The sequence below is a fragment of the Eumetopias jubatus genome, unplaced genomic scaffold (genome assembly GCF_037043125.1).
Source record: "Eumetopias jubatus isolate StellerSeaLion01/CBP00866 unplaced genomic scaffold, mEumJub1_p1.0 scaffold_10, whole genome shotgun sequence".
NCBI lineage: Eukaryota > Metazoa > Chordata > Mammalia > Carnivora > Otariidae > Eumetopias > Eumetopias jubatus.
In genome coordinates this window covers 55469863-55578172 of record NW_028274816.1, presented here as the reverse complement: position 1 = coordinate 55578172, position 108310 = coordinate 55469863, and the positions used below count along the sequence as shown (strand labels likewise).

The 108310-nt window shown below is 49.0% G+C and overlaps 4 protein-coding genes and 1 non-coding gene across 5 annotated transcripts; 4 read left to right on the top strand and 1 right to left on the bottom strand.

The window, feature by feature from the left end:
• Positions 1-6226: 6226 nt before the first annotated feature.
• On the top strand, positions 6227-10835 carry LOC114197061 (insulin growth factor-like family member 3). Its single transcript, XM_028087883.2, has 4 exons — positions 6227-6275; positions 7970-8020; positions 8108-8387; positions 10726-10835. The coding sequence occupies exons 1-4, from the start codon at positions 6227-6229 to the stop codon at positions 10739-10741; spliced, it is 396 nt and encodes a 131-aa protein (XP_027943684.1). The 3' UTR covers positions 10742-10835.
• A 15530-nt stretch (positions 10836-26365) lies between these two features.
• On the top strand, positions 26366-26469 carry LOC114197219 (U6 spliceosomal RNA). The gene has a single exon (XR_003606865.1). It is a non-coding gene; the product is annotated as a U6 spliceosomal RNA (small nuclear RNA).
• Positions 26470-42987: 16518 nt separating this feature from the next.
• On the top strand, positions 42988-46823 carry PGLYRP1 (peptidoglycan recognition protein 1). Its single transcript, XM_028087902.2, has 3 exons — positions 42988-43327; positions 45855-45976; positions 46576-46823. Exons 1-3 carry the CDS (start codon positions 43038-43040, stop codon positions 46752-46754), a joined length of 591 nt encoding a protein of 196 aa, XP_027943703.1. The 5' UTR covers positions 42988-43037; the 3' UTR covers positions 46755-46823.
• Positions 46824-47339: 516 nt separating this feature from the next.
• On the bottom strand, positions 47340-65210 carry CCDC61 (coiled-coil domain containing 61). Its single transcript, XM_088027671.1, is given in 15 exon segments — positions 47340-47680; positions 47783-47806; positions 47809-47860; positions 48565-48619; positions 48797-48875; positions 48964-49106; positions 49425-49500; positions 49608-49777; positions 50440-50522; positions 50614-50824; positions 56247-56408; positions 57557-57714; positions 61615-61697; positions 61953-62111; positions 65050-65210. Coding segments are annotated over 15 exon segments (1599 nt in total). The 5' UTR covers positions 65096-65210; the 3' UTR covers positions 47340-47582.
• A 19121-nt stretch (positions 65211-84331) lies between these two features.
• NOVA2 (NOVA alternative splicing regulator 2) lies at positions 84332-107935 on the top strand. The gene is made up of 4 exons (XM_028088152.2): positions 84332-84608; positions 93218-93361; positions 98468-98634; positions 106853-107935. Exons 1-4 carry the CDS (start codon positions 84332-84334, stop codon positions 107933-107935), a joined length of 1671 nt encoding a protein of 556 aa, XP_027943953.2.
• The last annotated feature ends 375 nt before the right edge of the window (positions 107936-108310 follow it).

Genomic DNA, 108310 nt, shown 5'->3' with positions numbered 1-108310 from the left:
AAAGGGATCTCAGCTCAGAACTCAGAAGGAAAATTATTTTCTCCTCCCCTATCACAGAATGGGTGAATAAACTTCGTCCCACTATACTCTTATGATTTGTATACTTTGCTGTATGTACATTGTGAGTTAATAAAAATCACATATCAGGAATCAATTTTTCCCCCAAAATGATGTTAGGGTTTTCTGCTCCTTCCAGCTCCTGTAAAAGGTCTGAAATCTTCTGTGGGGAGTAACATGGCCGCCGTTCTGCCGCTGCCTCCCGCCCCTCCCCATTGACTGCATTATCCACTCATACTCTCGATGGCAGTCTTCCCTTTGAGGTCCAACCCTTCATGAAGGTGTTGTGTGGGTGGCGGCTCATGGATCTTGTTCTAAGCTGAATTAAGGCACTGTCTCCACGCCCCATTCCAGGAGCAGGTAGATTGCAAAGCTTTTCATGCAAATTATGGGTCTTTTTGATTCCTCTCTTCCTGTAATGCTTCCCAAAAAAGAAGAGAATGAACTTGTCGCCAGCTTCAGGGGTGAAAAGTCCTCATATTCTCCCCTTAGTTTATAACACGCATCTGATCCTAATAACCGTCTCCTTATTGCTTTGTGACTTCCTAATGTGGCTGGGTAAATTTTTGAAATAACTATTCCCTTAAATCTCTCCCCATGTTTCCAGAAAGGAGCAAGCCATTTTTCTATTTTTATGACTCAGTATTTCTTGCAGGGCAGAAAGCAGAAGCTCTTTGGCCTCTTCTTGTCCATTGGGAAAGTCCAAGTTCTCCAAAGACTATGCCCTAGATCCTCATTGTGGGGAGGATGAGCTGAGTCACAAGACAAATGCAGGCCAGAAGGAAATGCAGGTCAGCTGGGCCCTGGGCTCACCTTAGGAAAATGTCAGAACACGAGGGGGTAGTTGCTCAGTGGACTCACGGAGCTGCAGCCAGTCATGGCAAAGATGTAAGGTTTTATAAAAGTTATCTCTTTTTTCCCATTAATTCACTCCCCATGGGAGATACCTGTGCCTGGTGGTTCAGTATGATGTCCATCTGTCAAGCCACCAGGACCACTAGAATGATTTCTGATCTCTGCCTGCTCAGCTCTACAGGTGGGAGTCTTGCAGCCCCAGAAGGCAATGATAACTGGGCCAGCAGAGGACACGAGGTGGAGAGAGGTGGCCTTTGGCTGGCTGGTGGTGAGCAGGTGGAAAAACTGAGACCTCTGGGGGCGCCTGGGTGGCTCAGTCATTAAGCATCTGCCTTCAGCTCAGGTCATGATCCCAGGGTTCTGGGATCCAGCCCCGCATCGGGGGGGGGGGTCCCTGCTCAGCGGGAGGCCTGCTTCTCCCTCTCCCACTCCCCCTTGCTTGTGTTTCCTCTCTCGCTGTCTCTCTCTGTCAAATAAATAAAATCTAAAAAACAAAAAACAAAAAAAACTGAGACCTCTGTTGGCGAGAGTGCGGCGAGGGGACTCTCTTCACAGATGAGAGCAGAAAGGGGTTGGCTCGCTGCCAGCCTCAGGTTTCCTTGTTCTTGAGACAAAGACACAGTTTGGGGGTTGTTTCTGACAGCAGATGGGGAGCTGAGGGGATCACAATAACACCTGTCACAGCAACACCCAACATCTACGGACCAGTTATTCTGTTGTGTTCTTGATATTTGGGAACTTACTTGGTTCATCATGCAATGGCTGTAGGATGGGGATGCTCTTGTTATTGACATGAAAAAACATCTTTATTAGGAAAACTTCCAAATGTACACAATATTACAGAGTCCAATGCATACAGCTGGTGTCAAGTGGTCACTCATCACAGAGCACATCAGTATATTTTCCTGGCATGTTATAAGAAGCAGGGAGGAGGCCAGGCTAGTCAGAGCAGGAAAAGCAGAGGGTAGGAGACAGCCAGGGGCAATGGGCATGAGGAAACTCCCAGAAGCCTCTGGGGCAGTGGTCAGAATTTGAATTCTATTTTAAATATGATAGGAAACCACGAAAGGGTTCTTTATTCAGTTTGGGAGCACAGAAGAAGAGGAAGCTGGGGATAAGGGAGGAATTCTGGAGAAAGCTGTCGGTGTTGTGTGTGAGTCCCAAAAGGGGAGGGCTGGCAGGTTGCTTCTCTGTCCACTGAAGCCTAGAGAGGGACCTTCAAGGTGCCCATGGACTTTAAGAACTTAATATGTGCTCCTAGGACATAGCGTATTACTATCTGACTTGCAGCTGGAAAACTTAAAAGGCAGGTTTCCGCGTAGGTACCGTATGGTGGACCAAAAGAGAGAAGGTTGCCCTGACCAGGGGCCTGCAGCCCCTAGTATTTCTGAGCAGAGATGGGAGGGTGGGGGAGACCCCTCCGGACCAGACATGGGCCCATGAACAAGAGCAGACACATGAGGTCAAGTTCTGGAAGATCAGGCAGAGGAGGGGACACTCAGCAGAGACCAGCAGGCTTCCCGCTGAGCAGGGAGCATGATGTGAGCCTCGATCCCAGGACCCTGGGATCAGGACCTGAGCCGAAGGCAGACGCTTAACCGACTGAGCCACCTAGGCGTCCCCACAGAAGAGTTTGAAACAACAAATTGGCTGCTGGCAGGGAAGTAATAAATTCATGAAACTATTTCTGTAAGACTAATGGTTAACATGGATCAAGCACATAGTATGTTATGAGATAATTACCCAAATTTTCTTATGTGTGTTACCTTATTTTATTGTCGAAACAAAGAGTTATGTTGGGTGCTAATTCTTATTGCAAACTTATAGATAAGAAAATTGAACGAAGCACAGTGAAGTTAAGCAGCTTGCCCAGGACCACAAAGCCAGTGAGAAACAGAACCAGGATTTGAATCCAAACTAACTGTAGAGCTCATGTTCAACATAATTCTAGAATGCTTCGCAGCAGGGTCAGGACGAGCATAATTTAGTAACAGAAGTAATTGAGGTCTACTGAAAGAATTGCGGTTATATACCTTGTGTGCAAAATTTCAGAAGGTGTCGCAGAAAACCTCCATGATCAAGATAAGTAATACATTAGTGTGACACTTTTTTTTAAGGTTTTATTTATTTATTTATTTGAGAGAGAGAATGAGAGAGAAAGAGAGAGCATGAGAGGGGGGAGGGTCAGAGGGAGAGGCAGACTCCCCGCTGAGCAGGAAGCCCGATGTGGGACTCCATCCCGGGACTCCAGGATCATGACCTGAGCCGAAGGCAGTCGCTTAACCAACTGAGCCACTCAGGCGCCCAGTGCGACATTTTTTTTAAATCAAAATTAACACACACACACACACACACACACACACACACACACAAAGATCCATGCTGAAAACCCCCACCTCCCTATATGCCGTTTGCTTTAGCCGAAAAACCCTTCTGCTCCCAGTGAAGCATTTTGAACAAAAAAAATTTCAGGATGTCACTTTCAATGGCTATCACATTATTGGTGGCCTGGGGCTTCCAGAGATTCCGCCCCTCCCAGGTCCTTCTAGATGGTCTGCTCCGCAGAGGGCTTGCTGCCTGAGGCTCTGGAGTAAAGGTGGGGTGGTACCTAGCACGGGGGCTATGTCTTCCAGCTTCTCGGCAGCTTCCTGTTGTGGTCACTGGAGGGGGCCTCAGCCCCCGACTCTGTTCCTCGACCTTTACCTTTGCTGTGGCCCAAGGGGGCCTCTTTTGGGTGATCTGGATGGTGACCTCTACCCTGAGGAAGAACCAGAGGGCCTTGCCATTAGTGGGATTACCCTGAGGAAACAATGCTCCCCACTGGGACAGTGTAGCCAGAATTTTGGAATAAGGCAGTCCCAAATTCAAATCCTGACACTGTTTTATGACCATGTATCATCTGGAAACCTTTATGTATCTAACCTTAATTTCCTTCTCCATAAAACGCAAGGAGTTCACTTAATCCCTTAACAAATGTGTCCTGAGCAGTGAGCTGGGCACTGTTCTAGGTGTCGGGTACAGCATGGTGACCAAACAATAGCCAATAAACCTCCTGAGGTTTAAAGATATTGTAACCAAGAGGTGGGGTCCTAAAGTCGTAGCATAAATCCCAGCTTTGCCACGTCATCACTGTGAGACCTTGGGCAAATGATTTAACCCCACTGAGTCTCTGTTACCTCCTCTTTAAAATTCAGGTAGAACACCACCCTTAAAACCGTTGTGATCATCCAATGAAGCAATGCATGTAAAATGCTCAGGGCGGGGCCAGGAGTGTGGTCAAACATCATAACTGATTATTACTCCTTCCCATGGCCTACATAGTTCCGTGGTCCCCTGCCTCTCCCCACACAACCCCACCCTTCACTCCACCCCAGAGTAGACAAACCAGACTTTGGGACTTCATTCTTGCTGTTCCGTTCCCTCTGCCCGGAACTCCCTTTCCACAGCTGGCTTCTTCAGATCTCTCTGAAGTAACACTCCTCTGGGTCTTCCTCTACCATGTCAGCTTCCTAGGTCTCCCCCACTGCTTTTTCTCAACAGTCATGTGATTTCTTAGCTCCTATTACAATCTCTGATTGTTTTATCATTTGCTTGTCTGTTTTTGCTTCTTTTGTTTTTAGCATTCTTCCCCATTGGTGTGTGACCTCCATTTCAGCAGGGACTGGGGCTGGGTGGCCTGGTCACAGCCCATGTCCCCACCACACGCCCTGGAGCCTCACTGAGTATTCAGCCCATGGGTAATCCCTGACCCGGTGCAACACCTTCGAGTCCCAAGTCCCCTTTACTCTATCCCCAACGCCTTTGCTTATGCTGATCCCATGGCTCTTCCAGAAGTCCTCCCTAACCCTCTGGACTCCCCCATGGTACCCACCCGTGGCTGTCACTGTCTTGGGATGGGTCTGTCCTCCCCAGGTACTGTGAGCCCCAGAAAGACAGGACCAAGGATGTCATGGTCCCTGCCAGGCCCCCAGCACAGGACAGGACACAGAAGGAGTGGTCAGTGGACAGGCATTAATCCAGCCAAGTGCAGGGTATTGTTGGAATGCATAATGAAAATTTACTGGCAAATGGAAGTGGCAGAGAAGCTGGCATTCCAGGGTGAGGGGTTGGCTTGGAGAAATCCGAGAAGAAAGAGTATGGCATGAGTGGGAACCATCAGAAGGGGAGAGATCAGCAGGGATCAGATGACAAAGAGCCTACAAGCCACGGTGAGGGGTCTGAATGCCAACCTAAGGCCCTGGGGATCCTGGACGGGTGTAAGCAGGAGAGGAACTGGTTCATATTGGTACTTCAGAAGATCCCACTACCTGCCTTGTTGGGGAGAGAGGGGAAGCACTGTTTGTCCCCAGGTGAGTGATGACTGATAAGTGATGATAATGAAAGGGCCTGGATGAGCTGAACCAGAGCAGGCCGAGGGGACAGTGACATCCCAGAATGAAGAGGATAGGGTACCTGTCTTCAGAGTAGCCAGGTCTGGTTAGACTCCTGATTATGCCCCTACCACCTGCATGACAGCGGGCACGCATCTTTCCTTCCTTTTCCTCCCCTGTAAAATGAAGTTAATACAAACATAGTGATCCAAAGGGGCACCTGCACCCCAACGTTTATAGCAGCAATGTCCACAATAGCCAAACTATGGAAAGAGCCCAGATGCCCACTGACAGAAATATGGATAAAGATGATGTGGTATATACATATATATGTGTATACATATACACACACACACACGTATACACAATGAAGTATTACTCAGCCATCAACAAATGAAATCTTGCCATTTGCAACAACATGGATGGAACTAGAGGGTATTATGCTAAGCGAAATAAGTCAGTCAGAGAAAGACATATCATATGATTTCATTCATATGTGGAATTTCTAAGAAACAAAACAGATCATTGGGGAAGGGAGGGAAAAATAAAATCAGACGAAATCAGAGAGGGAGACAAACCATGAGAAACTCTTAACTCTAGGAAACAAACTGAGGGTTGCTGGAGGGGGTGGGTAGGGGATGAGGTAACTGGGTGATGCATATTAAGGAGGCCAAGTAATGTAATGAGCACTGAATGTTATATCCAACTGATGAATCACTGAACTCTACCTCTGAAATGAATAATACACTATATGTTAATTAATTGCATTTAAATAAAATAAAATCTAAAAAGATTTTAGAGAATTAAGTTTGGAGTGGGAACCAAGATATATACGGCACTGGGCACGAGCTGGGAAACTGAATCAGGGATGTGGATGGAGCTGGGCCCTGGGATGTGGAACGGGTGTTGCTATGGTGAAGTCTTCACTCTCCTCAGTGCCCAGGATGCATAGTGCTGAGAAGTTCAACTGGGCTGAGGCCGAGCGGCAGCCAGGTGAAACGTGAAGTAGTCCCGGAAGCAGCAATGAGTCAGTCTGTGACACTCTGTTTTCAGGAATTCACACTCCTAAGCGCAGACCAGTTAGTCCCCTCCTAAAGCAACTATCTGCTGGTGATTCCATTAGAATCCACTGGAGAGCTGAGGGTGGCCTGATCAGAACGGCTCAATCAGAAACCGGTGACGAAGTCTGGGGCAGCTGTCTACAATAAAGTTCCAGACTCGATCGCCCTCCTTCACTGTCCTAGAGCCTCTTCAGAAGTGATGACACCACGAAGCTCCATCTTGGGTAAGGAGGACCCCCAAATGCTACCATCATCTCACCCCAACCCCAGCGCAGCTCCCAAACCTCAACATCATCCCCTGCTCCTCCCCACCTCTGGGAACCTCAGAAGCATCTCTGACAAACAGGTCCCTTCTTTAACAAACCAGAAACCTTCTCTCTGGGAGCCAAGGCTGAGGACTCAGTCTTCCCTGAATGCCCCTCCCCCTGGGCAGCCCCAGCTACTCAGGGCCTGGCTGAGCTAACTCCCTTGCAGACGCACCTTTAAATAAACTTAACCTGTGGCTTCTTCCATACTCACCTGCCTTCCCTGAGGACCCCATGGCCACTTTCTCTGCCCCATGCTCCACCTAGCCATATAATGATTTATAAGAAATATGTATTTGGTCATTCAGATAACCAAAATATAGTCCTCAGATATATTTGGTCTTCACAGTTTGGGAAAATGACTCAGAACCGTAAAGGTAAAATGGGTGTCTTGTTATTAATGAAGGTAACTTTTGGACCCCACCCAAGAATGGGTGCCGGTAGCCAGGAGGCCCAACCCTGTGAATGAAGGAGTGGAAATTTCATTCCCACCTTCCCTAGCTCCTGGGAGGAGAGAGGGGGCTAGAGACCAAATCCGCCCATGGCCAATGACTTTGTCAGTCATGATTATGCAATGAAGCCCCCCATAAAAACCCAAAAGGACTGGGTTTGGAGGGCTTCCAGGCTGGTGAATCCATGGGCTCTGGGGAGAGTGGCGCCCCTGGAGAGGGATGGGTGTGCCACAACCCTTCCCCAGACTTCACCCTATGATCTCTTCACCTGGCTGTTGACTTATATCTTTTATCATATCTTCTAATAAACTAGTAAACATAAGGAGGTGTTCCCTTCAGTCTGTGAGCCCCTCTAGCAAACTGAAAGAACCTAAGGAGAAGGTAGGCAGGAAAACAGAGAAGCTGATCCTATGCTGGGCCCTGGGCTGCCCATCTTGGGACACTCAGAGACTCCCCCAAGACCTTCATTTCCTTGTGCCTCAGTCATTCATCTGTAAAACAGGGATAATACCCATCTCCCTGAGCCACTGAGGCACTGTAAGGAAGATTCTCAGGATTTGAGTATTAGGGGGGGAGCAGGATTGGCTGGAAACTCCAATCTGTAGCCAGTGGGTCAGAAGCACAGGTAACAGCCTGGGGCTTGTGACTAGCATCTGCGGTGGGGAGTGGAGCACAGCATTGTAGGACTGAGCCCATAACCTGTTAAGACTCTGATTCTATCTCTGCGTAGACAGCCGCAGACTGGAGTTGAAGTCTCAGACACCCTGCTGGCGTCTCAGAATTGTTTGGCATTGTGTGTGCAGGAAGCCCCCAAATGCTGGAACTTCCGAGAACCATAAAAGAGCCCCCCGCCCTTCTTTTTCCCACAGGTCCTGTCTGCCTAACAATCTTCCTCCTCCAGTGTGCAAAAGTGGTCACAGGTCAGGACAAGGATCGGGAAGAATGGGGAGGGAGGAGGCTGCCCTCAGAAAGTGGGTGTCTGGTCTTCCTTGGACCCACACCATCAGTGTCTCCGCCAAATGCCCCCACGGCCTCAGGGCCGTGGCTGTGCCAGCCTGCCCCCAGGTGTGGGGACCAGATCTACAACCCCGTGGAGCAGTGCTGTGATGACGACACCATCCTGCCTCTGAATCGGACTCGCCTTTGTGGCCCCAACTGCACCTTCTGGCCCTGCTTTGAACTCTGCTGTCCTGAGTCCTTTGGCCCCCAGAAGTTTGTCGTGAAATTGAAGGTCCTGGGTGTCAAGTCCCGGTGCTTCTCATCCCCTACCTCCAGAAACTGCCCCAGGTAATGGCCCCTAACTGCTCGTGGCTGAGGGAAGGAGGGATGAGGTACGCAGAGGGTCACAAGAGGATCCCCTGTCCTGTTGTCGTTCTTGTTTAATTTTTTTTTTTAAGTTTATTCAAGCAATCTCTACACCCAATGCGGGGCTCAAACTCACGACCCCGAGATCAAGAGCCGCACACTCTAACAACTGAGCCAGCCAGACCACCCCCTCCCCACAACCTGTTGTTTTACCTCCGGCCATTTCTGGAATCTTCCCACTCTTCCTTGCCTGTGTCTCATAATTTCCTAATTTTTCTTGCTCTGTGGCCAAAGGAAACTTTTCTAGACGAGCTCCTTATGAAAATGTGATGTTTTCCACATGCTAGCAAAGACCCCAGTCTACATCGCTAGCTTCCCCCCAGTTCCTGCAGGGTAGGCAGGAAAACAGAGAAGCTGACCCTGTGCTGGGCCCTGGGCTGCCCATCTGGGGACACTCAGAGACTCCCCCAAGACCTTCACCTCCTTGTGCCTCAGTCATTCATCTGTAAAACAGGGGTAATACCCATCTCCCTGAGCCACGGAGGCACTGTAAGGAAGGTTCTCAGAATTTGAGTATCAGGGGGGAGCAGGATGAGATGAAAACCCTTGTCGTGAAAACTGTGCATGTGTATTCTGAAATGGAAACAAGTAAATTAAAAAAGAATGTACATCAACAAAGACGTGTGAAATTTAGAAAGCAGCTTCTAGAATATCTACCTGATGGCTTCGTGTTGCATGAATTTATAAAATCAAAACCTCTCTTTTCATTTTCTTATTGGCTTAATCTCCTCTGAAACTGGATAAAGCAAACGTCACTTAAAATGGAGTCAGGAGCCCAGAAAAGGAAGATTTCACGCTACAACATACACAACCCTTCGCAGAACCAACTGGAAGAAGCCTACATGACTACCTCAGCAAGAGGAAGATTCTGTCCTGGCAAAAGCCCAGTCAGGCAATGAGAAGCCACTACGCACAGAACTCCTAGTGTATTCCAATGGGCTTTTCCTTTCTAACAGTCCCTCCCACCTCCCCGTGTTCCTCTATAAAAAATTAGTCTCCCCTTTCTGGACTTGCCTGTGGTTTTGCCATGGCTTGTGTGTTTCAGATTCTAAATCTCTGCTATTCCTGAAAAAAAAAATGGGCGGTGGGGAGACAGGCTGGTAAAATAACATTTCTAATGTCGACATTACATACCCAAATGAGACGAAATCACTACCTTGAAGAGACAGTGGCACACCCCTGAGAGACAGCCACACATCCATGTTTGCTGTGGCATTATTCACAGTAGCCAAGACATCCATACCCAGCAACCTAAACACCCATCGACAGAAGAACAGATAAAGAAAATGTGGGAGAGGGCGCCTGGGTGGCTCAGTCGTTAAGCGTCTGCCTTCGGCTCAGGTCATGATCCCAGGGTCCTGGGATCGAGTCCCGCATCGGGCTCCCTGCTCCTTGGGAGCCTGCTTCTCCCTCTGCCTCTCTCTCTGTGTCTCATGAATAAAAAAAAAGAAAGAAAGAAAGAAAAAAAAAGAAAATGTGGGAGACATTATAAATACAGCAGAGTATTGTTCAGCCATAAAAAGGGGAAATCTTGCCATTTGTGACAACATCAATGAACCAGGAAGGCTTTATGCCAAATGCAGGAAGCCAAACAGAGAAAGACAAATAGTGTATAATATCACTTATACGTAGAATATATGACAACAACAAAAAGCTGATTTCATAGACACAGAGCATAGGTAGAATGGTGGGTGCCACGGGCTGGGAGGAGGAAGAAATGAAGAGAGAGGTTAAAGACTACACACTTTCTGCTATAAGAATAAGTTCTGAGGGGAACGGCTGGGTGGCTCAGTCGGTTAAGCATCTGCCTTCAGGTCATGATCTTGGGTCCTGGGATCGAGCCCCACATCAGGCTCCCTGCTCAGCGGGGAGTCTGCTTCTACCCCTGCCTCTCCGCTCTGGCTTGTGCTCCCTCCCTCTCTCATAAGTAAAATCTTAAAAAAAAAAAAGTGTCATAAATAAAATCTTTAAAAAAGAAGTAAGTTCTGAGGATCTCATGTACAGTATGGTGATGGTAGTTAATAATATATATGGTATTATATACTTGAAAGTTGCTGTGAGCAGATCTTAAGCAGTCTCAAAAAACACTAAGGTTTGCTATGTGAGGTGATGAATGTGTTAGTTTCTTAGTAACAGCCCCACAATATAAATGTAGGTGGTGAAAATTAGTAATGGCAAACCTCATTACAATGAAGTGGGAAGGTTTGGGCAGGGGGAGCTCTCACCACCTACCACTCATAGTCAATTGCACACCCAACAGGAAGAGACGGACTTGACCTTGCATGATCTTGAACTCGAAGGAGGATACCATTCACAGGGGGAAGGAAGCGGCTTTCCTCATCCCTCCAAGCAACAGCTCCCTCAGGGAGAAGCCACCACTCTTGGAATTCCAAACTTGCCGGTGGTTCGGCCACAGCTTGTTTGTCTGGGATTGCAGTTTTCCTGTGTTCCTCCAATAAACCCATCTTTTGCTGACAAAATAACTGGCTGAGTCTATTTTTAAAGCTAACAATGATGTAGAAAATGTCAGGGTTCAGAGTCAAGGGCCAAGAAAGAATTCTAAAAGCACGGGGACAGGCCCCGGGGGCAGAAAGAGCTTCACTGGGGTTGTGACAGGAAACTGATGATAAACTTTCAAGTTGGAAGGGGGTTACCGACAGCACAAACTTCCAAGGTATTTTGTAAACAAGGTTTCCAGGACCCTAAGGGGTTTTTACTGTTTAGTAAAAATTCAGTCATGAATTTTTCAGTGTATACAATGGGCCAGTGCTTGGGAGTATAACTCCCAACACACCTTGGTGGGGGTGGGCAGTAAGGAGATTTAATTTTTTCTTTGCCTTTGTTTCCCACACCAACAACACACAAAAAAGTTAATTCTGTAAGGTGATGAATGCGTTATCTTGACCTTGGTAATAATTCCACAAAATATATGCGTATGAAATTATCATACTGAATACTTTAAACATACACAGTACATTTGTCAATTATCCCTCAATAAAGCTGAAAAAAAAACATTTAAATGGGATCATTTCAATGAACAAAGCATGACTCGCGGAATATAATTACAAGCGGCTTTTTTCTTCACACCTCTTTCCTTTTACGTATTTTTCTGTAGTGCTAGTTTTTCCCCTGCCCCTGGATAAAAAGATCAAATCCCATGAAATTTCCTGGTCCCTTTTATTTAATAAACATCCTCCTCTGACCAATTTAAAATGTTCAGAGGCACCTGGGTGGCTCAGTCGGTTAACCATCCAACTCTTGCTTTCCGCTCAGGTCTTGACCTCAGGGTTGTGCGATCAAGCCCGGCATCCAGCCCCACACTGGGTGTGGAGCCTGCTTGGGATTCTCTCTCTCTCCCTCTTCCTCTGCCCCACGGGCCCTCTCTCTCTCACTCTAAAAAAAAAAAAAAAAAAAAAAGTAAAATGTCCAGAAGTATGTAAAAGTGAAAACAACCATCTTGATTGAAAGTTACATTTTCTCCCTCCTAGCTCTGCCCCGCAGGAAAAGTGGAAGGCTGAAACCGAGGAAGGAATGTGGGCACCTTTTACTTTTTTCTCCCCCCCGACACTTTTATGAATCTTCTCCCAGTCTGCTTAGTTTCTGAACCTATCGCTGAAGGAGCTGGGGGAGGGATGACAGTAAAGCTCAGGGAGTTCCGAGACGGGGGCACTGAAGTTCTCCTCCCCGAGGACCATCATGGTGGTCTAGCCCTGACACCCCCGGGCTTTGCAAATACTTAAAGCTGCTTCTTTCCCTCCGGGGTGCATTTTGGCTTCAACACAGACACATATCTCTCACCTGACCTTCCTTTGAGGAGGGCAAGCGCCTCGGTTCCGTTTGCACATCCAGGTTCCTTATCAACCTTGAACAGTCAGCAACCCAAATCCAGCGGCAGCTAGGCTGGCGGGCGTCACACAGATGTCCATGCAGCTGCAGCCGGTGGGCCCCTGCCAGCCAAGGAGGTGCCATGGCTTTTCCAAAGCGCAGGCTACTTGCCTGGGGACGCCAGGGCCTTGACGGGGCAGACGCGGCTTATGGGGGCCGAACCCCACGTGTGTGATTTGGGATCTCGGCCTGGATAAAGGGGTGCACGCTGGCTCCTGCCCCGTGGAAGATGCACCTGTGTAACCTGGCCAGGTGCGCTGCACGAGGCACGATTCTCCGGACTCCCTTCCAGAGACGCAGAACTTGGAGGCCTGACGCCCCAGAGGCGGCAGCGACCTGACACTGAGTCCCGGGGCCGCCAAAAGAAATCATTAAGGAGGATCGCAGCCCCATGCAAGGGTGGTCCTAGCCACGAACTCAGCGGCATCCCAGGTTCCGGGGCGCCCCAGGGACAGCAAAAGCCACGTCCAACAGTGACCCCAGACTGGCTCCCTCGCTGGAAACATGGCGGCCCCTCCGCCGCAGTAGTGCGCATGAGCGAGCTCTACTGCAGGCTCCTGCGCACTGCAGGGCTGTTCCGCACCGCGACCTCAGTCTCCTCCTACCATGCGGCAGGACTGCTGGGGATGCTGGCCAGGAGATCCGAGGAGACAGTGGCCTGCATGCTTTTTAAGCGACAGTGTGAATGCAATATGCTGCTATGTTTGGTGCATTTTAAACCCGCCCTTGATCCCAGGATTAGATGATGTTATAACCCCTATAAAAACCAAATGACCAAAAACCAGACCGATCCTTTACGGGGTGAAAGGTCCACCGATGCCTCTTTGGATAGTAAGGTCCTGGTGGTCTATGTTAAATTTGTTCACGCCACGTTCATGGTTGGTGGGCGGGGGGGGGGGCGGGGGGGAGAGCGGTGAGTGAAAAAAGGTTCAGGATAAGTTTTAGCCTCTTCTCCGTGGGAAGTTGACCTCAGGCAATCTTCTCTCCATACAGTTTCTTTGGAACCATCCTGGGTTAGGATAAATGTGGAGTGTCAACTGTGTCATCAGGAAACATTGTTTATCATTAAGAGGAAGCCTGATCTGGACTAAAAGAACTGTGAATGTGTGACCAAAAAGAATTAGAGATCCTTAGAAAAAGAAAGACAAACATAGATTTCTTGATATGAGAAAGTTCTTTTAGCTGTCCCCATCCCCCATCTTGTGAAAGAATGTAAGAACAAATGGCCAGGAAGTTGACTATTCATATCAGAACAATGAATCAGTGTTAAAACTCACAGTACTCATTCATAAGTGAAGACAGCCTTACGCACACTAATGAGTTATCTTTGCTGTATCTAAACCCCTCTGAGCACTCAGATACTGGACCAAAAGGAGCCAGAGAATTGATGATCCTGACCCTTGCCAACCCTGGTGACTCTGTCATGGACTCAAGTCACTTCAAGATCATTTGCACCCAATTCCATGCTGTATTCCCCATTGCACAAGTCCCTTCATGATTATGGATGCACCCTTAGCTTAAAACTTCTCCAATTTTGTTCGGGGAGACACTGCTTTGGGAAAGACCCCCAGTGTTCTCCTTTACTTGTTTCAAAAAAACCCTTTCTTTTCCTATTCTTTGACTTGGTTGTGTCTTTTGGTTCAACCCACACCAAGAGGCCAAGCGGTGAACCCAGTTACAGGTAACAAATGGACACATAGAGCCACACAGAGGGCCTGCATCATCTGGACTACAAAGAACAGTTTAAGAGATAAACCTTGGTTTTCCCGGGTGGAGTTTCTTGTTTCTGAGCATAACACTTGTGTATTTTGGAAACTACACTGAGTTTCCCTATTCTATGTCTGTTTTCTGTTTACAACCACAATGTATGACGAGCAGCAGATTTCTTCTGTTCAGGTTGACATTCACGTACACAAGCCCAAATAGGGCTGCAACTTGGCATAGCAGAGTTAAAAAGACATAGGAGGGAAACCCAACATGCACCATGACAGCATCACACACATCTTTATTGGGATGCCTTGCAACTATCTAGGTGGTGATTTCCAGCGCCCCAAACAGGCAGCTCAGCTGAAAGGAGTAAGCCCTATGGTTGGAATTGTCACCTTGATCAATTCAATGTGGCTGGGATAACAAAATCGCTCCTTGAAAGTCAGAGCATACCCCTCACTCCATGAGACTAACTATGAACTTGTGAAGATAAAGGATCTTTATAATTGGATTGGAGAATGCACTTGGGGAAGCCCTTAGCTCCCAGGACAAGTCATCTCCCACTTGACAGTGATTCCTCATAATTAGGATATTGTTATGGCTAGACATCAGGCAAAGAGGGCTTCTTTTTTTTTTTTTTTTAAGATTTATTTCTTTCTTTTAGGGAAAAAGAGAGTCTCGAGCAGACTCTGATCTGAGTGCAGAGCCTGACATAGGGCTCCATCTCAGGACCCTGAGATCACGACCTGAGCCGAAACCAAGAGTTGGACACTCAACTGACTACGTCACCCAGGCAGCCCGTGAAGAGGGCTTCTTGATGGTTTTATCCCTTAGCCTTATTTGTCCCAAGAGACACTCTATAGATGTAAAATTACAAGTAGAGAGCCACTTTTAACCCAACCCAACATGGAGTCACCCACAAATTCAGAAAATGGCCCTCCAAAACTTAATGGCCCTTGATATCCTGACTACAAGTCAAAGGGGAACTTATTATGCTAATATTGAGACTAAATGTTGTGTATATATCCCAAATGACTTTGCCAATGTATCCAAAGTTTTAGCTTATAAGCCCACCCAAATTAAGGCAAGGTCTCATTCCTTTAGAGCTCCCAATGATTGGATTTCTTCCTGGTTTAGCAGAGATGGATTTCACGATGATAATAATATTTTCACATGTATCATTTAAAATATTTTCTAACTTACTATTTTGAAAATTTTAGACTTACAAAAAAGTTACAAGGACAACAAAGAGTTTTTATCTTTCATAATGTTGACATCTTACATGATTCTAATTATTGAAACCAGGAAGTTAACATTGACATGATACTATTAACTAATCTGCAGACCTTATTTTAATTTCTCCAACTGTCCCCTGATGTCCACTACATGCTCGGGATCCAATCCAGAATCCCACATTACATTTGATCGATGTAACTCCTTTGTGCCCTTCCATCTGGAATAGTGTTCTGTGTTTTCTTAGTCTGTATTTGTCTATTTAGCATCCATGATAGGACCAAACTAAAGGTCACATCTGCCCTGTGATCTGTAGTCATGCTCTGGCCCACCCCCTTTATCTACTCTCACACACAAAACCAATATTGTCCCTGCCCTAAATCAACCCAGAAGCAGGTACCAGACAACTAGAGATCACCACTAAAGCCCAGAGCCCAGCAACATTAACTAACTAGTCAATCCCAAACTGTTTCCTGTGCCCTGCTTTGTCTTTCCTTGGAAAACACAATAAGTCTCTAGCCTATGATTTCCTCTCCCTCCTGCTTCTTCCTCATGACCAAACCTGGTGTTTCCCCATGTTACTCTGCATGGCATGCGTCTCTCTAGGGAAACGGTGAGTAACATCAAACTCCTTTCAATGGCATTGGCCTGTGTCATCACTCAGTAACCTTCATACATTGGGTGCAAATGAGCCAGATACCTCTTCCTTAAGCTTCCCCCCTCTGGTCAGCTTTGGGAGGTCTTGCCTGTGTATTTGCAGCCTGGCCCTCTGCCCACGTGAACTTCTGGGGCTCACTCTGTGCACTTTCTCTTTGACACCACATACCTATGAGGTTCCAGCCCCATCCAGTTTCCAGAACAACCTCCTTTCTAAAGGATGACTGTGCTCTACTCAGATCCCTGCTCCTTGCACAGCTCAGTTGGGGAAAATGTCCCCAGGCAGAAAGCTTGACTATCCAGGTAATCTGTGAGTTTCTGTTCTTTCAGAGGTCAAGGCCCTAAGCTGCCTTTATCGACTACCCAAAATCACTGGTCTCAGCTTTATACTTGTTTTCAGAAAAACTAATCTCGTGTCAGCGCCCTCATGACTGTAAGGAGGAGAATCCTCACATTCATTTCAGAAGGCATTTTAGCAGGTTATGCAATTTTAGGTTGACTGTTATTTTCTTTCTTTCTTTCTTTCTTTTTTTTTTTTTTTGAGAGAGAGAGTGTGAGCAGGCGGGGGAGGCAGAGGGAGAGGAGAGAGAGAATACCAAGCAGGCTCCATGCTCAGCTCAGCACAGAGCCCAACGCAGGGCTCGATCTCACAACCATGAGATCATGACCTGAGCCAAAACCAAGAGTAGATTGACTATTGTTTTATTTTACCTCTTTAAAAATGCTATTCTGCCACTTCTCTGGTTCACTAGGAAACTCCCAATTAGTTCTGTTCACGTTCTTGGTCAACAGACCAGGTTTGCCCTATCAGGACTCCTAATTTCAAATCACCTTCTCTCACGCAAGTCACCATTATCTTCCTCTTCTATTCCCCATCCCCATTCAATATAGATCATTTCTTTATTTCTTTGTATGTCTCTTTATTTGGTGTGAAACTCCCCTGGGTCTCTAGGTGGCAAAGAAGCTGAACCAACTAGACAGATAAGAGGGAACTGGAAACCAGAAAGGGGGTGGTTTGGTGGGGGGGGAAGAATATCATTCTTCTAGAGAAACTGTAATGTCTATTCATTCACAGATGGTGCAAAGGAGAGATGAATGTGACTGGTGTCATAGTTCAATTACTACGGAAACCCTGAGCTGGCTGACTTGTTCATGTGCCACTGGAGTGAGGGAAAGCAAACTGGGGAGAAGTGCTGAACTCACAGAGATGGGCAGAGAAAGAACCAGATCATGTGCTTGAGTTCCTGGCTCCTGAGAGTCATGGAGCTGGGTTCTACATTTGCCAACAGACTGCAGAGTTGGGTCTGCAAGGAGCAGAGTGGATTGAGAGCTACAGGCCTGTTGGGGGACTGTACTTTGTTGGGCAGATATCACAGACTCAGGGGAGTACAGGGTAATGCCATCACCTGGGGGCCACATGGGAGATTTAGGCAATTGAACCCACTGAAGATGACTTGTTTCTTCCCAAGATACAATAACATGAAGAAAAACAACAACTTCAACACAAAGTACATATCCAGAATAAATCCAATCCCACCACTTTGATAAAGAATACTTTAGAATCGGGGCACCTGGGCAGTTCAGTCCCATTAAGTGTCTGCCTTTGGCTCAGGTCATGGTCCCAGGGTCCTGGGATCGAGTCCCACATCGGGCTCCCTGCTCCGTGGGAAGCCTGCCTCTCCCTCTCCCACTCCCCCTGCTTGTGTTCCTGCTCTCGCTGTCTCTCTCTCTGTCAAATAAATAAATAAAATCTTAAAAAAAAAAAGAATACTTTAGGATCACCCACATAAGAGAGGGCATAGAAGCAGGAGTTTCTAGTTCCCTAAACTGGGTCTCAATTTTTGAGGGGAGCTTCATTTTAATAAAATGCAGGCGAGCTGGTAAGCCGATAGATGTAATCTCTGATGGGCGTTAGTAAGGGTGTTTCTCCATGCCAAACTCTACAGAATAAAGTCTAATTCCCTACAGAGGATTGGAAATTTTGACCCAGGTGTGGGATCGTTATATCAGAAGTTCTCTGAGAGCTGCACAATTGCACAACAATGAGTAACATCTTCAGAAATAAAATTTCCAACAAATATGACTAACTCTCATTTAGAGAGCTTGAAATCAGTGCAAATTGTGTTGGAGGCCATCCAACACTTGGAACTGAAACCCTGGGCCCAGCCTAGTCATACTTCTTTTCATGTAGGACATAATCCATTGGTATATTGTTTCGCTGTTCCCTTTACATATGATTCAGTGCATCATACCCAAGTTGCTGTAGAATTTCTTCTTCTACTGGCAAAATAATATGTGCACAAAGACTTAAGTATAAGAATATTTATTGCCACACTTTTAGGGTAAGACTGAGAAATTGGGGAAAACTTAGGTAACTTTCAGAAGGAGACAGATGAAATAAATTACAATTTATTGGTAAAATGGAAATCTAGGCAGCCATAAAAAAAATACCTGTGTGCTTTTGGGATTTTAAAGGTTTATGTACAATATTGTCTTATTTTACAAATGGAAAAGTGTGGTATATATGTGCACATATTTATAGGCACGTGTGTGTGTATATATATATATATATATAATTTATAGAAAAATACAAACAGTACATTGTACACACAGTTACCATGTGGGAGGGGAGGGGGTGTAATGAAGAAGGTTATCACTTCTCACTGTACAATTTCTAGTTCTCAACAGATGGAACATTTTTCAATAAAATATATTCCCATTTTCCATATTGTAAATTTAAGCAATATTTAAAGATCAAGAAAGATAGGCAAAGAGAGGCACCTGGCTGACTCAGTCGGTAGAGCATGCAACTCTTAAGGATTTATTTTATTTATCTGAAAGAGAGAGAGCACGAGCTGGGGGCAGGCAGCGAGGTGGGGAGGGCAGAGGGAGAGGATCTCAACCAGACTCCACACTGAGAGTGGAGCCTGACGCAGGGCTTGATCTCACAACCCTGAGATCATGACCCTGAGATCATGACCTGAGCATCATCAGGAGTCCTGAGCAAAATCAAGAGTCCTACACTTAACTGACTGAGCCACCCAGGTGCCCCAGAGCATGCGACTCTTAATCTCAGGGTTGTGAGTTCAAGCCCACGTTGGGCATGGAGCCTACAAGAAGGAAGGAAGGAAGGAAGGAAAGAAGGAAGGAAGGAAGGAAGGGAGGGAGGGGGGAGGGAGGGAGGGAGGAAGGAAGGGAGGGAGGGAGGGAGGAAGGGAAGAAAGAAAGAAAGAAAGAAAGAAAGAAAGAAAGAAAGAAAGAAAGAAAGAAAGAAAGAAAGAAAGAAAGAAAGAAAGAAAGAAAGGAGGAAGGAAGGAAGGAAGGAAAGAAGGAAAGAAAGAAAGAAAGAAAGAAAGAAGGAAGGAAGGAAGGAAGGAAGGAAGGAAGGAAGGAAAGAAAGAAAAGAAAGAAAGAAAGAAAGAAAGAAAGAAAGAAAGAAAGAAAGAAAGAAAGAAAGAGAGAGAGAAAGAGAGAGAAAGGAAGAGAGAGAGGGATGGAGTGATAGGAGAGAAGAGTCACAGAGGGTGGAAAGAGACAAAGCAAAAGGCCTCAGCAATGGAAAAACTGGATGGAGAGAAAGGTGGGGGCAGGGGAAGAGATAGGAGCTTTCGTTTTTAGCATTGGCAGTGGCTGGCCTGGCCTCTGGGGTAGGCCCTGGACAAAGCTCTCTGTCCCCTCCTCCCTTTTCTGGGGACAGCCAATAATAGGAATAGATATTCCTATCTATTCCTAAAAGGCTTCAGCCCAGGAGCCTTTTACCCCTGACCACCTGCTTTATGCAGAGCTGACTGGACAGCTTTCCATTTGCTGCCTGCAGTTGCAGAGCTAGAACCAAGCACGACCCTCCAGCCAGAATCCAGGAACAGAGGGGAGATAGGTCTTTCCATCCTAATCAGTGGTGAAACTGTCCCTAGATGAGGACCCACCTAGCTGAGTGGGCACTTAAGTCAATTGGACAAAACGATATAGGTCCCCAGAGCTCAGAGTAGACCTGCCTTGCCAAGCACCACCCTGATGGGCCCTGAGGCTGGCTGGGTCCAGAGATGCCTGAGCCAGTTGAAATTCTTCCTCTTACAACCCATACTGTCTCTACCCTCAATCACAAAAAACTAGACTGTTTGTCTGGAGTCTTCCCAACAATCTCTCAGGAGGAAAACCATAGGCAAGACAGGCCATGCAGAGGCAGCCGACTGCCCCTCAGCCGTCCGCCCCTCAAAATGTATAGCACATCCTTGTTTCAAAAACTAGCTAAGCAGGAGGACAATTAAGGAAAGAGTTCGGATCTGGTTACCTTATTCCACAAGTTGCAAGCAAAAAAAAAAATCAAGAAAGAACGGTTCTTTGCGATTTCACACACAATTCAGCATGGCATTCACATTCAGCATTGCCTAATTTTGAGTGGTACCGCGATGAGATAGCAGGTGTAGGGCTGTGGTCTCCAAAGCCTTCGGTGTGCCCTGCACGCCCCTGTATCCCAGGCCAGGCTGACTCCAGGCTTCTCTTTTGGCTGCCACGGGAAATATCAGCTCCAGTCCCTCTGGCAAGCCTCTCTTCTACTGGAAAGATGGAGAGATGCACATTTTGAGACTGGGGATGACAAGCATCTGGGGCAAGAGGTGGAGAGAGGGAGGATGCAGTACGGTGCCCTACCAGGAGGACCCACGCACGGAAATTCCCTCCCCTGCTCTCTCCACTCCTGCCTCCAGCCTAGAGTCATCTGTCTGTCATTTCTTGATGACAGGAACAGACATGCCGTCAGAGGTCCTACTTGGCAACTTTTGCCTTAATGTCACCTTCCCCAGGAAAGGAACAATTTCAAGGCAGTGAGGCAGGAAGCTGAACCAGTAGGTGCACTTATAGCCACACATGCCACAAAGGGCACTACGGTCTCTTTGATACAGCAGTTCTCTGTGGTGGCATGGATCTGGTTCCCACACCTGGCTAGCTGGCATGGCCAGGGCCCAGAGCTCAAGGGTGAGCCTCAGCATGAGCAGCTGGGGGCCCCAGGGAGCAACAAACCTGGTTCCCAGTTGGGGTCATATAGTAGCCCACCCCACCACCCCGTGAATTGCTTCCTCCCTCCTCCTTATCTTCACCTAGACTCCCTCTGAATCTGAGCACAAGTGCATGAGGTTGCAGACCATCTCATGGGAAAGGAATGGGGCTGGCAATGGGGCCCAGCTAGAGTCATGTTTCCTGCCTGGGGTACACTCTGAGGATAGTTTGGCTTCTGGCTAAAGCTAGGTGTTAGTTTGAAGCAGATTCTTTGGGATCTGGTTCCAGCAGGAAGTGGGCAGGGTCCCCAGAGCTGGTCTCGGGCTCTCTGGGAACCTGGAAGAATTCCCAGTTCCCAAATCACTCTGAAGGGAACAAGACTGGGCATGAGGAAAGTTCATGTGAGCTCTCTGCAGGATGGGAGGGGCTGGGATGGTGCATCCCATCAAGCTACACCTGGCCCAAGCACAACTTTTTTTTTTTTTTTTTGCTTATTAATAGTTTAATGTATGAAGGAAACATCCAGATTTCTGAATATGAAGGTACATACCTCACATTAATTTAAGTCTACATAAAGTAGAGCCTCTATACTGACATATTGAAATTTACTTTGTGCTTAGCCTTTTCTGTTATGTAAACAATTGTACATTTATTTGCCATTCTAAAACTTCAGGATCAAGTTTACATAATTTTGCTAAATTTCCGTGTTTGCTCAGAAGCGGTTTACAGTACTAAAACCAACCAGCCAAAGAACAGCTTCAACAGAAAGTTATGTCCAAAGGGGAAGAGGGAAAGAAAAAAAGAAAAACGATAAGAAAAATGCTAACTAAGGTAAAACGGATGTTGGTGGGGAATGGGCAGTCACAAATGTTCACAGAAAATAGGTCAGTTAGTAACTTCTTCTGCAAAAAGCCTACACACTTCAGTCAAGCACATCAGTAGAATGATTTGGGAGCATAAATTTTTTTCAGCCACTTGTGATTTCCTCTGAATGAAAAGGAATCTGCAGGCTAACAAGCTGATCCTCATCAACCAAGCTGGTTCATGTTCTGGGGATCGAGTCTGCTCAGCTACTTCTCCATTTCACCCCAGTGAAATGGTACTAGTGTTTGTATCCATGAGCACATAGCATGACAAATGTGTCTAATTTGTAAGACACTCAGAACAATGTCTCCTGGTAAATATCCCTTTAAGTGTTGGCGAAACATAGGAAAACAATCTTCTCAGGGCTATCGCTTTAAATATCCTCTACATCAGGGAGGAGTCTAAATTTCAATCAGGATAAAACACACCCGGAGTAATTCAGTTAGAAAAGGAATTTATTGAAAGGGTACAAGGGGAGCCCTGAGATTCAGCTGGAAGGCTGGAAAAATGAGCACACAGCCTAGCAGTCCTAGCTCTTTTTGAAACCAAGCTATGGATCAGAAACAAGGAATGACTGCTTCCCCAGTGTGTGTGCCACAGTTTTGACATTTTTTTTTTTTTTTTAGAACTATGGTCTCCAATATGGTAGCCACTGATCACAGTGGCTCTTTTAATCAATTAAAATTAAATAAAATGTAAGATTTAGTTCCTTGATTTCATTAACCACATTTAAAGTGGTGGCTACCATGTTGGACAGTATGATGGAGAACGTGTCCATCATTGCAGAAAGTTCTGTTGGACAGTGCTAATCAAGATGCTTTGAGAGGAGAAGTCAAAGAGAATTCAACAAATCCTCTCAGTGATGGAATGGATAAAACCAGCAAAATGAAGAAAGATTCCGACTTCCTAACCTTTGTGGGTTTTCTCCCACAATGTAACCCGCTGTGGTTGTGTTGCCTGGACGGCTTCCCACTGCCCGGTGGGAATTTTCTTCTCCTAGAACATGTTCCTGGAAAGTCTCTGTGCCCTTAGACACAAAATGGAAAATCTCAAAATGTAGTCTGCAAAACTATCACTGAATCATGTACACTTCCAACTGGTAAACTTTACGATGTGTAAACTAGATTCCAATAAAGTTGCTCAAAAGTAGTATAAATTCTATTAATAAGATGAAATCACTTATGTATGAGTTTGTCTTTCTTTTTTGTTTTTAAAGATTTTATTTATTTATTTGAGAGAGCAAGAGAGAGCGCGCACACGAGCAGCAGGGAGGGACAGAACGAGAGGGAGAAGCAGAATCCCCACTGAGCAGGGAGCTTGACATGAGGCTCGATCCCCGGACTCTGGGATCATGACCTGAGCCAAGGCAGGCGCTCAACTGACTGAGCCACCCAGGCGCCCCAAGTTTGTCTTTCTTTACCCTGATGGTCAATAGCAGCACAGAACATATAAGGCTCTTCAGAAATGGTTAAGTATAAATAAAGACAAACATAAATAAACCATTTGTCAGAAACTAGGAAGGGACTGATATTAACCTTACTGTATCCTGCCACATCCTATGGTTTCTCCCAGAAGACACAAGACTTCTGGGTCAGAGACAAAGGATAGCTTTTGCTCCCAGCAACAGGGAGTAACTGGGTACCAGCATGTGCACCTGTCCCCTGAGCCACAGTTCCTACAGGGCAAGGGAGGAGGTCCAGGGGATGCCAGTGGATTGCATTACAGGAGATGAATCTGTATCTGAAGTCAGGAAATCTGAATTTTTCATAATGGGTGGTAAGCCTGCCTGGCTTTTGTCCTTAGGGAAGATCTTACCACTATCTCACAGGACACTAAACAAATCCATCCTTCCCCCTGGAAGGAGATACTCCCTTTTATCTTGCAAGGCTTTAAGGCTATTCACACCACAAACATTCTCAAAAGGGGCCTGTAAGAAAGAACAGTCAGTACCTCCTGGCAAAACAATATTAAAACAAAGAAACACCTACAGTGGTACGCCCCAAATGTGACCTGGTTTGGATCTTTGAGGCTGCTTAAAATCGAGTGATTCCCGGATGCCTCCAGGATGAAACCCAATCCAACCTGCCCAGCACATCCAGCAAGGTCGTTCCTGATCTGCCTTGCTTGTTCTCCAGCACTGTCTCCTTCTCCAGCACCACTTGCCTCCACCAGGCACCCCAACGCTCACTCCCCACTGTTCCCCAAACGGGCTTCCAAGCCTGGCTCACCTGCGGGTCTCTGCTTGATGCCCCACCCCCCCACCCCCCTACCCCCCCACCCTTCATCTGAGTCATTCAATCCTCTTTCAGGGCTCCGCTCAGGCAGCCCCTCCTCCCCATCCTCCAAGTGCTGCCAATTCCCCCCACTGATAAAGAATAAGGATCCAGGGGCACCTGGGTGGCTCAGATGGTTAAGCGTCTGCCTTCGGCTCAGGTCATGATCCCAGGGTCCTGGGATCGAGTCCCGCATCAGACTCCCTGCTAGGCGGGGAGGCTGCCTCTGCCTCTGCTTCTACCTTTGCCTCTGCCTCTGCCTCTCTCTCTCTTTCTCTGATTCTCATGAATAAATAAATAAACATCAAAAAAAAAGAAGAAGAAGAAGGATCCAGGGGCGCCTGGGTGGCTCAGTGGGTTAAGCGACCAACTCTTGATTTCGGCTCAGGTCAGCATCTCAGGAATGTGACATAGAGCCCCTGCCTCGGGCTCCGTGCTGGGCGTGGAGCCTGCTTAAGATTCTGTCTCTCCCTATCCCCTTCCCTTTCCCTCCCCTACTCCTGCGCGCTAGGTAGGCACGCTCTTCATAAATAAATAAGAACGAACGCATTCTATCTGTCCCCCTTAGTGCCCATGCTTAACACTATCATTTTGCTTATCGGGCAGGTGGAGACTGCCCTGGTTATTTGCCCAACCCGGGTTCCTTTTAAATTTTCAAAGGCAGGGCGCCTGGGTGGCTCAGTCGGTTAAGCAGCTGCCTTCCGCTCAGGTCACGATCCCGGAGTCCTGGGATCGAGCCCCACGTCAGGCTCCGTGCTCAGTGGAGAGCCTGCTTCTCCCTCTCCCTCTGCCTGCTGCTCTGCCTATTTGTGCTCTCTCTCTATTTCTGTCAAATAAATAAAATCTTAAAAAAAATAAATTTTCCAAGGCAAACTTCCAGCTGATGCTTTTTTAAAAATTAAAAATAAAAATTGCACTCCCTTCCTTTGACCTCCATCCCCATCTGCACTCCTGAGCCCCATGTTGTTACCAATTTCTGGCGTTAGCCTCTTCATCGTTTTAAATAATATGCTTATAATTCTCTTTGATGATTTTAGGGACCTGACTCTACCATTCACAAGCTGTGGGATTTTTTTTGTTGAATGACTTAGCGTCTCAGAACTTCAGCGTGCTCTTTGCATACAAGGAAATAATCACACTTCCTCTAGCTGGTACTTAAAGTATTGAATAAAATAAATGCATTTGTAAATACCATGGAAACTGGGGACTCCAGCATATTCCTTATGATCCAAACTGAGTCCATTTCCAGAAACATTTTGGATAGAAATGTTTCAGGACATAAGAACTTGGATTCTTTTTTTTTTTTAAGATTTTTTTATTTTGGGGGGGTGCCTGGTGTCAGTAGAGTGTCCAACTCTTGATCTCAGCTCAGGTCTTGACCTCAGAGTCCTGCGTTCAAACCTCGCACTGGGCTTAAAACGTGGGCCTCGAACTCACAACCATGAAATCAAGAGTCACATGCTCGGGCGCCTGGGTGGCTCAATCGTTAAGCGTCTGCCTTCGGCTCAGGTCATGATCCCAGGGTCCTGGGATTGAGTCCCACATCGGGCTCCCTGCTCAGCGGGAAGCCTGCTTCTCCCTCTCCCACTCCCCCTGCTTGTGTTCCTGCTGTCTCTGTGTCTCTCTGTCAAATAAATAAATAAAATCTTTAAAAAAAAAAAAAAGAGTCACATGCTCCCCAGACTGAGCCAGTTGTGTGCTCCAGCTTTTTTGGGTTTTTACTGGCTGAATCTACCAGCCTTGCTTTTTTTTTTATTTTTATTTTTTAAAGATTTTATTTGTTTATTCATATGAGAGAGAGAAGCAGAGGGAGAAGCAGGCTCCCAAGGAGCAGGGAGCCCGATGTGGGACTCGATCCCAGGACCCTGGGATCATGACCTGAGCCGAAGGCAGACGCTTAACCATCTGAGCCACCCAGGTGCCCTCCAGCCTTGCTTCTTGACTGACAAGAGGTTTCATGAGCTTTCTATGAAGATAATTTAATTATACAGAGGTTAATTCTTCTACTAATGACTTTTATGATTTGGCTTTATAGTCAGTTGTACTGTTTATCTAGAACATTCTCCTTCTTGTGGCCAGAAATTCCTTGCTTGTAGGTTCAGAATTATGAATGAAGTACCCAGCTAATTCATTTAGAAGACAGGAATGTAATTCTTCCAGGTCTATGGTCCCTTCAGCTGTTTTGTGTAAGTGAGTGTGCGTCTCCAAGGTTGGGTCTCCTGTTGGGGTGGCATGCGCACAAGGAGATATTGTGGAAATCTGCACATGCAAATACCAACCCACACAGTGCTGGCTTGGACAGCACATACACTAAAACTGGAAGGATACAGAGATTAGAATGGCCCCTGTACAAGGATGACTTGCAAATTTGTGAAGCGTTCCATATTTAAAATAAACAAATAAACAAAAGCAAAAAACATATACCAACCCACACAGACTCCTGCCAAATTAGGGGAGAAGGGCTTATTTATATGCATGTATCCTCAGACTATAACAGCCCTCCAGCCCAGTTTTAAGGGTTATCTTGCTTCAAAGGAACATACTCCTTGTTTGCTGACTTAAGGCCCTTTATCTGTAACAGAATTAATTTGCTTTCTTTGAAATTTACAGACTACTGGCCTTGGGCAATAAGGGACCAGAACTTTTCCAGGCCACAGAGGCCAGCAAGTCAGCTTGAAGCCCCCTGGGCTTTCTGACCCGCCCAAAACTCTTTTAGCAAAATGTTTCTTTTTAAGGTCATACACATGACTTTACCGGCCTCCCTTTGCATATCTGTAAATCTTGCCCACCTTTGCAGAAGGAACAGAGTACTCTTGCACAACACCTGGGTATGGAGAAATCAGACCTTCTTGTGCAACCCGCCCAAACCCTGGGCACCAAGAAACCAGAATTTCTTGCACAACCTCCCAGCACGGAGGTAACTCAGTAGCTGGTATCATGCAGTCTGCACGTAAGCCAGAAATGTCACAGACCCCTATGCTCCCTTAACTGATTAAACCCCTTTAAAAATCTCCAGACCAGGGGCGCCTGGGTGGCCCAGTCCTTAAGCATCTGCCTTCGGCTCAGGTCATGATCCCAGAGTCCTGGGATCCAGCCCTACATCGGGCTCCCTGCTCTGCGGGAAGCCTACTTCTCCCTCTCCCACTCCCCCTGCTTGTGTTCCCTTTCTCGCTCTGTCTCTCTCTGTCAAATAAATAAATAAAATCTTAAAAAAAAAAATCTCCGGACAAGGCAGAAACCTCGGAGTTGGCCTTTGAACAAGAGCCCACCTTCTCCCCAGGTGGCTGGCCTCCTGAATAATGCTCCTCTTCCTTCGCAATCAAAACTCATCTCTTGCGTATTGACCTTTCCAGGGAAAGGCAGCCAAACTTGGGTTTCAGGAACAAGACCACTCCCACTCAATATTGCTCATGCGCTTAGAGAGGGGAGGGAGGAGTCCCTCCCACCAACAATGCACATCTACAAGGATGTAAATAAAGCCTCTGCTTTCTTGCTCTTTCCCCTTCCCGATCTTTTCCCTGTGCCGTGGGGAGGCAGCCACCAGGAAACAGAGGGGCGCACCTAATAATATCCCCTGTATTTTCTCCTCATACAAATAACGCTAATGGTGACAGTAAAATCCTAGGAAGAAGCGTGGATGGAGCGTTCCTTTGGACAAGACACTCTATAATCTGATGCCTTGCAGTCTGTTTTATGAATTCCGGAAGTCTATCCCGTGGTTCCCTATTCCTTTCTGGTTCTCTCCAGCGGAGTTTCTGCAGCCCCTGCTCTTCTTCTAGATCATGCCACAACTCCCAGCATTTCCCACAAATGAGTCTGAAAAAGACACACAGGGTGGGTCTGGAGGTCCCTTGCAGGGGGAGTATAGGGACCCCTTGAAACCTCCAGGGCAGGGCAATATGGGAAGTCTAGAAAAAGTGGGTGTCTGGCAGGTGACTTGACAAGCAAGCGTTTCCAGCTGGGTTTCCCCTAGCGGCCTTCAGAGAAAGGCACTTGCTAGAGTCACCACTTTGAGCGTATCCACAGTCGCATCGACCCTGAGGTTTGGAGATAGCTGGGAAGGTTGCGGCCAGATGGAGCTAGTTTAGCCACATTTCTTGATGGGCTTTTGTCTTACACAGAGCCCTGAGTCTTCACGCCCCTTCCCCTTTTAAAGATTTTATTTATTTATTTTATTTGCGAGAGAGCAGGGGGCGGCATGCCCCTCCCCTTTCAGCAGCTCAGCCTCCTCTGTCATCCTGTGAGTCCAGTAGGTTCCCCAGGTGGGGGGTAAGGGTGTCTATCAAAGTCCCAGTATAAAGTCCCAGACCCAGCTCTGGGGCTGCTCTGCCCTCAGCTGCTCTGGAGCCGAGAATCGAGAACCATGGTGCCCAGGATCTTTGGTAAGGATCCATGGGGCACTCGGGTCCCAAGCTTCTGTCTCGTCACATCCCTAATGTACCTCTGAACCTCAAATGTAATGCTCTCTTGCCTGTTCAATTCTTGGCTTCCTATTTGGTAATCATCCCCAGGGGATCTCTGACTGCACCTCAGTCTCTCCCCTGACCTGCAACTGTTAGACCCAGCCCTTCCCGGAGCCCTCCCTGCCACCCCGAGTCCGTGTCAACATCCACTCTGAGATGTGGCCCACAGTGAATGCAGCTCAGTGACCATCTTCTGTACCCTGGTGCTGATACTCTCTCCATCATTCTCATGCCGCTCTGCTTCTCAGCTGCCGCCTTCCATTCTGAACTCCTGAGCTCAAGCTCGGAAGGAGTCGCAGGTGAGAGCAGGTGTAGTGTGGAGGAAGGAGATGGTACCATGGATGGAGGTGGGGGCTCCAGAGGTCCTAGTCTGGTCCCTGGAGCCCATTCTGCAGTGACTCCCCCAGACACAGGACCGTGGCTGTGCCAGCCAGCGCCCACGAGTGAGGACCAGATCTACAACCCCTTGCGGCAGTGCTGTGATGAGGGGACCATCCCACTCTTGAACCTGACCCGCCTCTGTGGCCCCAGCTGCCCTTTTCTGACCTTGCTTCCAGCATTGCTGCCTTAAGCCCTTGGGCTTTCAGAACCAGGCTGTTAGGGCGCCTGGGTGGCTCAGTTGGTTAACCGGTCTGCCTTCAGCTTGGGTCATGATCCCAGGGTTCTGGGATAGAGCCCCCTGTCGGGCTCCCTACTCAGCGGGGAGTCTGCTTCTCCCTCTCCCTCTCCCTCTCCCTCTGCAGCTCCCCCTACTTGTGCTCTCTCTCTCTCTGTCAAATAAATAAATAAAATATATTTTAAAAATATATTACTTTTTATGCCCTTAAAATCTCTATTAAAATACACATTTGCTAGGGCAAAAAAAAAAAGGGAGAGAGAGAGAGGCAAACCAAGAAACAGACTGTTAACTATAGAGAAGAAACTGCTGGTTAGCAGAGGGGAGGTGGGGTGGGGAGTTGGGGGAAATAGGAGATGGGGATGAAGGAGCGCACCTGTCATGATGAGCACCAGCTGTTGTATGGAAGTGTTGGATCACTATATTGTACACCTGAAACTAACATTACACTGTATGTTAACAAACTGGAATTTAAATAAAAACTTTTTTAAAGGACTAAAATAAAGGTTTTTCCTTTAAAATTATTTTATGACTTATTAAAATCAAAGAGGAACTTCTGCTTCAGGAAAAATGGAGTAGACACATTTTTCTCTGTTCTTCTTGTCAGATAAAGCCAAAAGTCCCAGACATTATCTAGAAAGCAAACACAAGGGGACTCCGAAAGGCGGAGAAAAGAAGGCATGACACAATCATAAATTCCGCAGGCTTCCTTCAAGCATCATATACCCCAGAGATGCAACTGAAGAAGCCAGCGACCCAGAAATACCAGTGAAAGGAGATAAACAAAACCCTCCAAAAGTTTTCTCTCTCTAGCCAAAGGACCAGGAAAGGGGCAACCTAGAGAGACATATACTTTTAGACAGTAACTGCTCTACTCCAGGAAAATATCAAAGAACTGTGGCTGCACCCCCACCCCTGGCAGCAAAGGACAAGTGAAGAACCAAGAGTCACCTCACTTGCCCATAAGGAGGAACCCCAACTCCCCTTCAGGGATGCTGTTGCATAAGATGGAGGGGAAGGCCCCCTCCACCACTGTTATGGTGTCAGGATTTTATCTAATATAACCCAAAGGGCGCAGGGGTGGCTCAGATGGTTAAGCGTCTGCCTTCGGCTCAGGTCACGATCCCAGGGTCCTGGGATCGAGTCCCGCATCGGGCTCCCTGCTCCTTGGGGAGCCTGCTTCTCCCTCTGCCTCCCTCTCTCTTTCTCTCTCTCTCTCTCTGTCTGTCTCTCATGAATAAATAAATAAAATCTTTAAAAAAATAATATAACCCCCCCCAAAATTTGTATTCAACAGCTTGGTTGATTATAATATTTTCCTAGCTTGCTCATCTGCAAATTGATGACATCCTTAAAATGTATATTTGAGCAACTTCATTTTTGATTTATATAAAAATGCGAAGTCACACACGGTTATGATAATATTTAATTTTTAGAATTAGCCTCCTGCTGATCCAACTGCATGAGGCTCCTGCCAATATTTTGTAGTCCCCGACAGCATTGCAAATTTCAGCTAAGTCCATTTTGAATGTGAATTTCAGTACTTCTGGAGCTGATGATTCTCTCAGGACAACTTCTCTAAAAATATTTAACTTTACAAATCAGTTCTGTGTAGTATGGATTTATTCAAATGCAAATATATCCAAGGGTATTTTGATGTTTCACCTGACATTTCTTGTAACTTGTGGAATTGTCCAAGAAACCAAATGGGGCTTCCTAATTTATATATAACTCAAAATATTATGTGTTTCATCGCTGTATCTTCAATTACAAGGAAAAATGATTTTTAAAATTACCTTCCTTGAAGGGCACCTGGATGGCTCAGTCGGTGAAGCATCCTGCTCTTGATTTCGGCTCAGGTCTTGATCTCAGGGTTGGGAGTTCAAGCCCCGCGTTGGGCTCCATGCTGGGCATGGAGGCTATGTTTAAAAAAAAAAAAAAAAGAATAGATTTATTAAACATTTTATGAAGGCAAAATTTTGGATAGGGTCATTTGAATATGATTTTCCTTGGGTTTTGTTTTTTGGGCTTTTTTTGTAGGGGGAGGAAGGGTCTGTGTTCCATAGTGCCCAGTACCCTAACCACAAGCATGGTGGACCCATTGGTCACTCACCACTTGAGGAATTTTCCTTTGTTTTCTTCTGATTTTTTTTTTTTAATATACAGTGAACTTTGTCAAGTGCCTTTCTGTGTCTTTTGAGACCATCATACAATATTCTTCTTTACCTTGTTGCCACGGCAAACTATACCGATCAGGGTTTTTTCAAGGATAAATATAGTCATTGCACTTAATGTTATTTTCTTAGAAACCAAATCATCAAATTCCTTAGTGTTGTATCAAACAGCAACAATATCAGTTCAAATTAGAGGAAATAATACATGCCAATACCAGCTTCCGACAACAAAAATAAGGAAGTTTCAGGTCCCGAAGTTTGGCTAATTGAGGTCAGGAAATCATCGGAAAATTTAAGAGTATATTTTATTGTTCTGCACATTGAAGGAAAGCAGAAAAGACTGCTGTGTTCTGTTCCACCACAAGATCACCTCTACCCCTTTATTTGCTAGAAGCACTAGCTTGAAGAGGTCCTGGCACATTCCAGTTATAATTTTTCTCCCACGAACAATTGTCTCATATTTGCAGTATATTGAAGAAAATATTGTCTCGTGAGTCTTTTCTGTTCTTTTTAGTTTCAACCACTAAGAGTCCCAGGTACTTTGGGAGAATCCTGGTGTGCTGGGTGGTGTGCTGCATGCATCAAAAATCAAATTTGGGGGGAGCCCAGCTGGCTCAGTCAGTAGAACGTGTGGCTCTTGGTCTCAGGGTCGTGAGTTCGAGCCCCACATTGACACAGAGATGGCTTAAAAATAAAATATATATATATATATATTTAATCAAGTTTTATATTCTGAAAACACTCTTAAATACATACGCACGCCAGGGATGTGGAGCTCAGATCTCTCTTACCAGCACTTTGACATTTGAAGAACGTGTGTGATGGAAGTTTCACGTTAATTCTGGTTTGTTCCTTCTTCTTCAGCTGCTGTGCTTCCTTTTCCATGTTTTTTTGTTGTTCTGTTGCTCTCTTTTCTCCCTTTGCTATTTTCTGCTGCCTCAGAACATCTGGTGGCCAGCTCGCATCTTCTTGCCACGCCCTGGTATTTGCTCACTAGGCATCTCTGTCACCTAAATCAGGAAACTGATGGGGAAAAGCCAAATCTTGTGGAGCTGCCAATCAACCAGAGAAACTGTCTGGGAGGGCAGAATTTAATGGCTCATTCCCCTACTCTTCCTCCTCCCGCTCCTTCTCCCCCCTCCTGCTTCTCCTGTTCTTTCCTCCTCCTTCTCCTCCTTCTTTATTTAAAAGTAATCTCTACACCCAACGTGGCACTCAAACTCACAACCCTAAGATCAAGAGTCCCATGCTCTACCAACTGAGCCAGCCAGGCGCTGCATGACGCACTCTTCCTAATAATGATTTTCTGTGTTTTCCTTATAGTCGTTGTCTCGTCCTTAAAACAGTTGGGTCCCAACTGGGGGGACCAAAATATATGTTCCAAAATATATGTTCCAAAATAGTTTGTGCTGCGGCCACATTCCCACCTCTCCTTCGGTCTTTACCCCTGTGGGTGCCTCTCCCTCTCAAGCAGCCCACCCTTCATCATCTGTCTGCTTAGGAACTAATGAATTAATCAACTCCAGTTGCAAAATTATTTGATGGCCACATAATTTCCATCCTCTGCCAGATCTGCAATATCGATCTCCTCAGGAACGAGAATCCTTCCTTGAGGCAGCTGTAAACTTTAAGTCACGGAATCTCTGACGGCATGGTGGAAATCACAACTGGCCCTTCCCCTCCACGCTGCTACGGGTCGCTCCAGACATAAGACATTCATGCTTCACTGACTTTGGGTTTTGAGTGTTAAGTACACCCAGAGCTGCTGGGTTAAATCTCATTTGATCTCGTTGGATTCTGTCTGTTAGTACTTTGTTAAAGGATTTTTGCATCTATTTTCGTGAGGGATATTGGTCTGTGATTTTTTCTTTTTCTGGAAAATCTTTCTTTCTGGCTTTGGTATCTGGATTACACTGGTCTCATAAAACAACTTACCTCTGTTTTCAGAAAGCGTTTGTATGAAACTGTTCTTTATTCTCTGAATGTTTGAATCCACCAATAGAACTGTCAGGGTCTGGGATTTTGCTCTCCTTTACAAATTATTCTGTAATTGTTTCATAAAAGTTGGCAGAAGGCATAAAACACCTGGATTGGAGAAAAAGGACTTTGGTATTCAGAGCATATTGAAAGGAAGAGTATTAGCATATCTGTGTTGATTCATCTCCCCGTACCCCTGCAGGTACCACGGGGCATGCAGAGGGAGTCAGAGGTTGCCCTGCATGCCTGGGGTTATATCACAACTGAAGAACACGGAGCTTCAGGAATCCACCACTTTTATAAGAGCAGGAAGCAAGCCTCCTCTTTATCTGGGAGGAAATGTTACCTTACCCTTCAGGGCTGCTGGCTGTAACCACCATCCTAAGAAATGGCCTGGATAAACAGCCATCAGGGCTTGGATTCCTGTCGCGCCCAGCAAGAAAGTACAGGGATGCTCAGCTCCTACTGTGGGTTGCCTCTCTCTGGAGGCTCGAAGGGATAATTCGTTCTATGCGTTCTATTTGTTCTTCTGGCTTCTGGTAGGGATGCTGGTACCTCCGGCTGTGCCTCCATTGTTCCAATCTCTGCCTCTATCTCTGCATGGCTTTCTCTTCTGTCTCTAGTCAAATATCTCTCTCCTTCCCCCTTCTAAGTGTGATTGTATTTAGAGCCTACCTGGATAATCCAGGAAAATCTCCCCATCTCAAGATCCTGAGCATAATCACACCCGCAAAGACGTTTTTGGGGGTCGTTTTGCCACGTAAAGTAACACTCACAGGTTCCAGGCATTAGGACATGGGTATCTTTGAGGAGGACCACTTTTCAGCCTACCACATCCATTTTGTTACACAACCTTTCAAAGATACAGTAAATGCAACAGTCCTAATCAGTCGAGAGGTTGAAACAAGAAATTAGTAAAAGTCTTATCTGATTTATGGAGTGTCAAAGGGTAGAAGAATTTGATAAGAGGGCTGATCCTAGGTAAGGCCAGATCCAGAGGCTCAGCAATATTATCACAGACTCTCAGTCTCTTCTCCGCCTTCCAAAGAGTTGACCACACTAATTGTGGCTTCCCTCATGGTTGAAAACTGGCTTCCAGATGTCTCCATGTATATAGTTAAAGACCTCCAACAGTGTCCACTATCTTCCACTCCCTCCCCCTCTCTGCTCCCCAAAATGACCTCTTAAAAATGCAAAGTGGTGGGGCACCTGGCTGACTCAGTCCGTGGAGCAGAACTTGAGGCTCTTGATCTCAGGGTTGTGAGTTCTAGCCCCACAGTGGGTGTGGAGATTACTTAAAAATAAAAAACCTTTAAAAAATAAAAATGCAAAGTGGGTTAGTATCACTCCTTACATGCTCTTTTGTGACTCCCCAGTGCTCACAGCATGAATTCAGACCCCTACGAAACCAGACAAGTCCCAGGGTAGTCTGGTTCTGCTGAGCTGGCTCCCCACACATGCTGGTCCTTCCCACCCCAGCAACAACAACCTTCTTGTAGCCCCAGAACATCACCCCGCAGCTTCTCTTCTCCATACCTTTACTCACTGGCTGGTCCCTCTGACAGAACAGCCCTCTCCTCTCTGCACCCTGGCTGATTGTGCCTATAGGTGCTGTGTGATCAACATAAAACTCAGTAACTCTGGGCTTAGTTCTTCATGGTGTGGTTGCCATTGCTGTTATTAGGAGCAAACCACTCCCTGGGACAGGCAGGCCCCCAGAAAAATCACAGAACAGGACCATTTCGAGGCTAAGAGGCTGTCCTATTACTATTTTTTTTAAAAGATTTTATTTATTTATTTGAGAGAGAGAGAACGAGAGGGAGGAGGGTCAGAGGGAGAAGCAGACTCCCCGCTGAGCAGGGAGCCCGATGTGGGACTCGATTCCAGCACTCCAGGATCATGACCTGAGCCAAAGGCAGTCGCTTAACCAACTGAGCCACCCAGGCGCCCTGTCCTATTACTATTAAGATTGGGGAAAAGCGTGCCAAGGAGGGTGGGGCCAGATGGGGACGGCGCGCCCTCTGGCGGTGAAAGGGGGGAACGGCGGAGAAGGATGCCGCGCCTTTTCCCAGCGCCAAAACCAAGCCCAAGGGCAGAGCTGATGATGATGCTCCTTGGGGGCCTGCTACCTGTCAGGCCTAATGCTAGCCGCGCCACGCACGTGAAATATAGTATATCTGGAGTTATTTTAAAGATTTTATTTATTTATTCATGAGAGATTCATTTTATTATTTATTCATGAGAGACAGAGAGAGGCAGAGGGAGAAGCAGGCTCCCAAGGCCCGATGTGGGACTCGATCCCAGGACCCTGGGATCATGACCTGAGCCGAAGGCAGACGCTTAACCATCTGAGCCACCCAGGCGCCCTGGAGTTATTTTAAACAGTTATGAGTTTCTTTTTTACTGTGTGTCTTCCCCACTAGAAAGTGTGTAAAGGGACTCTTGTTTTATTTACCACTGAATCCCCAGCACCTGCAACAGGCCTATATCCCTCCCCCCCTAGAGCGGGGAGCCTGCTTCTCCCTCTGCCTGCTGCTGCCCCTGTTTGTGCTCTCATGCTCTCTCTCTCTGGCAAATAAGTAAAATCTTTTTTTTTTAAGATTTTAAATTTTTTTAAAATAAAAATCTTCTTTTTTAAAAGAGGAACAAGAACAAAAAGGTATTAATCACATGACTTAATCCCAACTGACTGACAGATTCGACAAATGTGGGAGAAAGTTGTCCCCTTCCCCCACCTCCCCACCTCCCCTCCAACAGCCCAGAGTGAACCATGGTCTCTGGCAGGAAAAACAAATCCATTTTGAAAGTGCACAGTCACTTGGTGTGGACTGTTGCTTTGTACATATCCTTCTATGTTGTCTTTTTGAAGCTGTTTTTGTGAAGACACAAAGACATATTTTGCCTAGCAGCTGTTAGCTGAATGTATAACTTTTCAATATTTTGTAATAGGGTATATAGGCCTCCATCTGTACTCTTTTTTTAAAAGATTTATGTATTTATTTGAGAGAGAAAGAGAGAGAGCACAAGTGGGGGGAAGGGCAGAGAGCGGGAGGAGCAGACTCCCTGCTGAGCATGGAAACCCATGCGGGGCTTGATTCCAGGACCCGGGGATCATGACCTGAGCTGAAGGCAGATGCTTAGCTTAACTGACTGAGCCACTCCGGTGCCCAGGGGCTTCATCTGTGCTCTTGTCCGGGGGGCGGGGGGATGCATCTGAGGGGCAGCCCTGATGCTTACAACAGCTCTCTGAGGGAGGAACTGTCCTTAAATACATTTCACCGATGGAGAAACTGAGGGTGGCTTAGAATGTGATCTTCACATGTATCTATCACCAGCTATATGCAAGGAATTGGGGATATAATGGTATGCAAGAGGGGGAAAATGGTAGCCCCTTTCTTGTCATTAAGTGGGGTGATGATACATCCTGGTTGTTTGGGACAGTCCTTGTATGTCTACTGACCCAGCAATAGCTCCCTCTTTCTCTCTCAAGTGCCACGATCTGGACAATACTTATAAACCTCACTGTATAGTAGGAGAGACAGAAATTCATCAAAGAATTGCACAGGTAAATTAATAACTACGCTTGTGATAAATATGAAGGAAAGGACATGATGTGGGGAAGCAACTAGGGGAATTCGTCACCTCTGAGGAGGTGACAAGGAAAGAAAAGTGACAGTTAGGATGGGACAAGTGAGGGGGATGAGCATTCCAGGCTTGGGAATGTCAAGGGAAAAAATGAAGATCCTGCATTGTGTTTTAACCTTGTCTTTGCTATAATCAGCATTTAATTTGACTTCTTTCATTGTTGATACAACAAAGAAAACCAGTGTTTTTTGCTAACTGCAAGATAATCTGAGGAGTTTTTATAATGGCTGAATTAATTACAACGAGATCAAAGAAAGGCAGTTGATGAATTAAATATTTAAAAATTCAACTTCCTAGGGCGCCTGGGTGGCTCAGTTGGTTGGGCGACTTCCTTCGGCTCAGGTCATGATCCTGGAGTCCCGGGATCGAGTCCCGCATCGGGCTCCCTGCTCGGCGGGGAGTCTGCTTCTCCCTCTGACCCTCTTCCCTCTCGTGCTCTCTATCTCTCATTCTCTCTCGCTCAAATAAATAAATAAAATCTTTAAAAAAATAAAAATATAAATATAAAAATTCAACTTCCTAAAATGTACAGGGAGTAGATCTCATTTCCTATTTAGAAAAATACACTAGTAATACAGTCTCAGGACTAAAGATAATATAACAATTACCCATTGAAGCTCTTGTAAATGCTTACAAGGGCATGTCTCAATTTTAAGCTGACAAGATACAGAATAAATACAATTCTAACAAGGGAAGACTTCATACCACTTGACTAACGATTATATTCTTAGTATCGGCAATCTGATGTGTAAATGTCCCTGTCTTTTTTTTTTAAAGATTTATTTATTTATTTTGAGAGAGTGAGAATGAGAGAGAGAGAGTACATGAGAGCGGGGAGGGTTAGAGGGAGAAGCAGGCCCCTCGCCGAGCAGGGAGCCCGATGCGGGACTCGATCCCAGGACTCCAGGATCATGACCTGAGCCGAAGGCAGTTGCTGAACCAACTGAGCCACCCAGGTGCCCTAAATGTCCCTGTCTTTTTACAAAAGGTGAGCTGAGTGTTTTGTAATCTTAAAGGTAAGTTACAAAGGTCCCGAATTTCTTAAGCTTCCTCTATTTAAAACTTGTATATACTGCAAAGAAAGTCCCCTGGGAACAGGGTATCAAAGTATCCTCAAGGGCAGCGAGAAGGGCAGGGAAAGCTAGGTGACTCAGGAAGAGGGTCTCAGGAGTGAGCCAAGTGAGGCTAGGTTGACGGCAGGCCATGGTGAGGTGCTTGGGACTCATCCTAAAAGTCACGAGAAGCCACAGAAACTGTGACTCACTTTTGAGGGTGACCTGACCAGATCTGAGCTTTAGCCTCATAGGAGCCAAGGTGCATGCTGGAAAGTCACCAATGAGTTGGGAGCAAAATTCAGGTGCAAGAAGATGGTGACTGGACCAAGGCGGGGAGAGTGGCAATAGATAGGAGCAGTCTAATTCACAAGATATTTAGGCGATAACAGCAACATGACTTGGGGACGAACTGGATATTTATGAGTCATTCAGGATTTATTGAGCACCTGCTATGTGCTGGGCTTGTTTTGGGCACTGGAAACAAGAGGAGAGAGAGTAGAGGTCGGTCAAGGATAGTGTTCTCACACATGGCTTTTGTAAGTGGAAGACAATCATGGCATTCCTTTAGACAGGGACTCTTGGAAGAGGGCTGATTATGGAGGAGCAAATCATAAATCATTTTGGGAATCTTGCATTTGAGGTCCCTGTGGGACATCCAAGTATGGATGTCAAGTAGGCAGGTGGATACACGGATGCAGAATTCATCTGAAAGCTCCAGGCTGGACATAAAAATCTGTAAGTCATCTGCATTTCAGTAGCAGCTGAAGCCATGACCTGGATGAAATCACCCAGCAGAACAAGTATCTAGGGATGGTCAAGGAAGGAAGAATGAGTCAAAAAGGGAGAGAAAAAGACCAACTAGAGAAGCAGAAGGAAAATCAAGACAGTCTTATGACACAGAGGCTGAGGAAAGTGAACATTTCAAGAGGGATGTGGTCAGGTATGTCAAATGCCACCTAATTGCCCAAGGTCATCCAGCTAATGAGTGGCAGGGCTGAAATTCAAAAGCCAGATCTAGCTATTTAATAAACAGCACCAGGACAAATCGCTAGCCATTTGGAAAGAAAATTAAACCCTTACTTCACACCACATGCAATTATAAATTCTAGCCGAGGTAAAAGTCTAAAAGTAAAAACACAAGATAACAATATTTTTTTAAATAGAAAAAGTTTTACAATCTTGGCATGTTAAGGTCTTCTTAAGGCAGGACAGGAAACACAGAAACCATAAAAGAAAGAAATAATTTTTTAAAAAATAAACTAGAGGAAAATGTTTGCAGTACATTTGACAGACAGTGTTAATATTCCCTATATACAACAACCCAACAGGAAAATTGAGAGATTCAAAGAGATGAGCAGACAGTTCACAAAAGATCGGTGCAAACAGCCATAAATATGTAAAGAGACAACTGCCTCTCTGATGCTTGAAGAAATGCAAATAAAACAATAATGAGACATCATTCCTTGGATGGTGAAGCATTTTAAAACTGATTCCATTACAAGGGAAAAGAAACACTAAAACTTTTTTAGTATGATATTTGGCAATATCTATTAAAAATTTTTTTTAAGTTTTTATTTATTTGACAGAGAGAGACACAGCGAGAGAGGGAACACGAGCAGGCTCCCCACCAAGCAGGGAGCCTGACGCAGGGCTCAATTCCAGGACCCTGGGATCATGACCTGAGCCGAAGGCAGATGCCTAATGACTGAGCCACCCAGGCGGCCCTCTATTAAAATTTTTAATGTAGCTCTATGTCCTGATCTGGGTGCTGGATCCACGGTGTATTCGCGGTGTGAAAATTAACACAGTTCTTCACTCTATTAATTCTATTAACTCTATTTAAAAAGTACACTTGCACATTTTTCTATATGTATGTTATTCCTTAATGCTTTCAAAAAGAACGGAGACACAAAATGTACATACCCAAAGACTCAACAATCCCAGTTATGGGATTCTTTTCTTCATTTTGCAAATTGATAACGAAAAGGTAAACAACCCAATTTATTTTATTTTTTTTTAAGATTTTTTTTTTCTTAAGGCATCTCTACACTCAGTGTGGGGCTTGAACTCACAACCCTGAGATCAAGAGGCATGTGACTCCACTGACTGAGCCAGACAGGCACCTCCAGCCCAATTTTTTTCAAAAATGGACAATGTGGGCGCCTGGGTGGCTCAGTCAGTTAAGCGTCTGCCTTCGGCTCAGGTCATGATCCCAGGGTGCTGGGATTGAGCCCCGCATCGGGCTCCCTCCTCAGCGGGAAGCCTGCTTCTCCCTCTGCCACTTCCCCTGTTTGGGCTCTCTCTCTGTCAAATAAATAAATAAAAATATTTTTAAAAAAATGGACAGTGGACATGACAGGCAATCAATAGAAGACAAATCCAAGTGGGCAGAAAACATAGGGGAAAAAAAAATCTCCTGGGTGGTCATAAAAATGCCAGTTAAAGTTACAAAGAGATATCGCTTTACATCCATAAATTTAAGAGGTGATAATGCCCACTTCTGGGGTGCATGGGGGTTCTAATACTTTACTGGTAGAAATATGAATTGTTAACAGCCTCTGGCGGAAAACAATCTGGTAGTAACTATTAAATACGTAGAGTCTTTGACCTAGAAAGTCTATATTTATCAATTATAAGTGCTCCAGTATGTATGGCTGGATGTCTGATAATATTTTGTGCAGCAGGGGGACGGGATGAAGAACAGCAAAGCTTCAAAAAAAAGCAAAGATTCTGTCAAAATGGCAAGCCTATACCATGAAATACTATGTGACTATTATGAAGAATTCAGTTAGAATTAGTTGTGTTCACCTAGAGAGAGGTACATGGGATAGGAGGTCACAAAAGGCAAAGTGATGTGTGTGATTTGATTTTGTTATTTAAAAAAAATATATAGGGGCAGCTGGCTGGCTCAGTTGGTAGAGCATAAGACTCTTGAGCTCTTGATCTCAGGGTTGTGAGTTCAAGCCCCACGTTGGGTGTAGAGATTCCTTAAAAATAAAAAACTCGAAAAAGATAATAAAATAATTACTTAAAAACTAAAAATATATATATATGGTCTTATCTGTTTGTAGGAAGCAGACCATGGTTTAGAACTCCATCTCTGGGTTCCCGGAAGCCTGTGGCTGCTCCCCAGCATCCCCATCTTCTCCCCATATGTGAAAACCTCTCTGGGCCTCGGTTTTCTTGAGTATAAGAGGGGTTAATAATAATATCTATCTCACAGACCCGTTGGAAGCATGTGAAGTGAAAAAGTGCTTAGCAATGCCTGGTGTGTCATTCCAGATCACAGATGTAAGCATGATCTCCGGAGCATGGACAACACCTTGGAGGAAATCATGCCACAATGTTAGTGAGCACTAGCAGACAGAGCCAGAGGGGAGTGGGACACAGGGGGTTAACATTTTCTATCAGTTTGACTGGTTACAGCCAGCACGTGTTATTTTTGTAATTTTTTTTTTTTAATCCACTAAAGTGGAAGGAAAGGAGAAGAGCAAAGGAGGGAGTCGGCCCTGAACTCACCAGCTGCTCTAAGAAGGAGTGGGAAAGGGGGCGTGGGCAGGGCAGAGGCCCCAGGAGATCTCAAGCCCCTGAGTGGCCCTGGGCAAATGGCTGTCCCTCTCCCGACTTCAGAGTCCCTCCTGTGCAGAATGGAGTTGCCAGTGTCACCCAGTGCAAAAGTAGTCGCTGACTACGAAGGACAGATTTGAGTTTGAGCCCCAGTGGCCCTTATGTGGCACCAGGTGCCAGACCTCTTGGAAGGGCTCGACCTTTATCCACCCACTTAATTCCTTAGTTCACATCAGCCTTCTGAGTCAGGTACTTTATATTATTATCCCCATTTTGTAGGTGGGGAAAACTTGAGGTACAGAAAGCTCACTTGCAGGAGCTCACACACTGGAATGGGGCCAGAATTCAAATGCAGGCAGCCTGGTTCTGAATCCAGGCTGTGGACCACCAGGCCCTACTATGTCCCCCTCTCCCCGCCTCAGTTTACTCAACTGCAAAATGGGCTTCCCACCACTCAACATCTTCAGTTTGCTGCAAGGGTTAAGCGACCGCGGGCTTGGGCCTGGGAGAAGTGGTTTTAAAATAGGAGCTTTTGATTCTTAAATACAGAGATCAAACTGGCAAGAGGAGAAGTGGATGAAAGAGATAAAGGGGATTAAAAGGTACAAACTTCTAGTTATAAAATAAGTCACAGGGGGTGCCTGGGTGGCTCAGTTGGTTGAGCGGCTGCCTTCGGCTCAGGTCATAATCCTGGAGTCCCGGGATCGAGTCCCGCATCGGGCTCCCTGCTCAGCGGGGAGTCTGCTTCTCCCTCTGACCTTCCTCCCTCTCATGCTCTCTCTCTACCATTCTCTCTCTCTCAATAAATAAATAAAAATCTTTAAAAAAATAAAAAATAAAATAAGTCACAGGGATGAAAAGTACAGCATAGGGAACATAGTCAACAAGATCACTACTGCATCGTTTGGGGACAGTTGGGGGCCACACTTATCACGGTGAGCACTAAGTAATGTACAGAACCGTCGAATCACTATGTTATACACCTGAAAATAACATAAAGTTGTATGTTAATTACACTTCAATTAAAAAAAAAAAGAGGGGGAAGCTTTTGTTACCCCGGTCCCTCCAGGAGAACGACAGGGTAGGGTAGGCCCCCAGCCCCTGTGTTAATGTTCCTGGTGAGTTGTTCAAAGCCCCACTGAAAGGAGAGACAAAGCTGGGCAGGGCGCCAGGCCCTTGCTCTTCCAGAAATCACAGGGTGAGGTGGCCATAGGCCTGTGCACTGCTTCCCACCTAGGAGAGAGTCCCCTTGGCTTTGCCATGGGCTCCCCACTTCCCCACCTCACCACACCACATCCTGTTGCGGTCCTGCCAGAGAAGGAAGTGGAATCTGGGGTCCAGTGTGACCTGCCCATCCTGCCAGGATGTGAAGCAAGGCCCTCCCCACTGCCCGGCCCCAGCAGATAAAGGCGGCCTGGGCCAGCGGCGAGCTCCTAGCCGTCCCTGCGGGCCTCACCTGCCATGTCCGCCCCTTGTGCGCTGCTCGCCTGGGCCCTCCTGGCTCTCCTCGGACTTGGGCTAGGAAGGCCTGGAGAAGACCCCCCAAACCCCTTCTGCCCTATAGTGCCCCGGAGAGAGTGGATGGCCCCGGCGTCCAAGTGCGCCAAGAAGTTGAAACTGCCCGTGCGCTACGTGGTGGTGTCGCACACGGCCGGCAGCCCCTGCAACTGCCCTGCCTCGTGCCTGGAGCAGGTCCAGAACGTGCACAACTACCACACGGGGGTGCTGAACTGGTGTGACGTGGGCTACAAGTGAGTGCGGAGGGGAGGCAAAGGCCGGAGCCCTAGCGGGTGGAGGGAAAGGTGTGCAGGCCAGAGGAACAGCCGGCGGATCTAGAGCCCCCTGGCTGACAGCCCCCGCCGCTTAGGCAGCGTCTGCGCGGGCTTGCTTTCTCCCCAGGGCGGGCACAGAGGACTGCGCGTGTGAACGCGGCACGCAGGTGCTAGGAAGAAGGGAAAGGGCTGAAGTCCAAGCTCGGCTCCCCGGAGGAAGGGACAGAGTACCAACACAAAAGAAAGAGCCCTCTACACTGGAGTCCCTTCATAAAGTCTGCCGCCCCTGTTGGGAGGCAGACAAGCAGGCGGGTTCAGCGCGGGGGTGGGGGTGCGGTCCAGTCTCAGCTCTGCTTGTTGCTGGCTGAGACCTGGGGCAGGGTCACGAACGCTCTCCCCACTTTGGTTTCCTCTCCCTCCTCTGCCCCCACCGGGTCACTAAGTCAGCCAATACATACATGCAAAGCCCTTAGGACACCACCGGGCATGCAGTGGGAACCCCCAAGTTCATGGGCTCTTGCCCTTAGGCACTTACTATGTGCCAGGCCCCGCCCGGGTGCTGGCATGGGGGAGGCATGAACAGTGCAAACCTGGCCCAATGGGATTTAAAGACCAACGGGGAAGAACAAGTGGGAAACAAGCAAAGGCAACCAGATGAATTCAGAGGGTGATGGAAGCAATAGGGCGGGGCGGGGGGGGGCGGAGACTCAGGTGGCTTTGGGTTGGGGGCCCAGGCTTCGACAAGAGTGGTAAGCTGAGGGTCCAGCCGGGGTAAAAGCTATGAGGGCAAGTGGGAGGGTCACGCCTGAAGGGCAGAGGTCAGGATGGCTGGAGGGAGCTGGGAGGAGTGACATGAAACGAGGAGGACCGGATCGGCAGGGACCACGGTAAGGAAGACGGGAGCCATGGGAGGGATGTGAGCCTGCTAGGTGGGAGCAGCTCCCCCTGGCGGCTGTGGGGAGAACAGCCTGCAGGTGGGTGACGGCAGAAACAAAAGGCCTGCTAAGATCTGCATCTGGGGGCGGTGCCCCCCAGCTCCCTTTCCGGGATAACAGGCCGCGGCCCCATACAAGGGCTTCCGCAGCGAGTGAACTTTGAACCCTACGGGTTCTCAGACCTTGGTATACACCAGTCACCGTACTGGAAATCCAGGTTCCCGGGTTCCGCCCTTAGAGATGGCTTCCAATAGGGGTGGGGTGAAGCTAGGGAAGCCGATGACCTCATTGGAAGTCTAGACGCCTCCGAGGTATCCCCAGCTCTTCTGGCTCAAGCTTTTACATTTCAAAGGCTCCAAGTTCCAGGCTTTGTCTCCAAGACTCAGGTGCTCCGATGCTTAGGGTTTCCATGAGGTAGTGAAGACAAAGCTTGGCTCCCCAGCCTCTGGCCTCAATCGTCTTATAGAAAAGTAGGCTGAAGTCTCTTTCTCAGATTTTAGGATTTAGAGTCTGATCCCAACATTCTGGATCTTCCTTCTTGTCACATCACATTCTGAGTCTCAGTGTCTTTACTTATAAAAAGGGTTCTTTACTCGACCCACCTGGTGGTGGTGGAGGTTTAAACTAGATGCTTCCATTTCACAAATACACAGGGAGTCCCAGTTGCCTGTGCCAGGTGTTGGGGCTGTGATAAAGCCATAAGCAGCCCAGTCCTGGGGGCCAGCATCACCATAGAATTTCTAGTCTCGTCAGAGCCAGATTCTGAGTTGGGCTTCCTGCGTGGGAGATTCAAGACCCAAAGATTCTTAAGTTCCAACATTCTTTACATCCTTGGTGACTGTGAGAGCAAGAGGGCAGAGACAGCAGATCTTGAAACTCCAAAATGCGGATCTTCTAGTTATTTCCAATGTGCCAAATCAGACTCGCTCCATCAAGGCGTGTCAAGTGAGTCTTAAGGATCTGATGCCAGGGCTGGAAACTTCCAAGAGGCAGATGCTGGGACTCCAGAGTCTGTATCTGGTTATGATGCCAGTCCCTGAGTCCCAGATCCTGTCACTCCGTGTACCCCAGCAGAGGAACAGAAGGCAGGAAGCAGGCTGGGCCAAGGGCAGAAGAGCTTCTCGGAGGAGAGTTCGGAGAGGCAGGGGTCTATGGGGCATGACCTCGGGGACGACAGCAGCACCTGCCCCAGAGGGCTGCCTGAGAGCATTCAGCAAATCAAGAGCTCAACAGATCCTCCCAGGGGCTGGAGGAAGCAAGGAATGGGATCACATGGGTGGGAGTTCCAGGGACCCGGGTGAGCATCCGGACTCTGTCCCTGTCTGGCTGTGTTGTGTGACTATGGGCAGATGTCCCCACCTCTCTGATGCTCCACCTGCAGAATGGGGGCAGTACGAACTCATGGATGGCCGTGAGGGTGTAGTGCTGTGCCTGGCACGTTGCAGGGGCCAGAGGCATTGGATGACAGAAGAGGGAGGTGTTGGGGGGAATTGTGTGTGAGTAGCAGGGGGCAGGGGAGGGGGGGGATGCCCTCCCTTACTCATCAAGCCACCCCACCCCCACCCCCACAGCTTTCTGATCGGAGAAGATGGGCTCGTGTATGAGGGCCGGGGCTGGGACACCAAGGGCGATCACACAGGCCCCACCTGGAACCCCATCTCCATTGGCATCTCCTTCATGGGTAACTACATGGGTAAGCGTCCAGCTGTTGGCATGGAGGGCCGAACTGCGGTCTGGGGGAAGGCGCCGCGCGGTATGTAGTCCTTGGGAGGCTCTGCCACCTCCAAGCTCTGTGACATCAGGCAAGTTGAGTCGGCTTCTCCAAGCCGCATCTCCTCCTTTGGATAATGACCATTTCTTTGCAACTGCCTGGTTTGGGCCAGGATGAGTTAATCTGCATACAAGTTCTTCGGCCAGTCCGTGGCTCGAAGGAAGTGCCTGATAAACAGCCACCATCATGAGTAGGACCCGGAGGTCTGGGGGCAGAGGAGGGAGGATGGGCTCTAATCTTGACACCTGCTGAGGGCTTAACCTGTGCCAGGCCCTGTTCTGTGAGGGCTTTATGTAAAAGGACTCGTTTTCTTGTCCCACAGCCCTGAGGGCAGGTGCCATCATTCTCTCCTTTCGCAGATGAGGAAACTGAGGCACAGCAGGGTTAAGTCCCTGCTAGGGGACTGGCAGACCCAGTTCTGGGCCCCAGTGGGGCAGGGTGCACAACTGGAAACACGACCCCACACTACCTCTGTCCCTCAAGGAAGCCCCAGCCTAACTCCTGCGTCTGTCTCCCCCCAGAGCGGTCACCTCCAGCCCGGGCCCTCAGGGCGGCCCAGAGTCTGCTAGCTTGGGGTGTGGCTCAGGGAAAACTGAGCCCCACATATGAGGTCAAAGGACACCGGGATGTGCAGCGGACACTCTCTCCAGGCAACCAACTCTATGAGATCATCCAGACTTGGCCACGCTACCACGAGTGAGACCCTATCTCCTACACACCCGGAAACCCCACCGCCTCCCCCTCCAATAAAGGTGCAGCTCAAACTGTGTTCCCGTGTCCCACCCCATGCCTCCCGTCCCTCTCTACCTCCCACAAGACCCCAGCCGTTCCCACCCGCCCCGGGCCCAGCACTCTGTCCTCGCTGGTGCTCAGAACCCAGAGGCCCCAACCCTGAACCAAGACCCCAGAGATCCCAGCTTGGAAGGAACATCACAGCTCAGAACCCAGGTCTCAGGCCAGAGCGCAGGAATCAGCACCAAGTTGGCCCAGATGTCACTGACGGCAGCTCAGGGGTCCTGTGGGGCCGTGAACCATGCTCCAAGACACCCCTTCTCTACCACTCGGCCAAAGATATCCTGTGCAACATCCCTGCTTGGACCCCTTTGGGGTTGAGCTGCTCACTACCACCCCTCAGATCCACCCCTTCATTGCTTTAGAGAGTATGCAAGTTTTTCCTGACCCTGAACCCCAAAGTGCCTCCCAGAGACATGCCCAGAAATACACCAGGTCCCAATTACAGCCACCACCCAGTCCTCATTTCTCCCGACTCCAGCCCCACCCTTCAGTCATAAGCTGAAGGAGCCCAAAAGCAAATAGTTATTTACAAAATGCACATACCTTCCCTCCCAGCATGCAGTGTATGGCGGAGGGGGGTGGGGTCAAGGCTTCACACACCTGAAACCCCAGTAGCACCAGCAGGGAGAAGCCTGAGCGGGGCTGGAAGGAACCGCCGGCCCCGCCCCCCCGCCCCCCCCCCCCCGAATCCAGCGGTGGGTGAAGGATGGAGGGGCAGTACTCCAGGTCGAGGTCACGACCGTGTGTCCAGTCGGTTCATATATTCCTGCAAGGCCTTCAGGCGGGCGTCTATTTCGGCCATGTCTGCTGCCTGGTGGTCGGAGCTGTACTCTGTGAGAGTGGGTGTGGGTGCAGGGGCAATGAGGGCCCAATACGCTGCCCTTGGGCTGGGTGGGGGGCGAGGGAGGGGGAGATGTGGAGTCCCAGGCTCACCTTTCATAGGGACCCAGCCCCCGAACTGGTCAGGCATCTCTGATGGCGGCTGCGTTCCAGAGGGGTGGGCTTCTGCTGCTGGGGGAGACAGGAAGGGGGGGTTAGATACGGTATCCTCCCTCTATTCCTGTCTCCCAGATCCCACTGGAAATTTTGAACCTAAGGACCTCAGAGAACAAGGGCTGACGCCCACTGGGCACTTACTAGATGCAAAGTCACCTCCTGGTATCTCCACCAGAACCCTCTCAGATGAATACTATTACCATCCCCATTTAACTGATTAAGAGACTGAGGCTGAGAACTAGCGTGAGCCACACAGGTGATAGGAAGGCGGGGCCAGGTTTTAAGAGCTGCCAATTTGAGGCCAGGGCTAGTGCCCTTAGCCAGTATCATCTACCCCACCCCACCCCCACACTCCCCTCCAATCCAATGATCTCAAAACATTCTGCGTCCAGACGCATTTCAAAAGACACCTCTGCGGAGCGCCTGGGTGGCTCAGTCGTTTAAGCATCTGCCTTCAGCTCAGGTCATGGTCCCAGGGTCCTGGGATCGAGCCCCGCATCGGCTCCCTGCTCGGCGGGGAGCCTGCTTCTCCCTCTCCCACTCCCCCTGCTTGTGTTCCCTCTCTCTCACTGTGTCTCTCTGGCAAATAAATAAATAAAATCTTAAAAAAAAAAAAAAAGAGACACCTCTGCAACCTGAGTCCCCCAGAATGGAATCATGGGCTTTTGGTGGTTTCATGCTGCCCCTACCTCCTCCAAGGTCCGGGGAAAGACACTCACCGTGCTGGACCCGCCCCAGGTTGTGGGGCTGGGAGGCTTCCCGCGGTGGTGAACTCTGACAGGAGAGAGTATTCAGGAACCAGCGGGAGGAGCCTTGGGCACCTCCCACCTCGCCCTCCCCGGTGGTTTCAAGGATCCCGCCTCCATCACCCAAACCTCCCTGCAAAAGACTGTTTCTAGCCTCCCCAGACACCCGGTTGGAGGCGGTCCTTTCCCCGCGCCCAAGTTTTACCCCCTAGGAAGGGATTCGGAGAAATCCTCCAACTCGCTGCAGGAGCCGGCGGATGAGCAGCGGCTGCGGAAACTGTCCACTAGAGGGGGGGAGGAGAGAGTGAGCCTCCCGCGCTCGCCGGGGGCGCCCAGCCCGTCCGCCCGCCCCGCGCGCTACAGCCCAGTTACCCGAGGAGCTGCGGTTTCGGGAGCGGTTAGCCGCGTCCCCTCGGCCGCTCACGGCAGCGGGGGGCCGAGCCTGGCGAGACCAGGAGATGGACGGGCCGTCCCCGCTTCCTCCGCTGCCCAATCGGTTCCGCTGCTGCTGCTGCCTGGGGAGCGGAGAAGGAGATACCCACCTGTGTGCCCAACTAATGCTAGGAATGGCGTCGCTGCGGCCCTGTGAGCACAGCTGAGGTCACACAGGCAAGGGAAAAAAAAAGGGCTGCGGACACACAGACCGGGTGGTGGGGGTTAGGGGAGGAGGTGGAGGTCAAGTGAAAAGCAGGCGCAGGTAAAGGGAAGGGGAGAGATGGAGCAGGTGACAGATGATGGAGACAGATGGGAGACAGGGATGGATGAGAGCACAGGTCGGGTGGCCAGGTAAAGGGGCAGGAATATGGGCAGGTAAGGGGGAAATGGGCGCTAACTTTATTTTGATCTCTCTCTGCTTCTTCTCCTTGGCTTTCACAAAGGCTGTGGGGTCGAAACGGGGCACGCGACTACCTAGAATGGGGTGGGAGAGTGTGGAGAGAAGAGGCTGGGTCACAGGAGCACGCCTCCACAGCTCCAGTCCATCCCCCACCCTCCCACAGGCAGGGCAGGGCACAGACCTGTGGGCGAGGGTGAGGGGCGGGCAGGGCGGCCTCGACTCCGGCCCCCCCGGCCGCTCTCCCGGGAAGAAGAGCGGGTGGCACCGCGACCGCGCGATGTGGAGCGCTCCCGCGACGACGAAGCCCGATCCTCCCGGGCCCGGGGCGGCGGCACCGGCGGAGTCCGTCTCCTGGAGCACAGGGCCCACTGTCAGTTTCCCGCCGGCCAGCTCCTATGTCAACTCCTATCTCAAGCCTCTTCTCGGATCACACCATCTCCGAACCTTCAGGTCCATCCCACCATCAACTCCTAGACATTCACGCCCTTGCATACGACCCTCACAGATACCTTGTCCCAGGCTCTGCCCCTCTCGGAGCCTCAGAGAACCCCCCCAAAAGAAACTGTCACTTCCCTACATCCGAACAAACCCCCTTTACCGGGCCCTTCTTCCTGAGGTCTCCCACAGCTCCCTAGAGATCCTTCCCAGTATTCCATCACCCACCCCAATAAATAACACTGGACGTCAACCAGATCCCCAGCAGTTGGGCCACGCCCTTTCGCTCTACAAGATCCTCAGGTCCCACCCCTTCCCCCGGACCTTATCTCCAGCCCTTCCTCCTGACTGACTGACGCTTCAAGCGCCGCCTGCCGTGTCCAGCTTTCCGCCCCATGCAGTCCATCAGATTCCTTCCACCCCTCCATCCCCGCCCACTCTCAGCCTCCGCTCCATTCAGCCCCGCCCTCCCACCCAACAGACTGCACCTCCTCCCCAGGCCCCGCCCCCCCAGCCCGCAGCCCCTCAGCAGCAGGGTCGCAGCTCTGAGCCCCCCGGCCCCCGGCCGCGTCTCTCACCCCCTCTTGTACACCGCCAGCTCGGTGTTTACTGTCCTAAGCCGGGCGCGCAGGCTCCGCTCCGAAGCCTTCACCTCCTCGAGCTGCCAGGAGTGAACAGGGGCAGAGGGGGCCACACTGAGGCCGAGGTCCACGCCCCACCGGCCACCCCCGCCGGCCGCCCCGCCCCCTCACCTCCTTGGCCAGGCGCCGGCAATCCTGGCTGCGGCGGCCGACCCCGCGGTGTCCAAGGCCCCGCTCTTGCCGCAGCTCCAGCTCCAGGCCCCGGACGAGCCCACGCAGCGCCTCGGCCTCCTGGCGCGCAGCCCTCCCTGCCAGAGCCTCCTCTCGAGATTGGCCCAGCTGGGCCTCCAGCTCTCGCTTCTCGGATGCCAGGCGTGAAACCCTGGGGGAAGTGGGTAGAGGGAAGGCAAGAGTCGGGAGGGGGGGCTCTCAGGATCCCATCATTCTCACTTCTTCATGGGGTGGGCACGAACCATTCACCTGCTCCAGGAACGGGGAAACGCGGCCCCACCACTCCAGCTTCCCCTGTGTTCCCGTCATCTCTCCTCCTCCACGTCCCCCACATGAGGAGGAGCACGGCCACATCACTCCCATTCATCCCACAGGGAGGACATAGCCCTGCGAGTTCCAATTCCAAAATAAATCGTCAGTCTGTCCTTCTCTATACCCTGAACGCCTAGCGCGGAAGTCCCGGCCTTAGACCCCCCCCCCCCCCCCGAGGCCTCCCAGCCAGGTCTCACTACCTCCTATTCACCAGAAGACTCTAAAATGCAAATCCAATGGGGCACCTAGGTGGTTCAGTTGGTTGGGCTTCCGATTCTTGATTTTGGCTCAGGTCATGGGTCCTGGGATTGAGCCCCACATGGAGCCCCCCATCAGGCTCCACACTCAGCATGGGGTCTGCTTGTCCCTCTCCCTCCCCTGCTTGTACTCTCTCACACAATTTCTCTCTAAAATAAATAAATAAAAATTAAAAAAAAAATGAAATGCCAAATCCAATCAGATCCCCTACTATGCTCGAAACCTTCCTTGAGGAAAAGATGTACACACAAGGCTATTCATTACAACACTATTCGTAATAGCAAAAAGAGTAGAAATAACCAAAATGTATACCAACAGAAAATAAGTTGAATTTCTATGGTATATCCACTAAACGTCCTAGCCAATGCAATAAAACAAGAAAAAGGGGCACCTGGGTGGCTCAGTCATTAAACGTCTGCCTTCGGCTCAGGTCATGATCCCAGGGTCCTGGGATCGAGCCCCGCACTGGGCTCCCTGCTCAGTGGGAAGCTTGCTTCTCCCTCTCCCCATTCCCCCTGCTTGTGTTCCCTCTCTCACTGTGTCTCTGTCAAAATCTTAAAAAAAAAAAATTAACAAAACAGTCATTTGCAGATGAAATGATTATAAAAATTGAAAATCAAAGGAAATCTACAAATTATAAGAAATACGAAAACGGACCAAAGTTACTAGATACAAAATCAACATATAACTACAATTATAGGGGCACCTGAGTGGCTCAGTTAACCAACTGAGCGCCTGCCTTCGGCTCAGGTAGGTCATGATCTCAGGGTCCTGGGACTGAGCCCCGCGTCAGGCTCCCTGCTCAGTGGGGAGTCTGCTTCTCCCTCTCCCTCTGCCACTTCCCCCTGCTCCTGCTCTCTCCCTGCCTCTCAAATAAAAAAAAAAAAATCTTTTTAAAAAATTAAATACATAAGGGGTGCGTGGGTGGCTCAGTCGTTAAGCGCCTGCCTTCGGCTCAGGTCATGGTCCCAGGGTCCTGGGATCGAGCCCCACATCGGGCTCCCTGCTCAGCGGGAAGCATGCTTCTCCCTCTCCCACTCCCCCTGTGTTCCCTCTCTCATTCCTCCTGCTTGTGTTCCCTCTCTTGCTGTCTCTCTCCCTGTCAAGTAAATAAATAAAATCTTTAAAAAAAATACATAAGTACAATTATATAAACATCAACATGATTTATATATAAAGAAACCATTAGCAAAATCATCCAAAGATGAAAAAAATCTAACAAAAGTATGATGGAATAACATCACTGAGACATTAAATAAGACCTAAATAAATGCAGAGGTAGGTTGTTTATATATTGGAATACTCACTATTTATATAGATTTCAGCTTCCCCTAAATTACTCTATAGATTCAATGCAATACTAATAAATTTTGGAGTGCCTGGCTGGCTCAGTCAGTGGAGCATCTGACTCTTGGTGTCAGTGTTATAAGTTCGAGCTTCATGTTGGGTGTATTTTTATTTAAAAAGAATAAAATCTCAAGCCTATTATTAAAAAAAAATTCCAACAAGTTTATGTTTTTGTATTGAAAAACCTATTGATTCTAAAATTTATAAGTCAGAAGACTTGCTCTACCCAGTATCAGCCTAATTATAAGGCTACAATAATTTTAACGGTGTGGTGCTGGCACAAGCGTAGACAAACCAATGGACCACAGAGCACAGAACCTCACCTGATGCACGATACATAAACAAACATTCTTTGTGAGAAAGGTGACAATGGCTAAGCAGTAGGGAAAGGATACTCTTTTTTTTTTTTTAGATTTTATTTATTTGAGAGAGAGAGAGATAGCGAGAGAGAGCACAAGCGGGGAGGAGAGGGAGAAGCAGGCTCCCCACTGAGCAGGGAGCCCGATGTGGGGCTTGATCTCAGGACCCTGGGATCATGACCTGAGCCGATGGCAGACGCTTAACCAACTGAGCCACCCAGGCGCCCCAAGGAAATGATACTCTTTTCAATAAATGTCACTGGGCTGATTGACTGGTAATGTGAAAAAAACCATAAAAGGACACCTAGCTCCCCCAAAATCAATTTCAGGTAGATTGTAGACATAAATGTGTAAAGCAAAAGACAAAAAAAAAAGACAAAAAACTATAGAAGATGATATAGGACCATATCTTCATGGTACTGGGAGAAAAGGATTCTAAGAGAAGACATAAAAATGACTAACTTCAGAGAAAAAATTTCTAAACTAGTCTACATAAAATTAAGAACATCTGTTTATCAAAAGGCACTATTAAGAGAGTAAAAAGTCCAGCTATAGAGGGCAAGGAGGTTTCTGAAATACATAAAATTAAAAAAGGGCTCATATCCTGACTATATAAAAGAGCTCCTGGAAATCAGTAAGAAGTAGGTGACAGAAGAAAAATAGACATGGTGGGTGAATAGACAGCTCACAAAAGCGGAAATCCAAATGGCTACTAAATATATGAAAAACTGCTCAACCTCATTGGTAATTAGCAAATAAAAAGTACCAAGAGATCCTGGGCTGATGGGACCTTAATAAGAAGGAACCAACCAGGTCTCCACATCCGAATTCATTGGCCCCAACGCCACCTGACCGTGAGCAAGCACACAGCACCACCTGGAAGGTGTCTTGCCAGAAACCTAAATCTGACCAGCCTATAGGTTTAACAACTACTTCACAGGAAATACAGGGGACAGGGGAATACATTAACCATGGAGATAGAATGAAGTATTTAAGAGGAGATATGATGTCTGGGATTTGCTTCTCAGGGAGAAGGGAGTGCGTAGATCAAACAAGATGGGCAAAATGTAGGTAACCATTGAATCAGGGGCACAGGTACATGGGCATGATACTATTGTCTACTTTTGTGTGTTCTTGGAATTTTTCCTAATAAAACACTTCTTAAAAATCTGTGGCTCCCCTATATTCTCCAAGGAGCTTCCCATTCAGCCCCATCTAGAGGACTTCCCCCTTCCCTTCCTCTCCCCCCACCTTCTCTGCCGCCAAGTTTCTCTTTGCAGATCCAAGTCCCTCCTCCTGGAACACTTTCTCTCTCCCTTCAAACGTCACATCCCCTGCCCCCAGCGACGTTAGGTCACGTCCCTCTCTTCTCTGCTCTCGTGGTTCTCTGTACATTTCCTTCCTCGAGCTGGCACTTACTGGTGTGATTATGGGTTTTCCGTCCGGACCCCCACTCCAGCCATCTGGTCACTGTGAGGGACCTGAGCTCTGTGGCCAGGCTGACTGTGTCTGACTCTACTCCACCTATTACAAGCTGGGTGACCTTATGCAGTTTGACCTCACATCTCTGCGAAGTGCGACGATAATAATAATAATACCTACCTATAAGGCTGTGAGAAGCTACGAAGAGTGCTTGGACCATGTCTGGCACGATGTAAGGGCTCAAGAAACAACTAGGGCCAGGCAGTGTGCCTGGGACACAGTATGAACCAGAAAAATGTTGGCTGGATGAATGAATGAATCTGGAGTCTTCCCAAATTCCCTCACTCCAGTTAGGAAGAGGAAGTTGGGAAGAGAAAGATAAGAAGCCACTGACCAGCTATAGGATCTCAAGCCACCCTCGCTAGTTCCGGTTCGTTCTGAAGGGCAATGGGCGCCACGCTGTGGCCAGTCCGGGAAACACATACATCCACACACATCAGAGAGTCCCGAGGATGAACTGAGGCTAAAGGTTATCCTGCTTCCCAGCAATGCACAACCAAGCTCTTCCAGGAAGACCCACAAGGCTCTCCAGCTCCATAAGCTCCCACTCCTCCCTGTCAGCCCCAACACTCAGTCCTGGCCTAGGGGCCCAGCAGCTGCCAACAGAGCTCAGCAGCTAAAGGAAACAAAGGGGGCTTGGTGCTGGCTGCCTGGATTCAAGGTCTAGCCTGGCCATATTACTTACTGTGTGACCTGGGGCAAATTCTCTAACCTCTCTGGGCCTGTGTTCCTCCTCTGCAAAATGGGGACAACAGCAACGCCCACATTGCAAGAATTAAAGGAATAAAGTCATAAAGCACTGAGCAGAATCCCTGGCACACAGTGAAATGCTCAATAAATGTTAGCTGCTGTAATAATTGTTATTGTTATTACTAAAAATATTGGGGCATCTGGGTGGCTCAGTTGGTGAAGTGTCTGACTCTTGATCTCAGCTCAGGTCTTAATCTCAGGGTCATGAGTTCAAGCCCCGTGTTGGGCCCCAGTGTGGAACCTACTTAAAAAAATAAAAAATAAAAACAAATAAAAATATTATTTGCTCCCCAATGGGTGGGGCCTCCTCCAGATGGGGATGGAATCCCTGATTCAGCACCCACAGTGCATAGCACATAGTAGGTACTCGGAAATGTGCCAAAAAGCCTTTGCTTTCTTCACTTTACTCTTCGAGTCCCCTTGTTTTCACCACATCCTACCAAACACAAAGCCTTTGCACATGCTGTTCATTCTGCCTAGAACGCTGTTCCCCACCCCCTTCACCTGACCTACCCCAAGACCCCATCAGGTTCCTACCGCAGCCTCCTATAGCACAGACCACCTTTTCTGCCTAACCCCATTTCTGCTGGCAATGTTATACTCAGGTGATTACGTGATCAACATCCATCTGCCCCCTGGGCGGGCCACTACGTGACGGCAAGGAGGGGGTCAGTACAAAAGAGGCACTAGATAAAGCCCTACCTCCCACCCTGTCTTTGTGCATGCTGCTCCCTCTGCCTACAACACCCCTCCCTTACCAGGCAGGCTCCAGTCTCCCCTCCGGGCTTCCCAAGCTCCACCCACCGTGAACTGTCACTATCTGCACACAGAGCTATCTTCCATCACTGGACTGGGAGTCCCAGGAGGGCAGGGCCAAGACTGTCTCAGTCATTGCTGTGTCCCCAGCACCACCCGACGCAAGGCAGGCACAGAGGAGGGGCTCAGAACAGATATTTGGTGAATGAGGGACCACCATTCTCTCAGGAGTGCTGAGCACAGGGCCCTGCGGTGCCCAATAGGATGCCTCCCCCACCCAGCCCCAACCACCTTCCCTCCCAGACTCACTGCTCCCTCAGGTGCCAGATCTCAGTCTCCCGGGTGTCCCGAGCATCCTGGCCGTCCAGCCCTCGCAGGCGGCCCAGCTCCTCCTTCAGTGAGCGGATGATGCCCTGCAGGACCACAGGGTCTGGCTTGCCCTGGTACGGGAGGGGCAGCGGGTAGTGAATCCTGAGGGAGGATTAGAACCGTGGCAGCTCAGAGGCCAAGAATCTGCCCTAGGGTAGCTACCAGACCCTGAGAGCCTTCGAGTATGAAAACCCCCAATTCCAAAACCTCACATTCTTAGAGGCGTACATTCCGAATGCAGCTTCAAGCCCACTCCCTGCTCCCCTACCCCTTGGCCAGCCGGCCAGCCCTCAGACTCCCTTATCTAGCAATCCTGCATTGACAGGCCTGGTGCCGTCTGAACTGACTTCCTTGTCATTCACGGCTGTTGGAGTGAACATGGGTATTATGTTACCTGCCGCCAAGAAAAGTTCTAATTCAGATTCCACAGGCATAGATTCTAAATGGCCTGACCTGTCTCACCTCTTGGCTAAGGAAAGATAGGGCACCTCGATCAACTGCACCACCAGATGCTATGCATAGGGAACTGACAACTTCCCACGAGAAAATCCAGGTGCTATTATCAAATGGGGCAGATACCATCCCTGGTTACCCAAGAGCCATTCCCAGCTCTTTTCCGCCTTGCTGCCTCCCACTAAACAGACTGAAAAAAGCCAGCTTGTCATTATCCCAGCATCCCCTACATGTGACCGCTTGTGGCCAAATATTAAGGAAATGGCCATAAGACCATTTCTGGCCAAATATTATAGGAAATCTTTTGGGCATCTTCTAGGAACACGTTTGTTTTCCTGATAAAAACAGTACATGCCATTAGCCAGTACAGCCCTGTTCTCTTCCTCTTGCTTTGATACAGAAGCCATGCCTGGAGGGCCAGCAGCCATTTTGTGACCATGAAGAGAGAAGGATGGAGGTCAAAAGCCAACACATTAGGGATGACAAAAGGAAACAAAACAAAACAGAAGGAGCCTGAGTCCCTAATGAAACTGCTGGGTAGTAGCCACCCACCTTGACATTTTGTTGTGTGATAAACTTGTTTGTTTAAAGCACTAGTAATAGTTACTCTGCTACTTATAGCCCAACATGATACTAAATGATACAAATCTCAACACTGAAGATTCCAAAGGCAACACACACACACACACACACACATACACACACCCGCTACCCCCCACCCCCACCCCCGCCCAGCCCTCAGGGAGTTCCTGAGTTTGAACCACATCCCCTCCCACCTGCCAGTCCCTTATCCCCACCTGTCAAACTCCACAGAGTAGATGAGAATCAGGTAGCGCTTGGAGTTGAGCTGGGCCGATCTCGAAGCCAAGGGGCCCGGGCGGCCCCCCATCTTGCGATTCCGCAGGGACTCGAGATCTGTGTAGGTCAGCAGGTCAAGGGTGACCGACTCACTGCTCTGTTGAAAGAGGATGGGAGGAAATGCCAGGAGTCCGGACATAGCCATACCCAGAGCACACAACCCACCTACCCAGGCCACTCCCCATCCATTCTTTGGACTCGCTGGGCTTTTCCTACACTGAGGCCAATGATCAAGATGGCCCTGCCCTAGGGGCTGGCACAAGGACGTCAGAAGGAGAGACTGGAAAGAACCTAAACGCTCAACCATGGGGGGCAGCTTAGTGCTATGGCTCTCCAAGTCTTGTCCAAAGACCCCTGGGGGTCCCCGAGACCCTTTCAGGGAGTCCATGAGGTCAAAACAATTATCATACTAATACTAAGATGTCATATGCCTTTTTTTGCTGTGCTGACATTTATACCAATGGTGCAAAATAATGGTGGGTAAAAGTGAAGGTGCCCATTAGCACAAATCAAGCCAGCGGCATCAAACGTACTAGTAATCACTGTAGTCTCTGTTGCCACACAGTTTCATTGGGGGGCCGGGAAGGAAGAAGAAACAAGCAAACCTAACACAGGAAATCAAGCCTAGAATGTTCCCTCTTTTTTTTTTTTTAGATTTTGTTTGTTTATTTGACACCGAGAGAGCACAAGCAGGGGGAGCAGCAGACAGAGGGAGAGGGAGAAGCAGGCTCCCCACTGATCAGGGAGCCCGACATGGGGCTGAATCCCAGGACCCTGGGATCACGACCTGTGCCAAAGGCAGATGCAGACGCTTAACCGACTGAGCCACCCAGGCGCCCCAAACCTAGAATGTTCCTGATGAAGCAGTAAAAATTATTAATATTTTTGAATCTCCATCCTTGAGTACATGGCTTTTTACTACTCTGTGACAAGAAAGGAAGCACACATTCTGTGGCATTCCAAAGTATGACAGTTGTCTCAGGAAGAACACTTGTGTAATCGAGTTTGGGGCTAAATTAGCCGCTTTTTCATGGAACACTATTTTTACTTGAAAGAACGACTGACAGACATAACTATGGTTATTCAGACTTGGATGTCTGGCAGGCATTTTCTCAAAAATGAACAAAGTCAGCCTGTCACTTCAAGAAAAACAGCTAACGGTATTTGGTGCCAATGGTAAAATTCAAACTTCACAGCAAAAATTAGAATTTTGGAAACCTTGGATCTGCCACTGTGTGCTTGATAGCTTCTTGATGTTGAAAGACTTCCCTGGTGAGATCAGTGAGGATATTAACAAACGTGACTTCCTGATATTGTATAATGAAATGCGTCAACATTCAGAAGATCTGTATAACTCAGTGAACTGTATTTTCTAAATGACCAATGCATGATATCATAAAATGGATAAAAGATCCAAGTAAAGTTCAAGATACATCGATAGATTTTAATGTAACATAATATGAAAAGTTCATTGATAGGCCTTTGGACTCCACACTACAACAAATCTTTAAGAAATTACCACCTGTCCACTTTTAGTATGTTAGCAAAGAAGGATCTGTACAATTTCCTGATTAAAGGACTTGCTTTTCCAACCACATATCTATGTGAGTGAGATTTTCCTGCATATACTTCAACCAAAACATATCACAAAAGACTGAATGCAGAAGCACATATAAGAATCTAGAAGTTTTGGGGGCACCCGAGTGGCTCAGTCTGTTAAGTGTCTGCTTTCGGCTCAGGTCATAATCTCTTGAGTCCTGGGAACAAGCCCCACATCAGGCTCCCTGCCTGCTTCCTCCCTCTCCCTCCTCCTCTCCGGCGGCTCCCCCTGCTTGTATGTACTCTCTTCTCTCTGTCAAATAAATAAAAATCTTAAAAAAAAAAAAAAAAGAATCCAGGAGTTTTTTATTAAGCAAGACATTAAAGAGATTTGCAAAAACGTAAAACAATGCTATATTTCCTATTTTATTTTGTTTTAGAAAATGTATTTTTCATAAAAATGTTATTTAACATATAACTGGTTTATTACAGTGATTTTTCAATGAATTCATAAATATCTTTAAATTATTCTCAGTTTTAATTTATAAAACAACTTAATCTATAATATGGCAAACAAATATTGATAGCTAAAATCTGCATAAACAAAAGCTTTTTGATGTCCTCAATAATTTTTAAGAGCATAAGAGGTCATGACACCAAAAAACTTGAGAACCACTGGGTTAAACAAATCATGCCACATGGGTATAATGGAATACTAAGCAACCACTAACAAGGATGACAAACTCACAAGTTGATGACAATAATAAAAAGACAATATCTGTAAAGCACTTATGAGCCAGACACTATTCTAAGCTTTTTACCTAGAACTCATTTAATCTTCACCACACTGTGAAATAGGAACTACTGTTATCCCCACATTACAGTTAAGAAAACTAAGGCATGGGGCACCCAGTGGCTCAGTCAGTTAAGCATCCAACTCTTGATTTCAACTCAGGTCATGATCTCAGGGTCAAGAGACTGAGCCCCACATTGGGCTCTGCACTGAGTGTGGAGCCTGCTTAAGATTCTTTCTCTCCCTCTGCCCACCCCCCTGCCCGTTTGTGTGCTCTCTCTCTCCCTCTCGAAAGAAAGAAAGAAAGAAAGAAAGAAAGAGAGAGAGAGAGAGAGAGAGAGAGAGAGAGAGAGGGAAAGGAAAGAAAGAAAGAAAGAAAGAAAGAAGAAAGAAAGAAAGAAAGAAAGAAAGAAAGAAAGAAAGAAGAAAGAAAGAAAGAAAGAAAGAAAGAAAGAAAGAAAGAAAGAAAGAAAGAAAGAAAGAAAGAAAGAAAGAAAGAAAGAAAGAAAGAAAGAAAGAAAGAAAGAAAGAAAGAAAGAAAGAAAGAAAGAAAGAAAGAAAGAAAGAAAGAAAGAAAGAAAGAAAGAAAGAAAGAAAGAAAGAAAGAAAGAAAGAAAGAAAGAAAGAAAGAAAGAAAGAAAGAAAGAAAGAAAGAAAGAAAGAAAGAAAGAAAGAAAGAAAGAAAGAAAGAAAGAAAGAAAGAAAGAAAGAACGCACTAAGGCGTGGAGGGGAAGTAACTGGCCCAGGGCTCCCAGCTAGTAAGTAGCAGTGAGGAGTCTGACTTCAGAGTTCATGCTCTTGGCCATTATGCTATACTGCCTACACATAATAAAATGTTAACAGTCTAAAGTAGGGGACAGAAAGGGGATTATAAGAGACTGTCGCTTTCTAAATCACACACTGTCATAATTTTATGAGTGTGAATTTTATCTATAATCAGAGAAATAATGTAGTTCATAGTTTTAAAATGATGTCTAAATAGCATCCCTGCCACTCTAACTTCCAACCTGATTTTTTTTCTATTAATACTTTTAACTACTTGACATTATGTATTTTTTCAATTTTTTGTTTCTCCAACTAGAATGTCAGCTTTGTAAGGACAGGAATTTTGTCTCTTTGGTTCACTGCTGTATCCCAATGTTTACCACAGTACCTGGCACACTGTAGATACTCAGTAAAAATGACTCAAATGAGTACCTATATTCACTGATATGGCGAAATGTTTATGAAATATTGTTGAATCTTTTAAAAGCAGGTTAAAGAATACTTTGGGAAGTATACCAACTATATAAAATTATACATCTGCAAATACACACACACACACACACACACACACACACACACTTTCACAAGTAAACAAAGAAGTGGAAAAATAGCTGGAGTGATTTTCACCAAAATATTAATAAAATATTACCAGGAATGAGTATTAGGAGCCGAGTGATTTTTACTCTCTTCTTTACATTTCTCTGTGACATGAATTTTCTACATGAGAGTAACTATCACTAGGATCAGAATAAACCACTTACAATTGGGAAAGAAAAAGATAGCCCTGTCCCTTTAAGGAAAGAGAAAGTAGAGGGTCTTGCATTCATCAGATGGGCATCTACCTCCCCAGGGATCCAGAAAACAGAAACCTCCCCTAGCCCCCCAGCCCTGGCCCCTACCTGGGTGAGAGCAGACTCCAGCATGTTACAGAAGATGTTGAACTGTTTAAAGTTCCCCGTCTTGTGAGTCAGATCTTCAATGACTGGGTAGAGAGAAAAGTCCTTCCTGGAGTCTAACCACTTGCCCAGCCCAAGATCAATGCATCCAAGCTTTTTAACTTTCCCCAATTCCAGTGCCTCTGGCCTGAGGGATGAGCCCTCCACGCCCCCTCCCCACCTCAAAGAGTCTCTGGTCAGGTAGAAGAGGCAGATGGGCGGGTTCCGGGTTGGTCTCATCTTCAGGGATAAGGTGATCCCGGGGAAGGACAGATGAACCCACCCCAGGCTGGCACACTCACAGCTGGCATCGAACTCGCCCCGCCACTGATCAGCCGTCATCCGGTCCTCCACCTCCAGCTCTAGCACGTGTCCAGACACCACCACCCGCACAGCATGCTCCACACCCCGGAAGATGTAGTCCACCTGCAGGCCAGCTGGCTGGTCCATGGCCAGTGTCGCTGGAGAAAGGGAGGAGACAGAGACCCAGAGGGGCTGAGAGCCCAGGCTCAGAAGCTAGAAGGCCAGAATTCATATCCTGGCTCCACCATTTACCAGTTTTGGCACCTTAGGAAAGAGATTCCCTCTCTGTGCCTCAATGTCCTCATCTGGAAAATGGGTATAATAATGGTTATCTATCTCGCAGAGCTGTCATGAGGATTAAATTGGACAATACACATAAAACCATTTTGAACTGTGTCTATGTCCAACACATGCTGGCTAACAGAATATATGATTTCTGACAAGAGAATCATGATTAATACTATTATTAATCCTTATACTCATTATATATTAATTATTCATTCATTTATTCAAACATTTGTGGGGGGGAACCGGGGTGGCTCAGATGGTTAGGTGTCTGCCTTCGGCTCAGCTCATGATCCCAGGGTCCTGGGATCGAGCCCTGCATCGGGCTCCCTGCTCCACGGGAAGCCTGCTTCTCCCTCTCCCACTCCCCCTGCTTGTGTTCCCTCTCGCTGTGTCTCTCTCTGTCAAGTAAATAAATAAAATCTTTTAAAAAAATTTTTTGTGGAGAAAAATCAAGCTGCATAGGGGGACAGAGAGTACTGAGGTCAGACAGGGCAGATTTTAGGTAGGTGGTCAGGGCAGGCCTCCCTGAGGAGGTAACCTACAGGCAGAGAACTGAAGGAAGGTAGGGAGCATGCCAAATGGCTATCTAGGGAAAGTGGTCCAAGTCGAGAGAATAGCAGCGCTATGTATTATCAATGATACACTTAAATCATGTCCAATGAATTAATAATCTATTTTATTAATTGGTCTGTTGTAAGCCTAAGTACCTTCTCTTAGCCAATAGGGCTACCACTCGCTGTTAGTTCTATGAGGTGGAAGAGAGGAGCAGATCTCTGCCTTCAGCCTGGATTTTAGGGGATGATTCAGAATGAGAGCCCTGGGTTGCCTGAGTTCCTATCTAGCTTTAGCTATGTGCACATACACGCAAGTTACTTAACCTCTCTTGGAGCCAGATTCCTTATCTTTAAAGCACATGCCATCCTGGGTGCTGGGGATATGATGAGAAACCAGATTATGCATGCCCCTACTCTCAAGAGGGCAGCAACAGTCAGAGGTATAAAAATTAAAAAAAAAAAAAAAGTGAAGTAGGGGCGCCTGGGTGGCTCAGTCATTAAGCATCTGCCTTCAGCTCAGGTCATGATCCAGGGATCGTGGGATTGAGCACTGCTTTGGGCTCCCTGCTCAGGGGGAAGCCTGCTTCTCCCTCTCCCTCTCCGCCTGCTGTGTTCCTCTCTTGCTCTCTGTCAAATGAATAAATAAAATCTTAAAAAAAAAAAAAGTGAAGTAGTGGAAAAAGGAGATGCTGGGGGTAGGGGTTGCTCTTTTAGCTAAGGTAGCCAGGGAAGGCCTCTCTGAGGAGAGGCCTGGAGAGGGGTAAGGAGATGTGTGAATATCTGGGGGAAGAGTAGCCAGACAAAGGGAACACCCAAGCAAGAGCTCCAAGGTGGGATGTTCCTGATTTGTTCTAAGAACAGCAAGGTCAGCATGAGGGAGGGACAGAGATGAAATATAATGGGCCAGATGATGCTCATGCAGGCCTCTGTAAGCCCATAGAAGGGTAACAGTGCTCATCTCCTTGGATTGGTGTAAGGATTAAATGAGTTAATCATGTTAAAATCCTTGAACAAATTGAGCAATGCCTGACACACAGCAAGCACTCATACACATACTGGCATTATTATTATTATCATTATCATTAGTTCTTTGTTGTCGTGTCTTGAAAGGCAGTACAGAAACAAGGCAAGCCCATTTTTCTCCCCAGTGTACAGATGGGGAAACTGAGACTCAGTAGAGTCCCACAGCTGCCCCAAAAACAGAGCTACCCAGGGCTGCCCTAAACCAGATCATGGGGACCCCTCCAAAGCCTGGTCTCCTTCTCTCCACCACATCCTTTGCTCCTCACACTTTCCCCAAGAAGTCCTCCTAAAGGATGATATCAGGAAATATAATATTGTGAGGCCAGAAAATGAAGAGCCCTGAAACTCAAGGTCAGTGTTTTTTAACATTTTAAGAGTCTTTGTGCCTTTGATAGTCTAATGAGATCTCTGAACCCTCCCCAGATAAATGAATAGGCCCACAACCCTTTGCAAGTAATTTCAGGGGCTCCCAGAATACCACCCTGAGGCCCATCCACAGATCCCCTTTCTCAAAGACCCAAGGACAATCGCCAAAGCCCCAGACATTCTGGCAGGCTCCTCTGTCTCTAGACCCAAGCTCTTAAGTTTATTTGGGAGAGGGGTCGGGGTCTCTCGTGTTTGGAGGCGGCTGATGAAGTCGAGAGACCTCTTCCCCTTGAAAATCCATACTCTCACAATTAGGCACTCTCACATTCTCTGTAAATTCAGAGGTGGGGTTAAATAGTCCCTGACCTATAGGCAAACAAACTGCTACACGTTTCAACGTATCTCGCATCCCCTGGTCCTCAGGGCGGGTGCCAGGCAGCGCTGGCCCCGCCCCACCGGGTGTCCTAGACCCCGCCCCCGGCCCCGCCCCTCAGGCTCCGCGAGCCAATCAGCAGTCGCGCCGTTCTGGTTACCAAGGCGTTGGAGGTACCTGCAGAACGCCTGAGGAGAGGCACAGCTTCACTGCCCAATTCACCAACCCCCCTCGTGGTACCCAACTCCAGGTTGGAGAGAGGGCTAAAAGGGCCCGTCCCACCCCATCTCCACTACCAACCCGGCCCTGCTCTCCTCCTTGCCCACTTCCCCACATAAGCTCCCCATTCTCTTCCAGAGAATAGCAGCCCTTCACTAAATCACAGGGCCTCTCCGTATCCAACTGCCCTGATGTCATTAGCCTCCATCTCAGTCCCCAGATATTAAGCCTCCGAATATTCCCCCCCGAATTCCATTGTCCCTTTACACACACCTGCCTCCGACACCTCCACAAACTTCGCCCGCTCCCCTCCCCTCATCTTCTCTTCTTAGCTTGTCGTGAGCACTCAACAATTGCTGATGAAATAAACCCCACACCTCGGCCAGCTCCCCATCACTCATTCCCCAGAGGGCCTAGAGATTCTGGACTCCCTTCCCCTCCCCGCTGCAGAACCTCCCTCCCTCCATATTCCCGCCTCACCCCTTCTACCCCGTTCCCCAAACCAGCCCTCTCCACTTCCTTCCCCAAGTCCCTTACTGCCATTCGGCTCTCCCAGAATGGGGGCAGGGGGCCACATTCCCCTTCTCTGTACACCAGCCCCCATGTTCTCCTGGGGTTTCCCCCATATTCTACCTGAATTTTGCTCCCTCCTATTATTCCGCCTGGATTCTGCCTGCATATTCGCCCAAGGTTCTACTCCACAGTGGGGATCTACCCCATTCTCAGCCTGTCTTACATTATCCCCATATTTCACCTGGATTCTGTTCCCTCCCAAATTCTAATGTAAACCCTCTCTCCCCCTCCCCACATTTTCCACCTCTCTTCCCTGCAGAGCCTTCCCAGGACAGCCCCCCCACCCAATTCTGGGATTCCCCAGGCCCCACGCCCCTCCCTCCTTCCACCCCCCTGCCTTGTCCTTCTACCTGCATCCTCCATCCTTGCTCTGTGACCAGTGGCCCATCCTGGTTGCTGGTTTCGTTCCAGTCCCAGGACTCTCCTAGCTCCTCTGCGTCTCAGCTTCTAGACCCTGCATTCGAGGCCCCGCCCTCGCCAACCCGTGACGTCAGCACTTCAACCTTGCGAGCTCCGCGTGCACACCCCAGCACCACACTCTGGCCCACACACCTGATCCCATTTCTCGGGCCTCGTGACATCACGGCTTCAGCACACACGCACATACACGTACGCACACGCACGCGCGCGCACACGCACAAGCACATTCAGCTTTCCGACCCCGGGGCCTTTCCCTCTCATCTTTCACTAAGGAGACTCCCCTCTCGGTTTCCAGGGTTACATCACGGTCCCTGGCTCCTCCTCCTCCCAGTAGCGCTCCCTGGATATTTCAGACTTCACATCCCTCGCCCTAGGGTGGAAGCCGAGAACCTCCACGCTGGGTTCCCCCAAAACAAATCCACATCACCATCTCCCACACAGGACACGGGTAAATCACCACCTCTGTCAGCCCCCACCCCTGATGGCTATTTCACACTGTCTGCAGCACTCTCTCCCGCCAACACCCCATATTTCAGCCTGGCCATGACCTAGCTGGCCTCTCCTATACAGTATACCCCCCCCCGCCACCTTACATACACACACTGGCCTGGCCGGAGTGACCCCTCCCCGCCATGTGAGTGAGTTTTAGCTGGCTAGAATTCCCCTCCCTTCACCCTGCACTCCCCCAGAATATAGACCAGAGCCTCCCACACTGTCCCCCTGGAATATATAAACACAAAAATCTTTAAGGACTCTCCATGATCTGCCCCTCCATAGTGCACACTGCAGCCCATCACACACACACACACCCCAAATATCCAAACCTCCCCCCTACTACCACTCAAACAGGACTACGCACACCCATCAACCAGTGACTTGTCTTTAATTCTGTTCTCTGGTAGATGCTGTAACCATCCCCCATTTTACAGAGGATGAAACTGAGATTTGCCTAGAATCCTGCAGTGAGGGGCTTCCCATTACCCAGCTACCTTTCCTCCCATAACTCTCTGCTCCTTTCCCTCCAGGCACCAATTCTTATGTGTGGCCTCGGACCTTAAACATGACACACACTGCGAGAAAGGGACTCCTGGGTTCAGCTCCTGCTCCACCACTTACCCACAATGTGACCCAGGGCGAGGCGCTTAGCCTCTCTGGGCTTTTTCCCACCAGTAAAGTGAGGATAATAAGAGCGCCCATCTTACATAGGATGATTGTGGGGATTAAGTTAATTAATACATGTAAGGAGTTTCAAACAGTGCCTGGCACCTGGTCAGCTGTTTACCATCTGTGCAACCAGCTGACGATTAGTTGAAAGACCAGAGGCCCAAGAGGGCAGAGCCATTTTGATCATTCTTGTACCTTCAGCACCCTGGGCCTGGCACAGATCAGGGACTACTTGTGAATTTATGCGAGATGCCAGGAAACGGGGTTCTAGGCACTGGAGATACAGCCAACGTCCTCTCCCCTCAGCTCACTGCTTTGTCACCAGGTCCCAACTCCCATGTCCATTCCTACAGGAAGCCCTCCCTGACTCCCAGGCTAGGTAAAAAGCTGTCTCAATCACCAGTGTCCCCGGCACTGCTTGGCAGAGAGGCAGCCACAGAGGGGTAGTTTAACGATGAGGGAGCTCCAGTCCAAGCTCCGAACTGGTGTTTCTTCAAGAGAGGACTGCAGACCTTCAGCATGAACACGGGTGCTTGACTTAAAAAAATGCAGGATCTTGGGCATGATCCCAAATCTACAGAAGCAGAACCTCTGGGGGTGGGCCCAGGAATCTGCATTTCCTACAAGCTCCCCCAGCTCTGAGATCTGAGAGCTTCTGCCCCTGGATACCCTTCTGTTTCCTCCCAGTTTATTACCCCATCTTAACCCCACCCCCCCACCCAAGACTCTCCCAGCTCACAACCCTGCCCTATACTACAGGGAGCTTCCCCCTCCCCGCCCAGAAATGGTGATGATGATGGTATAACACAAGTAACACTTTTCAAGCATCTATGGGCCCTTCTAGGTGCTAAGCTCTATATTCTCATGGAGTCAACACTCTGGTGGGGGGTGGGAGTCTAAGAAGCCAGGGGATATAAACAAACCCTAATAGATGTTGGGTACTGGTAAGTGTTACTGAAGAAAAGCAAAACCAGGTGATGAGGCGCCAGGAAATAACAGGAGCTATTTTAGCTTGGGTGGTCAGAGAGGGCCTGTTTGTGGATTTGACATTTGAACAGAGACCTAAGGAAGTGAGGGAGAAGCCATGTAGACATCTAGAGGGAACATGATCCAGACAGAGGGCACAGCAATGACATTCCCCAGGTGGGAACGTATTTGCTGTCTGAAGAACAAGGAGGCCAGGGTGGCTGAAGCAGTGTCAACAAGGGAGAATGGCAGGAGTTGAGGGCAGGCTGGAGGGAGAACTGGATCCGGTGGAGCACTATGAGCTTGGCAAGGACTTATACTGTGTGAGGTGGAAGCCACGGGAGTGCCTGGATCGGGCAGTAACATGATCTGACTTTTGTTTCAACAGGAACCCCCAACTGTGGGGTCCAGGGCAGAGGCAAGGAGCCCAGCGAGGAGGCCACTGCAACAGACCAGGTGGGGCAAGTGATGGCATGACTCAGAGCAGCAAGGGAGGTGGTGAGATACGGTGAGATACGGCTGGATTCTAGAAGTGTTCTGTAGACCCATGAGATCTGCTGATTGGCGGATGGCACGCAGGAAAGGAAAAAGGGAGAGTCAAGGACAACTCCAAGGTTTTTGTCCTGAGTACCTGGAAGAACAGAACTGCCATCAGCTGGGTTTGGAAGAGGGAAACTACAAGTTTGGTTAGGGACAAGTTTTTAAAGCATGGATGTCAGCTGGACTTCCAAGTAGAGAAGAGTCAGCCATTGGACAAATGAGTCTGGAGTTCAGAGAGATCCAGACTGCAGACCGGCACTTGAGAGTTATCATTATATAAAGAGCATGTGAAACCAAGAGACTAGGTGAGTGGTACAGACAGAGAAGAGATGAGGTCATTCTAAGGATGCTAAAGCTGAGGCACAGAGGGTTAAAGAATTTGCCCGAAGCCACCCTGACGTTCAGTGGCAGGGCCAGTGGCAAAGCCAGCACTTAAGCTCAGGCAACCCAACTCCAGAGCCCACAGCCTTAACCAGAGGGAGGTGTGTTAGGAAGTTTAAGAGTAACTCATACAAAACCTGGCACATAGTAAGCCCTGAGTAAACGCTGCATGTATCATGTGGCTTCACACCTCCCTAAAGCACACCTCCATCCTCGAAGTCCTCACTCATTCTCTCCCTCCGTAGTGCTTCAGCTGCCCTCCACCCAAATCAAAGCTTGTAACTCATCCCAAGGACCTCCGATCCTCCACACCGCACTACAATAATCCCTCGCCTCAAAACCTCCCGTTAAATCACAAGGCTATATTACAGGGGAATTTCTGTATTTTACCGCCTGCTGTCTCCAGCTTTACACACTTTCCCCCATTACAGACCCTCCTGCAAGATACAAAACATCTCCCCCAACCCCCGACTCAGATACTGCCCTCTGCCTCACAAACCACCGTCAACGTGCCTATCCGTGTTAAAGGTCACCCTTCCCGATTCCTACACTGCCCGGTCAGCTGCCCGCCGCAGCCCACCCTCCCCCAGAGCATCCCCTCCCCCCAGGATCCCCACCCTGGCCCGCGCACCCGGCACTCTCGCCGCCTCTCACCTTCTCCACAGACAACCCTCCTCGCGAGCAGTTCAACTGCCGAAGCTCCAGCCCCGCCCCAGGATCCGGCCTTCTCGCTTCTGACTGGCCCTGGCTTACTCGCAGCCAAGTTCTCATTAGTCAAAACAGACGCCCGTCACTCCGTGTCCCGCCTCAGAGACGAGCCCGCCCTCCAAAGCTTGCAATTGGCCAACTCGGATGAGCGATTCCTAAATGGGCCCGGTCGTCCGTCTTCTCTCCAATCATTACTGGCTAACTCCTACTGCCAGTCATGCAAAGAGGGTTGTTCCTCGGAGGGGGAGGAAATCCTGGAAGTAGCCCCTTGACTCCGCCCATCACCCCCTGCCGCGGACTAGACGCGCCCACGAGGAGGGGCGGGTTGGAGGAGAGGCGGCGGCACATGCGCACGGGAAGGTCTTGGCCGCCGCGGGTCCGGAAGCTGCGGGCAAGTTCTAAGCGTAAAGAAGGGCAGAGGTTTATCGTTGCTCAGTGCGTTCCAAACCAGCATTAAGCGCTTTGCAGGCCTTGGCTTATTTAAACTTAACAACAACCCTGCGGTGTAGGGGCTACTATGATCCCTAATTTGCTATTAAGGAAACAATCTCAGAGAGGTACAGCCACTGCCCGGGGATCACACAGCTTGGGAACGTATTCCTATTTTGAGCCAAAGAGTCATCAACAGGGCTGATAGAACTTAACAGAGTTTGGTGGAGGAGTATGGGAGGGGAGAGTTCCTTAAAAGAAATACAAAATTACTAACAAAATTGGGTATGGGGGCGCCTGGGTGGCTCAGTCGGTTAAGCGTCTGCCTTCAGCTCAGGTCATGATCCCAGGGTCTTGGGATCGAGCCCCGCATCAGGCTCCCTGATCAGCGGGGAGTCTGCTTCTCCCTCTGCCTTTATCCCTACTTGTGCTCGCTCGCTCTCTCTGATAAATAAATAAAATCTTAAAAAAAATTGGGTATGAACGTGAAAATTTAGAATATGAAATAACAAATTACACATTTAAAAGGGCTGACAAATAGCACAAACATTGCAAAATCCCAAAAGATAACGTAATGTTTTTATTAATTTACTGCCTGACACACCTCTTTGGTAGTCGCCTACTTTTTTGGCTGCAAATACTTATTTCATAATATCCTAATCTGCAGAGAGAAGAGAAAAGTAAATTATCTTCCCTCTAGTATGCTTGATGGAACTTTCTTTTGGTCCTTATAGTTTAGAAAAACTTTCACCTTCACAAGTCAGTATGGGTGATGTCATCGAAACATTTTGGAAATTTGTGAAAACTTTCACAAAGTTTAATTCATGTTAGCTATGTTTTGGAAGATGCTTTCATGGACTAGCTTCTGGCTCAGTCTTTTTTTTTTCTTTTTAAGATTTTATTTATTTGAGAGAGAAAGAATGACTGGGGATGGAGGGTGCAGGCAGAGAGAGAAGCAGGCTTCCCGCCGAGCAGGGAGTCCAATGCGGGGCTCAATCCCAGGAGCCCAGGATCATGACCTGAGCCGAAGGCAGACGCTTAACTGACTGAGCCACCCAGGCGCCCCTCGCTCAGTCCTTTTAATTACTGACTCACCTCCATTGCACAAGTGCTTGTGGAGTGAGTCACTAGAGCATAGGGTCATGCCACAATAGACTATGGGGCCTTGTACCTCCTGAGTTAGCACCTCCAACAATAGGAGCATTCCTGGAAGCCATTCCTAAACCAGGACTGCTAGTTAGGTAATTTAAGTATATCTGAAAGCGGCTGTGAACCATATCACTGTATCCCATGAAACCCAACCTAAACGTATCCTCAACTCACCTTCCTCTCCGCTAGATCCCACAAATGCCTGAGGCTACTCCAGCACCATCCACGGTAAGAGAAGTACAACAGGGGGGAGTAGAATCGCAAAAAGACAGTAGTCTTCACCAACGGCATTTTTTAAATATCCTCCTTTTGCAAATGTTATGAAGACCTCAGACCTTAGGAACGCATTAAAGGACTTTTGCAAATCAAGGTCCTGAAGCTGGCATGGGCTTGACTATGAACCCATCCTGAACACCAGTCATCATGCACTTGAGTGTCCATTGTGTGCCAGAGGCTAATGCCAAAAATCTTGCCCTGAAGCTTAAGGGCCAGTCCTGCCATTGCCACCAACTGGTTGTGGGGCCCCCTTCCCTCTAAGAGTTTTTCCACTTATAAATTGAGTATTGCTAAAAAGACTAACATCTAGGGTTGTTAAGGAGGCCCAGATATAAAGTTCACAAAACAGTCCAGTTAAGAACTTGGGCTTTGCAGTCCTAGAGGCCAGGATTAGAATCCAAGACACATTGGGGAGGGAAAAAAAAAAAAAAGGAATCCCAAAGCATCCTCTTACCAGCTGTGGGAGCTCCCATAAGTCATGCCTCTTCCCCGAGCTTTGCTTCCTTCATCCATAAATGGAGTTCAAGTCATTCCTTCATTCATCAAGCATTTACTGAGCATCTGCTATACTCCAGGCACTTTTCTGGGTGCTAGGGGTAGGTACATCAGTGAACAAAGAGAAAAAGTCAATGCCTCATGAAAGGGAAACAAAGAATTAAATTATAAACAAATAAATGTATATATGTCAGATTGTGGTAAGTGCTCCGGAGAAAATAAAACAGAGTAAAGGGGACAGGGTGTTCAGAGGTATCTCAGACAAGGTGACTTAGAAGAGAGACCAGAAGAAAGTGAAAGAACCAGCCTTGCGGGTATAGGGGTAGAACATGCCAGGAAAAACAAACAGTGAGTGCAAAAGCCCAGAGGTGGGAGCCTGCCTGATGCATTTAAAGAACAGTGAGGGGGCGCCTGGGTGGCTCAGTCATTGGGCATCTGCTTTCCGCTCAGGTCATGATCCTAGGATCCTGGGATCGAGCCTCTGCATCGCATCATCAGGCTCGCTGCTCAGTGGGAAGCCTGTTTCTCCCTCTCCCACTCCCCCTGCTTGTGTTCTCTCTCTCACTGTCTCTTTCTCTGTCAAATAAATAAAATATTAAAAAAAAAAAAAAAGAACAGTGAGGAGGGGCACCTGGCTGGCTTAGTTGGTAGAGCATGTGGCTCTTGATCTTGGGGTCGTGAGTTCGAGCCCAGTGTTGGGGGTAGAGTTTACTTAAAAAAAAAAAAAAAAAAAAAAAAACCAGGGAGGAAATCAATACTGAGTGAGTGGGAGTGTGGAATAAGACACCTGGGAGGGAGCCAGAGGCCAAGTCATGCAGGGTGTTGTAAGCCGTTGTGAGGTCTCTGGGTTTTGCTCTGAGATGGGACCCATTGAAGGTTGAGGGCAGCAGGGACACTTTTACTCATGTCTTAAGTGGTGATGCTGGTGGCTGTGTTAAGAATAGGCTGTTAAGGGGCACCTGGGTGGCACAGTCAGTTGAGCTTCCTGTTCTTGGTTTCGGCTCAGGTCATGATCTCATGGGCTGTGAGATCGAGCCCCGCATTGGGCTCCGTTCTCAGCATGGAGTCTGCCCGAGTTTCTCTCTCCCTCTGCCCCTCCCCCTGTCTCTCTCGCATTCTCTCAAATAAATCAGTAAATATATTTTAAAAGAATCAGCTATTAAAATAATTCGAATGAAATAAAATAGTGCCACCTGTGGGAAACATTTTGGCAGTTCCTCAGAAAGTTAAACATCGGGTTACTGTATGACCCAGCAATTCCACTCCTAGGCATTGACCTAAGAGTGTTGAAGACTGGTGTTCAGACAAATATTTGTACATGAATATTCACAGCAGTACCATTCATAATAGCCAAAATGTGACAACAACTCAAATGTCTTCTATCCATAGATGAATGGATAGACAAGGTATGGTACATCCATGCCATGGAATATTATTCAGCCATAAAAAAGAATGGAGTATTGGTCCATGCTACAACATGGAGGAAGCTTGAAAACATGCTGAGTGAAAGAAGCCAGACACAAAGGTCACACATTGCATGAGTCTATTCATATGAAATGTCCAGAGTAGGCAAATCCGTCGAGACAGAAAGCAGATTAGTGGTGCCAGGGACTGGGGGTGGGGGTCACTGTTTAATGGGTGTGAAGTCTCCTTTGGGGATGATGAAAGTGTTTTGGAACTAAATGGAGATAATTCACAACACTGTGAATGTACTAGATGCCTCTGGCTTGTGCCCTTTAAAATGGTTAATATTTTAAGCAAAAGATTTAAAAAATCATTCAAATGAGAGATGATGGCGGCTTTTATGAGGGTGGTAGCAGTGGAGGTGGTGAGACGTAGTTAGAATCTGCATGTTCTGGAGGTAGAGCTGACAGAATTCGCTGATGGATTGGGTGTCGGGAGGGAGATAAAGAAACGAGTCGAAATGATTGCGAGGCTTTTTGATCTGAAGAGCTGCGAAGATGAAGTTTCCATTTATTGAGATTAGATGAATAGCAGGTGGGGGGCAGGGAGAAGCAGGGATCAGGAGTTTGGGTTTGGACATGATGAAGTACCTAACAGACTTCCAAGTGGAAGTGTTGAGAGGCTAAGTGAATATATGAGTCTGAATTCTGGGGTAAGGTCCAGCCTAGAGAGATATACGAATTTGGGAGGCCAAGAGAAGACCAAGCACTGAGCCCCAATGTTTAAAGACAGGGCGCCTGGGTGGCTCAGTCAGTTAGGCATCTGACTCTTGATTTCGGCTCAGGCCATGATCTCTGGGTCATGAGATCGAGCCCCATATGGGGCTCTGTGCTGGATGTGAAGCCTGCTTGGCATTCTCTGTCTCCTTCTTCTTCTCCCTCTTTCTCCCCACCCTCAGCTCACAAAGAAACCACAGAGAAGGAGCAGCCACTGAGATAGGAGGGAGATCATGAGTGCGGAGGGTCTTGGGAGCCAAGGGAAGAAAACAAACCTAGGAAGAGGGTGTGACTATCATTGGGAAGGCTCAAGTGACATGAGGGCTGGTCACTGGACTGTTGGATGGAGCCACTTGGAGGTCACCCGTAACCTCAAGAGTTGATTTGGCCAAGTGGTGAAGCCAAACCCTGGTTGGCTGATTCAAGAAGGATTGAGGGAAAGGAAGAGGAGACATTAGTACAGATCTCTTTCTCTCTCTTTTTTTTTTTTTAGGGTTTTGCTGTAAAACCATAAAGAGCAGCAAAACACTGGAGCTTAATTAGCTAACAACCTTAGCTAGTTGAGGTTAATAAAGCATATTTGTATTAAAACGTGTTTGATGCCAATGAGAATGATCCAGAAGAGAGAGGATGATGGATGGTGCAGGAGAGAAAGGGGAGAATTGCTTGATTTATGTCCCTGAGTAGACAAGAGAGGATGGGATCTAGTGCCCACTCAGAGTGTTTCCTTATCTAACAGGAGGGAAGGCAGAGAACAGGGTCTCAGATGCAGGTAGGAGGTAGATGCCCTGGGAACCTTCTGATGGCTTCTCTTCTCTCCCTGAGAATGGATCAGGGTCAAGGGTGAGAATGAGGAGAGGGGTGGAGCTAGAGGTTCAAGGCGGGAGGAGAAGGTGTGTAGTTATTCCAGGAGCGTGGGAGAAAGAATGGACGTGAGGAAGGTTTCCAGGTGGTCCCCAGGTGAGTGATCATGTAGGATGTGTTTGTGTCCAGCCACATTCAGCTGGTGCAGGCACAGAGTAGGCAGAAAGCTGGGTGAGAATTGCCCATCGGTCTCATTCACATAAAAGCTGGGAACAGGACCCGGTGCCCAGGGAGTGCTAGAAAGGAGGACAACTGTAATGGCTGGAAATGCTTTGATTTGGGAAATAGAGCGGCTATGAAAAGGTTAGGGACCAGGGTCTTATCCAATCCTATCCATTTACAGATAGGGAAAAAGAGGCCCAGGTGGGTCCAGGTTTCCCACACCTTAACACGATTAAAAAAAAAATTTTTTTTAAAGATTTTATTTATTTATTTGACAGAGAGAGACACAGCGAGAGAGGGAACACAAGCAGGGGGGGTCGGAGAGGGAGAAGCAGGCTTCCCGCCGAGCAGGGAGCCCGATGTGGGGCTCGATCCCAGGACCCTGGGATCATGACCTGAGCCGAAGGTAGACGCTTAACGACTGAGCCACCCAGGCACCCTGATTTTTAAAAAAATTTTTAAAGATGTTATTTATTTATTTGACAGAGATTGAGAGAGAGAGAGAGAGAGAGAGAGAGCACAAGCAGGGGGAGCGGCAGAGGGAGAGGGAGAAGCAGGCTCCCCGCTGAGCAGAGAGCTCCATGTGGGACTTGATCCCAGAACCCTGAGATCATGACCTGAGCCAAAGACAGATACTTAACCAACTGAGCCACCCAGGCGCCCCAACATGATTTTTCTTTAATGTGAGGTGCTATAATTATTATGCTTATAAAATTTCCCAATAGATAAACCCATGATCAGATTTACTGAGGCCATCAGCAAACGTACCCCAAGCTCCCCTGGATTGTCCTGTCTGGTTATTACAGCTGATTAACATAGAGCAGTCATTAAGCCATAGGTGTTTTCCTGTATGTCTCAGTGAGAGGCAGTGAGTTGGTTAATGAGCCTGTCTGCCTGGGTTTGAATTCCAGCTCTGCTTCTTAGAGTCTACTTCTCCGTGTCTCAGTTTTCTCATCTGTAAAATGGAGATGATAACAGCAGATGTGCCTCATAGTGTTTTTTGTGAGGAATGAATAGGTTAATACATGTAAAGCTCCTAGCATAACACCTGCCATGGAGGGAAACACAAAATAACCATGGTCATTATCATATCATTGAATCCCTTTAACAATCTCTTTAACAACAAATGAGAGGTACTATTATGATCCCTTTTCTACTGTGACAGGAACTAAAGTATTAAAGGGTTAGTATTGGGGCACCTGGGTGGCTCAGTCATTAAGCGTCTGCCTTCGGCTCAGGTCATGATCCCAGGGTCCTGGGATCGAGCCCCGCATCGGGCTCCCTGCTCAGCGGAGAGCCTGCTTCTCCCTCTCCCACTCCCCCTGCTTGTGTTCCCTCTCTCGCTGTGTCTCTCTCTGTCAAATAAATAAATAAAATCTTTAAAAAAAAAATAAAATAAGGGCGCCTGGGTGGCTCAGTTGTTTAAGCAACTGCCTTTGGCTCAGGTCATGATCCTGGAGTCCCGGGATCGAGTCCCACATAGGGCTCCCTGCTCAGCAGGGAGTCTGCTTCTCCCTCTGACCCTCTTCCCTCTCGTGTTCTCTATCTCTCATTCTCTCTCTCTCAAATAAATAAATAAAATCTTTAAAAAAATAAAATAAAGGGTTAGTATGCAAAGCCTTACACACACACACACACACAGCTTGTAGTAATTCTGGTAGAAATGAAGACTAAAGCAGCCCAGAGAAGCTAAACTGATCTACATGAGTACATAAAGCAACATTCTCACATCCACTAGATGGGCCAAAATTAGGTGGTCTTGGAACACCGAGTTCTGGGGAAGTATATGAAAGAATGGGTCATCTGGCATGGCTGGCAGGAGTATAAATAGGTGCATCCTTGCTGGAGAACAATCTGGGATACTTGGAGAAATTAAAATTGAGGATGCCTGACAACCCAATTTCTCCACTCTCCAACAGGCCTATACATGGAATACGTATGAGGATGTGAATCGTGTGCAGTTTAGAGGCAAAGAATTGGAGGGAATTTGATGTCCATCATTAGGGCTTGAGAAGCAGAATGTGGACTATATGGTGGGATACCCCACAACCACAAAGAAGAGAAAGATGCAGACGTCAGTGCAGTGCTTAGTGAATGCCTGGTGCTAAATGCTTTAAGACACCAGCTGGCAATGATCCTATGAGAAAAGTGCCATTTTTATATATTTATATACTTATTTTTCTTAAGAGGGAGAGAATCTTAAGCAAGCTCCACGCCAGCCCGTGAGCCCAACGCGGGGCTCGATCCTATGACCCTGAGGTCATGACCTGAACCTAAATCAAGAGTCGGATGCCTAACCAACTGAACCACCCAGATGCCATTGTTTGGCAACCTCCCATTCTACACAGAGAGGTTAAGAAATTTGCCCAAGGACATTCAGCTAGTATGGGTTACTTAAACCCAGGCAGCCTCTCAGAATCCTCTCAAGACTCACTCACCCTGAGCTAGAAATAATCATAGCCACACAGAGAGCTCTCAAAAAGCACAATGAAAAAAAGATAATGAGGTTTGTGGCCCAGTGACACTGTTGCAAATTTAAAACACACACAAAGAAACTAACTGTAAGGATACACATGAATCTTAATAAAAGAACAGAAGAAGGATGGAGGCCAAAAATTAAGCACGCTAGAGAGGATGCCTATGGGAGGGGGACAGATGAAAGGGGGAAATTTCTAAAATTAAATTCAACCAAAGATGATTGCATAGAATCGCCTCAAGTCCGTGTGCTTGTGGTTCCAAGGCAGGAAGCATTGAGACTCCTGGGAGGGGAGGATAGCAGGGTAGAGGGGGTGGAGGGGGCGCATGTACCTTGGAGAAGCTTGGTCAGAGAAGAGGGGCCAGTGAGAAACAGAGGCAGGCTGGTAAAGTTAAGAGGGTCACTCTGCAGCCAGGCTGCCAGGGTTCAAATCCCAACTCAACCCCAAGGAACTCGACTTCCCTGTGCCTTTGTCTCCTGTACTTTTTTTTTTTAATGCCAATGTGGGGTTTGAACTCACAACCCCGAGAGCAGGAGTCACGTGCTTTAGCGACTGAGCCAGCCAGGCATCCACCCTCCCTAATATTTGTAAACCCATACCCTTGAGAGAGACAACACGGAAAGCCCCTTCTTCGCCCACGAACCTAAGGCAAGAAATCTATATTGCTTCTGGATGTTCTTATGGAAAGCCCATTTTTCTTTCTCTTGGATACAACACAGTATATGATCTGACTTGCCTTTTAAAAGGCTGGCTCTGGTTGCCGTGGAAAGGGGGCAAGAGTAAAAGCGGGGAGCCCAGGAAGAGGCTCCTGTGAGAGGGTCCAATGGGGAGCCGTTGGGGGCCTGCACCTCAGTGGTGTTGACAAATGGGGTGGGCGAGACAGGGTCAGATTGAGAATCGAAGGGCGCGGCAGGAAAGGTTTGCTGCTGGATTGGATGTAGGTGTGAGGGAAAGAGGGGGTGTCAAGGGCGAATACAAGGTTTTTGGCCCCAGCGACCGGGAGAGTTTGGAATTTATCCCGGAGGCAGTCGGAAGTCATAGGAAGATGTTGAGGCTGGGGGGGGAGGGGACTCGGTCAGATGCCATAATCACCAAGGAGGCAGCCAGGACTGGGAACACAGGCCTGGGAGAGAGGCCACAAGGATGGATTCTAGCCCTGGCTCAGCCCCCAACTCACTGTGGGCTCCTGGGCAGGACAAAACTGTTCTCTGGACCTCCATTTCTCCATCCTACAAAGAGCCTGGTAGGAATAAAAGACCCCTAAAGGCCCCCTCGGGGCAAGTATAGTTTTGGTCCAAGATTCTCTGACTCAAATACTCTCAGGATCAGATAAATACCCAATCATTATTCAAGGACCAACTGCTTCTTTTTAATCCTTCTCCCCGAAGCCCCCTTGGACGGGACACAGAATTTCTCTGGTCTAGGAAGGAGGGGCGTGATATCAGTGACAACAGCGGGCAGTATTTCTTGAGCACACATTCTGTGCCAAGGGCTGTCCACGCTCTATCACACTGTGACCAGACAGGAGCCCTGAGAGGTGGGTGCTTTATTTTCAGCCCCCATTTGTAAATGGGCAAACTGAGGCTCTGAAGAGCTGAAATGATTTGCCCAAAGCCACGTAGGAGCACCAGGACTCCAGTGATGTCTCCCCACCTGCACAGCTACCTATCACCCTGGTGCAGCCAGCCACCAGCGCCTCTCACCTGGATGGTCACAATCACCTTCTCATTGGGCTCCTTCTACCCCCCACCCCCACACACACCATGTTTTTCATACGCAACCAGAAGGATCTGTAATAAAGTCTATGTCAACTTACGTCTCTCCTCTGCTCAAACCTCTCCCACGGTTGTCATCTCACTCCAAATCAAAGCTAGGGCTTTACAGTGGCCCTCAAGGCCCCACACTGTCTACTTCCTGCCTTACTGGCCTCATTCCTCCCACTCTCCCCTCCCCCACTTGTCTCTAGCTTCCCTGGGCTCCTCTTTCTTCCTCCAACATACCAGGTGCACTCCTGCCTCAGGGCCTTTGCACCTGCTCTTTTCTCTGCCTGGATCCTTCTTCCCCCAGAGACCCATATGGCCCACTCCCTCACCTCCTCCTGCAGGTCTCTGCTCAAATGCCACCTCCTCAGTGAGGCCTCCCCTGTCTATTATATTTAAACCCAAAGCCCTACTCTCACCCCCTTGTACCCCAACCCCTCATCCCCCTTCCCTGATATGTTTTTCTCCACAGTCCTTATCATCTAACATCCTATATATTTTATTTATTTATTTTTTTTTACTTCTCTTGCATGTTGATTGTCTATTTCCCTAGAATGTGAGCTCATGAGGTCAGGAATTTGTGTCTATTTTGTTCACTGCTATATCTCCAGGGCCTAGAACAGTACCCAACACATAGCACATGCTTAATAAATATTTTTGTCAAATGGATGAGTGAGGATCTGTCTTCAAGGCTGATGCTCGTAACCACCATACACTGTGTTCAAAACACCGTGTTAACTCTTCATGTGTTGGCTTCTGATCACATCTCTCCATCTCTCCTGCCTCTGCTAGGGTCCGGGCAAAGAGCCCCTCCTCCCTGGAGTCTGGCTCCAACCCAGCCCCCAGGCTGGCAACCCCTCCATTGCCCCTTTGATGCCCATGCCACTCCCCTGTGTAAAACCCTCCAACGACTCCAGGATTGCACCCCAAACCGTCACGCTGGGGTTTTTCATACTGTTGGTCACAACTGGTTAGGGGACTGTGAACCCAACCAACATTTTTCAGTTGAAAAGAATAGAAGGGAGTCTGCACACATCGTGTAAAACATAGTATAAACGAAGGTATAGGTGAAGTATGATTTCATGAAACTTTTGTTTCAGTGTTATATGCATTGAATGATGATATAATATCTCTTACCGTGGGTCAAAACGGTTTGCAAGCTCCTGCACTCCACAGTCCTGACTCCTAAATCCCATGCACAGACGGGATGGAGAGTATTAATATTAGCTGAGATTTCTCTCTTCGCTGGCTGGGACCCAGGCCAAGTGGTTTCACCTGCTTTGGTTCTTGGACTCCTTGCCGCACCCTCAGCACTCTTACGATTCCCAGTTGACAGATGATGAGATGAGGCTCAGACTGGGGAAAGCCCATGCCTGAGGTCACAGAGCTAGGAAAAAGAGCCAACCTCCCTCCTCAGACTTCCCACTTGCCAGCTTGCCCTGCCCCTTCCCATCTGCTCCCCGTCTACACGGAGCGCTCAGGTGTGCCAACCCATCCTCAGCGCCCCAGGTGCAAGGTGCCTCATAGATCCTCCAACACCTCGGCTGGTGGTACCATTTGAAGTCCCATTTTGTGGGCCGGAAAACTGAGGCTAGCAAGCATTTCCAGGAATCCACCATTCCATCACCCTTCTCCAAACTTCTTTAAGTGGGAGGAGAGAGAAATGGCTAAGGCCATGTCTTTGACTGCCTGGGTTCAAATCTCATGTTTCAAAACTGGGTGATCTCAGGCAGCCTCTCTGGGCCTCAGTTTCCTTTCCTGCAAAATGGGAATAATAATAGTACTTACCCATAAGGCCATGCTTAAGACTTAAATAAGTTGGAGTACATGCAAAGTTCTTAGTTCAGCAGCCACACCCCTCTGTTGAGAATCATCCCAACAGCCCTATGTAATTAGATTACTATGTGCCCCCCAACATTGTTGCAGAGACTCAGAGGCCCTTGCCTGAGTTCATACAGCTAGAAAATGGGAGAGTGAGAATTTGGATACAATTCTGGGCTGGGCTTTTAGCCACTGAGTCACAATAACCCTTGGGGTATTAGTATCAATAGCAACAGCAGGAACATTTTCCAAATTAAGGAACATGAGACTCAGAGAGGGTAAAAACATGCCCAAGTCACACAGCATGTAAATGTCAAAGCCAAGACTCAAACCCTGGCTTGTGTGTGTCCAGGGGCAGGCTGACCTTTGTCCCATGAGTCCCTCTGTAAAACTCTGATGGAGCAGGAGGAAAAAGCACGTCGAGGGGTGTCTGGTCTGGAGGGTCTTGCATCCTTGGCTCCAGCCCCTCCCTCCCCACCATAAGGTGACTGCTCCCCTGGGGGCCCTGGGGTGGAGGTACCGGGGTGGCACGGATGATGGCAGAGGGTGCAGCAGCCCCCTCCTCTGGCCTCTGATTGGGGCCCTGCAATCCCCCAGGATTTGGTGCTTGGAAAGCTGACGTTAGGTTGCTATGGCAATGGGTTTGGGGCGGTTGCCATAGCAGCAGAACTAGCCTGGGTTTAAAAATATCTAGGAGGAGGTTTGTGTTTGTGTGTGAGTGTGAGTGCGTGACCAACCGTGCTGTCGTGTGTGTCCAAATAGGAGGGCTTGGGGGGGGGGTGTGAGCTGGGGCTGCAGGCATGACTTGGGGGTGGGGGCTGACCAATACTCGGGATTCCGTGTGTGTTGAGCATGTCACTGAGTGGCCTGTGAGGTCTCGTGCATTTTGTGCATTAGACTACGAGAGCCATGTATCTAAATGTGTGTGATTATCCAATTTGTGTGGAAGGCAGGATTGGGTCTGTTTGTCAGTCTATATATCACATGTCACTAACATGTATGCCTTATGTAACATAGGTCATTTATGTCTTATGGCTTTGATCATGTACTTGTAACTTCTCAGCTTGTGTGTGGCCAAGTGTGGAGTTATTTTGGCTTTGAACATGTGCACCTGGGACATACTTGGATATCAGATGTGTGTCTATCTATTTTTGCATGAGAGCCTGTGATATTTATGGTCCACATGACTGAATGTGCATTATCCATTATGGGAGTGTGTGTGTGTGTGTGTGTGTGTGTGTGTGTGTGTGTGTGTGTACCTATCCCCATGAATCTTCTTCATACATCAGAGTGCCTGTGTGCAACTGTTGAGTATACACCTGTGTGTCTGCAGGAGGCCTGGTGTGACTGTGCGTGTGCTGGAGATGTGGAAATTCATGCCATACTCCATGGATGTTGGGATATGTACCTGTGTGGTGTGAGTATATGTGAATCAAAGGGTCTAAGGTGTGGATCTCAGCCTGACCCCGGTGCCTCCCTGCATCTCTCTTGCCTCTTCCTTGTCTCCATAGCAACTAGCTCCTCAGCTCCCTCCAGGAAGATGGAGGGGGAGGATCCAGACTGCAGTGGACCACAACCCCCTCGAATCCCCCTTGGCTCCGGGGACAATGGGGGGGATGGGACAGATGGGAGGTCACTTCATCCTCCCCAGGCCATCTGCTACCCTCCCCATCCTGGGGACCTGAGAGCATGGCAAGGGTGGGGCAGAGTGGGATAGAGCAGAGGGAGGCCCCCCCAGCTGCCACAATTACCCCCACCCAGGCCCCCTCTGAGCCTAATCTTGCATCTGGCTGACCTAGGAAGAATCCTTGAAGACAAGAAATTCAGGGAGAAGAAAATTCATATATCAGAGAACAGTGAATATTAGCAATGATCCACTCCAAAGAAAGGCCCCCTACTTCAGGTTCTGAAATAAAGCTTGTCCTGCGTTCAAATCCCAGTTTCCCCTCTGTCTGTCTACCTGTGTGCCCTTGGGTGAACCACACTCCATTTTCCTGAGTGTCTGCTTTGTTGTCTGAAAATCAGGTTTTCTTAATGACATGAATAGTAATACCTTAGTCTACAAGGGCCAAGACTGTTTTTTGTTCCCTATTGTACCCCAGTGTTTAGGACAGTGTCTGACACTTGTAGGTGGTTTGTAAGTGCTGTTGATTGACCTGAGCGCCAACTGGATGTTAAGCTCAGCTCTACACGCCTAACAGGTATTCATTAAATTCAATCCCCAGAGCCCTGGCAGTAATACTGCGTTGATTCTTCAAAAGATGGATGAAAGATTCGAGGGGAGAACTTCCCAGCTGTCAGAGGTGGGAGACATGTGAAGTGAGAATTCTTATCGCGACCATGTGACGTCAAGTCTCTGAGGCTCAATTTCCTTCTCTGTAAAATGGGGATGATAAAAGAGTACCAGACAGAGTCGGTTGCTCTGGGAATTAAACGTGGTAAGCTTTGTGAAGCGCTTACTTACAACCGGACTTCGCACACAGTAGGTGCTCAATAAACGTACGTTACAGGTGAAGGGTGGGGAAGGTGTGGATGAGCCCAGGGTCCTCCTTGTAGCATGGGGGAGCCTGGTCCCTCTCCCAGCGCCGAAAGGGGCGTGGTCAACCTAGGGGGCGTGGTCCCGACTTCAAGGACAGACCAATGGGGGCGCCGAAGGGCGCGGCCCTGACCGGCATGGGCGTGGCTTTGATCGGGTGGGAGGGGCCAGGCCGCTGTGGGAGCCTCCGGGAAGAAGATGCTCGGGCCAGCAGCCACCGCCAGCCCTGCCGCCGCTGCCGCCCGCACCCGCCGCCCCCGGGGTCCCCACTAGCGGCTGCCTCCGCCTCCCACCTCCGGTCCCGCTCCTCCGGCCCCCCGCCCCGAGCAGGGTCTGGGGGGCTCGGTCCTCCACCCGGGGGGAGCAAAGAAGGGGGTCCCGACCCCCCCCCAGTGGCGCGGCCAGTCCCTGGCCTCGGTAATCTTGAGAGAGACCCCACCCCTCAGTTCTCTCCGGACCCTATCGGGGACCCCCCTTGCCCTCCCGTCCTGCTCACATCCTCTCTCCAGGCTCTGTCAGCCCCCCAGAACCAGCTCCCTCCCTCCTTCCCTCTCCAGGGTTCCCCCTCCCCCATCCCTCCGCCGCCGCCCCCTCCCCCTCCCACATCCCCTTCCCTCCCCCTCCCCCACCCCCGTCCCCCGCCCCCCCCCGACCATGAGGATGATGGCCGCCGGCGCGGTGCACGGCCTCTTCACGGCCTCCGCGGCCCCGCAGCCGCCGCCGCCCCCGCCGCCGCCGCCGCCGCAACCCCAGCCTCCCCAGCAGCCGTCGCCGCCGCCACAGCAGCCGCCGCCGCCGCCGCCGCAGCCGCCGCAGCAGCAGCAGCCGCCGCCCCAGGCCCCCCCCATGGAGCCCGAGGCCCCGGATTCCCGCAAGAGGCCCCTCGAAACGCCCCCCGAGGTGGTCTGCACCAAGCGCAGCAACACGGGAGGTGAGAAAGGGTTGCGACTCGGTGTGGGGGAGCGGGCAGGGGGCCTCGCCTTTCTCCATCCTCCTCTCCCGCCGTGGCAGGTGCAAGGGCTCCGGGGCGGGGAAGGGCGCCCCTCCCTAGACCGGGGAGCTGAGAGGGGCGTTGGGGAGGGGGCCAGACCCCCTCCCTCTCTCGCCGCTGCCGGGGGCTGGGAGCTTTGTCTGCGTTGAGAGGAGATGGGGGGGAGGAGGTGGTAAGTGTCCTTGGGGGGCGCAAAGGATGGGGGGCGTGGGTCCCTCTGGGCGGGCGTCTCTGTGTCCTTGAGGGGTGTGTGATGTGACCCTTTCGGGGCAGGGGTGTTCCCGGGCTGGCGTGTCCTGGCGGGGGGGGGGGGGGGGGGAGGGGAAGGAGAAGAGGAGGCCTGTGGACCTGGAGCTTCCCAGCCTCCCTCCCTGGGGATGTCCTGAGCAAGGGTTGTCCCAGAGGGAGGCATGAGTGGGCCATGGGTGAGATTGTGCGTGGGGACAAGCTGGGTGGGTGTGTTGGGTGAGGTGGAGGAATGGGTGGGTGTGTAAAGCTAGGTGGGAGAATGTGTGGCTGGGAGAGGTGTGTGTGTGTTTGTGTGTATGTGCGCGTGTGGGCCCTGTAAAGCCTGGATGTGTGACTTTAGGGATCATGGATATGAGAGGAAAGGTGTGTGTGTGTGTGTGTGTGTGTGTGTGTGTGTGTGTGTGTGTAAGAGACAGAATGAGATGAGGGGCTGGGCTGTGTGTTTGAGACCCTCAAAGGGGTACGTGTGGCAAGGGAAAGTGTGTGCATGTCACCCTAGAGGGGGCTGTGGCAGTGTGACACATGAGTGAGAGGGTGTGTGTGACATGCAAGGGGGTGTGTGGGGGAAGCTGAATGGGCCAGCTCTGGGTGTGAGCCATGAGAGGCTGTGTGGATCAAGGAAGGTAGTTCAGTGTGTGTGACACAGGCGTGTCTGGGGTGGGGTGGGACCAGGAGAAGCCGGTGAGGGTATGTGACAAGAAAAGGGTGTGGGTGTGACTCCAAAGAGGCTGTGGCTGGGTGTGACACATGGAGGTGTGCAACAGTGACATCAGAGGGGGCGTGTGCAACAAGGGAAGGTGGGTGTATGACGGGAGAGGTTAGGGCTCTGTTGGTGAGCTGCACGAGGGTGTGTAACAAGGAGAGGGAAGGATGGGTGCCCGTGTGACAGGGAACGGGGAATGTGTGTATATGACACCGAAGGGGTATGAAAAGGGAAAGGGTGTGTGTGTATATATATATCTGTAACAAGGGGAGGGTGTGTGTGTGTATATATATATCTGTAACAAGGGGAGGGGGTGTGTGTGAAATGGTTGAGTATGTACCACTAGAGATGTGGGAGTGATTCTGCATGTGTGAGAGACAAGGGATTGTGTGTGTGTGTGTGTGTGTGTGTGTGTGTGTGTGTGAGATGTCTGAGTGTTTGACAACACAGAAGGTATGCGCGTGTAAGACAGGAGGGCCCCCACTGTGTGTGTGACCTGAGGAGGTATGTGTACCAGAGAATAAAAGACAAGCTGGAAACTCTAGTGGGTGTCTCTCTGGCCAGGGACTCAGGAAGGAGGGATTCTCAGTCTCAGAGCCTAGCCTATTAACTCCCTGGATGGAGGGAGACCCCAGAGCAGACAAGCCCCTCCCTGCTGTCACCTTGGCCAAAATCTGCTTCCTCTGGCCTTTTCCTCCGGATGGGAGAGGGATGACCTGGGGCAGAGTGCATGCTCCCCACTCCACCAGGCTCTGTAGTGGGTGGGGTGGGGACCCTCCATCTCTTCCCCTCTATGGAACACAAGCCAAGTCTCATTCCTCCATTCCAGCACCACCACCCCCACTCCTGTCCAGGTGGGACAGGAATCAGGGACCCCCTGGCTGCCTGTGAGAGTGTGTCCAGCAGAAATTGAAGGAAAGGGAAGTTGGGGGAGGGGTGGGAGGGAGTTTCCTGTCCTTCTTCCTGCTCCCCCCACCCCCAGCACACACATGAATATGTCCCAGCCAACTTCCTTCCCTTCTTCCTGCTCCACTGCCATTCCCAGTCCTGGAGAGAGTCGGGGACCCAGGCGGGGACCCAGGCGGTCCCTGAGCCTGACCTGGCAGCCCGGCACTGCCCCTGCTTAGGGGGGGGGCGGTGTCACATCCTTCTTTTAAAGGGGCTGAGGTGCTCCAAATCTAATTGCTCCGAGCAGCACAACCTAACAATAGAGATGCTGCCAAGGACGGTCAGGCCCAAGTACTTGGCACCTACTAGAAGTCAGGCTCTGAGATATGGGTTAATTTCCTAATACAACCCTCCGGGGGAGATGATTTGAGCTGCTGTTTCACATGAGGAAAACAGGCTCAGCGAAATGAAACCACTTGCCCAAAGTCACACAGCTCATAAGTTGGTGGAGCTGGGATCTATCCAACCCTGGGCCGTCTGGCTCCAGAGCTCATGTGCTTAACTGCTGGGCATCCTGCCTCCCTCAGTAGCAAGGGAAACTAGGATGAGCCCTCAGGGACCCTCTCCTCCAGCCTCTTCCACCTCCCCTCCTGGTGACCTGTGGGGAAACTGAGGCCTGGAGATGCAAAGGGACAGTCCTCCGTTTACAGAAACACTCAGGAGGCAGCGTTGGGCAAGGATCCGGGACTTTCATCTCAAAATTGAGGGCTCCTTGCAATAATACTGTCATGACTGGGGGATGCTGGGTCAACCTCACCCCTTTCCTGAGCCTCAAGAGTCACCATCTGTCAGATGGGAAAATCACAATAACTACAAGGATGATAGTAGTAACCACTTACCAGTATTATTGCTCACTGCTTTATAGGCAGTATTTCATGTGATTCTCCAACACTCCGTGATGTAATAATTAACCATAATAAATTATAATAATGGCTAATATCTGTGGCCTGCAGTGTACCAGGAAGTATTAGCACAGACCAATCATGTAATCCTTACAATTCTTTTAGGTTACCCTTCTTAACAGATGACAGACCGAGGCACAGAGAGGTTAAGTAACTTGCCCGAGGTCGGTCAGCTAATTAGAGGCAGAGTTGGGATTTGAATCTGGGAGCCTGGCTCCATTATGTGGGTGGACGCTATAGTGAAACCCCATTTTTGGGTGAGGAAACCGCGGCCCAGAGGGTCGAGGGAGTCTTCTGGGGTGTCACAGCAAGCAGTGGCGGACCGGGCAGATGGAGCTCTTGCCCGCAGCGCCAGCCTGCCTACCACTCCTGCCCATTCTCGGGGGCTCAGAGAGGAGATGGTGGCTGTTCCAACTGATGTCTGGGCACTATGACTGCCAGACGCCATTGGGAGGGACACAAGGCACGTAAAGACAGGAGAACTCGGGTGAAGAAGTTGAATGGAAACTCAGGTTAGGAACTCACTCATCAGAGAGACAAATGACTATAGTCAATACCAAACGACGCCCCCCTCCTCCACCCTTGAGTACGGATGAAACTCTTAAGGTGCCACTAGCATGGCATACTCCTGACTGTATCCCCACCTCTGTCACCCCCATATGAACAGAAACAGCAGCTTCCCTCCCCACATACACACGCACATGTGCACCAGTCACCGACCCGCCGAACCCCCCCCGCCCTGCTTCGAGCTTCCAGCCGCCAAGTCTTGCTCCCAGCATCCTCTCTGCTTCCCATAAAGACAATGTCACCAGGGTTAAGAGCCCCGAGAGTGAGAACCTTCCAGGGTCCATCTCGTCACTGCCATGGGCTCGGTGTGGGACCTTGGGCCAGTTATTCCACTGCTTCGAGCCTCAGTCTCATCTGGAAAATGGGAGCTGCGAGATGTAAGCCTGGCTGGTGTGTGGATTAAATGAGACTGTATATATGAAGCACACAGCAAAGCGTCAATACACGATAGTTGTCGTTACTACTGTTATCCGTGCCTCCGACCGAGAATGTCATCGGAGGCCTGTTGCACCATCCCGCGGCGCTTCGCCCGGAGGAAATCATACCCATCCACCTTTCTCTCACTCAGAGACAGTGTCACAGCTCGAAGACAGCATCACACCTTGGGCATCCCGTACCCACCCCACCCCCCAGCTTCGGTTGGATTGCATTTCTCGCGCCAACCGGCAACACCGTCATTCACAGAGACTGCTTCACACACCTGCCGGTCCCGCCCTCCTGAGCGGTGCTGCTCCCAGCACCGCACCCCGCCCGTGTGGTCTTGTCTTCCGCCAGCCACGTCCCCACACACTCCCACGACAATGTCAACATCACACCCCTGCCGCCTCACACCTCCGCGGAACACACCAACACCTCCGTCCCCAACCTGCAAGCCAGAGCAGGTTCCAGGAGCACGGCACCCCTAGACCTCCTGTCACTGAAAACACCCCTACAACACCCCCCACCCCTTCAGCTCTACCTTTGTCCTTAATGACTTCCCCCCACCTTTAAAGCCTCCTATCGGGGTCAACGCTCTGATAAAAAGTGCGGCTCTTACCACACAGCACCCCAGATCTCTTGGGTAGGTCTCCATTATTTAAGGGGAGAGGGGTATTGGTTGCTCTTTGGAAACTCCAGAAGCATTTCTGAAGAAAGTGGGCACAAGGGGGGAGGACTAGAAGAGGGAGGGAATGCTTGACGTTGTAACAGGAGGAAAACCAGCAGGAGAGAAGTGGGCATCTCTAGTTCTCCAGCCACGGTCAAGGGTAAAGGGAGCTTCCTGAACCCCAGGGGGAAAGCTAAAAGGGGGGTGGAGATAGGTGGGTGTGGAGTTCTGGCATTTAGATCCTATTCAGTAGAAGGAAGAACTTTTTCACAGGCAGAGCCTTGGTTGTTCAGACTGGGTGGGAGCCGTGTGAGGTCTGGGGGCTCCAGGTTCAGCCGAGGGTATGTGTCTCCCCTTGCTGCAGAGCAGGCTGGGAAACAGAGGCCTGGCTTTTTCCTGGGGGACATGGGACTCACACGGGGCATTAAAGGTGGGGGACGAGTGCTCCCAAATGGGAAAGACATGCAGAAGATTCTGAAGAGGGTCAGAGGGGTCTGTTGACCATAATGGGGACTCTTGCCCTGAGTTCTGAGCTTCTGCAGGTGGGAGTCATTCTCCATAGGAGGCTGGCCTCAGGTGAAGGCTCCCAATTTACATTCGTCTGATACAGGGACCCTCGAGCACCCAGAAGGTGGCTTAAGGGGGTCCATGGACAAACTTTTTTTTTTTTTTTACCCTTGTACGTTTATATTCTATGCTCTGGAGGGGAAAACATAACCAGGTTTCAGACTCTTGATTATTAGCAGTGGTTTTTAAGTGTCCTCTTTAAAGAGACGCATTTAAATTTTAAAAGTGAGTGGACTTGAAGGAAATGGACTGTCTGTTCCCTCCTGTGTCACCAGCACCTCAAACAAGGCCTGGCACAGAGTGGGTGCTCAGGGAGGATTTGTTGGAGGAAGGGAGAGAAGGGGGAGAGATGGAAGGAAACAGTACTGAGGGGATACATCGAGGGCAAAGTCAAGAAGTGGCATGAGAAGGAAGGGAGTCAGAGAGATGCTGGGCAGGGTCTTGCTTCCATCGGCGAGAGCTCATTCCTCCTCCAAGAAGCAGAGAAAGGCCTGGGACAGCCCCTGGGGGCAAATGATGAAGGAAGTGGGGTCTCCCCTCCTTCTCCCTTCGCTCAATGAAAACCTCAGACCTCAGAGGCTCGTCTCCCCATTTGTAGAGCACTTACCCTGGGCCAGACGCTCTGAGAAGAACTTTGCTTGGGTTCCTGACATCGGTAATGGTCATGATGATGATGGAGGTAATGATAGCTAACATTTCTCAAGTGTTCCACGTGCCCGAGATCATCCTAAGTATTTTACAGTTTATCACTTAATTAATTAGCCCTCTGAGGTAGTGCTATCACATCCCCCTCTATCACACCTCCCACTTAATTAAATAGCCCTCTGAGGTAGTGCTTCACATCCCCATTTTGCCGATGAGAATACTGAGGCCCCATGAGGTGAGGTGGTTTGCCCAAGGCCCTGTGGTCCGTCAGGGACAAAATTCACACTCAGTCTAAGGCTGTTTCTGCTGTTGCATACAGAGATTCCTGGGGAAGGGGAAGGGGAAGGCAGAGGGCACAAAAAAATGGGGTGGGGGATGTATCCAGTTTTCTTCAGAGTAGATGAACACCTTCCACCTTCAAGAAGGAAGTTGGGGAAGAGGCCCTGGCTGGAGAGAAAATAGGGATTGAAGTTAAAGAAGGAAAAAGAGAATAGAGTCCTTTGTGAGAATGCCCTCCCCATCTTTCTGAGCCTTTCAGGGATGGAGGACTGGTCCCCCATCTCTGTGACAGGTTTAGGGATGGAGCGGGGGCAGGGAAGAGGCTGCCTCTGTGAGCCCAGGGAAGAAAGTGAATTCGGAGGGGGGAGGTCAGGATGATTGATGGGAAGGGGCTCTGGTGGGCTAATTACCTAATAGGTTTAATGGTCTGATGAGGCAAGTTTAAGTGGATTGCCTTGGGCTCAGGACAACCCCTTCATCCTGGACCCCCTCCCCATGCCTGTGAAGCCACATCCAGCCCCTTGCCCCTGTACCCCCATCTTAACACATCAGGGAGCCCAGAACCTTCAATCTTAAGGGATCAGGCAGACATGGGCAGGGTTCCCGGCCCCCCCCGCCCTGCCCCCACTTTTACCAGAACAGTTTCTCTTTCATCTGCTCTGTGTGTTGGTGTTTCATGTGAGACATTGAAAATAGGCTTCCTTTGCTTAAAAAGAAAAAATTTAAAAACCACTGGGGGATGTTTTAAGACCTTAAGCTTTGGAAGCAGAGTGACCTGGCTCCTCCCTTCCTTTCTCTAGCGTTTATTGCATGCCTACTGTGTGCTGGGCCATGGCATGAGTCCCTGGGACACGGGTGAGCTCCAGTGGACTAATGTGATACATTGCTCTGAAGGCATGAAATGAACGGGAGGGGATCCATCTCCTCCCCAGGGTTCAAAGAAACCTTCCAAGAAGAAGCAACATTTGAGTGGGGACCTGATGGACAAGAGGAATTCACTGGGGGAGGGGAGTTCCAAGCAAAAGGAACGTGCAAAGGCCCTGAGGTGGGTGGGAGGAGGGAACGTTTAAGGAACAAAGAGGAAGTAGGTCTGATGCACATAGAGGAAGATGAGGGCGTGAAGCTGGAAAGAAGTGCAGGGCCAAATCACAGAGGGTTTTATACTGAGAAGGCTCCAGAATTTCTACCCTATGAGAACGTAGGGACAACAGTTGGGTTAAAAGGTAGGAGAGGTTAAGCATGTGCCTTGAGTGCATTAACAAAACACTTTACACATGACCAAGAAAATTGGTCCATAACAAAGAATGGCCACAGTCCCACAAGTGACCACTGGCACCACCTCACTGCCCCTGGGTCTTGGAGACTGTCCTTGAGTGCATTGGTCTTCAGCCACCAGCATCGGAAGGTGCTAAGCAAGTGAGGGCCAAGAATGAAGCAGAATTGCATTGGAATCTCAAGCCAGTGACTTTCTTGGTGCCCTTGGGCAGCTGACCTTGGGCTGGTGCCTTCACCACTTCCATGCCTCAGTTTCCTCCCATGTAAAAATGGAGCTCATTATACCACCCTCATTGGGAGTTGTAGGGAATGGTTGAGGTCAAGCTTACAAAGCACTCATCACAGTACAGGGTCTATATTGAGTGTTGAGGGATCTTCTGGAAACCTAAGTCAGATCCCATCCCTCCTCTGCTCAGAGCCATCTCTGGTTCCCATGGTTCCCATCTCACTTGGAGTAAAAATCAAAGATCTCACCGTGGCCCCACCACTACCACCACCCCTCCCAGCCCTCATCCCCTTCCACTCTCCACCTCTCTTCCTTAGCCCCAGCTACACTGGCTACTTCATCTTTCCTTGGACAACTCAGGCACAATCCCATCCCAGGGCCTTTGCACTTGCTCTCCCACAGAGCCAGATGGTTCCATTCCCACCTCCACAGCCTGGAAACAATCAGTCATAAGGGTCTGGAGCCTGGACTCTAAGGCCAGGTTGCAAAGTACTTCTTTCATAGCATCAGTGTGAAAAATTAAAAGAACTAGTATTTGTGTAGTACTTGGAACAGAATCTAGTGTATACTAGGTTCTGTAGAAGTGTTTGTTAAACAAAGGATGCCACATTCTTGGGGAGGGCTTTCCTGGCCACCGGATCTGACACTGCAACCCCTACAATCCCCCTTCCCTTCTCCTGCCCCTTTTTGTTCTCTTGGTGCTGACCGCCATCCAACATAAAACATACTGTCTGTCTCCCCCACTCTAGAAGAATGTAGCTGTGTGAGCTCTTGGCTGAATCACTGAAACTCTCTCGGCCTTATTTGCCTCATTTGCCTGCGAAATCAGGGAGTTTGTCTGTTTTCCTCACGGCTGTTTCACTAAAACAGTGCCAGGCGTGTGGCAGCAGGTGCTCAGTAACTATTCGTGGAATGAACGAATGAATGAATGAGCGAGTGAATGAATGAAGATCATTATTTGTATTATTCTCCCTGCTGCTGTTCTCCTGGCCATTGCTCCTGTATGTTCCCGTGATGCCGGTGGCTTCCTTTGCCCACACCATGCCGAAGGTGAAGACCCCTTCCCCTGCCTCCCTTACCTCCCCTACCCGTGTGCCCCTGCAGAGGAAGGCGAATACTTCCTGAAGGTGCTGATCCCCAGCTACGCGGCAGGCTCCATCATTGGCAAGGGCGGGCAGACCATCGTGCAGCTGCAGAAGGAGACAGGAGCCACCATCAAGCTCTCTAAGTCCAAAGACTTCTATCCGGGTGAGCCCTGGCCCAGGACTCTGCCCTTGGCCTCCTGTCCCTCCCACCTGGGCCCTGGATAAGGGGGAAGAAGAGCTGCCCTTGGGGCAGTCATAGTGATGGGGGGCCTCCCCTCCTCCTAAGGGGACAGAGCTGCCCTCAGCCCCAGGGGCCACGCCTGAGCAGATGGGGGTGGGGGCAGGGCAAGACAATGGGCCTGCTGCATATTCATGAGTTCATTTGCATGATGTGCTGGCAGATGTGCCCCTTCCCACACACCTGCCTCTTTGGGTCAGTTGGAGTTGCTGGAGGAGGGTGGGCAGGGAGGCAGGTGTCAGGGTGTCCCTTGGGGTTGGGGGGCCAGCCAGCCGTGTTGCACACTCCCCCCCCACACACACACTTCTTTCCCCCCACTCTTTCCCTTTGGATTTCTCTGTTACCCCATCTTGCCCAGTTTGAGTCTCGCTGGTTTTCTCTGTGTCATTCTTCCTACCTCTCTCTCATTCTGTTTCTGACTTTCCCATCTCTTGTTCCCTGAGTCTCCATTCCCATCCACCTCTCTCTGGCTCCTCTTTTTTGCTTCTATCTCTCTGATTCTGTTTGGATGTCCCCCACCGCTTGTCCGCATCCATCTGTCCTGTCCGTCTCTGCTTTTCCCCTCCCTCCCTCCCTGCTCTGTCCTCCCCTTCTTGTCTTCCCGCCCCTCACCCCATCTTTTCCTTGCCCTCCACCTCTCATAGTCTCATGTTTTTCTTTCTCTTGCTCCTGAACTCTCTCTGGTCAACCATCCACTCAATATTCAGTAGCACCCCCTCAACGATCTGCTGGATCGCCCCTCACCCACCTCTCCCTTCATGTTTCCTTCCCAGTCTCAGCCCCCACATTTTTCCTTCCTTCCTCCAAACCCAGCCCCTTTTCTGCCTCTCCCCCAGCTCTCTTTCTCCCTACAACCAGAACATTTCCAAGGCCCCTCCACTCCCTCTCTACTGTTCCCTGCATTATCTGTCACCCCATCCATCTTCCCCTCCCAAGACCAATGCCTGGGCTTCGACATCTAAGGATGTCCCCCAGGGAAGGCCCCCAGAACTGCATCTTTGGTCCACAGCTGATTCTAGTTCATCCTTAATCCCCTTGGATTTTTTAGGTCAAACACCAGAGCTGGAGCCCAGGGTCAGGACACATTCATATTCTCTCTCTCTCTCCCTCCTCCCTCCACCTGCCCTGCCTCCCATCTCACTAAGCAGCTTTGGCAAGAGGTTTAGAGAAGCGTCCAGGGAACCAGGCACAGCCCCCCACCCCACCTTCCTCTTCCACCCTGGCCCAGTTTCCCTCACACGCCCCCTAGGCCACAAGATACGGATAAGACCTCTGCTTGGGGCATTTATCCGAGGACACTTGGTTCCTTATGCCTGGATCACATTCTGTGACATGAGATACATCCTCTCCTCCCAACTCAATGACACACCCCACAGGCCAGGCAGCTGAGAACCCCAGAGGATGGGACAGTCATTGGCCTTCTTGGGCCAAATACTATTCAAACAAGCAACGTGAGCCAGCATCTCTCCCCAGGCCCAGGACAGGCATCCAGCACCCCCTCCCCACTGCTGACATGGATTTCCAGATCATATGGCTTGTGCCAGCTCAAAGATGCAGGACACGGCCCCCTACATCCTAGTCCTGCCCCCTAGGACTTCCCAGGACCCACAGGAACACAAGAAATGAAGACACTACTGCTTGAAATGAAGAGCATATTTCCCTCTGCTCCTGGCTAACTAACACCCTTTCATTCATTCATTCAACCTGCATTCTCTGAGCACCTATTCTATGGACAGAGATGAGGACATAGCAGTGACTGAGATATCCCCCCACCCCCTTTCCCTCACAGATCTCACAGCCCAGTAGGGAAGACAGACTAAACACCAGCCATGACCCAGCATGGTCAGGGCTAGGACAGGGAAGCCGAGAGGATGGTGGCAGCCCAGACAGGGCACCTGACCCAGCCTGGGAAGGTCAGGGAGGGCTTCCTGGAGGAGGGGCCTGGAACAATAAGTAAGAGTGAGCTAGATAAAAGCAGGGAAGAGTACTCCAGGAAGTTGAACTAGCATCTTCAAAGGCTGGAGGAGGAGTTTGTTCACTGTGACTGAAGCATACAGAGCACTGAGAAATGACAATGGTGAAACCCACAGACAGATGGACATACACACGCACACATGCACACACACACTGCACTTGTGTCTACTACATGAAACAAAAACCTACCTGACCCTTAACCCCAAGGGAGGGGCAGAGCACAAAGGGGGTCCCCTCCTTGGTACAGGAAACACGAAGCCCCAGACTCTATCCTTCCAGATCGTACATGGAAAAACTGAGACCCAGAAAGAAGCAGCCAGCTGCCCAAAGCCACACACACAGACTTCTGTACATCCACTCAAACACTGTAGCGATTCCAAACTCCTTCTGATTTTGAATATTTGCCTGAAGCTCTGTCCCCAGAAGAAAAGCACAGACACACACACACTTTAAAAAAAATTGATTTATAACATATTGCCTTGAAGTACAAAATCTTAAGTGACTACTTGATAAACCCGTACATATTCTTTTTTACTATCAAAAATACAGTAGCAAAAATGGAGTCATCTTATGCTTTCCTCCCAACACACACACAAACACACACAAGAGTCTGCACACCCCAGCTTGAGCACGGGTAGCTCAGTGGTTAAAAGCCCAGACCTGAACCCAGACACCTGGGTTCGAAACCCTGAGCTTTCACTACTGGCTGAGTGAACTTGGACAGATCCCAAACCTTCTCTGTGCCTCAGTGTCTTTAGCAGTAAATTGAGAATAATAATATTGCCTACCTCCTACTTGAAGTGCACAAATATATACAAAGTGCTTAGAATAGTGTCTAACACTTGGTATTTTGTAAGCACCAGCTGTCATTATCGGACACTCTTTCAGGGGCTAACCAAGTCCCCCAAAGCCCTTGTGGACCCCAGTTGGGAACTACAAAGGGTGGGAAATCCCAGCCTCCCTGAGCTGGAAGGGATCCTCGCAGAAATGGAGAGCAGAGCCATTTCAGCCAGGCTCTCCCTAGGGCTACCCCGCTCCCCCGCCCCCAGTTCCCACCCTGACCCACACCCTTTCCTATTTACACCCAGACGGAGGCAGCCTGCACGCTGACTCACCCTTGGCTCAGACAAGTCCATTGTTCTGGGGTTGGGGGTAATAAGTGAGGAACAGTGGCCCAGAGGAGAGGGAGGATGTCAACTATCCAAGTGCCCCCAAGACAGTGACACCCGGACACATGGTGAGACTGGCATGCCAGGCTGAGATGGCTAGCGAGGGGTCAGGATGGTGGCACCATCATGCTGCTCTAGAATGCTCACGGGAGACTGGAGCCTCACCCCCAAATGTCCCAGACACTCAGGCACATGAAACCTGGCGCACACTCAAGACCTTTCACAGACCCAGGAGCTAACTGGTCCCTGCAGACAGTCCCACCCAGAGAGAGAGACAGACACCCACTGCACACACCAAACATGCACAGCTCAGCCGGGCACACACCCTGTCACACCAGCTGGTCACGGTAGAGCCGTCTTTGTCCGGCTCTAATGCATATACATCCAGACACACACACACCAGTCCTCCCGTCATACTGACACTTGAGTCTGCCTGTCGGTCTCTCTCTCACTCTTGCTCACACTGACACACACCAGTGTGATAAAGTCTTGTCTGTCTCCTATGCACAGGCTCACGCACATATACACACATACCACACACCAGTCATCCAAATAGTCTTTTGAACACCGAAAGGTGTCTGGTTGTCTCTTTGCTGCCAACACTCACGCTGACATCCAGTCTCAAAGTGATATTCATTCATCATACAGCCCCAGTGCTGCTTCATGAGACTCTTTGTTTCTTTCTCTCAAACTCTCCTGGACAAGCAGTTCGGTCTCACAAACAGTATATCCATAACCTTGAACATCACAGTGACACCCAAGGTCTTTCCCATGTGCAAGAGTGCACATATCTTTACTGGATTCATTGTGTCACACTGTCTGTTCACATCTCAGTCTCTCCCACACTTTCTCTTATAGACATACACAGATAAAGATAATTTAACCAGTCCAGCCCGGGTATACACATGCATGGACACGCGTGCACACGCACACACACACACACACACCACTCACCCAAACAGCCTCACAGATATATTCTCACTGGTCAGAGTGTCACCTGGAGTCTCTGTCCCACACACATATATCCCAACATCATCCAGAGTTGGCTTCTCTTCTCCCCTCTGCCTCCCTACCTCTAGTGCACACACACACACACACACACACACACACAGAGTAAGGATGCCTAGGTTAGAACTACAGCCAAAATCTAGACAATCTCCAGCAAAGGCATCCACCTCACCCTCCTTTCTTCATCCCTGAGTCCCTTCCCTTCCATGAGTTGTCTCTGCTCTCCCCTGTCCATACCCTTGCCCTCCCCCACCCTTCAGCCCTCCATCTGGTGGGTCCAGGCGGGCACTCTGGCCTCTCTTCTGTCTCCCCCATCCCCCAGCCCTTCCCCATCCTCTCCAAAAGCCCAGAGGCCTTCGCTGCAGGCTTTCAGGGGTTGCCACGGCAACGGGGCTTCGTCCCTCGTCCCCCTGGGGGTGGGCTGAGGACCCGGCCAGCCAGACCGATAAGGGGGTTCCAGTTACTGTGGCAACCGTTGCAGGCCTGAGCTCTTGGTTTCTGGGGGGGGAGGGAGTGAATGGTTGCCAGAGCAACCTGGAGCCAGCAAGGACTGGGAAGAGGCAGCTGAGCCCTGTCTCCCCTGCCCAGGGCTGCTGTGGGCATCGCAAAGCACTTAAGTATCATTCTTCCATCCCCTGGGGTTGTTTTGGGGGAGGGACATGAAGTGCAGATTATAAAACAGGCATTCCACTCACTTTCCCAGTTACCCATCATGGCCTGGGAGTCCATGCCAACTTCCCCAGGCTTACCATGTGACCTGGGCCCAGTTAGGTCCACTTTCTAGATTTAGGTTTTCTCTTTCCATTAAATGGGGCCTGTCTCCCAGGAATCTTCCCATTCCTGTGTGGTGAGGGTGCCCTCTCTCTCCCTTGCTCAACAGGAACCACAGAACGAGTATGCCTGGTACAGGGCACAGCAGAGGCCTTGAATGCTGTGCACAGCTTTATTGCTGAGAAGGTCCGAGAAATCCCACAAGCAATGACCAAGCCTGAGGTGGTCAACATCCTTCAACCCCAAACCACGATGAACCCCGACAGAGCCAAGCAGGTCAGCAGGGGCAAAGACTGGGTTTCTGTAAAGCCAGTGAGGTTCGGGAGAAAACACTTCTCCCATATCACTGGATTACTGTGGGAACTGAATGGGATAACGCCGATAAGACGTTGGTCGATCAAATACATAGCAGTAGTTGTATTATTAGGGAGTCAGCCTAGGGACTCCAAACCTTTTAGAGTGGGCTTGACACAGAGAGAGAGTGAAGGTCTGGGAGAATTTGTCCCACCTTATCCCTCCTTCCTGGGATTCTCTAGACCCTCTCCTTCCTTCCACCTCATCCCATTGTCTCCCAGAGCAACCTGCCTCCCACTTCCTGTTCTCACCGGAAGTGACTTCATTGACAACCCATCCACATCCAGAAGAGTTTAGAAATGGCCTCATACTCCCTGTTTCCATTAATTATGGTATGGGGTAAGTCACCATTTTGGAGAAACGGGTGTTTTGCTGGCGAGAGAGAGGGGGCAGGTCCCTCTCCTACACAGCCCTCTCTCGGAGGGATGGAAGGAGGGCAGCGCCTCTTGGTTGCCTCAGTTACGGGAAAGCGGCGGCGTAGGGGCGTGGCAGGGAGCGGACCAATCACTACCCTGGCCTCTCTGGTTGCCATGACCGGTGCTCACCGGGCAGGTGGGCTTGCTGCAAAGCCCCTGGCGTGGCCCTGGATGGGTAGGAGGTGGAGGGGAGGGGAGCTGCGCACACTCCCCGTTTTCTCTCCCCTTCCCCACTCCCATATACTTGCACACTCGATGCAGAGGGGCCAGAGCCCCTGGCAGGAGGACAGGCCATTTGCGAGGGCTCCTTAAAGTCTACCTAGAAGCAAAGACGAGAGAGAGACCCTCGGTAAAAGGAATCCGGAGTTGTTGGGAATTCTTGTTACCCTGAGATGGGAGAAACCATGGACCTGAGTTCCCCCAAGCTCCTGGGGAAACGGTGGGCGGAAAGCCCTGGAAGAATGCTGCCAAGCGAATTATTCCCAAAAAAGACTTCGGGCTTGGGGCTCCGAGCTTGGAGCACGGCTGCTGTCCTTGGTGCTGAAGAGGCCCTGCCAGGTCTCTCCCGAATCCCTTCCCACCAGCAGGCCACACCGTTTACACGGTGGCAAGGATATTGCCTCTTCCCTCTACTTTGGTCGCTGCCACAAAGGGCTCAGAGTTCATGAAGGGTTTGCACATGTTTCAGGGAAAATGGGGTCAGCACCATCTGCGCCTGATCCTTCCACCCCACCCCCTAATCCACGGAACTCTGAGATAGTGGAATCGAAATGTTATAGAACCAGGATTTTTCCTCTCCTTATTTATTACTTAGGGGGCTCTAAAGAATGGAAGATAATGGCCGAAGGCTCAGGCTCTGGAGTCAGATGTTGAGTTGAATCTGACTCCGATAACTTACTTCTTTAGACCTGTGCGACCTTGAACAAGTGACTTGATTTCTCCATGCCTCATTTTTCTCATCTGCAAAATGAGATTCATTATGGCACCTACTTAAGGGCAGTGATCAGTGTCACTGATGTTGAAAAAGCACTTAGCATGTATGCCTAATTCATAGAAAGTTCTCAAAAAATGTTAGCTGCTGATATTATTATGGGATTTTTAAGTCAGGAGACGGGTCTACTCTCTTTCTACATTGGACTTGCTGTGTTACTCTGGGTTCCTTTCCCTTCTGTAAGCCTCAGTTTCCTTTCTTTACAGTGTGGAAGCTGGGCCAAATCAGGGATTATAAATTGAAATGCCTCCGAGATTCAGCAAGGGAACATAGAATTGAGGACTCTGGCCTCATCAGAGAGATATAATGCCATCCCTAAAGGGGGCAGCTGCTACTCAACTCGACTCAATTCTTGCCCTTTGGGAATGTAGACAAAGTGTTGCCACATCTTACAAATTTTTCAGAAGAAGCCAGAAATATTTGACATCAACTGATTTTTAAAGGTTGGCTCAATCTTAAAACCACTATGTAGCTGTGGGCTGCCTGTGGCCTGAGGACCACCAATTTGCCACCTCTGGGTTAGACTGGTGGTTCTCAGTCCTGGCTGGTATCTGAATCATCTAGGTAGCTTAGAATGCAGATTCCTGGGTCCCAGCCCAGAGCCACTGAATCAGAATTTCTGGAGTGAAGGCTTGGGAATCTGAACACAGATTCTGGCCTGGGATCAGATCCTGGCTCTATTACTTACTACCTCTGTGACCTTGAGCAAGTTACTTAACCTCTCTTGCCTCTGTTTTCCAAGCCATAAAATTCGATAATAAAAGTGCCTGCCTATTCTTATAGGGTTGTTATGGAGATTAAGTGACTATATGAAAGTGTTTACCAAAGTGCCTGGCAAATGGAAAGACTGTTAGCTGTGTAATTATTATTATACTATTACTATTTGCAAATCTCTACAGACTTGCAAATCATGGGGACAGATGTTCTCTGAGGTCTTTCTGGCCCTAAAACTCCTACAATTCTACAGCTCTGTAATTTCAAGATTCTCGACATACATTATTCTAAGATTCTACTGTTCTGACTGACATCCTGGCACTCCAGGATTCTATGAAACTGCACCTGTGATCTCTCTAAGATGCTGTGGGTCTACCACCTGGGCCTATCATGAAGACAGTTAACCATTTGCCACTCCGGTCATTGACTATTCCCAGTGGTTGTATGGAGTAGCTGTGGTTACATCCATTTGGAGGAGAGGAAGCGAGGTGCAGAAAGGTGAAGGCATTTGCTCTTACCATTTCTTGGTGAACAGTTACTTCATCCTTCCCTTTTCCCTCTGAAATGCTGTATCATACTGAATACCTTTTGACTCTTAGGTCTGGTTTCATGCATTCTGTTCCATCCTCTTGACTTGTCACACTTTTTTTCTGATGATTTTTTTAAAATATATAAGTTGAGGTATAATTCACATACTGTACAGTTCACCATTTTAAAGTATACCATTTAGTGGTGTTCAGTAGATTCACAAAGTTGTGCATTGATCACCTAATGTAATTCCAAAACGTTTTCACCACTCCAAAAAGAAGCTCCATCCTCTTTGGCAGTCACTGTCCGTTCTCCCAGCTCCCCCTCCCTGTCCCAACCACTAACCTACTTTTGGTGTTTATGGATTTGCCTATTCTGGATGTTTTATATAAATTGAATGACATAATACATGGCCTTTTGTGTCTGGCTTCTTTCCCTTAGCATACTGTTTTCAAGATTAATCTGTATTGTAACATATATCAAAACTTAATTCCTTTTTATGGCCAAATAATATTCCACTGTACGGATATACCACACTTTGTTTGTCTATCAGTTGATAGTCATTTGGGTTGTTTCTGCTTTTTAGCTATTATGAAGAATGCTGCTATGAACATATGTGTGGGTACGGTTTTCAGTTCTTTGGAGTATATATCTGTGGATGGAACTGGGTCAGATGATATGTCTAACCTTTTGAAGAATTATCAGACTATTTTGCAAAGCAACTGTACCACAGATATGAGATTTAAATCCAGATCTGCCCATGGAGGTAACAATGACAACAACCATTTCTTGAGTATCTACTATGAGCACATATTACCTGCACACTCACATGGCACCCTATGCTTAGCACATAGTAGGTTCTCAGCAAATGTTGCTTGTTTGAATAAATGGATAATGACATACCTGTAAGGGCCAAGCAGAAACATAACTAAGGGGCACTAGCCCTTCAATCAAGCTCATCATTTCATGAATGATCTCAATTAGCCTTCACAATAATTCTGTGGAGGAGGGATGGATGTTATAGATGAGAAAACTGAGTCTTAAAGAGGTTAGGTCCCTTGCCCAGCATTAGTGGTGGAGCCAGGATTTCAAACCTGAGCAAGTGTCTCCAGAGTCCAAAGCAACTTTTCAGGGATTCATATGCACAAACTGCAAACTAGTGGTCTGCTACTACACAGTAGTTCATAGACCTTTTGAAGAGGTAGCCAATAGATAAAAACTAAGGTTCTTCCCATTTTACAAATCAAAATGTCCAATTAATCTAAAAACTCAGATCAGGCTGAGTTTGTGTACCGAAATGCACAGCACCCTACCTCCCCACCTCCACACACACACACACCACCACCACCACCACCACCACCACCACCACCACCACCATAGGTGAGATACACCTGGTCACCTCCATCAAGTCTCATTCCTGCTTGGTCCTGTGGGCACATCACCGTTCCTTTCATCCGTCCACCCATCCATCCATCCATTCACACACTCTTTGCTCAATGCTTACAAGGCATTCCCCTAGGCACTGAGAACCAAGTAGTAAACAATACAGACAAAAATCTCTGCCCTTGTAGATCTTACATTCTTTCATGGGGAAACCAAAAACAAGCAAGCGAATAAGTAAATGTCAGAGAGTAGAAAGTGCTATGATGAAAATAAAGCAGAAAAAGAGGAGGAAAGAGTCCTGGGGCATTTTTTCTCCTAACTTTTTATTTTGAAAGTGTTGACGAATAATACAGTGAACTCCCTATACACTGCACTTAGATTCACCAATCGTTAACATTTGCTTTATCTCTTTACACACACACACACACACGAACACACACAAGCACTGGTTGGCTTTATTTGCTTGTTTGTTGGGTGGTTTGTTTGTTTTTGCTGATCCATTTGAAAATAAGTATAAACCTCATGACTCTTCACACCCAAGTTCTTTGGCATGCATCTCCCAAGACTAAGGACATGTCTTATATTGTTATGTTAGTGTTATCACACCTACAAAAATTAACACCAATTCCATGCTATTAGTTAATAAAGAGTTCATATTCACATTGTCCCCAAATATCTTTTATGTCTATAAAGCATTTTTCTATCCAAGATTCAGTCAATATTCGTGCATTGCATTGAGTTGTTATACCTCATTAGTCTCTTTTTTTTAAAGATTTTTTTTTTATTCATTTGAGACACAGAGATACAGAGAGAGAGAGAGAGAGAGAGAGAGAGCATTAGCGGCGCAGAGGCAGAGGGAGAGGGAGAAGCAGGCTCCCTGTTGAGCAGGGAGCCCGATGCGGGACTCAATCCCAGGACCCTGGGATCATGACCTGAGCCAAAGGCAGATGCTCAGCCATCTGAGCCACCCAGGTGCCCCTTCTCATTAGTCTCTTTTAATCTAGAATAATCTACCATATATATATTTTTTAAGGTTTTATTTTTTTAAAGTAATCTCTACACTCAATATGGGGCTCGAACTTACAGTCCCGAGATCAAGAGTTACACACTCCACCGACTAAGCCAGCCAGGTGCCCCGTTTACTATATATTTTGAAGGTAGAGACAACAGAATTGCTGATTGGATGTTGAGTGGGAGGAAAAGAGAGGACTCCTAAGTCTTGAGCCTGAGAAGTGAAAGGTGCATTTTCCACATACTGAAATGAGGAAGACCATGATAGAAACACATTTGAGCAGATGAGGAGTTCCACTTTGGATTTTAAGTTTGCAGTGTCCATTTGACATCATTCTAGAGTTGTGAGGTTAGCAGCTAGATACAAGTCTGGAGATGTCTGTGCTAAGGACATAAAATAAGCAAATAAACAAGCTTTGATAATTGGGGTGGTAAGGCCTCTCTAAGGGGGTGCATTTGTGTAAAGACCTGAATGATGAGAGAGGTGAGCCTCCTTTTCTGAGAAGGAGCTTTCTAGGTGAGGGCCTAGCAGGTGCAAAGGCCCTGAGTCTGCACCAAGCTTGCGACTTGGAGGAACAGCAGGGAGTCTAGTACGCCTGCCATGAGGTCAGCAAGAGGGAGGGAGGGAAAAGTTGAAGTCAGATCAACAAAGAACAGAGCAAGTAGAGCAGTGGTTCTCAGGCTTGTCAAACCCCATGTCCTCTTTCTCCTACAAATATTTTCCCAGCCCTCCTACCTCTGAAATTACACACACACACACACACACACTCATTTCAGTACATGGAAAGTGTATATAATGTAGATGTATTACCTATCTAAATCTGCAAGATTTTTAACAGTTTTATTGAGAAATTAATTCACATACATACAGTTCACCCATCGAGGGCATGCAGTTCAAAGTTTTTATTATATTCAGAATTGTCCATCCATGCCCACAATTTTAGAACATTTCATTTCCTCAGAAAGAAATCTTGATCCCCTTAGCTATCACTCCTCAATCCCCACAGCTCAGCACCACCCCCCAGCCCTAAGCCACCACTAATCTACTTTCTGTCTCTATAGATTTCCCTGTTCTGAACATCCATATAAATGGAATCCTACAATATGTGGTCTTTGGTGTCTGGCTTCATTCACACAGCGTGTTTTCTAGCTTCATCCATGTTGTAGCCTGGATCAGTACTTTGTTCGTTTAAATTGCCAAGGAATATTCCATTGTACTCATGTACATTTTCTTTATCCTGTAAGACATTTTTACGTAAAGGAAAAGGAAAAGGAAGGTGATGTGTTATAAAATGAGATGAATTTTAATATGTAAATGTTACATATTACTACAGAAGTAATGAAATAGTCAGCTACTCACACCTCACATAGCCTGAGAAAGACAGTGACAAACACAGTGATCCAGGGTATCATATCGGAGATGTAAATAACACACGTGGCATTACTACCGTTGTCATGTTTTTTTTTTTTTTTTTAATGATGAACCACTCTTGGTAAAGCTCAGAACACAACAAAGTAAAATCGTCCCTTCGTTGACCGATTAGTCGCATTCCTGGAAATTTCAGTAGATCTTAAACACGTGGGAAAAAGAAAATACTAGGTACTTATATGGACCGTCGGGTTCAGGTCTGGGCTCTGAGATTTATAAACAGACTTTTCGCCAACATGAATGTCCAGGGAGTCACTTAAAAGTCATACGGGGACCCGGACAGTTCTCCTCGGTTCGACGTTGTGAATAACTGAGTCTCAGGTTGTGGGGTGCCAACATCCAAGGCCCTGCCCCACTGCATGCCTGCATCTGCCCCCCCCCAGTTGTCATGACAACTAAAAGTGCTCTCACAAATTTCCCAAACACCCTTGGTGTCTGGCTCAGGGGCGGAGAGGAGTGGCAGGGGCTTCAGGGAGTGGAACCCACAGGTCTGAGAGGGCCTGGGAAGGACTGAGCAACAGGAGCCTATGTGTAGAAGTGCTCTTGGATATGTGAAAGGAGACTTATGGTTTTGAAATCTCCCCCTCCCCCATCCCCAGAACTAAGATGGATCGGATTTGCAGCGGCAAAGGATGGGCCTTTCTGCCCTGGAGAAGGGGACGACTGTATTTAAGTGCCCAATTGTCTCTGATGTAAGGTTTTTTTATCTTCATTTTACAGATAGGACAACTTCATTAGATTGCTAGGGCAGACCAGGTAGCTTAAGCAACAGAAATTCATTTTCTCACAGTTCCGGAGGCTAGAAGTCTGAGATCTGGGGCAGGGTTGGTTTCTTCCGAGGCCTCTCTCCTGGGCTTGGAGATGGTCGTCCCCTCCGCAGTCACCCGCCGTCTTTCCTGTGTGTCCCTGTGTCCTAATCTCTTCTTCTTATAAGGACACCCGTCCTACTGGATTAGGGCCCACCCCAATGACCTCACTTAACCTTCATTGCCTCTCTAAAGACCCTCTCTCCAAATACAGTCATATCCTGATGTACTGGGGGTTAGGACTTCAACATCTGAATGGCGGGGGCAACAATTTGGCCCATAGCAAAAAGAGGTTAAGCGCCGTGACCTTGCCATAGGGTGGGAAACACGACGGAGCAGGAATCCAAGAGGCTGGATTACAGCTCCTCCACAATCTGGGTAACCTTGGGGCCAGTCCCTCGTAGGCCTCAAGTGGCTCCTCTGTAAAGTGAGACTTAATGACTCCTTTTTCTGGGGCTGGGAGTCAGAGTGTTTAATGATCTAGAAGGCGTGAGCACCAATGCAAGCTGGGGGCACCCGCTGTCCTGGAGGGCACCCACTGGGTCAGCCATTAAACCTTTAAGGTGCTGGATGGAAGGGAAATCCCAGGGGTCCCAGGGGCAGGGGACAGGGTGGCTGAGAGCCTACTGAGAGGACATGGAGTACTGGCTCTCTCTCTCTCTCTCTTTTTTTTTTTTTTTTAACCAACCAATATGGAAGTATTTCACCATTTTGAACAAGCAGTAGGACCATACCGGTGTATATCAAAGGGCACAGCGGGCCCGATTTGGGGACACGGGAGAGCAGGGCCGCCTGAAGACTAATGTTACCGTTCAGTCTCCATCCACCATCCTAAAGCCCCTCCCTCTCGCCCCACACGCAGGCCAAGCTGATCGTCCCCAACAGCACCGCGGGCCTGATCATCGGCAAGGGGGGCGCCACAGTGAAAGCCGTGATGGAACAGTCGGGTGCCTGGGTGCAGCTGTCCCAGAAGCCAGAGGGCATCAACCTTCAGGAGCGTGTGGTGACAGTCAGCGGCGAGCCGGAGCAGGTGCACAAGGCCGTGAGCGCCATCGTGCAGAAGGTACAGGAAGACCCCCAGAGCAGCAGCTGCCTCAACATCAGCTACGCCAACGTGGCTGGCCCCGTGGCCAACTCCAACCCCACCGGTTCACCGTACGCCAGCCCCGCCGATGTGCTGCCCGCCGCTGCCGCCGCCTCGGCCGCTGCCGCCTCCGGCCTGCTGGGCCCCGCGGGGTTGGCGGGCGTGGGCGCCTTCCCGGCCGCCCTGCCTGCCTTCTCAGGCACCGACCTGCTGGCCATCAGCACGGCGCTTAACACGTTGGCCAGTTACGGCTACAACACCAACTCCCTCGGCCTGGGCCTCAACTCGGCCGCGGCCTCCGGGGTCCTGGCCGCCGTGGCCGCTGGTGCGAACCCCGCCGCCGCCGCCGCCGCCAACCTCCTGGCGTCCTACGCGGGCGAGGCCGGGGCCGGGCCCGCCGGAGGGGCCGCCCCGCCTCCGCCCCCGCCCCCTGGAGCCCTGGGGTCCTTCGCCCTGGCCGCAGCCGCCAACGGCTACCTCGGGGCCGGGGCGGGCGGCGGGGCGGGCGGCGGGGGTGGCCCGCTGGTGGCCGCCGCAGCTGCAGCCGGGGCCGCCGGGGGCTTCCTGACGGCAGAGAAGTTGGCAGCTGAGAGTGCCAAGGAGCTGGTGGAGATTGCGGTGCCTGAGAACCTGGTGGGGGCCATCCTGGGCAAAGGGGGCAAGACGTTGGTGGAGTACCAGGAGCTGACAGGCGCGCGCATCCAGATCTCCAAGAAGGGGGAGTTCCTGCCTGGCACGCGGAACCGGCGGGTCACCATCACGGGCAGCCCTGCGGCCACGCAAGCCGCTCAATACCTCATCAGCCAGCGGGTCACCTACGAGCAGGGAGTGAGGGCCTCAAACCCCCAGAAAGTGGGATGAGGCCTGTGGTGTGTGCTCCCACCCCTCCTCCCGGCCCCTTCTCTTCCTCTTCCTTCTCCTCCCCTCCCCCACCCCCCACTCCCAACTCCTGACCTCAGCTCCGAGTGTAGTCCTGCTCCTCGTGGGATGGGGCTGGGGTAAGCCTGACTGCACCCCCCCTCCTTCTGGTAGTCATAGGCAGGATTGAGTGATGGCTGGGGATGGGGCCCAGAAGCTCCCTCCCCAGCTCTGAACTGACCCTTCTTCCTTCCTCCCTAAGCTTGACTGGGCCTGACCCTCCACTCCCAGGGCCCGGGTCTGTGTGATATCTGTATATATTGCATTTTGTTGATTTTAATAGAAAACAAAGCGTTATTTTCTCTTTCTTTCCCTCCT

Bases quoted from the DNA above. Each gene is read 5' to 3' on its own strand.
- LOC114197061 (XM_028087883.2), top strand. From the start codon at position 6,227: ATGCATAGTGCTGAGAAGTTCAACTGGGCTGAGGCCGAGCGGCAGCCA. The intron at 6,276-7,969 runs GTGAAACGTGAA...TTTTTCCCACAG, and splicing joins TGAGGCCGAGCGGCAGCCAG to GTCCTGTCTGCCTAACAATC. The intron at 8,021-8,107 runs GTCAGGACAAGG...CCACACCATCAG, and splicing joins GTGTGCAAAAGTGGTCACAG to TGTCTCCGCCAAATGCCCCC.
- PGLYRP1 (XM_028087902.2), top strand. From the start codon at position 43,038: ATGTCCGCCCCTTGTGCGCTGCTCGCCTGGGCCCTCCTGGCTCTCCTC. The intron at 43,328-45,854 runs GTGAGTGCGGAG...CCACCCCCACAG, and splicing joins TGGTGTGACGTGGGCTACAA to CTTTCTGATCGGAGAAGATG. The intron at 45,977-46,575 runs GTAAGCGTCCAG...GTCTCCCCCCAG, and splicing joins CTTCATGGGTAACTACATGG to AGCGGTCACCTCCAGCCCGG.
- NOVA2 (XM_028088152.2), top strand. From the start codon at position 84,332: ATGAGGATGATGGCCGCCGGCGCGGTGCACGGCCTCTTCACGGCCTCC. The intron at 84,609-93,217 runs GTGAGAAAGGGT...GTGCCCCTGCAG, and splicing joins CAAGCGCAGCAACACGGGAG to AGGAAGGCGAATACTTCCTG. The intron at 93,362-98,467 runs GTGAGCCCTGGC...CTTGCTCAACAG, and splicing joins GTCCAAAGACTTCTATCCGG to GAACCACAGAACGAGTATGC.